At 38.7% G+C, this 124156-nt stretch overlaps 2 protein-coding genes across 4 annotated transcripts; one reads left to right on the forward strand and one right to left on the reverse strand.

Moving 5' to 3' along the window:
* Positions 1 to 276: 276 nt before the first annotated feature.
* Positions 277 to 83670, reverse strand: WASF1 (WASP family member 1). Of its 3 annotated transcripts, none has more exons than XM_082755707.1 (9): positions 83550 to 83670; positions 27731 to 27891; positions 16007 to 16141; positions 8543 to 8696; positions 7874 to 7991; positions 6887 to 7056; positions 4717 to 4896; positions 2764 to 3401; positions 277 to 1121 (listed from the first exon to the last, which is right to left on the reverse strand). In XM_082755707.1, the coding sequence occupies exons 2-9, from the start codon at positions 27861 to 27863 to the stop codon at positions 964 to 966; spliced, it is 1686 nt and encodes a 561-aa protein (XP_082611833.1). In that variant the 5' UTR covers positions 27864 to 27891; positions 83550 to 83670; the 3' UTR covers positions 277 to 963. The 3 variants fall into 3 exon arrangements, with proteins under 3 accessions (XP_082611833.1, XP_082611832.1, XP_082611834.1); XM_082755706.1 differs by having other exon boundaries at positions 6887 to 7059; XM_082755708.1 differs by lacking the exon at positions 83550 to 83670 and adding an exon at positions 18448 to 18511 and having other exon boundaries at positions 6887 to 7059; positions 27731 to 27853.
* Positions 83671 to 84114: 444 nt separating this feature from the next.
* On the forward strand, positions 84115 to 120177 carry CDC40 (cell division cycle 40). The gene is made up of 15 exons (XM_082755490.1): positions 84115 to 84356; positions 90796 to 90882; positions 92307 to 92436; positions 101111 to 101194; positions 102828 to 102967; positions 103603 to 103699; positions 105370 to 105509; positions 106446 to 106520; positions 107189 to 107234; positions 108792 to 108893; positions 110017 to 110132; positions 110411 to 110544; positions 115502 to 115578; positions 117837 to 117981; positions 118913 to 120177. The coding sequence occupies exons 1-15, from the start codon at positions 84165 to 84167 to the stop codon at positions 119088 to 119090; spliced, it is 1743 nt and encodes a 580-aa protein (XP_082611616.1). The 5' UTR covers positions 84115 to 84164; the 3' UTR covers positions 119091 to 120177.
* The last annotated feature ends 3979 nt before the right edge of the window (positions 120178 to 124156 follow it).

Raw genomic sequence — 124156 nt, forward strand, 5'->3', positions numbered from 1 at the left:
CAGTAAGATTTCATCTTCTTGTAGATATGCATATATTTTTATCATCAGATGATGCATTTTCTTGTTTAACACAGGCCCTTTGATAAAGTATACAGTACTTACTCTAATTTTGCAGACCACAGATTAAATCTGTGAAATCCAAGTATCCCTCAGTTATAGCAGTGAAAAGCAGGTTTCACTGAAAAAGCAACAACCAGGAACATTTAAAATGAACCATTTATTAAATCAAACTGTTATTTTAACAGTTACATAAGTTACACAGCATGTTTAAGTCAGAAGATTTCACAAAGAAAAAAAAATTAAACTTTTATTATGCAGGCAAAAATAGTACCACACAATATGTACCTGGGAGGGAAGAAGGGAAAGGGGATCTCTAAACATTCAAATAAGGCCATAATTATTTAAAAACAACAATAAAACAATAATAAAAACCCCCCAAATCCATTTTCCTTTCAGTGTGTTCAGTGCTGCTAACTATATGTACTTTTAGTGTACAGATGTAATTGAGGCAGTGATATCTTGATAGCTAGGTTTAATGTTTTTAAAACATTCTAGAAGTGGAATAAGGCTCATTAGTACATACAGCTGCCCTCGGAATGTCAATCTCAGTTGCCTTCATTAACTTAAAATTCACAAAGTGCACAGTTAAGATATGCCAAAAAATTGAAACTGCTACTCTAACAACAGCTGCCCATGCTTAATACTTAGTGGTCTATTGGAACGAAGTACGTTCCTTCAAAAAAAAAAAAAAAAAAAAAAGATCTGTAATAAAAGCCACTGTAAAACATTTAGTTTCAAAGATGCACTAGGAGTTTTTTGTAAACTGAAAAGTAGAAAAACATGGATTAATTATGTAAAGAAAAGAATACAAAAAACACTAGAAATGACCATCAAACCTTCAAAGAACAAGCACCACAATGGACATTAGCATTCGATTTTGTAGTGTACAGCAATGCATTAGTTTTACTCTAACCAATCCACTTCATCAAATTCTGAGTCATCCTCTGAATCACTGTATTCCACAGCAATGCGACGAGAAAGTATAGTAGCAACATCATTCTCAATACGCTCATGTTTAGCTTCTTGTTCACGTTGCTCTTCAACTTTGCGCAGCTGAATACCTGAAGAACATCAAAACACAGAAGAGTTACCATCCTTCTTTATCATTAAACAAGGCATCTGACTCACAAAATGCTTTGCAAGCAAAAATGAAGGATGAGGACACTGTCTTCCTCAGGTAGAAGTTCTCTGTCATGTTTTTTGAGAGGAGCGTCGAAATTGCTGTAGCAGACAGGACCATAAGTCTTTCTACTGCTTCTGATTCCCCATTAAAAATACACCCATGCTTTTTAGCACCATTCCAAGTGATTAAGCTGTTTTACTATTTGCTTTTCCAAACATTTTTATGCTCTCTCTTCATGGTTTCAATTAAAAGTTACAGCTATGTGAGTATCCTAACACGATAGGATTTCTTGTAACTCAGTTTTGACCACGTAATGGACTATTTTGAGATAAAATATTACTTCAGGGTGAAACACAAAGCAGAAATAACATACTGATAAAGTGAAAATGCCAATAACTCAGTTAAAGACATGACAGATATTATATGTTTTGGGATTTATGTTCACAACACTATAGATTGACACCATCTAAATGTGACCTAAATCCTGTACTTAATACTCCGTGTTGTCAATTGACAGTGCATGTACTTTGGTGGACTTGAAGCTATGGTAACTTAAGCCTCTGTTTCTTGTGCAAGACTTGGTCAGAAGCTTTTTCAGGAATCAACTGCGTCAGAAGGCACCTCTTTTTTATTATTATTATTATTTTTAATTATTTTGTGATGTTTTCTACTACTGTTGTATTTAAGTATTGTTGGTTGGAAATGATACTTCTTTATTCAAATGTTACCAACTCACGTGCATATAGATGCTTTCAAAATTATTCTGAATTAGTGTTATAGCCTACCTACAGATACTGCAGTACAATACCAATTCTGTACTGTGGTGTAGATGCATGGGAAAAACAGAACAGTGCAGTATGAGAGACGTTTGAGAAAGATTCACCATTCAAAGATACCACGCAGTTAAACAACAGCGCTCACAGTGCAGCAGGATTTTTCTGGCCGTAGGCTGAAACGCACAGCTTGTACAACCAGCTCCTTCCCTAAATGATCAGGAAAACATTGCCCTGCATCTCTGACACTCACTTGTGCTTTGCCAGCAGGGGACTGTGCAACTGTTCCACTACTGTGCTGAGACGTGTTAAAATTAGATTCTTAACAGCTCAAGTCTTCAGCAACAATTTCTGATTGTCATTTAGATGTCGCTGTAATATGCTGATAATATCAAAATTGAAACATCCATTATCTGTTCTGCTTTTATCTAGCAGTCTGGGGAAAAACAATGTTTTTGTCTTCTACACGATCTGTCGGCTATCAGAAATAGGTACATTTCCAGGTAAACAGAAATGAAGAGATAATCTTCATAGATCATCTATTAGCACATGTACAGCTTTTTAATCTTTAACAGAAAACCAGTTTTGCCATCCAAACTAAAGATCTGATAAGTGCCATTACAAGCTGAAAAAAGCATCTGTCTGCTTGGCAATGTACACACTGCAGAGAACAGAAAACAGAACGAGTTAAGATGTGCTCCTCTAAACTAACTTCCTACAGGTGAAATGTTTCATCTTTCAATGCTAATGCATATTTAGTACATTTCTGAGACCATTCTTCTTGTTGCTTATTAGCCAAAAAATTACCTTTTCGTATTGCTTCCAGCAGAACGCTTCTAGCATCACTGATTACAGGAAGAGTTGAAGGATGGCGTTTGGGTTCAGGAGCAGGAATCACTTGGGCTGGTGGAGATGGAGGCATCAGGGGGGCATGAGGGCCAGGGACAATGGTTGTGGGAGGAGGGTGCAGAACAGGGGGAGGGTGAGAGAGGGCAGCAACCGTGACAGGAGAGGAGGGCCGAATGCCAGGAGGAGGCAAGGGAGGAGGTGGTGGTGGTGGAGGAAGTCCTTGTACTTCACCTTGGGGAGGAACTGGGTGAACTGGTACAGCTTCACACACTTGTGCAGCTCTAGTGACAGGGGGAGAGGGCTGTGCTAGGGGAGGAGCAATGGGCGGTGGAGCGGGGTGTAGGACTCCAGGAGCTATCTGGAGAGGAGCTGGTGGAGGTGGCACGGCCGGAGCCTGCAGAGCAGCGGCAGGAGGGGGTGGAGGAGGTGGGACTGGGGGGGGAGGAGTGGAGGTCATTGCAGCTCTTAATGACGAAGTGGACAAAGCAGATGGAAGAGGCGGTGGTGGTGGAGGAGGAGGAGTGGGGCTCACAAACACGGGGGTTCTGCCTGTTGCTGGTGATTGAGGACGGTTTTCTACCAAGCCAGGTGCGGAACTGAAATGCCAAATAACAGGACAACAGTTATTAGAGCTGGAAAGGACAGTAAGAGATTCATTTCTGCAACTTAAGAATATTGAACGCTGCCCATTAAAGTGTTATGTACTATCAAAAACTCAAGGTATTTGTACTTCACATACAAAGAAACCTAACTCTCAATACAGAGTATGCATCAGTCTTCCAACAGACCTTTGCTCACATCCACCTGTTAACTCAGTTTATACAAAACTGCATCTTTATCATGTTTCCTGTGCCAAGTATTACGCTTCCCTTCCATCTCTAAATTAATCCAAGTTATTTACCTGAGGTAAGAAAAACAGCAATTGATTAATTGCTTCAACCCACAGACCTTAAACCAAACCAACCAACCAAAAACAAACCAAAAACCTCAAAGCACTAGAAGCAGTGAGGAAGAGTTGAAATTGAAATACATATTTAAGATTTGATGACAGGGAGAGCGAGGCTTATATCAAAGGTCATCAACTGTATCTACAGAGAGGTATATTTATATGCTACATTCTCATTATTGTGCAGTGAATAGGCTAATCAAAGAAAACAGTACAACTGCTTCCCTGAAAGACTAGTAGAGTATTTCTTTCAGCTGCTGTGGTAAAACTAATCTAAAGAGCTTTGCATTTCTGTGTATGTTCTCCTGAACAGTGAAAAGACATTCTTTTCAGGAGATTAACATCTCGCTGATCTAACAACTTAACCATCCTGTATTTCAAGTTGTATGTATCTGACCCTACACTAAAATTTTGAGTATAAAAAACAGGGGAGTGAAATATTCTAAGTATGTATCCAGTTCCAAATAAACATAGAGAAATAGAAAATTAAAGGAACTGAGAAAAAAAAGTCATTGTAATTTAGCAAATGTAATGAATGTAATAATGAATATATAATTTCATCAGCTGACCTCACCACATTTCTTTCCTTTCATATATGCTGAAAGACAGCTCAGTAGTACAAATGTTAGGTTTCCAAATTTTCAAAATTCCAGTGCTAAATCCTAAGATTCCATCATCAATCAGAAAAACATTTTCCAAAAAGTTTCCCTCAGAACGTGACATAGTCAACACATTGTTGGTTAGGTGGGGCCTGTCTCCAAAATCACACACTATGAGACTTAGATTTTAAGTCCTCTCTCCCAGCTCCTACATGGCCCTGCAGCTGTGGAGATGGAAGGACTATGGACTGACACAGAATGTGTGTGCTGCCTGCGCTGCATAGAAGTAACACAAACAACTCTTAGTGGGGTGGTGGGAAACTAAACCTCCCCAGTAAATTTGCACGTGGCTTGATCACTCCTTACCTAACACAAGGAGGCACGGGTTTCACATCTCCTGCTCCATGCATGGGAGGCGGCGGTGGTGGTTCATGTGGCCGGACCAAGACGCGCTCCTCAGCTCTGTTCAGAAGTTCAGACATCTGGCTATAGGGTAATGCAGAAAGAGAATACGATCCATCCATGTGGTCCACATATGCTTGAGATCTGTAGGAAAATAGCAAAAAATGGTCCAACATAAGCTTTATTAAATCTAAATATTATTGCCCTCAGCTACTATTTTATACTTCGGTTTTGGTTCTGAGTTCAAAGATCTTCAGCAATGTTGCTATTATACCCTATAGCTTTTTATAGCACATTCCACCTTCCATGACTTTGCTTCTAGCAGCTTTAAGTCTAGAACAGATATATCAGACAATTCTGATATCTGAAATCTGGCTTTTGACAGATATATCAGACAATTACTAAGTGTGTGATCTTAACTGTTCATGAGTCACATTATTTTGAGTTAAGTAAACATACCGATACAATCAGAAATATATATATATAACAGACTGCACTATGCAACAGGCATTACAGTTGGTAATGGTTTCAACTCCTCAATCCCTACATATGAACAACCACATTCTTTTATAACATTCATGAACCATCCATCAAGTGGTAAAAATTTACAACTGAATAGTTGAACTTGTCAGAGGTTCTATATTCCAATAAATATGGAGAACATGCAACTTCAGACCTAACACTTTGTAGCTATACAACAGATATAAAGAAGATAATCTAAAGGTCTACTATTGGGTAGCAGCAGTAAATACAGCTATATACAAAGCTTAAAATGATTCAACTTACTTGTTAATGACAACTTTTGACACTCCTTAAAGACCTGATCAGTTAGGAAATTTTAATCAACTACTCAATTAAAAATATTAGTATCTGTCCAAATTCTCTATCTCATGTTTATGAACACTGTCCAACATTTACAGTGGTACTCTATGTTTCCACATACCGTGACCACTGTAGTATCTAAGCCTATTAAATCCTCAGGGGGCAAAGCTCTTACTCAGTGTTCAAAAGCACTGTGCTGTTCTGTATCTGAACAACATCTTCTGCACAGGTACTGCTCCCAAGCATTATTCATAGTTTCCTTATTGTTACTGAGATAATGGTCCTGGGCATCAAAGGACTCCTGCAACAAGTGTGTCTAATATAGAATCTGGTGTACAACACAAAAAAATGACAGCAGGCAAGCGTTTCTGTCAACTACTTGACACTGCAGTTTACAAAAATAAGATACTACAAAACTGTTCCCAGAAAAATGCTCATTGCCATTACTTGAGTTGTACCCTACTGCCTGGACTGAGACAATTTTTACTTTATGAACTCGAAGAGATAAATTTTCTACAAGCAGGTTTTTCCATTTTTCAGACACAAAACACTGTCACCTACAGCTGTTACAATCATCTACTGCTACGCTTAAGTTTGTTTGAAAGTCTTATGGAGTTGAACAGAGTATTTCCTTGGCCGGTGAAGGAAATGGGATTTAAAATATACATATATTTTTTTGAGAACAACAAATCAATTTTAACTAAAAAAAAATTGCTAATATTACTTGTTAGACTTCTTTTTTTTTCTCAGATGATAGAAAGGACTTGCTTTTGGACAAGCACCACAAGAGGAAACACAGGAGGTGTACCATGTAAAATGCTGCTTTTAGCCACCTGCAAATACGTGCTGTGAAATGAGAATCCAACAAGTTGGATTTCATAATAGACTGTAACCAGAAACATCAATCAAATCTTGGATTTGCTCATGAGTAAAGATATGCTCAGCAATTGCATCCAAGTTCCAAGTGGACATTTGTTCACAGCACACCCACCATATAGTCTTGGCAGTGTCTGCTATAAGAAAGATCAAGAGACTAGAATAATAGGGATTTTGTAGGTCAAGACTGGAATGTAAGGACTACACTTCCTTCAAGTCACAGACGAATGACTCCAGTAACACGATAATAACAACTCTTTAAAAGATACACCAGCCGAGAATTTTAAAACTGATTTTTGATAGAGCTAAATCAATGATTTTCAGTGAATTTCAAGAACAGCAGTAGCATCTCATCATCTACCATTCCTCAAAAGAATGTTTCCTATACAGTACAAATATCTATACTTAATATAGGATAGAAAAAATAAAGAGTAACCTTGATTCAAAATGTGAAGCTGGGCCATTAGCAACTTCAATATGCTTATGTAAGAGGTTAGCATCATCTTCTGCGAGCTCCGGACCTTGGGCTAACTTCTGCCACTCTCTCCGTCTGTCATGAGGTGCCCTCGGCACTTTTTCTGGTTCATGAGGACGATCTAGATTTTTCTGCTGTAGGAGAGTTGTGCAAAAAAGAAAATGACAACTAAGACAGTGTTTTTAAATTAGATGCATTTAAACATCAGCCACAAAATAATGAAAAACAATCCCAAATAGAGTGCAAGAAAAAATATAATTTCAGTCTAAATATGATATATAAACCAAAAAGCCTTGTAAGAGGCAGAAGCTTCAATCTAGTATATAATTTGCTCAATAATACACTGTAAAATAATTGCACAAATAGCTTCTTATACTGTCTGAAATGAAATTCCAGATCAGTTATATTTGTCACCTCTGTGTTGAAATATACAGAATAATGGTGAAAAAGGAAGTAGCATCGCCTTTTCAAGATTATTTGATTTTAAGAAAATATACACCAATTACTCAATTCTCACCAATTTATTCCTAGTTTAGGGTAAACATATTTATAAGGATTTAATTTCTTCCTCCATCTGTGAGGCTGTCAGAAGTCTGTAGTATTAAAAAGTGGTCTAGTGGAATCCCTTATTCTTGCTGTAGTTCTCCTTTTTCTCTTTGTTGAGTCATTGCTAGAAGACTTCCATGTTCTGACCAACATGCTGTTAGTTACATTAGGACAGCATAAAAGCTCTAGGCCCTTCCATATTTTTTTATTATTTAATATTTGTTAAACTTGATGGCAGCGAATGGATACAAGTAATTTTAGTTGAATGACGAGAACCGTAACTGTCTCTGTAAAGTTTGAGTTGCTGTTCATAGCATAACCAAAAATGTACCATATGTGCAAGTAAACCCTTTACAGGAAAAAACACAACAACCAGGAGCTATACAAAAATAACGTATGTACCTTCTGCTTCCTCTTTTCCTTTCTTTTGTCCTCAGTGTCCTGTATCATTTTTTCCTTCCACAGGTCGAAGAAGTATGAAGGATTGGTATAAAACTTCAAACCCTCTTTTCCGTCATCCCTGTAATACAGTCACCCGAACAGGACATGCTGTTTACTTGACACACATGAATGCAAACATTAAAGCAAAATAAAGGCATATTATGGAATATCTAGTATCTCAGGCCCTGCCATATTTTACTGATGATGAACATTAAAAAAGATGAACACTGAACTCCTATGCCATCAGTCTTTACCATCTTTCTTTGTGTCCAAGGTCCCAATTTTAGACAAGTAACTAACACAAATTTTAGTTAAAAGGAGTATTCTAAGTAAGTGAACTCCTAGTTCAATGACTTAAATCTTGCTCTACAAATTTTAAGTGAATTTGAGTGCTAGTGTTGTAACTACTGATTTAAATTGGCTTTGGATCAGCAGACAACATTCACCTCCATTAAAAACCTTTCCTTCTACATATTTAACCACTTGTTTTCTTCACTTCTCATCCATCATCATTTACACGGTTTAATATATACAAATCAAAAAGGCTTTTTATTACCATTGTTAGATGAGGGTAAAATCTGAGTAAACAGCTAGAAATTGGTTTTGATTTTTTTTTTTTTTTACACTAACCTGTAAGGGGTGAGAATGTTAAGTGGAGGAGGCTGCTCACAAATGTCATACGTTTCTTGCAAAGGAATAGGCAGAGTTTTGCGGTCAAACAGCTGCTGATCTTGAATTGTGGAACTGCGGAAAGCTTTCCTCATTGTAATGTCCTGCAATGACACTGGAAGGGGATATTGCCATTTTTAAAAAATGCCATCAAAGATACTTTATTTAGTTTAATCTGGAATTGCTTAATGACAGAATATAAATATTAAGCTTTACAACTATTATGTACAGCACAAATGCACGTTCAGCAAATATAAATTCATCTAGCACTACTGCCATGGCAAGATACTGTCAGATTATGTCAAAAACATGCTTGTAATGTTCTAGTTCATTACCCTTTATTTAGCTTCCTAGAAAACTTTTGCTCACCTGGACAGATTATCAGAACTCTCTCTCTCCAAAGTAATTCAACAAATTGCTTAACATAGCTATAAAATACAATTCCCTAGGTCAGAAATACCTGATAGCATCTACCAACTCCATTTCATAATCCTTTTAGCACTAAAACATCCCTCTCTATTTTGAGGTGATTTTACCCTTGTCTGTCATTAACATTTCTGTTCCTTGCATGTAGGCAGCAGCTTGTCCAAAGGCCCACCAAGATCCCACACCAGCAAATCACTTAAACTTCTACTGATATCAGTGAGTTTTAATGGGAGGTGACACTTTGTTCCAACACATGAAAGTAGTCAAATGCTGTTTTTTTAATCAGACTGTTAAATTGAGATGAGACCACTCTGTTTAATTCAGGTGAGACACCTTGAGTTTTTAAGTACACTAAATGAGGAATAAGCAATGGCCATTATGTAAGATTCAAAGGAAAAATAAAACTAGATGAATTCAATAGATTAAACAGGGACTTGAAACATATTGACTTTCTGTTGCTAAAGCCTGCCTATATTTTTCTAGCTTGCAATCACTGAAATTTAGAAAAAGATCAATGGAAAAGTGACTACTTGACGAAACCTATACCTTCAATTCCTGGAACAGTGTACCTGTTCAGTCTCATGTTACTATTTCTCCCTGATGGTCATTTACTACTTCTGTGAAGCCCAGATGTGTCTCAAGACTTTCTTTGTAGCTTCTGTTAAATAAGCTACATAAATCAGCAGCCTTTTTCACGGGCTCAGATATTTTAAAAATTAAAATAAAATGACAAACCACTGATACTGAAAACAGGCAGTTTTATAACATGATACAAATAAACCATTTTAATTGCATTCATTTCATTTAATTTATTAAGAAATATATCTATGTGTGTGTGTGTATAAAATAAACACATATTTTCATATTGTTGACTGTAGTGCCTGTTTACTCAAGATGAGAGGATGCCTCTCCCATTTCACTTCTTTAGAGAAAAATCACTAGGGTCTTTTGCAACTATTTTTTTTAAGACTGCATTGGCTTAAGCTGAAAGCTGTGTTTACTCTGCTTCCTAGAACACGTACAAGTGTATGCGCATAAACACACGGGCAGAGTTGGATTTCTTTTGTATAATCACAAAGGGGCAGAAGGCAGGTTTTTTTTTCCAGAGGGCTTGCAATTCATGGAATGTTCTCTCTTCTTACCTAAATGTATTGGCAGCGTCCTTTGTGAGGCTAAAGATAGGATTTATGCAATTTTCAGTTTGGCTTTTGAAGTTTATTGTACTTGGCAAGGTTGTGTGTGCTGGAGAAGTTTGCTCCTCTTTACCCTTAGATTATATATCATTACAGTATCTTTTATCCTTTTAATACCATTAATTAGCTGCTCAGAAGCCCTTTTAAGTGTGTGAAAGAATTGTTATAATGTACAAATACCAGCTAGGGCTCTCAGTTTCTACGGGTATTTTTGCACTCATAAATAACCATACATATTTTGTACCTGTCATGAAGTACATGTTTTTTTTTTCTGGCAGAAGTTCACAATTGAAATAAAAGAACTAGGGTTTGCGTAATCTAAAAACACATTTTTTATTTTTATTTTTTTAGAATCTTTTATGTTTTAGCTGTTTTTCAGGTTGCTAGTTTTGCAAATCACACCAAACATACTTGTTCAGAGTTGCCTGGCAATCTTGCAAGTCTTTAACTGCCTGTTATTTATTGGAGACTATGCCAGTAAAAAAACAGCAAGTTAGCATACTTCACTTTGAACCTGTCAACATTCTGAAAGCAATTAAATAAATTTATTGTACTAAATATGAAGCCAGTTCTTTGTTTTAATATTAAAATATTCACAGGGTATGTGACACCATATTACTGAGACATACGTTATTCTATAAACTCTTTATTTGCATTCTGTACTTGATCTCTAGTGAACAAATACAGCTGGGCTTGCTCATAATCTCCATTTTCTTATTTTCATTTCCACTTTTTAAAAACATGTACAAGGGAACATCACACCTGAGGATAATCAATCAACAGCCAGCAAGTGTAGATTACTTCCCCTCTACTAGGCTAAAGAGCAAAGATCTTCAGAGAAAACACACACTGCTGAATTCCAAACAGCCAAAAGCATTTCCTGCATTGATATTCAATGAAAGGTATTCAATGTAAAGCATGCCATTATTCAAAACAACTGACTAAATTATGATATTATGAGGGAAATGAAAGGGCACAGAACACAAAATGCTGAGAATTATGACAAAATACTGATATAGCTAGCCTACAGAAAGAGACTGGGTAAACGGCATGTTGCAAACACAGGATATAACCCTGGGCACCGTATATAACCGCAGTTGGCTCACAAAGCCACTTGTTTAGCTTGCCAGCTGGCTAGGAAACAGCAGCTCCGTGTGTGTGGCTTCCCACCTCCAGGGTGGGAAAAACGTGAGAACCTCGCTGGTCATCTGGCCACTTAGCTTTGGCTGAGCGACAAATCAGCACAGCAAGAGAGCAAACGAGTTGTATGTATGAATTCAGGTGTGGGGATATGGGGGACACTGAAGGAGGAGTTGGAAATGCTTCAGGGATTTAACTTGATGCTGATAAATTTGAGCCTCCAGTTGCCTAACTCCTAATCAGCACCAAAGTCTCTGTATGGCCCAAAATCTTACATTTTGTATGGCTAAATTTCTCCAAAAGTCCACCTGTTGCGCCACTTGTGTTTACTGCTAGGTACAAAAAACGGATTCTGTATTTCCTTAAAAGTTGAGGTGCTCACAATTTAGTTAAACGCCCATTCAAGAATTTGAATAAATGCCAGTTTATCTTTACTTTATCTGTACTTGGGACAGTATGAAAAGACCTATTATACCAGCCAGTCTAACTGTCTATAACCACAGTATTTTCCATGTAATTAAGAATTATTTATCTCAGAAAGCTAAACAACTAAGATTTTGTACACCTGGTTTTGAAAAAGATCTAAGTCCATTTTTATTCGTAAACAAAAGCAAAATGGAAAAAAAAAAAGTATTTAAATTGCACTTGAATAACATACAATAAAAAGCTTTCTTCTGGGCTGAACTGCAATGAAATACGAACATGTACTACTGATGTGGCTTTTAATAATGTTTTACCTCCTATTAAGCCCCTCTTTAGATTTCTCTCCTCTTAGTATCATTAAAATCCCCAATTTGTAGTAGAAGTTAGGTATAGAGCATGTCAGCATACTGACAGAAAGTAGCTACTTGTACATTTCAAATATATTAAATATTACATTTTATCTCACCATAAGGAAAAAAAATGTTAAAGACACCAGATGTTTTATTAATTTAAACTCACTTCAACATACAAAATAATATATGTTCCTTTTAGAGCTCTCTTTACACTTTTTGCAGAATTTCATCCTGAAAACTTTAGGACCATGACCTTTTGAATGTCACAGCTATATCTCCTTGCAGAATTGAACAACTGTGAGAAATTATATACAAATGAATGGATTCAGTTGCCTACAATTCCCTTTCTCTGTTCAAAATTTTACCAGTGATTTGAAAAGTGCATGGAAGAAAGAATGACAATATAAACATCTAATGGACAACATGGTCTTAAGAACCCAATTAAAAGTAATAAAAGGGGTTTTTGTGTTTTTCTTGTTTGTGTGATTCAGTTCCTGAAGACAGTGCAATCCTGAAGTCTGATTTCCACTTCATATATATATAAACTAATGATTATATGTTTCACCAAAGCCTAGAACCTCACACCTACCAGATTTCTCGCCCATCAGAATACTTCTGACTAGTCACTGCAGGTCTAATACTTGCTAAGCTGAGAGATTGCTTCTCCAGGATAGAAACCACTTTCCCATGGGCTTGTCCCCAAGACAAGCAATACAAATGTTCTATCATACTTGTAAAAACAACAGCAGCTCAAGCACTTTTTGGATAGGGGATTTATGTAGCTTAACTACTACAGGTAAACAAAGAGAAGACACAAATGTTTTAGGAGGAATGAGAAGTTGCTTTAAATGCAGCACGTGGCACTAGGAAGCCCAGAGCAGCACGTGAGGGAACTGAATCACCCAGCTGCATCAAGCAGCAAATCTGCTGGTGGGCCTCAACAAAGCCGCCACATTATTCAACAAATGACATTTTGTCCACATCCCTCTTTATATACAAAGACCAAATTATGCAATATCATGGCTTTGACACTGCTCTATTGAGCCTTGGACACACAAATTTAGAACTGATTTACTTACTAAATAACCCCCAAATTGAATCGAGGGCTAAGAAAACCGGAAGAAAAAGCAGAGAAGCAAAAGAAAGCAGCTGGAGCCCAGCCATCTGCCGGGATCTTTGGGAGGGACACGTGCTCAAATCCAACATTCAGTTGCACAGAGAAGTGTCAAGAAAAGGGTCCTACTACACAGCTTAATTGAACAGTCTTTTTCTTCAGTTGACTTTGGTGGTAAACTTGATTATGAATTAATTGACAACAGTGTTATTCTCCATGTTAATATGTTATATGTTGTGACAGAAGAATTGTATGCCAGGAGTCAAGTTCTTCAGTACACAATCTCAACGTTGGTTTCATCTGCTTTTATATTCTTTCAGATATTGTAATAATCCCCAACACACACAAACTATTCAAAAATTCTAGAGCTTTTCTCTACTTTAACTCTACCAGAAACGCTTTGTCAAGTATCTGTACCTTGCTCAGTGAATCTGACTTGTGCTGGTTTTGCTCGTGCAGCTTAGCTTTAAATGAATCTTAATTTTTTTCCTCTTGTGTAATAGCATTGGGCCCAAAGGAACACATTACGTCTTCTATTACTGCCTGCTGGCAAAGAGCTATCAAATGAGACTCATTTTGCAAGCATAGCCCATTTTACACATGCTGTTAGCTGAATAGAAGTACTGAAATTTGCTTAATCCTTCCAGATTGGGTTAGGAAAGGTATGAAAGGTAAATCTAAATGTCTTCCACAAACCTTCACGCATTACCAATCTCCAGATATTTTAGCTCTGACCAAGACTAAAGCAAGATCGTTTGTGATAAACTACTAAATTTCAAGCCCCAAAGAGGATACTGAAGGTGAAAAGGTTTCTTTATCCCTGATTTTTACAGAAATAGAATGTCGGGTTTCCTCTCATCTCTTTTGCTCTCATCTGGTGACTCATTCTGGACAGACTTTTGTGAATAAGGAACGCTGGGGATGGCTCAAGGACTGGATATTCTTAGTTAATAAAAGCAGTCATTTAACGGCTCCTGACGCATGTGTTCCTCTGAAGTACTAGCAGTCATTACTCTTTTCACAGAGTCATAGAATCTATGATTCTATCTCTTTTATGGAATGAGAGACAAATCCAGGGTATCAGATCCACGTCACAATCAGCCACTCTGGACTCAATCAAGTAGACATCTTTGTAGCCTTGTTTCCTTTAATTTTAATGCATCAGTCTCTTTTCTTACATATGCAGCTTAGCAAATAGATATGCAATTCTGTGACAAGTTATTGATCTGGTGCATTTGGTACTACAGACTATTTACAAATATTTCTGGCAATTCTCTAATAGGTATGAACATGTAGTTCTGAAACCTACAACCACACTTGTCAAGGGCCATTTATGCTGTAAAGTACAAACTTCCATCTCACTATCCCGTAACATCCTTAAGACATATTAACCATATCATGGTCTCTCTATTTTCCTGGAATGTGAATGGTTGCCACACCAGATATATCACTATAAATCCCACTCTGATCTAAAAGAGTAACTAAGTTCTCTAGGGTAAATGTGGAAATGACATTAACACTCTGGAGTATTGCAGCTGTTACAAGATTAGAATTGCTGACAATTTGTTACTGTACACTAACAGATTTGTGTCATTATCCGATCATAGTAAACATGGTATTTTATTGGAAAAAGAGGTGTATGCATATGATTTATGCTCAGTTGTCAAGAGACTTGGAAAATCCCATTAATGTAAGAATTCCCCTAGGCGAGTCATGGTTTTCTGGAAAATCTGCCACAAGCTGTGAACAGCTGTCTTTCAAAACCTGCTCTGAAATAAATCTCACACGAAGTACAGAGTCTAAACTTCCTTAGCTTGATTTTGCTAATAGTGAAATTTCAACATAGGTAACAAAACAGCCTGAGAACATGCTCCTGGCTTGATGCTTTGTTGTTCCTCTATGACATGCCACCATCATACCTAGACATTTAGAACTGAAACAGCTTTCTATATTTTAAAATTGGATCCCATGAGGAGTCTGAAGTTGTTTTTCATGATAGGATATTGTTCAACTTTCCAGGTCTTAGCCATATATCTAGAACACCCTAAAACTGCGGTTACAGGACCTTTTATAGTTCCATCTGTAACCAGCAGATATCCAAGGAAGGTAAAAAGTGTCCTGATATTTGCACATTACCTGGTCATTGTTCTTATAGTAATCCTAAAGTCCATACATCATTTCAATCCCATAAAAATTCTATTTTATAAGCACTAGCCATATCCTATTGACTGTTAGAAGTACTTGTTTTCTCAGTGCTACCAATCTTTATATTACTGAAAGCTATTTAGGAAGAATCCAAGGGAGTATATAGCATCATAAATGGACCTATACAAGTAAAAGTTCATGCAAAATATAAGACAGTATCAAGTTAAGTGCAAAAACTCTATCTGGACAAATGGTTACATCTCATGGCAATGAGTAAGAAAGTCACTAAGGAAAAGAATAAAGATGTATTCCCAAGAATTCCCATAATATTGCAAATTATTAATATTACTAACACTAATACATAACACTACTGAAGTGACATGCTCCTATAGCAATTTTTATGTAAAGTTGTGGGTAACCGTAGTGTTCAGTAACCATGAAAATTTTGAGCTCAGAAAGCTGCTCAAGGCTACAAAAACAGCCAGCAGCAGAAACAGAAATGAACCTCACTTTCATAATGCTCTGCTCTGTGTTCACATAAATATAATTTAAGCTATTCTTATTTCTATTTCATGTATCAGTGATTTTAGGGAGATGAAATAAGAACTCTTCAATGAAGACATTAACTTACGTTCTTCTTCCTTTGGATCAAGTTGCGTAACACTGACAGATAGGCGATCCACCCGCTCTTGTAGGGAGTTGACTCTAAATGAGAAACTGTGTGCTTCATTGAAAAGTTCACCGAATATATCTTCAGCATATTTACCTAAAATAGGGGGGAAAATACCACAGGATGAGTTTGCTTTTAGAAAGATTTCTGATAATTATTCTCCTTAAATAAGTAAAGCTAAGGTGCGTATCAGTAGTAACAATCCGTACTTACTAAGGTATTTAATAATGCTTCAGAAGAATAAACAGAAGTTAAATATTTAATTTAGAATGTATTTATCATATATGACATTTTATACTTTACAGAACAGACAGACAGTTGGGCAAAACTGACTGAACTATGCCGATACCCAAAGAACTAGACTATCAATTTCTTGGATATTTATTAAAGGACAACATATAGCATCTGTATGAAGATTAACTGATCTTTCCAAGTGAAATTTATCTCAACATTTCTCAAAATGGCATACAGCTTTCACTCCTACAGTTCAAAACACCTTTCAAAAATGAAAGAGCAGATGTCTATATCTAGGTTAATTAGAACTAGCATATTCAAAGATACACATTAAAAGAATGACTTCTACTTTGAAGGGTTAAAATTCTAGTAACTGACTAATTTATACTAAAGAAAAATAGTCTCCTTTGTTCACTTTGATGGACATCACAAATTTAGCCCAACAGACCAGGAGATTCAGGTATCATGAGAAAAGGCTCAGTAACGATTTTTCTTCTACAGAGAGAAACTGGAATGCTCTACAGAGCATTCTACTGGAATGCTCTACAGAGTGCTTCTACTGCACCCTGAACTCAGCTTGAGTAGTCTGACAAAGCCACTGAAAAATGCACCAGGCCATCTATCAAAATCTGGATCCACATCAATGAAACAACATGTGATAGCTTTTAAAATGTTCTATCATGCTGTACATATGTAATTCATTTGCTGTTAGTGCACCTGTGTTGGTTTTTGAAGTATAAATCTCCCAAATTTCTAACTACCTGGTTTGCACACAAGTTCTCAACAAGTACAGCAGGAAAAGCTATTTATGAAATCTCTGCCTTCATTGCACAATAACTCTGGAAGTATACATAAAAATGAGGGCACTTAAAGACATCAAAAGGACAAAAATTAAATCCTTACAGGTAGTGTGGAAACTATTTAAAGATACCATGTGATGGGTACAAGGCCAGTGCACAACCATTTATTAAGACTGAGGTAATGGCAATAAAAAACAGCACAAATAAACACAACAGAATATAAAGGGAGAAATTAGAAGACATGTACAAATGTAGAAAATAGAAAACATTGCAAATTGTGGCATATTAAATGAAACAACAAAAAAAAATAGCCTGAGGAACAACTAACAAACTACTAATAAATATTCCTTCAAACACATGAGGAACAAGAAAGCCTGCAAAGGATGCAAAGGAGTCCGTAAAGCCAACTGATAATGAAGGTATACGAGGAGCACTCAGAGAAGACAAGATCACTGGAGACAAGCTAACTTCACACCTTCCACTGGTGTGGAAAGGAACTGGAGAGATCCTCATGCCAGAACTCTTCTTTGTGGGAGACTTGTCAAAGAAAATGAAGTGACTATATAAAAAGTACAGAAAATAAATTGGCAAAACGAACAGTAACGATTTGTAAATCTCCTTAATACACAATGGAAGGTGGCAAGCACAATATCAAGTTTCAATTTTTTCATGGAATATCTTGAGAGCTTCAGGCCGGTAAACCTGATATACGAACAAATTAGTATAAATCATTATGAAGAACTGAATTAGCAGCCACCTGGATGAACTGAGAGGAGTCAGTGCAGCTTTTGTAAAGGTAAACCTCTGCAGGTTTACAAGCACACAGATGGAGCGCAATGATCTAGTTAGATTTCCAAGAGTTTGGAAAGCCCCTAGTCAAAGCTTTTTAGGACAGCTTAACATCCAGGGCATAGAAAGTAAGAGACTTGGCACAGATAATAATTCCTCAAAAGGTATAAAACAGAGGATAGGAGTAAATAACCGGTCTTCACAGTTGAGAAAGGGAAGGCTTCATAGCTTTATGTACTGGGATCTATGCTATCATAGATAATTGTAGGTGACCTAAAAAAAAGAGAGATTAAAGTTGGCCAGTGATTCTAAGGCATGGAAAAGAAACAGAGCATTAGCAAGCACACAGAAACCCAGCTGGTTGATGAGGCTTCCAAACTGGAAGCAGTTGAAGGCTGAGAGATTAGTAGGAGGAAAGCATCATACATGCTTATCTTGCTCTTATTCTTCTTGAGGCATCTGTTACTAGCCACAGTGAGAAGCAGATGAAAGGTACAGCCGGTCTTAGAACCATGTATCTGAGGACTAGGCCACAGTAAAAGAGATGGAAAGTTAAAGTCTATTTAGCTGGCAACTCACCTAACACAAGACTTTCTAATATACGTCTTGAAACTCTGAAAAGTTTATGTTCTTTAACCTGTATCTGAAGCAAGAGAAATTACTTAAAAATGAGATCCACTAAGAGCAAGATTACTAAATTTTTAATATACATTTACTATAAACAGATTTAATCTAGTTCTGATAACATATTCAGATATATTCTAATTATTCAATTTAATTAGACAACTCATGTAATATTCAGAGACATACAAATTAAAATCAAGCATAAACTTTCACGTATAGATGTATTTGAAGGCTAGTTTGTTTTATCTATATCATTTAATCAGGCTTACAATTCATCTACCTCATTAATGAGCTCCAATTGCAAATAATCTGTCTCAAGATCTTTTTGTTATTTTGCATACAGCCACAAACACATTGCACAGAATAATTTGCCTGTGCTTATGAACATTAATCCTCAAATGGGAAATACATTAAAAACAACCTGTCGTGTTTGAAGTGGTATGCAACCATAATGTTGTCTCTACCTACATGCCTGTTGGCAGTCTTCTTTGTTTTTTGCTTGAAGCATATTGAACTAAATGAGTTTTCAAGCCAAACAAAATGTTTGCTTTTAGTGAAATGTATAACTTCCGTTCAAATGAATACTATGCATGAATGTATGTATACGAGACTTTTAATCCACTATTTGTTTATTTTGACGTCTTTGTGTGTATTCCATACAAATGTATCTTCAATTTTGAATAGTTTACAAAAATATATGACAGGTGATAACAGTGAACCACACAAGATGTCACAAAAACTCACATAACTTACAACAAAAACTTACAAGAAAAAAAACAAAAAACAAAAACACACCATCCCAAACTTATTGGCAGGATGCTCAGTATTTAATAAACACAGTTGCTCACATTCCTATTAATGTATAAGTAAATAGGTTAGAATGGTAAGAATCGAGATTAATGTCATTATGTAAAGTGAGTATTACTGAAGTATTATTAGCAGTGCAGATCACTTACATCATTATGAGACTGTTTGATCAAAAACTCTACTTGTGTTCCATGCAGCACAATGAAGAGAATGACAGATGACTACAACAATTAGAATAATAATGCCTTAGGATTTTGGTCATAGCTGGAAATATAATACCAGATTAAAAAGATCAGTGATTTGTTTACCTATTAATTTATTTGCAGAAGACTATATTGGCATTTATTTCAACATCTGTGAAAATCTTATTGTGCTTGCAAAACTTGCTTAATTGACCAGAAATATACCTAAATTTGCCATTTTTAAAAGGCAAGCCACATTTCCTCAAATATTACCAGTTGTCCTTCTCAGTCCATCATTCTGTCTTTTATTAGCAGATCACAGAGTTCTTTTCACTTAAATAAGAGGACACACAAGTATTTAATTTAAATTCAGGAATGCATTTATCAGCTCATTCTTTTTGCAGCTTCTTGTCTCAAAGGTCTCTATTCATGATAACTTTCAGTAAGAAAGTGACACCAGGATGCAGCTCCCTCTGGTGTCAACGTCCTTTCCTGTGACAGCCAAATAAAATGTCCTGGAAGTGACAAATAGTCCTGCCCCACAGAATGTATGCATGTATGCCTTTTTTGGACAATTCTTCTCCTGACATTTAAAACACCTACAAGCTGAAAATGCCAGTAGCTATTAGGTGAAAATGGAATAAAAATAATACTGCTTACTGCCTTCCTCTTCCTCTTTTTTTTTTTTTAAACTAGACACACAAAAACATGTATCATCTATTCCTGTTCATCACCATGGCAATTTAGCACACAATGGCTTATAAAATCTGAAAAAGCTATGTATCAGTTTTACAGTTTTCAATCTTTCACCGTTTTTCCCTCTTCATTTATTTTTTATCACCTAGTTTTTCCCTAAAATTTATTAAACATTTGTCCAGCACTGACTTCTGTGTACAAACTAATGATCTCTAACTATCCAATGCAGTAATAGGCAGGGATACTGCAATACAAGAAACACCATTTTTGACTTGTTGTCAGGACATATCAGATGAATTGAAATCAACTACAATCCCTACACAGTGTTTTGAACCCTATTTGAAACTAACTGAAGTGTGGCAGAAGAGTCCCTTTATCAGTCCCTCTCAAAACTCCAGTCCTTAAATTCACCCCAATTACTGCATTCTCTATGCTGTATCCATTAGCAAAACTTAAGGAATGGGTGTTTAAATAAATCATTTTACAACACCAGATCAGTTACCATCAGATGAAGTTACAGGCTCTCAGACAAGGAGTGGGACCTGAATCCTGATGGAAGAAGCTTGTTTTCTTTAAAAATGCAAAAGGACAGTAAAGAGTTGCAAGCCGTTTGACTGCACCTAAGGCTGAAACAGCATCCCTCAGACCTGTTATGGTATCAGCAGCCTCTAGGAACTATGATCTAAATTTTAAGAATTTATCTGAATAAATAAACTGATCACTTGAAGTGCTCAAAGCCATAAAGCACCATCAATTTGAAAATTCAAGAAGATGACCAGTAAATCTCAGGCCAATGTGAGATGCATCGAGTGGGACAAACAAAACCAAGACAATTGTTAAGTGTTGCCAAAAATACTACTCTTAGTTAATTTAGCCTTAACTTCTCAATCAAACTTCTGGAGCTTAGCACAAAGACAGAAAATTAACATGTACACAAGCAAAATCTAATCCACCTATCATTAAAAGGTATTGATATATGTTTATAAAATGCACGTATAATGTATAAAATATTTAATGTGCATTTAATAATTTTTGACATATTTAACAATGTATAATGTATTTACCATAATAAATGCTAAATATGTTAATATATTAAAATATAAAAACCTCAAAATATCATTACAGTTTAAAAATATAGGTTTGGTAATCTGACTTTTGAAACAGCTGTAGAAATGTTTAAAATCAAAGAATAAGCTAAATGTTGGGTCTGTTAGCCACTTTTATGCCATCATTCCTTGATTTCTATTACTTCAATTCCAGTCTCATAAGAAACAATATTTTTGTTCAGTACATTTTGTAAAAAGAAAAGCATAGAACAAAGGCAGCAGTAAAACCCACCCCAGGTCCTACTTCATTCTTTTCCCAATATTCTACACTATGCAAAATTACACTACTAGCTACCAAATAGTTTCTTGCTATATCATATATTGTATATATTAGAAAATAATCTTTCAGGATAATTAATTACCATATAAGCCAGTATGAATATATAACCAGGGTCCCTTTATGCAGCAAAACAAGAAAGCTATTCTTTCTATTAATATGTTTTTTCATCCTCAGTTAATTTTGACATATAACTTAATATATCCAATGCCAGTTGATTCAGCTTCTCATCTTCACCACATTAATTTCATTTAATTAAATGCTTTAGCAAAAAGGCAAGCTGTATCAGAGTTTCACTGAAAACCCTAGGCTCGATTCTCATTGGATTATTTCAACCCCACTATTCATTGAGGTTGCTCCGTGGCTAGGAGAAGGACTAAAGTTAAGAGACTGAACTGTCTTCCAGGCTCGGAGATAAGATCCTTGGTAGATCCTTGAAACCATTAGTGGCTGTAGATGAGCAAGCTCTGGAAAATCACGTAACTAAATATAGTTCATCTATGCTAATTAGGAACCTATCATTATGAAGGTGTAAGAGCAATCCATAAGGACTGTCTGTGAGGATTGTAACATTATGGTCATAATTTTGAAGAGACAACCTGGTTCCTTTAGCTGGCAAAGATGAACCACGCATTTATCAGACAACCTGACCAGGATATCAAAAACTCAGGTGAAGGCCAACTCTGGAGCAGGTCTTATGTTTCTCGTTGACATCCAAGCAGAAAAAGGCATCCTTCAAAAACCTTCAGTCACAGAGGTCTGAGGTAACATTTCTCATCTCCCACCGAGGGTACCATTCAAGTAAACTGGCTGAGCTTATCCACGCAGTACTCAGAAAATCTGGGAAAGAGACTGCTGGGAGCTGAACTTGGTGTTGAAGGCACCACTCTTAATAATCCCTTCACAGGGAAGTCTTACTCTTCCTTCAGTGCTTTATCTAGGCAATAAATTAATGACTTGTAGGACTTCACACTACTCTGATTTCTAACACAGATGTTTTCAATGAGAAATTATTGACCATTTGCTCACTCCCTCATTATCATTTGAAATGGAGATGAATCAGCATCATATTGCTGACGCGGCTACTACTGGAGAGACACCATCAAGAAATCACACAGAAGTCTTTGAGAGGATGGAGATCTCTGAAAAGCACTGTAAGCCTTCAGTTTTTGAGCTCATCAGTTCCCTTACACCATCTGCATTAGAACATTTTCTCTAGTATTCCCTGGTAATCATAGTAAAACAAAGAAAGAGGGGTGACTAATGAAGAAAATTCACAGAAAACACTGAATATTCTTGCAAGCACAGCGAGGAGGAGGATTCCCACAGCAGGAACCTGCTATAAGGATTCTGCTGGTTCTGAAACACTGACTGAAGTCCTAGCTGCAGGTCTGCAGAGACCTACTTCTCATCGTGCAACATGTGGGGGCCTCACCATGTGAAGATGGTGTCCAGATATCCTGGTGAGAGAGGCTGGTCTTGAAGAGGCTTGGTTCTAAAAATTCATTGCAGTCTAGACACCTTGATGGTGAGTATTTCTAGAGAAACATTTCCCATTTATTGAATAACATAAAGCTTTGGCAAAATGAAGGTTTTCTGAAGTGAGAAAATGTCTCACACAAGACCAGCAATGCTTAAAACTCTCTAGGGGATGGCATGGTAAGCAAAAAATAAGGAACAAAACTCGAGTTGGAGCAGAAAAAAAGGGTGAATAAATAATATGTTCAAAAGTAAGTATTTTACTGGTTACAAATAAGGTGTGAGGAAAAGAAATAACTACCTAGGACAACAAGATAAAACTCAGAAATAATACCAAGAAAAGAAAGGAAGAGAGAAAAGGTTACTGAGGTTCAATGTTAATTGAAAATTATTTTCACTAACATTAAATGTACTCCAGCTTAGAAAACAGTGTTATTCAGCATCCTCTTTCGTTATAGAAAATGTAGAAGAAAATGTAGAAATGTAAAAGAAAAAAAGGGGGAATTAACATCTTGCTACAATTCAATGAAAGCTCTGGTCCGAATGCTTGCAATATTCATAAAAGGAACATACATACAGAAAAAATACTCAAAAGGAGAAATTTTCTCCTCCTCATATGGGAGTGTCAGACTGGGAACAAGAACGAGCACCATCAGTTCGGTTTCTTATATGATAGATTTCGTCTACAAGGAACAGCTGAGTAAAAGGAAAAACAAGATTGGTTGATGGTTGTGAACAAAAGAGGAGGTTGCCCCCAGACAAAAGAACTATTTATCCATCTTCTAACAATGGCACAGCTGCACAGTGCTATCGGTCATGTTTCATATATGATGGAAGACGCTACAGCCTGACTAACATACACTAACATAAACCAACACAGGCTGTACTGAATAAAAATACATCTGCGACATTGCTGAAAAAATAGGTAAGCACTTATGTAAAGCAGATACAATCAGAAAGCAAGAAAAAAAAGGGAAAAATGGCTAGGAAATAGACAGTTACTGCTGCTGTCCAGAGAGTTTCTGTTGCCACAGTGCTAAGAAAGGCTGTCAGAAAACAGGTCCTTTTATCAAGTTAGGGAAACGTGGGAATAGACGGGGAAAAAAAAATTACTTACTGGCAATTTTGTATGTAGCATAAAGACAGACCGATATGTTTTCATGTTCCAGAGAGAAAGGCAAGGCCTATCACTCAAAGTAGATATAAGTACTTCTGTCCTTTCATCTCTATATCTTTTAAAGGTCAATGTGTTTTTTTTCAGCTTGAACAATTAAAAGCAACACATCAAATAAACTAGGAAAGGACTAAGAATTTGTATGAAGACACATAGCAACTATTGCTGACAGACTGATGTAAAGCTCTTTTCATTTTATATTAAAACATTAAAAACCCACAGAATTCCTGTCATTTTATAGGTATTGTTTCTGCAGGCATGCTCTGCTTGCACATAGCACCCAAGACCACAGAATGGTTGAGGTGGTAAGGGACCACTAGAGGTCATCCGGTCCAACACCTGGCTCAAAGCAGGTCCAAGTAGATTCAGTTGCTAGATTAATCCCATCGAATTATTATGAAGAGCTCCAAGAATAAAGATATAACTGCGTACATGATAAAACTCTACACTAAGCTTTTCTAAATAATGTTTTTCAGTACCATTTGAAGTACTGGAAGCTCTAATTTCATCATAGCACTATTTGTCCATATCATTATCAGAAGAAAGGTTAAAAGAATGCTTGGTCTCGAGAGTCATAATGGCAGGAGATTAATCCTCTATTTGAGGGCTGGTAACAGAAAAATCTTACAGGCAGAAATGAAAGAGTGCTAATCAGGTTAAAGAACATTCATTTCAATTTGCATAACTTTACTGTCAGAAGCAAAAGCAGCTTTAGTTTAAAGGAAATTAAGCCCTATCAGAACACCGAGTTTCAGCTCTCGGAGAGAAATCTAGCTCTGTCTACAACTTGAAGGCTGATTCTCAAGCACGCCCATTTATCCACGGAAAACAAGAAGGGAAGGACTGCAGAGAAGCTGGTTGCCAAGGGACTGCTGCAAAGCTATGCCTGCTGGCTATGACTCACAGATGACTACTAAAATTTATCTGCACGTCAGCAGGCTTCCCTGTATACTGGTAAAAGTGAAACACAAGGTGCAGACTGGTTATTTGGGTTCAAGCATACAGGAGACAATATTCCTGTGCCAGAAGATCTCCCCAATCTTTTCAAATCCATATTGCTACAGGTCCAAACAGAAAGAATAAAATAAAACAATTCTAGATCAGAATACTTTCAAAAGGTACTCATGTCTTTATAAGAAGACCTCTGTTTTTAATAGAGAAATCCTCAGTATTGCTGAGGAATAAGGACTAATTTGTAAAAATGCCTTCTATTTAATTACAGATAAAAATATTTTTGTTAAAAATATACAGTATAAAACAAATACATACAGGTTGAAAAACTAAATCAGTTGACTGTATTAAACTCCAAAAAGGAACATCAGTTATTCAGTAATTCAGTTGGTATAAGCACTGTCCATAGAAAACTGCAAACACCATGATGCTGTTTGGAAAGAAGAACAAAAGACTGAAGTAACAGGTCCTGCTCATCAGTGTCTTACTTATTAAAAAAAAAAAAAAAAAAAAAAAAAAAAAAAAAAACAGCTCTGAGTGACCTATTCTGTGCTTGCTACTGCAGAGTAAACTGGTACCTTTTCTCTCCTTTCTTGCCTTCCTTGTTATCTCCACCATTTTGTGCCTTCCTGACCACTACTGAGTCACAAGCTCATGACAAACTCCTCCCATGTGAAAACAGCTAAATTAGGGCTCATGACTGTGTATGCACAGTTCATGTAGCACCACACTCCTCTTACAGAAGCAGAGTTTACATAATTACTGTTAAATTTCCTGGAAAGTGTCTCTCTATCAGTGCAATACATTAGGCAAGCCATACAGCAAATGCAGGACCACTCAACAGGTATTCTTTCATCCTTAGTTTTATCCCTTAATTGAGTTCTTCCTGTTCTGATATTGCATCCTGTGAGGAGCAGCTGAGAACAGTGGATTTGTTAAGCTTGGAGAAAAGGAGGTTGAGGCATGACCTCATTGCTCTCCACATCTTCCTGAGGGGGGGAGATGGAGAGGGAGGTGCTCATCTTTTCTCCCTGGTATCCAGTAACAAGACACGTGGGAATGGCTCAAAGCTGTGCCAGGGGAGGTTCAGACTAGACATCAGAAACAAGTTCTTTACCAAGGGGGTAGACAGACACTGAACAGGCTTCCTAGAGAGGTGGTTGATGCCCCACGCCTGCCTGTGTCTAAGAGGCATTTAGGTAATTCTCCTAATGATATGTTTTAACTTCGTCAACCCCGAAATAGTCTGACAGTTGGACTTGATGATCTGTGAAGGTCCCTTCCACCTGAAACTATTCTATCCTATTCATCCTGCACTTTTCCTGAACAGCTGTAGAAACAACGTCAGACATGAGGTATGTATAATTAAGAAAACACAGCAAATACTGCTGAATCTCAAAAAATTAAGCACTGACACCATGCTGTTGGGTTGGAAGTTGGTGTTCTTTAAAACTGAAAATTGGTTAAGACCTCGGATGGTGATCATCTACTGCATCCTAAACCTGTATGTTCTTGGTTCACAGAAAATAATTTAACAGTTAAATTATTTCCCTTGCTTTTGCAGCATCTATATGAATAATGTTCATATTTATGTGCTGTAAGCATTCCTGTCTCAATTGCATAATTCAGTGTCCTCAATTAGGGTGCTACTAGGTTGAAGAGACTAACAGCTTTGAAAGGCTGCCAAAGCACAGCACCGTACAGTATACCCTCAAACCAATAACTAAATCAATCTAATTAACAAATTAGGCTGCATCACCTATGGCCCTAAGATACTGAGGAGCTGAAAGGCTTTTCACATTCTGGATTTATATGCATGCATATTTTAATATTTAATGTGCTGGTAGTCTGGAAAATACTAGTATCCTAGTGGTTAAAAAACAACCGCAGTATTGGAAATTCAAAATACTACGATGCTGGTGCATCTGACAACTTTTTAAAGTTGCTGTAACTTAAAGAGAGACAAACACGCAAACAAACAAAAAACAACAACAGAAACCAGCTTTTGCAGAAAAACTCCTTCGGAGTTCTAGAGCTTGTGAAATTTACTCCTTTAAAATGCACCAAGGGAAAAACTGTTGACAGGAGAAGGAAGAAAAATCTTTATCTGTTTGAAAACCTATGTAACAACTACATTTCTGGATTTATTATTAAAAAAAACACACAACTTTTAATCTTAATTACCATCACAGGATGAAGGGTTTAAGAGAATTAAAACAATCCAGTGATATATATTCCCCATTATGTCATATTCCTTACCCAAAAATTGCTCTAAGGTTAGCAATTACTGGTTTTATTAGCTACCAGATATCCTATTCTGACATGTTCCACAGGTAGCAGAAATATACAGCTGAACAGTTCTGAGATGTGCTACTGGAGAAATTCAGTTTGAAGCCTAAGCGTACTTTCACAGCAATTGATGCTAATCACTAGTCAGAAAAGGAGCAGATTGAAGGCTCAGCCACAATTTTCCGAGAATGTGAAAAGGTGTTCCTACTTCAACCACAGAAACAGCGAGTGTAAAATATATCAGTTCTAAATACAGCTATTAGGACAAAGTACTTACTTAGGCTACTCAGCTGTCTGATTATGTTTGCCAAGGAGATATTGGTGACACATTCCAGCTCATTCTTGATACCTCGAGGCAGAGCTGTGTGGCACAGATGCCTGGGGTCTATGTTTCTTTTTACCAGCGGCATTTTGAAATGTATCAGTGGACCAGGAAACCTGTAAAGAAAGGACACAAAATACTGTAATAAGTTAAATTGTATTTTAAATTCAGATTATGTCGAAGTTAAATTGACTAATCCTAACAAGATAAAAATACCTCCACAGTACTGACGGAATTCATTGCTCAGTAAATACATAAATCTCGTCTTCTTTGCCCAATGAAAGACTATTTCATTCTCTATCTTTAAACCTTTATCCAAGTCAGATGCCAGTGATGTGACAAAGACAATTCATGCTTCCCCAACCCCCCCAAAAAAAAACCAAAAAAAACACACACAGAAAAGTCTTCTCACTATAAAAACATTAAATAATTTTCTTCTTGATGGATTGCTTCCTTATTCAGGCCAAGCAAAGTCCATCAACAAATTCCTTTTATTATGTGGTCAAAGTAGTTTCCTATGCCACCTGAAAGGCACATACGATACATCCATTAAGTAATGTTATATTACTAGCAGGAATCATCCTCTTGTCTAAGCATCATTTACAAATCATACCTAATCAAGGTAAGAAAAGAGAGACTTCCCTTCCACCTGCACTGCCACTGGCAACAAATTTAGCTAAGCTAGGGATGCCTCTTCCAAATACAAAAAAATACAAATACAAAAGTCGTTTTGGTAAATTTATAGTACAAAATCCCCCATGACGCAGAAATCCTACCCCTCCACACCTTTTCAAATCCACATATGTTACATTAATCAAAAGCCTTTACCAGCTCTGCAGACAGTGTAAAAATCATCTCAGACTTGTGATTTTCTGCACCCACGGCACCGACTGGAAGGAGTTTCCCAGTGGGGAAGTTGTATCTACAGTATCATCTTGTCTTATTAATGCTGCTTTTTAAGTTCATTTACAAAAATTTTTCTTCATTAAAAATGGATTTCCTAGAACTCTGCACTTCTTGTGTTTTCTGCCATGTAAAACCCTGAATGACCAACAGAAAACCCCTACTTGATATCCAGAGAACAGTTATACGTGGTGTTGGGATAATTTAGCCTCCCTTCCCACTGTGGAAGAGAGATTGCTCTTTCTCAAGACAGCAAGGCAGACAAGTTTTCCACAATGCTCCCTGCAGACTGAATCCCTCCGTAGGACAGCGTGGCAATGCTTCATCTGCCCTCTGCTTCGAAGCTTCAGCCCCAAATGTTCCCAGGATGCAGCTGCATCTTCATGCTGTGCAGCAAAACACATTTTCCCTATAGTATATATTTAGCCATGGGTATCTTTACTCATAATGGAGATTTTTTGGGGGGAGGAGTAAGAATCCCATAAGGCCAGTGGCAGTAGAGCTGAAATTCTGCTGACCTAGAAAGTAATAGTGAATTAAGAGTCGATGAAGATGGTAATGGGGCACCTTCCCCTTGCAGGCTGCTTAGATTTCTCCTTGCCATTTTTTCTGGGAGGCTATTCTTTCTCTGAAGGCTGCACTTGTAACTGAGGAACCCAGGAAGGATCCTTAATTCTTCTTGAGAAACTCTGGGCTTCCAGGATCTGGCTAGACATCATTCAGTGCCTTTCAACAACAAGTCTACTCCCCTTATTTTCTTCAGAAGACAAGCAAAAATATTTGACACTTGATTAAAAATACAATAAAATAATTTCTCTAGTCACTGCTTAAGATGAGAGTTCTGAAAATTTTGTAATTTAGTTTCTCAATATTAAAAGTTTAAATACATGAAAATGTGCATAGGGCAGGAAAATTATAGGATCAGATTTCTATTTTCCAGGAATATCCCAAGTCTTTCTAGCATACGAATGCCAAAATACCAAAACGCCAGCTGATAATATAAGCTAAATTTAAAAAAAAGTGCAAATATGAACACTGTCTCAGACAGAGGCATTGAGAGTGTTGACAGTGACAAGTGAGCCTCTGTACTTGTGGTACACCACAGAGGACGAAGCAAGGCAGATCAAGCAGGACCCTACCAGCAGAGCTTCTGCAGTCTTAGCAGCATGCAAGCCTGTAGGAGCAACAAGCACATAAACAACCCTGGTTCATTACCACAGTTCCCCAACAGAAAATAAAGGAACTATTTTGTCACTGTAAAAGTAACACAACAAACGACATGTGAGCAATGTTCTACAGAAACAATTAAATATTAATTCCAGACTTGAGCTCTTTCTTGATTACTACTTTAATGATACTGTCGAAGAAGGTAAGTCTTGGAAAGAGAGGACCAAACGCATATGAAAAGAAACTTAATAAAAGTAAAAAATCTACATTAAAAGAAAGTGAAATAGTTATTTCTAATACAGATATGGGATATAAAAAAATATCAGTAAGAGTAAAAAAAAAAATGATGGTTGATGCCCTTTTTCTTGAGTTATTTAATCAAGACAATACTAAACTGATAATATTGCTCTCCACCATGGTTTTATACCCTGCATGAAAAAAAAACTTGCCCAGTTTATAGCATGTACAGATCATAAAGTTTCAGATGCTTAAGTGAAAGATTCTCTATAAAACTGTGTGTAATAGCAGTAACAAAATATTAAAGAAATTTTATCCCACTGCTAGATAGATTTTAAGTAACAGCATTTGTGTAGTGCCCTTTACCTGCCTCATTTGCCTCTAGGATAGAATATTTGACAAAACAGCTGAAAAGACGCAATATTGGCCTGCATGTTTTCTCCAGTGGGCATAAAAAAAGCTGGATAAGCAAAGATTTGGCCAGAACTCCCTAGATCTCAAAACATACAACTCTGAACCCGAATAAAAGTCCACTTATGACAATAGATTTTTTTTGACCTCTCTAGACTTCTCAGAAAATCCACTCTGCCCTTTCCTCCTCCCCAAACCACAAATATCATTTTCTAATAATATCTGACTAAGGCAGTTTGGGTTGTTCTATGCAAAGATATAGAGGAAAAAGTAAAGGTAGCACAGGGAAGAGAAAGTATGGTATAAGGTAGAGTTTTAAGTATGAATAAACTTGGAAAAGAAGTAAATGCCAGAAGATAACTGCCACCTTCCAAATTATGCATCATGTCTGAAAACTACACAAAACCTGAACAGAGAATATTTCCCCATTTCCTACAGAAACAAGAACAAGGAGGAAGCAAGGAAAATATCACTCAAACATGCTTCAAAGGGAAACCCATCTCACATGATGTTTAATAAACGGTGGAACCCATTGCTACAGGAGCTGTACACAGCAAATTACCTGTTGGTAATTTGTCCACCACAGACCACATAGTCTTCATAGTTTGTGGCAATCTCTAGCAGGTCTTGATGATTCCTCCCCGGTCGTGTTTAGTGATCCCAGCACTGGGAGCCCTCACTCACAACACAGGAGTGGGACAGCAAACAACTTGACCGTACCCAAGCAATGTCTTTTCTCCTATAAAAGATGACTTTCCTAACACAGATCGTATCAAGAAAGCTAACAAATTCTGAAATCCCTGAAAGTATCGTGCAGCTTTAGAGCTGTGAAAGAGGAAAAAAAAAAAAAATAAGGAATGTCACAACCCAGTATATCCTCCAGATGAAAAGCAAAAATTGTACCATCTTCCCCTCTGCTCCCAACCATACGTTACCCAAGCCATTCCTGCTGCAAAAGAAAAAATCATCCTCAGATCATAACGTCTTGTTAGCGGGTTGCTCTCAATTAAGCCCTGAGAACTGTAGATAAGGGTGACCAAGCAAAGGAGAGGAAGAAGCATGCCAGTGCATGAGAGCATCCCTTGCTGTGAGAAAGGTGACCCGACACCTGAGAGGCGCGGTTCTCGCCCTGCCTGCCAGGTGACACCTCCAGGGCAGGGACACGGTTCCCTCCTCCCTGCTCTCCCCTACAAACCTCCGGGCAACTCTTAAGCAGTGGCACTAGTTTGCACTCGATGAACTGCAAATGCTCTAAAGGGATCTCAACTGGGAAATTAGTCTTTACAAAGAGAGGGATCTCTTTCGCACAGCCACTACTGAAAACTTCTCCCACACTTCCTATGCATCCTTTGAAGCACTCTGACTCCACTTGAGAAGCCAACTCTAATCTTTGTAATGCTGTCTGCTACTCCAACACTTGTACAACAGCTGGCACAGTCTGCCCCTCCATGCTGAGAGGACAAACAAGCACAGAGTACGAGCACCGAGTGTGCGTATGTACTTGGCACCTACATGTTTCATTTATCTATCATGCCTTGATGTGATTTTTACAAGTTGGTATAATGCTGCCGTTGCCTATGGCTTAAAGAACTGCAAAGCAATGGCACTAATGAAGACAATTAATACCTTCTCAGAAGAACAGCCTTAATGAGGTTTGACTGCCCTTCTTTTCAAAAGGCAAGTTGTTTCGTGTCCTTGCTGTGACACCACGCATGACGATCACCCCACCACCACTGCTGCTGAGAGCACCGTGGTGTCGGACACTGCTGTCACTGCCCCTTAACGCCATCCTGGAGACGTATCTCAGAAGTTCAAGATGCATGGAGAAATGTTGGATTACTAGAAGCTTGTGAGAAGCTGAAAATGTCAATTGTGACAACGCCAACTGAGATTTTCTAGCAAGTAACACTAATATAAGTAGGAAAGCACACCATCAAAGTGGTGAAAACTAACTGCCCAACTCTAACTAGAAGTGAAACCATACTTCAGTTTTACTTTCAGAAGACTAATAAAATTTCACAGCCACAGCATCTTTTTAATGAAAGTTTACTTCTGATTAGGTTACACTTTGTCAATACTAAACTCAGTTTAGTTTCTTAGCATTAATGAAAGACATTCATCTATAATTTTTACGTAAATCAATAATGCAGCACTGGAATGTCCTTGCTTTAATGGGTTTAAATTTCATTCCAACCATTTTTATAATGTATTTTTATGGCTGAGTATTACCATACTTGTAATTTCTCTAACATTGTACAACAGCAATGCCTTTCATATGCCTCATTTAATGGATCACATTCTAGCTGCTGGCGTAATAGATCACAGCCTGAAAAGTAATAACCAATTTAACACTTCCCTTCCCCACCTCCCCCTTAGAAGCAGAAATAAAGTATGCAGTAGCTTTTATATTTGCCTATATAATCACATAACTAACGGTATCAATGCTAAACAGACTTTGGGACAGAATGAAAGTAGCTAATAATCTTCATATTTCTTACATGAAAAATCTTTGATTTAATACAAAGTTCTGTTAACTTTATCACCAGAACTTTCAAAATTAAGTTTCTGCAAAAATAATTCTCCTACATGCAAGTACCAATAACATCCTCAGCTACCACTGGATTTGCATTAACTGAAAACTCATTTTGTAAATGTTAATCAAGCAGCCCTTAATTATCATCAAATTCCTCTCTTTGTTTATGACATATACTTTAATCTTCAATTACCTTCTTCAATTCAGACACGTGGTTTTCCTTGAATTTGGTCTCTTAACATCATTCCACATAATAGTAAAAAAAAATTACAACACTTCATACAAATCAGCTGTAAGATTTCATTACAATTTTGACCTGAATATATCTCACTGTCCGTGACACAATAGTTTGGGTGTACTAACCCCAGATATTCTAATAATGAATATCAAGAAGACCAATGAACGTCAAAATGAACTGCAAATGTGTTAATTAATCTGGTAAAGTATCAAGACTGTACCAGTTAAACAAATGAAGCTCATTCTCTTGTCTGTCAAAATTTTAATTATACTACCACATATCCCGTTATATTGCTTGCAGGGAGGAAAAAAAAAAAAAGATGAAGATCTTATAATATACACCACTATTACAGAAAGGCAGATGTACAAAGACTTCATTCATTCAGGTAACATCCTGAGAAGAACTGATACCAGCAGTGTGGGGTTCTGCAGTAAAGTAGGCCATTACCTGCTACTGCCCAGTTGATTACATGATATTAAAACTCCAAAGGTAATCCATGTCTCTTACAGATTACATCTTGGAACTGATGACAACTGACAACTTAACTTGATTTAACAGAAACCTGTTAAAACTACAGTTTTGCAACCTTTCTACAATGAACCACATCCCAGAATGAAAGACTTTTCTTTGGAACTCTTCCCTCAAATCTCACTCACCTACAACTTGCTCTCAAAAAGACTTTTACCTGCAGATGACTAGGAAAAGATGACTTTATTGTAACTAAAAACAAGCGCCAAAGAAAATAAATTGAAAATATGCTATTAGAAAGCACAGTTGACATCACCACTATTTACACAAATGAGTAAATGTAACCAATTCATTCTGCATCTTAATACCTCCAGTACAGGATTGTTCAAAATGGTTGGCTCACATTTGGTCAACATAAAGTGCAACAACTATGCAGGGTATATAAAGCAAGTTGAGCCTTTTATTTTTTTTAAACCACAGAAAATCAATAACAATATATTTCTTATTTTATTTGTAGTCGTGAATATAAATGATACTGTTCCTGAACTAATACCAATAAAAGTCTCAAACTGTTCCCTTAACAGTCTGTTGCTGTATTGAAGGTAAGATTGTGCAGGGCTGGATTAATATGTTTATGGGCCACTGAACTCTCTCAGTAATGTTGTATAGGAAAGTATTTGATTTGCAAAATAATAAAGAACAGACTGTAAAGAAACAAACCTAACTCATAAAAATATAAAATGCATTTTAAAATTCATTTGCAATTTTTTTTCTCTAATACTAACCGACATTTATACTGTTTTAATGTACGTGTCTGTGACAATTACTGTTTTCTTCATATAGAACAATCTTTAACCATTTCGGTACATATTTCATGTGAGATAAGGAGAAACTGACAATGCAGTCAGAAAAATGGGTAGGGCTTGAGTTCTACTAAATATCTAAGGCATAATTACAGAGTGCTTAAATGTGACTTTTCAGCTGCTACCACCCAGCCAATTTTCTCCCAGGTGTGTATCGTAAGACTGCAATCTTTCTCATGCACACTTGCACACCTGAACAGAGACATATATATATATATATACTCATCTTTAAAGCACATGAAAAAATATTGAAAATTATGGCTTTGATTATAGACACAAACCACAGCTACATCCACTTGCTTGCCAAAATTTACAAGTTTCACCTTTACTCAGCTAGACAAATGAAAGAAAATGGCAATAACTTTCTATACCAGAAAAAAAATAGTATTTTCAGCTCTATTGGTTGTGACTACCATAAAATACTTTACCAAAAATGAAGGCAATTTGGGGAAGCTATGGGTGAAAACAAATGGAGTTATTTGTATGTTGACTTAAGAACTTCTATATGTGATAAATTTGTTTTTCAAAAAGTCTTAAAGAGTTACTGTTGCTGAGATAACTCCAGTGGAGTCCTGGAGGAAATAAATCTGGAAAATATGACACGAGTCGTAACAGTACAGTAGCACTGCCAATGTGGCAAGTAGCATTAATAGAAACAGCAGTAAGCTTCCAGGGGAGGATGCAGACATACCACCTCGGAAATTTGTTGGCTACCTCAAGTTTCAGAGAATACGAAGGTGCATTTTCATGGAGAGAAATGCTGCAGTTTGGGTAAAATCAACGAGCCACATGGCACAAAACAAGGCACAATATCAAGCAGCAGAACACTTCTACTGAATGATTCCAGGAGAAAAAGTCCCTTAGGGCTCCCACACCACATCCACTTTTGTTGCGTTAGATCTGTAATGCTCAAATCCAGCTACAACCCACTGGATGGGTTTGGGCGTCCTCAAAGCTGGGCTGGGCTCAACCACAGGACTGAGTGTATGCAACGGAGGGGAGGGGAGCTTCTTGCACTCTTGTCTGCAATTCTTCCCATCCATGTTTTGGTTGGGCTGTCACTGGCCATGGTTGTCTTGATACACTGGCGACAAGGGCAGTTACCATCTCTTTTAGACATTTATCTCTTCTCAAGCTCTTATGGAAGATTTCACTCAGATCATCCGTAAAGACCAAAAACCTAAGGGATCCTAAATACAAGGAGCTCAACATGTGCTGCTTTTTCCCAGCACAGGTGCAAAATACAACAGGGTTACATGAACAGCACACCAATATTGCAAATCTCTTCCCTTTTGTTAAGCAGAATTCATATTAATGAAGTTTAATTCAAACACAAACAATTCAGAGCACAGCAGTGTCCAAACCGTGGCTTTTTTAGGATAGCTTCTTTCTACAAAGCTAAACTTGGCATGATTTCACGTAACTGAAACTTTTTATTTTGCCTTCACCTCTGATTTTCTGTTCTATAATATAATAAGTACCAACTGATTAGTCAATTTAATAGGCATTGATTGTTTTTAACCATGTTGCTTTCATCATGTTTTCCATCACCAGAAGTATCTATCTTCCTATGGTAAATGTCTTTCAAATGTAATTTGATTATATTAAACCTAACAAATCACAGTAAAAGTACAAAAAAAAAGACGCACACCACATGAGCACATTTATTTGACGTCTCTCGCTAATAACTGCAAAAACATTTTTGCTCATCTTAATAAAGAAACAATTAAAATTAAATGCTATTGCAAAAGCATCAAGTTCAACACTTGCTACCCTGAACCATATGGCTGCTGGGGGCTATGAGGCACTAAGTCAGTTACATTTCTTGCTCATAGACAAAATTCAGTATACTAAGTTAGATGTGACACTATTCAGCAGGTGTACAGCAAGAAACATTTTACAAATCTGCTTTACATTAAATATTTTAAGCAAAAATGAAAATCGAAAGCATTCTTTTCTTCAGTGCAACAACTTATTTCCAATATATATATATAACATAACAAACACATAACACATGAAGAACAAAAATTCTGATTTTAAAAAATCCTAAGTACATTAAATAAAAATAATAAAAATACAGATTTCCAAGTGTTAGAGTGGAATGGATTGGTATTTGTTTTTCTCTTACAATTCTACTTCCAAGTATCTTTAAAATATAACCTTTAAAAATACCTTCCAATATTGAAACCACAGTATTAACCTACAGTGAAGACTCACAAAACCAACCTTGTGAATAGTTCACAGATGAGAAGAGAAAGATTGTCCCCAAGCAGGCGCAAGCTCTAATGATATCTTACTACAGAAAAAAAAGATTAATGAAATCCATGTGCCTATATATTAATGCAGAAATATTGAAGTCACGGGCAACCATATTGCATTTTATTGTTAGGATATTAATCAATGCAAAAAATAGACTCCCTACACTTGTACTTCTATTAAGCTTTTTGAACAATTAATTTAAAAAATATAAAGATATGCACAATTAAACATGCATTTGCATTATATATCTGCATACACACATGCTGCTAACTCTAAATAGTAATCTTTCAAATTATTACATGCAAGATTTGAAAAAAAGAGCAGCAAAATTTGCTATCAGCATTACTAAATATAATTCAGATTACCCTGAACTCATTAATTTTTCTCCTAGTGAGCTTCTGTCAGGTCATTTGATTAAAAACAATTTTGGAAGTACCCTGGGTTCTAATTTAGGTACAGCCAAGAATGCCCAAATTAATTTTTGATTACAACTTTTCCTCCATTCCCCAAATGCTAAAACTGTATTAATGCATATAACATACTCTGTGATTTGAAATTGCTTTTTGAGACCTGCGTTTTATCTGATGACATTTTTTCTCTCTGCATTAATCTCGTCTTCCTGTTAACAGCTTCTACGCATGGCGTATAGCACAAAAGCCCTGTGATGGATTGCAACAAAAGCTCTTTATAGTCTTGACAGAGACAGATCGCTAATCCAGTGTTAATTTAAAACCCGAATCTTAATGCCAGAACTAAAAGCATAGCTTCTGTGGTTTCAGCGTATCTATCAGAAGATATGTTTTCAAGAAAAACTGTAGAAAGGTGGTATATTTAACATTTTCACAGTTACCTTTCTCACCAGCTCAGGATAACACCTACCATGAACACAGGTGTCAGTTTTATAACTTAATTTTCCCAAATCAACGCCAAAGCCAATCTGCTCATACTGCTTTCGAAGGGACGGCATTTTGTGATAAATGTTTAAGGAGCTGGTACCCAAATTTTGCAGCTGGAGCTGTTTGGCACCGGGTGGACAAGCAGCACCCACTTGGGCCCTGCTCCTCAGCGGTGCGGCACCTCGTGGCCCTGTGGGGCAGGAGGAGCGAAGCCCACCTCACAGACAGCAACTGTGGCCCCGTGGGCAGCCCCTATGAGACAAAAACCAGCCCCTGCACGGAGGCATTAGGATTCAAGGCGTGCAGCCCTGCCTTAACAACAGCGCTGGTGCTACGGAGGAAACCGAGCGCACACCCCCGGTGACCAAAGCCTTCCCTTCCCTGCTGGTGCGAGAGGAGAACCCCAGAAGGCAGAGCCATTAGGAAATAATTAATCCTTTGGTACCAGGCTGCAACTGGTAAATATTAAATTATGACGAGCTAAAACTGAAAGAAACGAGTGGATGTGCATGGGTGAGGAAAGAAAGGATGGGGAAATACGATGGTCTCTCCCTTTCATTATGTTGACCTTGCTGTTGAATCCGAGAAGGAAACTGGATGCTACTGAAATAATAAATAACATCAGGAATCTACACTAGCACCACAGGAGCCAGTTATGCAAATGCATCATATTAATCCAGCACTGATGAACAGCACGCTAACTAGTACTCTTAGCACTAACTACTCATTGCTCCTAACTAGTACTATGCTGGTAGCAAGTGCCTACAATGACTATCGGAAGCTTTCTGTGCCTCAAAATGTTACTAGAGGTTTGAAGAAGGGCCGTGAGCACTGCAAGAGCCAGAGATAAGCCATGTATTTAAAACACAAATAATTTTAATGCGTTTCAGACCATTGTACCAAAACCAAGAAAGACAGATTATTGGGTTTGATTTTCTTTTTCACGGTTTTAAAGGAGGAATTAAGATACACCAAGTATCAAGTAGGATGCACAGATGTGAAATAATCACCTTATTATTACTGCCTGAGCTTCTTTGTAGATTAATTTTTCCTCTTTGTGAATGATAAAACTCCTCGCAGAGGATGGATTTGTTGCTAAAAATGTGAATGTGCATAAACAACACCGCACTATGTCCTGCCATTTATGCTACTTCACATGTTTGAACAGACACGGTGATGGAAAAAAGGTATGAACATTCGCAGAGAAGTTGTTTACTTTTGAACAGAGATGTTATTAAATATTCAGCAGTCCAGAAACACTGACAATTCATATTGTTTAAGGCTAGAAACCGATCATTTGATCCTTCACTCTTTATCATGTCAAAACTCCCTGCTGAAATCAGTAACAGATTTGCCAAGTAAAGAATGGAGAACTCAAATGTGCTTCTTTACCGCGCACTGCAGAGCTCCTTGTAACAACACATTTTCTAGTATTTTTTCCCTTTCAGTTATCATCATTTTAGATAGTAATTTCCAGTAATTTCTTGGGTAATCTCTTCTACAATCAAGTAGACAGGAAGATATGTCAATTTTCGTTTTCTCTCTTAGATTGGTTCCCCTGTGCTTTCAGATTACTTATACTGGTTCTTCATAATTCCAAAAGCATTTAAACACCTCATATTTGAGTATGTATTTTCCCCTAAATTTAAATACTAAAATTAATTCTAACCAGCATTCACTTTCACTGTTCATGGCTGAATTTGAAAATCAACTTTGCCAGGAAAGGAATAAATATTACAGAGAAAACTAACAATTTTGTGAACACTGGAACTAATTACAGCTAGTCCTCTCAAGGTTTGTGTGTCATGGCTGATTGTGAGCTTTAACTAAAGCTGTTCCCATAATCGGGATATCTTTAAGATGTCTTTCCTCTCTGGTTTCCTGTATCTATTTACACGTAAGCTAACACCATCACCTTTCCATTGCCATTAACATTTGCAAAGATGCACATTTTCATAGTATGGGCAGGAGTTTAACAATCTTTCAAATATCTGTTTCCCTATCAAATTTGGCTCAAAACAGACAGTGGTTAACAAATCATTGGGATGAAACGGATCACAGACAGATAACAAAGAATGACTGCATTTGCATCATTTTCTTGGGCCACAATGCTTCAGAGGGTTTAGAAACTTAATTTTTAAAGTAACTTGATTTTGTGCTATGCTTCAAACAGCACTTACTGAAGTTATGAGCTTAAGTAACAGGAGTCACTAATGTGAAATAAGAACATTTCTATATTCATGCATTCTTGTACTTCCTGATTTAAACTGGATTTGGGGTTGGAAATCCATGGAAATGAAAACTACAGTCACTAAACTGGAAATGCCACCTCAATTTCAAGCAGAGACAAACTATTCACATTGGGAGGCTTTGTGAGGGAACTCATCTTTACAGGGTCAGAAGACTGTTTTCAGTTATGTGCTCCTCTGGAGGCATTCTTCTTAGTAGAGAGACAGTAAAAGTGTATCTACAAGGCTTACTTGAACCAGCAAATGGCACACAGCTTTTCTGGTCATAGTGACTTAATACTATTGAGGGGCCCAAACCTTGTGTGCATATATTTATCAGGAGTTCTCAGTCTGCAGTGAAAACAGTTCTCAGCATCTCAGGTGTGACCATCACAAGTCTTCTGAGGAGCAGCTGAGGGAACTGGGGTTGTTTAGTCTGGAGAAGAGGAGACTCAGGGGAGACCTCATTGCTCTCTACATCTACCTGAAAGTGATTTCCAGGAAACCTTTAACAAGCAAACAGAAAAGAGAGATGCTTTTTATACCACTGAAGAGATACTTTCTGCATAAGAACATAACAGCCCCAACACCATACCCTGAAAATGGCAAGATCACTACAGACTGGAATGTGCTTTCTGCCAGACAGAAGAAATAGGAACGTGTCCTGAAAACCAAGAGTTGTGGGCCAGTATCTCTATTGATGAGATATCATCACATCTCACACATTAGCTTGAAACAAGCAAACACAAGCATTCAGATTTTTCTGATCCAGGATGAGTCTTTTTCTCATAGCCTTGAGAAAATAATTGCAGTAAAGTCTATTCCTGAAATGGGCAGGATTAATTACATCTCTCTCTGGTTAGATGAGTAGATTCTTGCTATTTCAGTCTTTTGTTTAAAGAAAAAAAAAAAAAAAAAAAAGTAACTGAAAAAAAAGAGATGATAAGACTAGAGGTTGCTGGGGAACCACCCCTCAAGGTGAAATTGCTTCAGGCCTGATCCCAAAGAGGTGGCAGGAGGGAGAAGTGAAATTATTTCCTAAGGAAATATCCAAGATGATGTTTGAGGTGCAATGAATGCTGAGCAATTGTTGCAGTGGAAATGCTGTCTTCACCGCTGATGGTTATGAAGTCTTAATAAAATTGCCTCCTTTGAAACTCAGGAGAGATTGAAGAAAATGTTCAGAAAAATACATCTCAGAACCAGAGGAAATAATCCAGAAAGAATACCAAGATAGTCACTGAGTCTTTAGGAGAAAGTTAAGAGCACCCATTCTGGAACTATTTTCCACCAAAAAAAAGGACATGTAAAAAGCAGACCTTGTGTTAGAGGAAAATTATGCCTGTGCTGGAAAACATAACTGCTCCATTTTTTGCCAGAAGCAAACATTCATAATAGGCAATCAGCACTATTTTGTAATTTACAAATTAGCATGTTTTCATTAGCACGCTTCGTGAGTGAATACCACCACAGGCAAAGAAGTCGGCTATAGACGTGGAACCTGCTATTTTTTATGGCTGATTTTGTGACTACACCTGCCAGAGGAAGCTGTGTTCTGCCCGATGTATCCCAGACAGTTCAAAATCCTTAACTAATGGGGAGTACAAACCAGAGAATACAGGAGAAGGACTTTGAATACACGGAAGGGCTTGAGATGATTTGGTAGGTGTCCTTGGGCTGAATCTACAGAACATCAGGAACTCTGCACAGTCACTGAAGATTAGAGCTGCATTTTGATGACACAAAAAATGAGGCAAAATACAGTAATAAGACAAAAAAAATGAATTGGGAAGGAATCCCCTTAAGTTAAAGGGTGTCGTCTTCGCTTACAGCAGGTCTCATAACCCTGAGATAAGACAGAGGCCACTTCCCTTGCCAGAACAGCACAGGTGCCATTTGAGCCAGCTCAGCGGGTGGCATCACTCCTACAGCGCTGTAGTCTTACGCTGCAAGATTCCCTTCACTCCATGACATCTGCTTAGACCAAGGCTTTCAAGAGGCTTGAAAACAAATGTCATTTCAGGAGGAGAGTGGGGATTTGGGTAGCTACAGAAGTCCTTCAAGTGTCTTTTCCTTAACACCACGAGGGAATGAAATGTACCATGTCTCAGATTTACAGATGCCTGAGACAACCAACCTACAGCATTCTTCAGTCTGACAATGAGGTTTTAAAGTCCCAGCAGGAAAGCATCTCTCTGAACTCTGGGTAACCACTGAACTTGAAGATGCATGAGCAACCAACAAAGCAGCTCCAAGTACAGCAAGTACATTATGGCAGCAAGGGCTGTAAAGCACTGAGATGCAATACCAAGACATTTAGAGCAAATGACAGCCTAAGCATATCCATGGTGGTTTTTTTTTGAGAGGGAAATGTAAATGTCTGTGTGAATACAACTTCATCTACTCTATCAGAGGTGGCAGAACTCCACTGATCAATGCCAGGAGATTAATAAAAATAAAACAACAGGTTTTCTTCCTCCTTAAAAATACAACTTCTACCTACAGGGTCTCAGAGGCACTGGGGCTAGAGAGTACAAAAGGCACCACTGTGACTAGCATCTCCAGGGAAGTTTCACAAACATTCACACACAGTGGAAGCATTCATACAAAAATCAGTGGGAAGACTTCACAGCAAATTCAGACAGTCGTCTTTTTGTCAGTAAAAGCTAACAAAATTAATTAAAATATTCCTCTGTAGTAAATTGTTGATTTCAAGGAGATATCAGTTTTGTGCTGCTAAGACTATTGGCAGCTAATTTAAAATGATCTAAAAAGATGCTAAAAACAGACTTCTAGTTTCTCCCAATCAAAATAAGAAATAAAAGCTGTAAATAAAATCCTTGCCTTAACCTATATACTAAAATGACAGACATAGTGAAACAACAACTGCTTGGCTCTTCCGCAAGATCTTTAATCAAAACCTCAATCAAAAGAGCAGAAAATAACCAAGAATGAAAGTAAAAAGCTTGCTCAAAAAATACTTGCTTTAGTGCAATCTGAAAAGAAAATAATGCTGCTGATTGCAACAAGTAAAAGCTCAAGCAGCCACCAAATGCCACCTGCATTACTTGGAGATCAACAGTACAAAAGCAAATAGAGATGGTTATGCACGTAACAGAGTAGGTAAGAAGTTCCTACTAATGGCCTGGAGATATTTTGGAACAGCAAGCAGCAGAGAATACCACACTGGTGACAAGACTGACACTGCTGTTTATTCACTAAACAAACATGTATTTGTACAGTTACATGTAAACACTGTGAAATGACCCAAAGGTGAGCTCTAAAGCATGTATTTAAAAAAATAAAACTTAATGTGGTTTGGCATAATATTATTATTATAAATCTCACCAAAAAAAAAAAAAATCTGCAGTCTTCATCAATGCTTTTATAACCACAACCTCAACTTTGCAGTGTTCCCAAAGGGCTAGACTCTCAGGTGGGTAAAAATACTACCCGAATTCACACCTGAACCTATGACTAGAAAGACTAATAAAATTATCTGCTCTGACTCACTGCAGCACACTAGTCACAGAAACACTCCTTTTTTTTTTTTTTTTTTTTTCCAGCAATACCAGAGCTTTTGCTTTGGACTACACGCCAAAAAACAACACAACACCTCAAATTATAGCAGAGATTCACATGCTAATTAATTTAGGGGGGGAGCCATACGCAAACAATTAAAAATAAACTTACTGTGGTTATATCATTCTTTAACACAGTGTTTCAACTCTATTTTCTTTTCCAATTGATGTTCCTGGCTATAAATGAAGACGGGTACCAGCTTAGATAATTAATATTTAACTCAAATGGCAACTCCTATGTATTGGAGTTACTCTATTAGTACTGAGATGATCCATGCCATGTACACATTTAGATGAACTAAGATTTAACTCACATAGCAATTCCTACATACCTGGAGTTATTCTATTAATGCTGAGATGATCCGTGCTATGTCTATGAGTTGGTGGGAGGAAGGGGCATGGTAATTTGAATTTCAAAATTTACAACCTAATCATACACGGAACCGCTTTTCTCCCAAGAATTAACCAGAAACAAGGTAACTAAAAAGAAGACAATTGGAAGAACAAAACTCTTCTGTTTTGCTATTGAACTATACTGCAAGCTCAAAGCATCTTCTAATACCCAAGCTTATATCAAACACCACAACAGGAAGAGTATTCTGCTAATAAAAGAGGAAAGGAAGAAAAAAATAAAGCAACCATATACAAGACTTTGAAGTAACAAAATTAAACCCTTATTTTGTAAATAATTAGAGAACCTTATCTGTAAATAAAAAGGATGAAAGTGATTGTCCAACACTTGCAGTCACACAGTTACTCATAATGAAAGCTGTAAGTTTCCTCAGCCATACTTATTCCCTATAAAGCATTTATTCCCTACTATTGCTGAAACTCAAAAATATCACTTTTTGATGACAGAGAAGCATCTTGTCACACAATGAGATAAAATATACGAGTATATTGGTGGATAAATAACCAAATGATTACAGAATACTTACTATAAAGATGTAACTAAGTACAAGGATAAGGAGATTTTTGTTCTTTGTTACCAGTCAAGGTAACAGAAGTACCAACTAAACTGAAACAAAAGAAACTTTAGGAACAAGCTTTTGTCACTACAAAGCAGGTAACTTCACTTCAAAGGTACTTTGCTTTGAAGTACAAAGCTACTTTGCTCTGCTTTGAAGGGCGAGTCCGTAAATGTTTCATTTACTACCAAGCTTTCAATCACTACCGTAATTTTCTAGTGATTTCTAGTAGCCAGCAATAGCTTCACATTCTGCTCAGTCAATAAGTTTCCACAGGTTTCAGAAGTCTGCATGAGACTGATGTATTCGGTGTTGGTCAAGCCTGCCCTTGAAAACATCCAATGGTGCCTCAGAGAGTTTGGCAAAATCCCAAAGAAAGCTGTTATAATATTTCATAGAGCCACAGGTCAGCCACACACTTGAGAACAAGTATCCTTCATTTTAGCTGGGTATTAATCTTTATTCATCCCAAATAAAAATACTGGGTAAACCCAGGAGAAAAGAAGGTGTGAGGGGGGAGAGTTCTCACAGCAAAAAATAGCTCATTTAGGAAAAGAGAATTGTTTTTAGCCACAGGCTGAGGACACTGCTCAGAAACTCAGCTTGTCTGAGTCTCTTCTGGGCTGGTGCAACAACCGTGGGGCAGTGAGGATGACAGGCTATGAAGATGTTTGTCTTCACCAACTACCATGCCTCTTAACCACCTCTTACATGGAAATACTAGCCTTACTCTGAAATACAAAACCTGCCTGCGAAGAAAGGCAACTGGATGAATAAAGCCAGCTGTCTTTTCACGGCCAGGATTTCTGAACTTTGAACAAAATGAGCCCCGTTTCTGAGACCGCTTCCTACACTCACGATACCACTGTTGGCACAGGTTTCCAGTTGTGCACTACCCACGGACACCAGTGTCAAAGGATGATCTGATGCCCCTTCATTCATCACGTTAAAGGTGAATGTTTTGAAGATGGAGCTAAGAAGAGCTGCCTGCAGTCATCGCGCCCCATACCAAAATGAATTTTATTCACCTCTGCAAACCGAAATGGGGAGAGAAAGAGACTATTGTCAAGTGTAAATACGCACTGCACAGTGCCCTGTTAAGTTGAAATTGGCTTGCTTCTGGCTGAGCATACTAACACTGCCTGGCACTGGTGCCTTGATGACTACTGCTGCAGCAGCAGCTCCAGCTACACAGTCAGGGCAAGTCTGCTACAGCAACCCTTCAGCGTCTAGGAAATGCATGTAGAGAAAAAGAAATCCTATTAATTCCCAAATTAAGGACCTCACGGGGGAGGGCAGGGAGCAATCAGAAGTTTATGAGACTGCAAAGCCACCTCTAAACTCTTCCAAAGAAAGCCCGGGTAGTTCTTACAAGCGCGATGGGGCTAATTCAAAGTAATGAGCAGCGATGGTAAAAATATTCAAAGGAAGTTCCAGGGATTAATTAAAATATCTCAATGCAAAGAAATCAGTACCAACACAACATTTAAGTTTTGCATCTACTAAACTCTTTCAAAAATTAACAATATCTGGGAGGCAAATTTCAATAACTATAAATACTGTATGCACACTCACACAAATGTAATCCTTATCTTGAACTGGTACGGCTACTGGATTCATCAGTAACATTTCCTTGTTGATAAAAGCAAAGAATGATCAAATTTTGCAGTAAAACTATGGGCAAGTAACTGCTAAAGCTGTACAAATGTTCTGAGAAATTCAAGCTAAAGTTGTTACTAGAAACTATATGAAGTAAACACTGTATTTAGTACTTAATACATTTTAAATAGTCATCTTTAGCTGGGCACATGCTACATTTACCACATTTCTGTATTAAAGGAAGCATTTTGCTTTTTTAGTATCAAAATGGACTCTTTCAATATGCAATATAAAATAAGCATTAAGTAACCCGCTTGCTCCTATGTGCTACAGAAGACTGCCTCATGCATTAATGGAACAGAAACGGATAGTAACAAACTTAATTGTCTTATTTTATATTCATTTGCTAAATTCACAATTTTATTTTTAATTCATTCTGGCAAGACAGAAACAAAGAAAATGGAAAGACTTCACAGCACAGCTCTGAAAGGTTGCTGAATTTCAAACAAAAAATTTGGGGGAACAGAACGAGACACATTTCTCAGCTATGTTATCCACACTATTCAAGCTGCAAGCTTCCTGGAGCTTGATCATTGAAGTGAGGATGGTTGTTCTTAAGTATTCATGAAATTCATAGAATCACAGATTGGTTTGGGTTGGAAGGGACGTCCGAGACCGCCTAATTCCACCCCCTGCCATGGGCAGGGTCACCTCTCACCAGCCTAGGCTGCCCAAAGCCCCATCCAGCCTGGCCTTGAGCACCTCCAGGGATGGGGCATCCACAGCTTCTCTGGGCAGCCTGTGCCAGGGCCTCACCGCCCTCTGACTAAATTCCTCATAGTAAATTCCACAGATCAACTGAAAGGTATTCTGAGGTACAGACCACAGAAGTTTCATCTAGCATTTCTGGTTCATGCACGGGGAATCTGCCACAAAGCACTGCGGACTAAATCTTTATTTGCTGGCAAAGACTGCTCACGACAAATTCTGCTAGTATAGTTCTTATAATGTACAATTGTTCAGAGTGTTAAATTTTCATAAAATTAAACTGAAAAGAGGTCAAATAGTTTGTGTGGATTCTTGTGCTAGAACACATGAAAAAAAGGACAAAGAAGTGATCAGGAAAATTGCAAAGGTGCTTTTTTTTGTATTATTTTTATAGTGGTAACATATTGATACTCCAGTGCTAGATGCTGCATAAAGATGCTACTGCTCTGAAGACCAATCTTGGTTTTAGAGGTGAGATCCCAAATAACAGTGGAATCCTGACCTACAGGTACCAGACCCATCTAATACTAGAAAGGGATGACATGCTGATTATATGACTTTTTTTTTCCTCACTAATTAAGAGAAAATGCCTTTTCCTTTTTTTGAATAAAATAATTTTCTCCCTTGAAATGAGAGGGATATAAATTTAGCACAAAATCATTCTGTAAAGTATATAATTCTAATGTTACTGTTCTGGCTGATCTGTTCAACATTTTGTTCCATTTTATTATTCTGTGCTTTCAACAGAATAGCTGGAAAAAGCACACATTTGCATATTTCTACATTACCAGCATTCCTACATTGACAGCGTGTTCCATACAGCTCACACTTTTCGTACACAGAACTTCAGACATTTCGTTTTGTTCTTTTCAGTGCCATATTTTCTTTTCTAACTTTCATTTTATATACAATTACACTTTAAGACTTGTCTAAAATGCTTAATTTTTACCAAATTATTAATATGCCTATGTCTCAATATTTATGGAATGTGTTAATAATTAAGAATGGATGATTTATACTTTAAGCATTAGAACAGGCATTGAAAATTCAAAGGACCATTTTAGATCAATTTCTTGTCCTAAATTAAAAGCTTAATATACCAGGCATATTGGAAATTTTCTGAAAGGAAGACTTCGACACAGAATATGTAGTTAACAGAGTAAAGCATCCTAGGTACACAACAAAGCTGCATCTTAACTAAAGTTTTTAATCAAATCTAAGTAACAAGATACCCATTTCAGAAGAAAATCTGCATGACTGAAATTTCAGGTAGAAACAAGAAGCTCACAGCATGCTGTTACCTTTCCAAGCATGACGGTGACACCAGTCACCACAGAGGCATCACCTGCTACCAGACAGCAGAGATGTAGCAAGGGCAGAACATTCAATTTCAACAGACACGTACATGGAACAAACATCCTAAATACGATATGTTTATAGCCTATCAGTGATTGTTTCATGGTTAGCAAGCACATAACATGCAACCCATGACTTGCTTGCACTGAATAATGCCCAGAGCCAGTCCAAAGCCTGACAGTGGAAGTGCCACTCAAGCAGTGACTAACATCAATAGCATTAGCCAAGCAACAAAAGCCAAGAAAAAGCACCACAGCTTCCGAAGGCAGAACTATGTGAAAATGAGGCTGACTTCAAAAAGCCAAAAGGGGCACCCAAAACAACCAAATCCTTAGAGGCAGCAGCAGAGACTACTGAAGGACACCAGGTGGTCAAGCATTGCAAGGGACTGAGCAGGGAAGTGGTGGAGTCATGATCCCTCGAGGTGTTTAAGAGATGTGTGGATGTGACACTGATGGATGTGGCTTAGTGACAGGACTCGGTACGTCAGGTTGATGGTTGGTCTTGATGATCTCGAGGGGCTTTTCCAACTTAGATGATTCTGTGATTCTGTTTCAGCAGCATGGTGTCAACGTACACAACTTACAAAAGCAAATGCTGGCGTAGGATAAAATGAAATGAGCTGACTAAACAACAAAGTTAAGGGGAATAATGCAACTAAGCCATTAAGTCACTAAGTAAAGGTTCTATTTTAAAATGGAAGTAACTACAGAAGGGGCTCTGAGACAACCACACACACAGTAATACACTGCCTGGGCCCTGTGGTGTTCACCCCTGGCTTCTGAGGAAACACGATGAGGGAGCTGCAGGACAACTTCGTTGGTACCTAAACACTGGAGCTGAAAATGTTTAACATACACATAAATAACACAGCGAAGGAGAGGGGAAAAAGACGGCTGGACATCGGTGAGGTGAGAAAATCTACTGACAGTACAAATTTATTCAAAGTAGTAGGGATGAGCAGCTTTAAAGAACAGCAAAACCACGTTATCAGTCTGAGTAATCAGGTAATAAAAGGGCTGGTGAAATTCAATTTAGATACACGTAAAGTGATACACGTGTGGAAAACCAATCCTAGCTTCATATATAAAACAACAGGCCCTGAGTGGACCTGTAACACCAAGGTGCAGTAGAGTGGGGTTTTGCTAGATGATTCCATGAAAGCAGTGCTTGGCTGTGCTGCAAAAGCAAATTAGGTAACTTTAGAAACATCAGGAAAATGAGGAAATACCAGGAAAGGAAAACAGAGTGAAACAGAAAAAGGTCATCCAGTATCATTCTATAAATCTGTGTTTACTCCATACTCTAAATATTGCTTGAAGCTTTTGCCTGTTCCTCTCCGTAAAAAAGACAAGTGGAAAAGGTTGTGCAAGGACGGGAATGACCTATGGCATAAATTGCTCCCATACAAGGGATGCTCAAATAGACTGCCACTCTGCTGTTTGCAAAGGAAAAGGAGTTTGGGACCTTCACAGCAGACATTGAATGCTGAGCAGCGGTGCCCCAGAATCTGTGCCAGGGGACACCCTGGATGCAAGAGGCTCCCATTCGGTCATGGAAAACCAGGCAAGCGCTCAGAAGGATCCACTGCAGGGCAGTCCTAATGAGTTTACAAAACCCTCAAGCTGAGAACAGATAATGACATACCGTTCTGAGAAGGGAACGTTTTAGCTCAAACTTCCTTCAGGTTATACACAGAGAGTCTGCTTACTTTAGAGCGGACCTCTCGAGTGGAAGAATTTACAGAAGGAGGAAGATGCTCATCACTCTTTCTGTTACTGGTGCTTAGGAGCCACAGCTGCAGACCACAGCTCTGCTGCGCTGCTCAAACAGCAATGTACGGCTGGAAGTCCAACGTGGCCAATTATACCATACAATTTTTCTTTAACCAAGTTCCATTTGATATCTACAGCTACACGAAAACCATACAACACCGTACGGTTAAACGGTTTCCTTCCAGTTTCCATCCTAAATGTATTCATGTCCCACTATACAGACATTTGTTCTTTTGCCAGCACTGTGGTTTATGTTAAGTAACATTTCTTTCTTCAGTGTTTACTCTTTGATGTACTTACAGGCAATGTGGAAAAAAATCACAACTCCTTTAACTTTAATTTAGGTTGTCAAATAAATTGCTTTCCTAGTCCTTAGCTGCATCTATTACTATCATAATATATTGTTCATGCATACAAAGTCTCACGTTGGATCTTTCCAGTGCTTTGTAAAATGTCACTATTATATTTCTAGCTATTTCAGAAATGCTTCATTTAATACAACCTAATATCAAATATGCCTTTTACAGAATTTATATTTATTTTTGGTTGTCAATGTATCATCTGGTCAGCTAGTACTTCTCATTTTTTCTCATACACTCTTCTATTGACAAATGTAAAACCTCTTTTTTGACTTTTCAGCTTTATTACATTTCACCCAAATCCACTGAGTCTTCGGAACTATTCAGTTTTTCTGCTATAATATCATGATCTCTCACTATTTAACAATGCCTTCCCATTGCCTCACCTACAGACTTTATCAACATCTTCCTGCTTTCTGCGTACTGATAAGACGGGTTCCTCCTTCAAGAGGCTTGAAATTTAAATCTAAAACAGGAGACAAAAATATAAAAGATAGGAACATACAGACAAATGTTGGCATTTGTATTGCCCAAACCTGTTCATGTAGGCATTTGAAAGAATGATAAGGAAGACTTTAATGGACTATAATGAAGTTTTTTCTTGTTGGCTTTGTTTTGTTTTAAAAACAGATGTTAAAAAGAGAATCCCATTAGCACAAGCATGATAAGAAGCACAGTTAATTATAAATATGCATGCAAGTTGCACTGGGAAAGTCTTCTTCACATGCCCACTATCCATTTTGTAATTTACTATGCACTGAAACCCTTTAAAAATATTTTTTTTTTTCATAGCTGGTGTTTCTTTTCTATTAGATACACTCATTAGAAATCAAATATAAGGTTGCTTTCAGAATGTTTATAATTTTTTATTATGTGTAAAATGCAATCTTTTATTCTCTATGTACAGAACCATCAAAAAACAATAAATGTGCCCTAAGCGATCTCACTGAATTAACTCTGCCAGTTTTAACTGCTCTTGTTGATGTAGATACAAGGGTCAGATCCAAAGTCAGACACAGCACTCCAGGCCAGAGCAGAAGAATTAGGGTGGCTGGCTCTAGGGATGGAAACCATATGCTCCATTAAGCTCCTTCATTCTCTGTACACTGAATTCACACCCTCAGGTATAGAAAACCAGTATTCACAACACTGAGTATCCTGAATACAAGAAATACCATCACCAAGCAAAAGGAAAATGGACAAGAGAGAAAGCATTTCGGAAACGTTACCTCTTTTATGGATTTATCTACCTAAGCTACACTTGAAGCAAGCACCTCAGACCATTTCAAACACTCCCACGTTTATTTTTTCCGCCACAGTATCTGGATCCAGACAAGTGGATTAATCGATGTTATTTCCCATTTCTCACACAGCTGCCCAGGCATTAAGGCACTAAGGGGAAACACTGATTCACTAAGCAGAAACTCCCCATCTATTCAGATCCATCCGTCTCACTTTCAAGAATGCCTTAATCACCGGGATACGGGCATCGGTACACCACCTCTTTCTGAAAACTGGCAAAGAAAAGAAGAGCAGTGGTTTGGCCTTAATTCCCAATTGTCTAGGCGCATCCAAAGTGCAGCTTACCCCTTCTGGTTTGCAGCCCTGAAAGGAGAGAGCAGCAAGACCGTCCCCCCGTGGTTTCCAAGCAGCCTTTGCTGGCACTCAGACACCTCAACGTGCTGACGCCTGCACCCTCAGGCTTGGGCTCAGCACAGACCTGAAAGTTTACAACAGCTTTTGCTCGAAACCTTAGACACTGGTGACAGTTAAGTAGGATTTTTTTTTTTTTTTCAGATCACTCCCTTGACCTTGGAAATCTGAATCCCATGCAAAGCGTGCAGTACTGAGAGATGGGAAGATGTTTTGGACAGGAGCCATACGCACGCCTTCCCTGTTCCTATTCTTTGCCAGTGCATAGGCAGAGTATGAGATTACGAGATTTGTTTCCTCCGCTTGGCTTTGCTCTGCACATCAGCTCTGAAGTGTGTGCACTTCACACAACTCTGCCTTTCTGATAACTCCATCTGTACCTCTGCGAGTTTAATTAACATTAGGAAAAATAGATGGTGAGATATCCAAGTTACTGTTATTTTTCCCCAACATGGCTGTTACTCTACATTAATGACCTCAAAATTAATGTTTTGTCTGGAGAGGGGGTGTTTTCCAGTTGAGGAAGCATTTAAAGTATAAAAGACTTCTCTATTTAGGACCTCAGAAACCAGCTGTCACTTGCCAGGATAATTAAGTATGCATATAATGCAGCAATGACAAGAAATGTCAATACATGTGTTTCTTCAGCACCAAGCTTTCCTGAATACTCTTTTTTAAGCACATGATGATGACCATGTACATTTTTATACACCTGTGCTCAAAGAGAATCTCTAAAATTTTAGAAAGTGCCATTTATTTTGAATATACTTAATTCTCTAATCTCCCCTGCCATAGTGGATTGTCCCACTGTAAGGCATACCTCAACAAAATCACATGCTTTCGGGGCTTCCGACAGCTCCTGTGACTACTGCTATTTTAAGTCAAGGCTGTACATTTGCGTGTACAGCTACACATAAAAAGATTTCTTCCCTTCTTCTTCCTTTGTGTGGAGAGAAATACATGGAGCTTACTATCAACAGGCAAATTTACACCATGAAGGAATTTTTAAGGCTTAGGAAAATAAATTACTGCAGGATAATGTTATTGTATAAAACCTGCTCCTTTACAACCACAGGGCATTCGTCAGTTCTGCCACACAGGATATATAGGAGCACAGAGATGCAAGTGTACACGCACACCCCAATAGGCAAAATCAGATGAAAGACGGCCTTCTTGTCATAACACAGTAATGGGCTTGTGAATTGAAGCCCTTAAGGTACAAGATTGGTCTGAAATACTTTTTCGAAATGCAAGAGCCTCCTAAATTTGAATTATTAAAAAAAAAAAAAATAGAAGGAGAAAAGACGGAGAAAAGACGGAGAAAGCAAGCAAGCCACAGATTATTCGTCCCTTTACATCCCAAAGTGTTGCTCTGTTAGTGATTAGGAAGTTTCCTACAGGTGACTGCCATAGCAATCAATTTACTGTTTGTAAGTAAAAATAGCTTCTATCATTCACTTCTATCAGTCTATTAACACCATTTCTTGGTAGTAATGGGTTTGAAAAAGAAAACACAGACCACAGCATAGAGAAAATATTAAAATGGTTTTGATTTGTGACTTATGCAGAAGCAAGTGCATACCCTGTGAAAATAAATCTGGCTTAATCCTCTTGCCTGAAAAATGTAAAAGTTCTTTTCAAGTACTTTAAAAATGCATCTTCTCCTTAATCAGCATTAGGGGAGAAAGCAGCACTATGGAAGAAACATTTCAACCAATCTGGCTTAAATATTCATTGTGTATCTAGTAGACTAATGACACAGGAATAGATAGTTGCATCTGATAAGAAGTTTCCGGTAATAAAATCAACAGCATAGGACGCAGTGCTGCTCCTTCCACAAACACATAAGACTATGGAGGCAGCATTTTGTCAGATTTATAAAAAAAAAAAAAAAAAAAAAAAAAAACAACTGAGAATACAGGATGGCTGTATGGTGAACAAAAAGTGAATTGATCTTTACTTCAGACAAATTCAGAAGCCTTAAACAAGACATTACAAAAAATCCTAGACGATGTATGGATTTGGAAAGCGTTTTACCAACATTCTGGACAATGGCACACACCTCTGTAGCAAAGGAAACCAAAAACAAAGCAGAGTACCTAGTGAACTAGGGATGACACTGGTTATTTCAACACAAACTATTCAGACCACTGTAGGTTTTGCTAGGTGCTCTTCAACCTGCCTCCTGCTTTCCAGTGGAAGTCTCTTCTAGAAATGGGAATCCCAAATAATGGTACATGAATGTGCTCTTAAGAGCTGTGTGCAGTCCTTGAGAGCTGTATACAATCCAACACAGAGCTGTAGTTTAGACAGTGGTTTCCACTCCCACAGAGATATACTCAACAGCAAAATAGCTTGAAAACCAGGACTTTAAAATGGATTCTGAAAACCCTTACAGAAAGATCAGCCACTCTACCTTAATGAGTTTACTACAGGCAGATGGAGCTAACAAAAAAGGATCCGTACTGTTCTTCCATGTAGATCGTATTATATCTAATTATAAAAAGCCATTTCATTCTCTCCTTGGCTGATATTACCAAGATAAAAAAACATTACAAACCAACCCTAAAGAACGGAGTTGCATTTACCTAATCTTGAAAGCAAAGATAAGAATTTGTGAAGAAAAGGAAACGCTACTGTTTCTAAGCCTTCCAGAAATGAAAAGGCTTAGGAAAAGCAACATTTACTTCCCTTTGAAAATTATTCCCTTAAGTAGATGGCACCAGCATTAACGTGGCACCCCAATTATTCTCTTTTGTCACTGATGTGCATGCTTAACTGATTTTTTTTTTTCTTTTTTTCTAGAATGCCAGTATTTACAGGCATAATCTGGAGGGCAGGCTCACAGAACGTTTTATAGCCTGGATGTCAATTCTGCTAACCAAAACCAGAAAAATGACATGCACACCACAACTATCATAAATACGTATATAGAGTCCTCAGTGTTATATGACTGTGACCATGCCACACAGCCAGATTAAGAGCATGTAAAATGTCTTTCTCATAATTTTAAAAAAGGTAAGGAAAACTATAATATATATTTAAAAAGTCAGAACTAAACTGCAGACAAAAATGCTGTTAAAATTACTCCTTTAAAAGTTTTCAGTTAGAAAAATTATAGATAACATATAAAGAATAAAAGATGTGAAGGCTGCCTGTACCCTTTTTGAAATCACGACCTAGCAGTTATTCTGTGTTACAACACGGACAAATCTGATCTAGGACAAGGTTACCCACTGAATTCCATTAAGACAAAAAACATGATGAAAGTTGTCATTAAAAAAAAAAAAAATAATTGTATTTTATTTTATCAAGTGGAGTTTTTAAAACTGTACATTTATTATGTAACATAAAAATAGGAAATATTTTTCCTATGTATTCCAGAAAATAAATGATAAACTTTGCTGTTGGTACATTAGTAGGTGATTTCCTACCTTTTTCTTCCTAGTCTCCTCTTTCTTCCTACTCTCCTCTTAGCAAAGTAGTGCTGAAGACTTCGGATAGCTAATTGAGTTATTATTTAATAAGAAAGAAGTGCATGTGATCCCAATTGTCGTATTAAAAATAAAACCTCATATTCTACTACAATTTCTGAAAGGAAGTCTCTAGTTTAGAAACAAGAGAATAAAGTCCCTGTCCCAAAAGCCTGTGGAAGTCCCAATCCTACAAACTGACCTATAAAGAATCTTTTTGTAGTTCCACTCAGTCAAAATAATTCCTAAAAATGAGGCCAAACATGAAACAGATATAAATATATTAAAGATAGAAACAATCTTAAAAGAACTGATATTGTGGTCAAGATGGACAGAATCTTTATTTTGTACATACTAGACATTAATAACAACAGGCTTTGTCTTGGTTACAAAAAGGAAAAGAAGTAATATTATTTTTAGGGGCCCAGAGTTCCTCCAACAGAAGTAGGTAGTACTAGTTCTATTTTCCTCTTTCACTTATTATTATCAGGAAAAGTAGTTTGCATTTTTGCTGTGTTCTATCACAAATATGACAAGCCTCAAGACACTTAAAAAAAAAAAAAAAAAGTCCAATAAACTAATCTCATTCCTCTTAGACATGTTTTCTTGATAGTTATCTATCATTCAGGATCTATCTTTCCATTACTTTAATGTGTTTTAGAGAAGATCTGTCAAACCAACTCAAAATAGCCAGCACAGGACTGATTGTGTTTCTGAGAGTGGCTACATACGGATGTCTAAAGACTTCTGAGAACAGTGAAAGCAATAACACATTTTCCTTGCATGATTTTGCAAATTAGGTATTCCCTAAATCATTAGTTGTATCCACTTTCGTGTTTCCTAACTGTTTTTCCATCTAGCCATTTTCCTAGCCTAATTAAATCGTATGTTGGCATACACATCAGTACTAATGCCACAACTTAAGTTACATGAAAACCTACTCTTGTTTTAAAACTTATGCGTCATAGTTTCATTACACTGTATGCTAACCTACTCCAAAAACAACTTGTCATTATCCTTCTTCATCTTTCAAATGTCTTCTTTCCAAAATGAAAAATCCCAGTCTTTTCTGTTGAAACTAAGGCAAAAGCTGTTCAGATCTAACAGAATTACCTCACAAAAATAAAAGTCAGAGATACAATCCCATAATTGTGAAGTCTATCAATATTGTAATCTCTTCAACTACTCACTTCTATGCACAACACTATAACCTACACAAAATCTCAGAATAGACAGAATATATAACTACATCACATGCTTAGTCGGAAATCTGTTGTTTTCACTAAAATACTTGGTGAAAACACTTGGGGAGGTGGACTTTTATTTTTTGCTTAATGGACTATCCTCACTCACTTCTTTACTCCATTGCTGCTTAGTAAGTCTGAACACTCCTTTGTCTAAGTTTATTAAAGTACCAGAAGCAAGATCAAATGGAAGCATGCCATGCTTTCCACAAGTGGTCAAAACTGAAACACTGCTATTCCTCCTACACGTAGCTTCTACCTGCTCATCTCTCCCTTAAAACTTTATTCTAGCAGTCTTCAAGAACAGTACTTTGAAAATCAATGAAAAAAAATAACAATACTAAACCCAATCCTCTGAATATAAAGACAAAGTGCATGTTCATTATGCCTCCCTAAAGATTTTCAGTCGACTAAGAATCCAGCTATTCAACTAGAATTAAATAACTCAAGCTGAACATCATGGTAGTCTACAAGTTTTTACTGCTTTTTGAGTAAAATAAATAAATAAATAAATCAGAATCAGAACATTCGCCTTCGGTCTATGCAGGACTTCAGTTCTTTCATATCAAGTTATTAGCTCTTAAAAATCTTAAGCCATACAAGTCTAGAGGCATAATAAAAATTTTTAGTTTCCATATTAGTGCCTCTTTTAAAAAAAAGATCAAAAATGTACCTGCATATTACATACATACCTGCAGTAGTTACAAACAACTATTCATGTTTTGTTGTGCTCCAAAATGTAAGTCATACTCTTCTCTACCTTCCAGTTCTACTACTGCATGTAAATTCAACTGAAGAGCTTTGTGCAACCCAAACAATAGTTTCCTTGTGAGTGCAATTTTGCCCACTTCGGGTCTTCAATTATGCAACTAATTTGCTGATTTCCAAAATAACTCAAGAAACATTGACTTAAAAGTTAATTCAATTTCCTGACTCTTCAGATACTATAATTTATGAAGATGAAAGTGAAACATTTTTTACTAGAGCATAAACTATGCTTTAAAGCACACTTAAAAAGCTTTCCTCACTTTATAGCCCTAGAAGACATCAAACCAGTAACTAAGTATTTTATTTGACATTATCAAAAGGAAATAAAAAGGAGAGAGTGTATTTGCAATTGTTTTTACCAACAGTTTGGGGGATTTTTTTTCATTTTTAAGGAGTTATATAACCTGTGGGTAAATGAGATGTATCGGTGAATTTTTGTAACAACAGAATACAAAAGGAGGGAAGAGGATTTTATTTTATTTTATTTATATCCAACAACTGAAAATGACAAATCTGCTTGAGATCACATTGTCTTGTTTTCCTTTGTCCTTATCTTTATTTCTGTCATCTCATTTCCTTCACTTTTATTTAGCTGAATAATTGTGTCTCCTCTGCATTTCAATTCTGTTTTGGCAGCTTAGACCTCTGACTGTTCCTTCTTCCAGCCACCACAAAGCTACACGTTGCTGGGTGAAGAGAATGCATTACCTCACTCAGCCAGACGAACAGAAAGGAGGCTTAGGTCTGTGACCTCTTCTTTGAGCTTCGGCAGCCAACATTAGAACTAATAAAAAAAAAAGTGGAAAAGAAAGGGGGATTTTTTATTTATTAAGACACCTGTTGCTTTCTTACTGGTGACACTTTATATAAGCACACACACATCTCAACTTTCTAAACTACTCATATTTACTTTTTTTTCCTGCATCTGTTTAAACTAATCTGACAACTTTAAGAAACTTTGTGCACAACATAAGTTGCCTAAAGTTCCATTTACTGAAAGTACTTCAAACATACATTATGTTACCCTTTTTGTTTGTGGAAATAAAGGAAAAGATGAATGACTACTAAAGTCTTTCCAAATAAGTCTAAAAAAAGCAACTTATATAACCTGACAAATTATAGAAAACTTCTGATATTTCACATATATTTTAACAACTACTGCCAGTGCATAAAATGGGCAGATAGAGCTATTTACTATTTTCAGGGGAACGCTTGCTAACACATACAAACACTGCTTTTCAAGTTTCCAAACAAGCCACTAAGAACCAATCCTTGTCTGAAACTAGGCAGTTAGCTATAATTAGCTGTAAAACATGAAAAACGTGTTTTAAGTCTTTTGCCTTAAAACTATGTATCCTCATGAGATACGCTTATTACAGAAGAACAGGTAAAGGTTCTTCTTACATGCCAGTACGTGCACAACTAGATCTTTCAATGAAGTAATCGTAACTTCATTGGCTGCATGGTTTTAGGTCAATTTCAAAAACATCTCTCATGCACACAGCCTCAAAGAGCCTGCCATTCCAGAAGATGACATGCTACAACATGGTTTACAGTGATACCTCATTCCTCCCTCCTTCCCCCACCTCCCACCCATTTCTTAAAAGAGACATACAAGGAGAAAATACAGGGAAGAGTGACAGCAGTCTTCTAGCTGATAATCAGCATTAAAAACAAGTGTACAAAGCCCTGTAACTAGCGTAAGTATGAAAAGGCATGATGATTTATCATAATCTAATAGCTGATGTGACAATAGCTAAAACAGAAGCTAGTTAGCTGCTAGCATGAAAGGATTTGTTTATTCAGTATGATTAATTTATTGCAGAGTCATCAAAATGGATCGAAAAGAGAGGCAAACTATCCTTATCTCTCCGTGTGATTTCTGGGGAGGGGAGGAAGAAGAACATTAGAAGTTACCTACTTTTGTTGCACAAACTCCCACCTACTTTATGAACAGGAAACAGTTGTGTATATAGAAACAAGCACAGTTATTTGTATGTGTTGACCACAGACCTTTTATTGCTCATTTGCAAGCACCACACACAGGTAGAGCTGGGATTCTTTTTAACCAGAAGCATGTCTTTTGCTGCACTGTGGCTGTGTGACAATCCCTGTAGGTACAACAGATGAAGTCGTTCTTCATATATGTGGCGAACTACAGCTACAGTAGGTTAGATTGTTTGCACTGAATCATCACACTGACCCCATTAACAGTGATTAGCAAGAATTCTTATTCACTTTCTAAAATCAAGCCTGATCTACATATGGCTCTAAACTTCACACAGAATCAGAGATGTTTGGTCAGAGGAACATCTAGAGGTCATCCAGACCAACCTCCTGCGCTAATGAGGATTATTGCCAGCACTAAATCAGGGCAGCCTTGGCTTTAATTTATCAATGCCTAGAGGCCTGCAAGGACACAGACTGCAGTCTTGCTCAGCAACCCATTTCAGTGCTACACTGTCCTCCTAGAACACTTCCAGGAGATTTAAAAAGGTCAGCACGTATGAAGTTGTAAAAGCTCAGTTCAGTAGAAAATCAAGTCAGAAGAACTTTAGTCAATAAATCACAGTCTATGGAGCTGGAAAGAACCTCTAGAGATCACCTAGACCAGTCCTCTGCTCCAAGCAGGGTCACCTACAACAGGTTCCTCAGGGCCTTTGTCCAAGCATGCTGTGAGTATCTCTAAGGCGGAGATACTCACCTCCCTTGACTCACTGGACCTGCACACACCGGTGCCCGTGGCTTAATCCCCACCACCTGTAGGATTTTGCATGTCCCATTGTGGACGTTTATGATGTTTCCATCAGCCTCTTTGTTCAGACTGTCCAAGTTCCTCTGAACAGCAGCACTACTTCCCGATCTACCAGCCACCCTCTAGTTTTGTAAATTTTGTTAATATCATGAAACATTTTGTCATGAACTTCTGGAGCATACACATGCAACTCTGTATGAATCACAGCAAACACAAAAATAAAATATTAAGAACTTACACTGTGCCATTTATATCAGCATTTGGCTAAGCTGTCTGATTATGACTTCTTTCCATCCATTAAATAACGATGCAAATGATTAATAAAAGGAAAATGATAACCAACATTAAATAACCCATTTACTTTATACCGTATGTTTGAAAACAGATTAGGAATAGTTGTACATGTATCAATGAATCACATGATCTCTTTTTTTTCTTAATCCCCTATTATTTATCCTTCAATAAATTGCTCCAAACTGCTGGACAGATGTGTTAATCTCTGGCATTTCCTCTATTTACACGTAGTCAGCACTAGGCCACAAGACAGCCACTAATAAAGCTGTGTATGTTTCTACCTAAATTTTATTAAGAGACCATCATAAAATAGCTTTTGTTCTCCCTAAAAATCCATCAGGTGTTCCCCAGACCCAGTTAAAGATGCTGACTTTAATCTTGAAAAGCTCTAGCACTGTGGACTCCGAATACCTCAGTGGCCTTGTTATGGATGAAAAGATAAGGCTCCTAAATTAACATTTGCTCAGTTGAAGGGAGTTGAAAAAGCAGGGAGGCTTCTAGAAAGCTTCTTGTTTGAGGAGTACGGTTCATTTCTCTGCAGGTGCTCAATGTCTCTCCCTATTCTCCTCACTGCCCAAGAAGAAATGGAAAAAAAAAAAACAAAACACAATACAGATAGCAGAAACACATACACTTTTTTTTTTTTTTTTTAACAAAAAAATTATTTTAAAGTTATTTGGGAGCCATTTTCTTTCTGAGCATAAAACATTCAAGCACCAAGTGCTTTGTTAAACTAAAATATACTTGATTCTTATATTCATCTTCACAAAGCTCACTACGCCCATAGTAATGTTTATGCCCAACAGTAACACAACAACTGATCAAATGCTATTAAAGATTGGTTTTGGAAATCTTCATCTTTTTAATTTATGAAAATTAGGCAGTATGAGTACATTAAGTGCTTTTTTTCCCGTAATTGTACTACAGCATTTTTAGTCATTACAAAACCTTGAAACACTATAATAGAGCTTTTAGTAGTTTTCACAAGAAGCATGGAAAAGCTTAGGTAGTTAACAAGAACAGTTAAAAGCCTTTTATCTGCATTTTCTAAAGTAAGATTAAAATAAGATCGAGTCAACAGATTTAACTTTCTGTGATTCTGTTTTCTGTTGCATACACCTACCATAAAGCTCTCTTGTTCTTAGAATGTACATATCCTCTAATTTTCATCTGGCACTTACAGGTAGCCTGGTTCCTGTTCCAAAAAGCTTCAAATGGGTCAGAAAATGAACAAAATAAAACAATACAACACCTCATCAATTTATTCAGCTATAGATAGTTTCACAGAGGTGATACATCCATATGGACATGTTTGTAGAAGTCACCTCTGGAAATTAGAGAGAATATTGCTATCTCAAAAATACAGAAAGAAAGAAAATGAGAGTGATGAAAGAGATGCTGGTGATAAGAGTTGCTGGATTAACAGCCCAGTCCTGCAAGGTAACGTCAATTTCAAAGGCATTTCAATGTAAACCAAGATAGAACAATTCTTCACAAGGCTTTGTTTCAAATAATCAGCAGGTGCGTGAAATAAACCCACAAATCCCAGGTCTCTGCCCCAACCACAGGCTTGAAAACAAGAGTCAACATTGTCTGCACCTACTCATTTTCAGCTCTTGAATAGCAAGTTGGTGCTTCTGCACATCACTCCTGATGATTTCACTGCTAATTTGGAGGCTGCCTCCCTCAAGGCCTCTCACGGTAAACACACGGTCCGTGAGGTGCCCACTGTTGACCTGTAACATTATCTTTGAATTTCATCAGTGACACAAAGTGATGCTCCCTGAATCCTTTTCAGCCTTTTTTTTTTTTTTTTGGCATAGAAAACGTAGACCGTAACAACAGAACCTAGTTCTGTCAAAACAAACAAAAAAAAACACACAGTAGGAGTCCCTTGCCTCAACTACAACTAAACTGGGTTGGCAATTTCCAATGTTAGCCCCCAAGTATCTTCTGAGAAACACGATGTTTAAGTCAGCATTGTTCTATAACCTACAAGTTTGCGACTAAAATTAAGTTTTGAAAACAAATGCAGGCTGCCAAAAAAATGAGAAAAAATAGTTTTGAGGTTGGAGTAAAAAGGAGTCTGGGGACTTGCCTCTTCTGCCAAGCTTCTCACGCTGCGTTAAATTTTAAGCAGTCCACAAAGATCCTTTACGCTTTTAGCTTTCTAATATGAAAGAAAACAGATAGTAGAACATGTGAGAAGCATGGGAACTAAATCTAATTATGACTTGACATACATAAATGCCTTTAAACAAAAGATGCTGCGTAGACAGGGAATTCGTGGAAGACCATAAGAACAGCAGAAATATTTTATAATAAAGAAGAAACTAAACTTTCTTGTTGTACTGTGTTGTTTTTTTCCTTCATAAAATTAGTATCTGCGATAAAAATTGTTAACGTTTTCTATATCCTATTTCAAAAAGGATGCATTTCCTACTCTACGTTAGGGTAACAAATGTTCTGCTCAGTTTAAATTATCTTCCATAAATATCCAGTATCTCGCTGCAGCGGTTACCTATGCAATAAAAGCCACCTTCAAAGTGATGCTGCCCACATGTAACGATTATTCATTTAAACCAGAAAGAGAAATGGAAAAGAGCAGGGAGCACTATTTTTATACCAAAAGGATTTAAAAAAAAAAAAAAAAAAAAAAAAAAAAAAAAAAAAAAAAGCATGAAGAATTAGAGGAGACCAAAGTCAAAATCACACCTGTGGTTGGTATCTCCTTACCAACAAGCAAAAAAAACCTGCAGCCTGTCTGATGGGCAACAAGATGAGCAAGGTTATTGTACACCAACTATTTAACCAAAAGGATTTGTCTTTCCAAAAGGTTCTAATTTTCTATGGAGAATCATTCATGATGGCAACAGGCTTGCAACCACAAAGCATATATTCAAAACTTGCCCAATTTCAAGCTTTAATCTTCAGAATTCCCTCTACTCACTCACAGTGAGTTAAAAAGAAAAAAATAATCCCAACCTATGCGCATCTCCATGGCATGAGCTTTGCAATTTGTTTAGAGATATTACCAGCCCCTCAGATGGTCTCGCATTCAAGTCACATCTGAAAAATCCTCTGCTCATTTCAGTCCGCTCCTCAGTCGACCCTAAGGCTTTTGGCTGTATTCACATACACCCTAATGTTTACCTGTATGCTAAAATATCCGCATATTTTCTGTTTTATTCTGTGTGTATTTATGTGCATATCTTACTGCTGAATCAATCTGGAGGCACTTCTATCTTTGAATAGACTTTATGTTCCACTTCCCCAACCCCCGAACACCGCTTCTTCGTAATTCCTTCAGGCACAAAATGCTGGAGACAGAAAATCATTGAAAGAATTGTGTGTGCTCTGAGCTTTTCTTTGGTTTTGCTATGGTAATTACTACCCTTTGTATCCAACTATACACGGTAAAATTAATTAAGACCAAATGACGAAACTTTCAATATGCACAGTGTGAAACTGAATCACCTGTACCTTCAAAATAACAAAGATTAGTTAAGCGTGTTTTCCATCTACTTGAACTTCCATGGCGAAATAACTTGCAAATTAAATTGGCATCACGGGAATTCCCTAAACATCCAGACTAGGGATATGTTACATTTTCTCATCAGTGTACCTAATTAAAGCGCTCATCTGATGAGATTTCAAAACATAGAGTTGTTTCTTTTTTTCCCCTCTTTTCTTTCCCCCACCCCTTTTAATACTCACTTTCGTTTTTCTCTTGATGCCATTTCAGGTTTCCTCAAAACGATTTTGGCTAATGAGAACATGGAGTCACTGGGAGAAGACAACCCCCCAAATCTGAACTTCGGTGGAACATTAAACAACATCAGTGTACTAACTGATCAAAAATCCCTTTACTAAAGCAGTATTTGATCTGTCTCTGAGATTTCCATAATTTGCTTTGGCTGCTAAGCAACAAATTAAATATGATTTGGTATATCTAAATGAATTATTCTTCCTAATGCTCTTCTGACTGAGAAAATACAGTTATAAAAATGCTCTTGTCACTGAGCAATTGTGTTGAGGAAAAGTCCTGCACTTCAGCAGATATACTACTTGTTAGCAAAAAAAAAAAAAGGAAAAAAAAAAAAAAAAAAAAAAACAAACACATTTGTTTGCCCTGCAGTAGAAATGGGGAGGTACAGACATCCCAGTGTCCTACAGTCTATTCCCATGGTCAATATTGTTTGGGTTGTCATGATAACTACAAGGATTACGGTTTTGTCTAAACTGGGCAGCTTGTGGCAAAATAATAGGCAAGACAAATACAGGATGGGTAAGTAACTCCACCTGAGGTTCTCTGTTTGAAATCTAGCAGCATACTGGGAACTCATTGCTCTGTTCCAGGACTTCAGACAAGCGGACACTACATTTCCAGCTGAGAAAAAAAGAACCTTCGGTATCGATCAAGAACACTGCTTGCCCATAAATCAGGAGCATCACTCTTCCTAGCCCTTCAGCTTCAATATAATACCATCGTACCAAAGCAAATTGAAACCTACATTTTAATGCAGATTTCAAGTAGAAGTGCAGAAAAATCACAATAGGGCTCTGTCTTCCAATTTGTATGTGCTACAGGCTCAGAAATACAGTTTTTCAGAATGCAAAAAGAGATAATGTTTATTCATTCACCTTCAATTTAAAACACAAAATAAAGTGCTGCCAAAGGTGTGAAATAGCCCTTGAGTTTAGAGAAGGAACACCCAGCTTCCTTCACATCCTTAAAGCAACTATGCTAGGCATGAATTTAAAGAAAGAAATAGCATCTGGTGCGTGGGCAGGAGGCTTGCATTGCTACTACCAGTGTTTGTCACCTACCTACTGAATATAAGCATTTTAGGACTTGATCCCGCAGTCTTAATTGGTAAACCAGTAACAAAACCATCAGAATTAAATAACACAGCAAAGTTATATTTGTGTACACCTTAATATCTATTTTCCACATAGGAATAGTTGTGTTCTTCATCTCAGCCTCATTAATACCAACTTTCTGTGAACTCACAACTCAAATTATTAGCTATTCACTCTGTTATTGATAGATGAACATTTGCCTGTAAGGACAGCTCTATGAGGAATATTTTCTTGATTTGTTCACATCACTATGATGGATACTTTTAATTTCAGCGCAGTATGAAAACAACCTACTAGATTAGGCTGCCAGACAAACGTTTTTTTTCCCCCTTTACATTTTTAACAAACAAAAAATTAACAAAAATGAATTCCTTCACACAAATATATCAGACCTTATTCCTATTCTAATTATATCTTCAAAAGAAAAGACTTAAATATAATAGTGGTAGGAAAGAGGCTTAATTTCACTTCTTTATGCTAAAAAAAACTCCAGTATTAACTGTATTGATCAAAATATGTCAATAATTGTATTTGAAATACATAGATGTGCAGCAGGTTTCACTGCAGATACTCACATTCTGACCGTACTCTTGTTTTTTAAGTATTTGTCCTTTTTCTCGTCCTTTGAGTACAAGCAGCCCCTGTGAAAGCTGCTGGAATTTGCATCCCTAAAACAGATGTATTAATTCATCTACAAACCAGATTCAGCACACGTAGTACAGATTGACAATCTACTGGGATGGCAACCTTGAACATCAGCACAAGCTGATACCGTGCAAGTAACTGACTGCTGCTAGTGCTACTAAAAAATTTCAGGCACACCGCCATACAACTGTTCAGTAGCAATAGCTTCTCATCGTTATAAAGATAAAAATTAAAAAGTAGAAATTCTCCTCTTCTCTTAGAATAACAGGCCAAATTTCTAAGTCAAAGACAAAATTAAAAAGCCTTTCTCTGAGGTCTGGGGTGGTGGTATGTGGCCTTTGAGAGGTTCAGGGCCGTATTTCACTTTGCTGAACGAATCCTTGATTCCCGAGTCTTCTTTAGAGACTGGGATAACCCAGATTGTAGGTGTGGTTGGCTCTAGCTCTGATCTGTTGTTTTGATACGGTAAAACAAATGAACAAAATCAAATCACGCAACTAAGCTCACTTAGTAACAGTAAAAAAAAAAAAAAAAGGACATTGAGTACCTTGACGAACGAGTCATCTGAACCAGTGAGGCTCAGTAAGAAGCCCATGGAGGTAGACTAGCCCCACACATCAGCACGGCTGATGAAGCTTCAAAAGGTGCAAGGCTGGAACAGGTCACAGATGGAGACAGATATAGAGAAGTGAGCCTAATTTTCCTGCTGCTATGATAATTATCTTGGAATTGTAGGGCTAGCTCCCCTTAAACAGCGGTATTCAATACACAATGAAATGGGAAGGAAGCTTGGAATGACCACTAAAACAAAACGCATCCTTTCACCTGAAGCATATCACTAAACCAGTCCTGATGCTGCATTAAAGGATTGCTTAAGAATGTCATGTAAAAAAACCTCCCCTGCCTACTTCAACTTTTTAATATAAACTTTGTATTTTGTTCTTCTGGAAAAATAAACAACTAAATCAGTCTGTCTGACATTGCATCAGATTACTGATAATAACTAACTTATGCATGCAAACTGCTTGTTTGGTTTTAGAACCACCTCCTCCTACTGCCTTACGGAGCTGACAGCATAAAGTCTCATTTCATTTTAACTGCCACCCTTACTGCCTGTTTTATTCCAAACTCCCTCATATCCATTAATAAAACTTCCTCATCCATAAAGCTGCACTTACAATTAAGAAGTTAATTTAAGGGATTCCCGGAATAGGCTATCTCTAGCTTGGAAAAACATATTTGCCAGAATTATTTTCTTCTGAATAAAAAATCTGAGTTTAAGAATAAGATAGTCTGACTCTAGGGAGAATGTTACAACTGCATGGAGTACTCACGCTAATTATTTCTAACAAAAGTCCAAGCGATATGCAAAGTCATCCAATTCCAAACCTACACGGATGCCTGATTTTCCTACTCTGCTCGTTTAATACTTAGCAAGCTGTGATGAAAAAATGAACAGGAAAAAAAGCCGTGTCTCGAAAGAGAAACCTCTGGAATGCCCTTTAACAACCCCGGTCCATTTGTTTTCATAAGAAGCCTAATTTTATTGAAATCAGTTGCAATGCTCCCATGATTTCAGAAGTGCAGAAATACATTTGAAGCGAATTCTTTGCAAAGTTTTGTATAGATCAAGAACGAGTATTTAGGCTACAATTTGGTAACCAATTGTCAGCAGCACAGACAGAAACCCTGCAGTTTCTTCCTCCATCTTGTTACACCTGCCATAAAGGTAAAAGTGACAAACAAGAAGAGCAGAAAATCACTCCCGATTAAAAGTAATCCAGCAAATACAAAGACCTTGAATGAGTACCCAATCCAGTCTATCCCATGACCATACAACTGCAGGGTGATGCGAATGCAAGAACCATCAGCAGGTGCTGCCTAATGAAATTGGTACCACAAGAGTTTCTTGACAACCTATGTTCTTCCAAGCATATTTCTGAAACTCACTTACTCAAAAATGTATATATTTCACCCATATAAGATCTATTCCTTTTAGAATATAGACGTAGAAGAGATACAAGGCTCCTGCCTCAAGTTCAGAGTATCAACAAGGCGTGAACTGTATGCAACATATTAGCCTAAGCCAGTCATGAAGCTTCAGAGTTTATGTTCTCAAAACCAGACAGTGCTGAAGCCTTGTGCAGATTGTTAGCTTCTTCAGCCAAGCATAACATAAGGCACTGGAGCTTCATGCCCACACTTAAATAACTGGCTCTGCGGAATCTCGTGTTGCTATCTTTAAGGAAAAGAGCATCTCCCAGAAGGCAAAATGAAAGCCTGACTGATTTGCAAAGATTATAGGATGAATGACAATAGCTAACAAGATATTGGTCTGTCTGTCTAGGTGTTCCTGTGAACAAAATGATTATGGCACATCAAGATGATCGAAGTAATGCCTACACACCTTTCAGATCTGCAGAGGATTTTTAAACTTGAGTTGTAGTTTAACCTAGTTTTGTATCCCATATCCCTCTTTTTCCCCCTCATATTTTTATAAGATCGTTTAAATTAAGCTGTTTTTTCTTTTCTTAAATGACCACCCTAGTTTAGGATGGATATGCACTCTGACCCTCTGCATGCATATTTTTCTTATCTTTCTCTGCTTACTTCTTCCTTCCATTTTCATTTTCAAACACAGTTTCTCCCAATTATGTTTGTATATGGGACTTTTACTATATTTTCCTTTCCCTTACTGCTTTCCTCTATTTCTTCTCAATTGTACATATCAGCACGTTGAAGCTTTCTTCCAGAACTCCCTCACCTTTTCCTTTTTTTAAAACTCTTTTCCTATACACCAGACTTATTTTTCTTTTCTCTCCTTCAGCTCCCACATTCACTGCCTCCTCCTAGTACACCATCTAGCCTTTAGTCCCTCTCCACTGTCCCATTCACTTAGTCTCTTCCCAGTGCACAGCAATCTATGTAATAAAAGCACTCTATGAATATTCCACACATCATTGCAGAACACCTTGAGAACGCTACTACCAACATCAAGGGGATTACAGACTTAAATAGATAAGTTAAGAGAAAATGGTAGGGTTTGTTTTGCTTTTTAAATCTACAAGTTTTCATCTGCCTCTATTTTTTTTCCTCCATTTTTAGCAGTCAGTAATCTGCTTTCTTCCCAAAGACCTGTCACAGCCAGGCTCAGGAAAAGAACTCTGAAATCCCCATTTTCCACCCCCACCCACAGCCCACCTACGCTAGCAAGCTAAGTGGTTGTGGTAGCACGAGGAGGCCCTGAAATCCACGTGTTTCATCCCGTGTCAAAACTGCTGGAGCTGTAGTCCGCAACTGGAAAGAAAAGGAAAATAAGAAGGTTTGGAGTTTAATTTTCCACTCTGAAATTTTCTAATAAGGGAAAAGAAAAACAACAACACTGGCAAGCACCTATTAAGCTGCAATTGACTGGAAGAATTATGTATTCTTTGTACAGTGCACAAATACTTTGAGCAACAGACAACATTTTACTCTGAACATGTCAGCCGACACGTAACAGTAAAAGATGTGAGTAAAGAGCTTATTTTGTACACCATCTTAGCAGATTTTCAAGAGCATATTTTACTTTGCCAAATCTAGTTCCTTCCAAAAAGCCGTAATACTTGAAAATGTGTTTCCTGTGATACCCACATAAATTATATGTTATACAGTGGTGATTTAGCAATACCCAGAAATAATATTATTGCAACAACAATATTCAAAGTTTCCTCTAATCTGATGACAGAATTTTAAGACTCACCTGGGAGCCTGAAAACTTCTTCCAGACCATAACTGCCTCATATGACTCCGACTCTTCTCTGTTCATGCTAGTAATTTCCTCTACTTCTCCACATCCTCTTTTTCACCTGTTAAACATCAGTCCTACTTATCTGTTTCTTCTACTTCTGAGATGATACTAGGATGAAACCCAATTAGATTCCTACAGCAGCACTACTGTTCAAGCATGGAACAGAAAAAAAAAAAGCTCTAAAAATCCTGTTTTGCTTGCAATATATTGGCAGAAGGTATGAGCAGGTACATACTCATAAAATCCATTCCTTTGTAAAATAACAAGTTTCTCTAAATTTGTGCTTATTTCTTTAATACAATGCAAAAATAAAATACAATAAAAAATCCACTCCCTATCCTGGATTATAGCTTTATTATGTTCTAACTACATACAGTTGTAATTCTGCACAGAATTATAATGAAAATACAAGCAAAGTTTAAAAGTTACTGTCAGTTTGTTTAGAAGGGTATTTCCTCAAGTCCTAGGTATACACAAATGCCCTTAGTTAATTTCTCTCCTGAGCAAGCTTTACACAGCATAATATAAAAAGTACAAGCATAAGTAAGCAAAATATAATAAAAATAAACAAAAATAAGAATAAATAGCATAAGGAATTCAAAATTCCTTCAGTAAAATTTACTCTCTTCATATCTCTATATATTTAAGTTATACTATTTCAAATAAAATTACTTCTTTATTATCTCTGCATTCAAGAATTTACTGGACAAAACATGATTCCTTTGCTATCCTCTTGATCTTGCTGCAAATTACTAGCCTGTCCAGGTCCCTCTGGAAACTACACGACTTGTTATATAGTCTGTTAAAATGATTAAGCCTTCTTCCAGGCGCTCACGTCCAAGTGACCTGCCAATGTAAATAAGCAGAGCTTGACACCTGCGGCAAGTTGGTAATTGCAATACGCCGACTCGCCTGGCCACGTGCACGAGATCTGCACATTGAAACGAGCCTGGCATTCTGCTTCACCACGCACGGAGGACTTGCCTCCACCACCAGAAGAGAACAGAGCATTTTCCTTCCAAGTTCACTTACCGAGCAGTGAAAAGGCAAGAACTGTCAACAGCGATTTACTCCGCAACTTCGGCTATTGTCTGCTGCTCAGACCGGGTACTTTCCCAGCAAGTAAAATACAGCAATTTGGTGGAAAAGTGATGAGGAGAGGAGAACGGTGAAAGGAGGAAAAATCAGAAGACAAATGAAATAAGGACAGTAGTTGTTGCTACCATCTTACACTAAGAAGAGTTTACGTTATTGCGTTGCTTATTTTTTTCCTCTAAAAGCAGAAATCAACACTTCATCAGTGTCTGCTAAAACATGCTGTCAACTTAAATCAATTTTTACTGTTTGGAGGGGAGTTATTTTGGGAGGAATCTAGAAGAATTATATTCAGGAGCAAGTTAAAGTAGCCTGTTCACATTGCACACTACTTCTTAATACTTCTGACAGTAGCTATTGTCTTTCTTTTATAGCCACCTTCTAAAAATCCCATTAAGAAAACTGCACTCTTGAGATCAGAGCGGAGCTTTAGAACTTGTTTAAAGAGCAAATGAATGCAACTACTATCCCAAGAAGTGATATGTATTGCAGAGCTGTACAGAGATGCTGGCTTCAGTTAGTTTGTAATACCTGAAGCTCAAAATGTTCTGACACAGAGTGACTTATGAATTTTACAGAATATCCATTAAAAAGGTGTCACAGCAGGAGGTTAAAGTGACTGCAGGAAGGGACCTTAAAGCCCATCCAGCTCTAACCCCCTGCCATGGCAGGGACACCTCCCACCAGCCCAGGCTGCCCAGAGCCCCATCCAGCCTGGCCTTGAGCACCTCCAGGGATGGGGCACCCACAGCTCCTCTGGGCAACTGTCAATGTGAGGGGCTTTTACGTTGGACAGAAGCATACCATCAGGGTGACTCCTTGCAGATTTAAGACTCTGTTCATTGCAGGCTCTTGACTATCTGGGGCACCCTTGGCTGGCATGGCTGATGAAGGATGGCAAAGCTCTGAAGTGAGGAGAAAAAAGGCATTTGGTGCATCCTCTAAGGGAGGCACATCACTGTCCTTCAGGAAAGGAGCAACTTGAGGTACCTTTCTTTCTTTCTCCACCACGGGCAGACCAGGAGCACATCGCTTCCCTGCATTCCTCGCTCACCTCTGGTCTCTGGAGGTAGGCACAGAGGTACAACAGAGCAGGAATGTGCAAACTAAGTCAGTGTTTCTCAAACTGCAGTCGGGAGCTTCAAGGAAAAGAGACTGGAAATGCTGCTTTCTGTAAAGGTTCAGTTTATATTCTCACAAGCAACCTACAGCAACATAGGCTTGCAGCACACCACCAGATTCAGGCAGAAAAGATTATGGACATCAAGGCACTGAAAAAGAAGGAGCAGCACTGAGAGGCGCTGAATTTTCCGCTGTAAGTTTTTCTGTTGCCTCCAGAAACAAACCACCTTCATAAATTCATGCTCCACTGAAAAAATAAAAAAAAAACTGAGAGCAAATCAGCACTTATGGAGGCACTGTATTTAACAGACTGAAAAGAAAAGGGTGCAACCTGAAGCCTCACACATCCAAGAACAAACAAAATGTTTCTCAGACTAGAGTTTGGGTGAAATGACAAGTTTTTAATCACACGTGAAACATGATTCCCCATTCTAACAGTTTTTACTTCCCTACCAAGCCATGATACTACAGTTACTGTTCAACTTCATTTTTATTGTGCCCCTAAACAGCATTCAGGATTACTAATATCCTGTAAAACAAACTCAAATTACCCAAAATGCATCTAACAACTTTGCTTCGCTCACTACAGAAATGTTGTGAGAGGGAAAAAGTATCGGTGTCTATTTTCAGATGGCAAAAATACTTTGCTGTGCTGAGAAATGCACTAAGACACGCTATGACTCCATTTACACAGATGTAACTGTGTCACCTTTCATTTGACAGAGAATTTTTCTGTCCTGCCTAGGCAGCTTTATTCTAACACACACTAAAAAGATACCGACCAGCTTTGCATTAGATACCACACCGTTAAAGCCTAGATCTAACACAACATTTAGGTTGTATCTACCTGGGCAGTTGGACACAGACCGAACTCAGTAGCCTCAGCCCCATCCTGTGCACACAGTTCACTCCTTCACTAAATGAAGGAAATGTCCTTATTTTCTCCTAGAAAACGTGCCCAGGAGATAGGGTTATCTATCTTTGATATTAGGTCTGTCTCCTTTGAAGCAGAAGCCTCTTCCTTGGCCTTCTGGTAGCTCAAAAGCATACCTCCTACATCTGGGGAGAGGTATAGGGGTTAAAATATATTGATAGACTATATGCAAACACAAGTTAGATACTATTCACCTTCCATTTGCAGTTATTCCACTGACCACAAAACAATTCAAGATTCACAATAGCGGAAAAAGACCAAGCATTACTGTATGACTCAATGACACACAATACATCCTCCAGAGAGCCTTTCTGTATTTCATTCAATAACTGTCTAAAATTCTCTCTTACTACCAAAAAAAAAAAATGACAAAACAAGCAAACAAAAAACCATGACGCACTCAGAACACGGGCAACATCCTCAAAGACTAGATACTGAAGTGATTGACATTCTCAGGATGCTTGACACTGTTATTTCCATTTTATTTGTTAGAATAAAGAAGTAGGTAGATGCTAAACAGGACAGAATACCAAGGACCAGTGATTTACCTGACAATTTTTAGCCAGAATCTGCAGTAGCAAGCAGCTGGCGCCTTTTTATAAAAAAAAAAAAAAAAAAAAAAAAAAAAAAAAAAAAAAAAAAAGATTAACCTGTACCTATACCTAGGTACAGGTCCCTGACTAGAGACTAGCAATCCATCACTTTCTTCTTGGAAAACAAGGTCCCTGAAGTTTTCTTCCCCAAGGTCTCATATACTGAAAACCTCCTTATCTCGATTAGCACTAAAACACCACCAAACGACTTGCCATCTCCCCTCATTTTCATGCATGTTTCACAGAAGAGAAGAGAAAGTACCTAAAAGCTTTGGCCAAGGGGACGGGCATTAATTTCACTCTGCAACTCCCTGACAAAACCCAAGCTGCAGCAGCGGGACTGAAACACACTGAGTATTAAACAGGACCACAAAACAATTGTTTTCTAATCACATTTGGTAAATTATAGCTACTAAATGGAAGAATAAATTCTAAACTTCCTGAGCTTTACATTTTCATACCTAGTAAGGGAAGCTTCCTAGCTATTTACTGACAAGTAAAGCATCACCCAGTTATTGCTGGTTGTACATGAGTCGGTACATGAATTTCTCTCAACTTCCCACGAATGATTTTTCTATGTAATACGTACCAGATTATCTGTTCGTTGCCACATCAGAGATGGTGGCAGGGCCAGATCATTTCCCTTCTTAACCACGAGTTAACCAAATGATGTAACTCAGCTCTCCAGGCTACATACCACGAATGGCATGTATGTACCAAAGAACATGCATCTAAGCCACAGAAACATTATTACCTCTAAGACATATTCCTAGATGAATACACTGGCAAGTTACAGAGACAGGCTAAAGCAGATTAACACCCAAGTCTCCTGAGATTTTGGACACTAGCTTTTGGATCTTTAAGGAAGCCTGGAAGTGGCCTCCTTTTGTCCAGAAGCAGCATCCCAAAATGATTAAGCAGGAGTCCTGTACCCTGATCTGATTTTGTTAACAAAGACGGCTCGCCGCATCACTGACAGATGGAAATTGAAGAAGAAATCATAGTGCATCTAGAGGGAGAATTGTTAGAAGCCCATTCTTTTCTAAGTAGGTTTTAACGCTGATATCCTTCAAAATACACTTCCATAATAAGCTTGGTATGATAAAAATAAATGCAGTTTCAGGAAAAAATGATACTCAAGACCTAGCAAGAGTATGACTCAATTTTGTGCTTTTGAAATAGGAAGCTTAGAACACACAGATGGTTTATAGATGACCTAAACAACATTGTATAAGAAATGAGTATACATCTAGACCCATTTACTCCCTGCTTCTCTGAGGTTGTAATTAACGTTAGTTCAGATGATGGTCTTTACAATACTCAAACACGACCACTGAAAATACTAAGTTTCAGCTAGTAGTGACCTTAGACCAGAGTCAAACATTCACCCAGCTGCCCAATTCATACTGGAACTACCTTTAATAGACAGACAAATTTCTCCTCTACGTTATCCATTAATTACAGGATATATTTCAAAAAAATCCTAACAGCTGTACAAATCAAAACCAGTATTACAATTATTTCCCTTTCTAAATATGCAAGAGCTACCCCAAACTTAATTTTTTACTAGCAAACTTTCACTAACATTGGATAACAAGTGAACTGAAGCACTAGATTGTAATTACATCTATGTAAAAGCCCACAGCATTTGTAACAAAAAGAACTTGATTACATATCAGTAATTAGCATTCTCTTGTTCAATTAGAAATTAAGTTACAATGGTATACTTTTTAAATAGATCTGCATGTGACATGTTAAATCTTATCTCAAAAGTTTGCATAATCCTAACAAAAATTAACACGTTCACTACGGCAGGACCACACCACGTAGCAGTTTTGAATTTTCATTAGTTTAAAAACAAAACAAACAAAAAATAATCAAAACAAAGCCAATCCTCTGATCAACAATATGATTATTATCATACTCAGATGTGCTATTTACCTGTTTTCTGCACCCCAGAACGTCTGAACTTTCTAAAGGGTTATAACTGTGTGCTGGACATGCATTTTCTTTCTGTAAGACTCCAGATATTTCAACATTACAACAGTCTTACAGAAAAAAGGTCCAGACAAAATATATTTTTCTAAAGTGTTGCTTTTGAATTAAAGTACTGTTCCCAAGTACAGGTGAATCAGGCTTCTCCAGAGTCCTTTCAACAATGTCCAGAGGGTTCCTCATGTTTCAACATGAAATCAAAACCATCTATCAATTCGTCTGCAACTCAAGCTTAGAGCTAGCTGAGTATGCTAAAAATAAGGCAAAGAGACATGTCTTGGGATTTAAATGGCCATTAACGTCTTGAAAATTAATATAAATGCTATCCTGTAAAAATGGTGTACGGGCAAGTTGCAAGTCAGAAAAAAAAATAAAACCACATAGGAAAAGCATAATGTTACAAGGCAGACTTTTGAGGATGGAGTGAAACCAAGATTAAAAACTCTTGCAGTGCATGTTCTGAAAGCGGTACACCGTGAGCTTACAAATTCCTGAAAAAGGAGGGATAAAAGGAGGTAGAGAAGAATCTGTCCAAGATCTTTCTCAGCCTCCCAGAAGCTTGCATCAAGCAGAGCTTAGTTCTCTCTAGCTAAGATGCTTCAGAATAAAAAGCGACCAACAGCCAGAACTGTATATTAACATCGAATATGTTTTTAGACTGCATCACAGAGCTTTTATGGTTTTCTTTTCTAGTTGCTTCCACTTTAAAATCATGTCCTTATCCACTTGCTTAAAAAAAAGTTAATCTTTTTTTATAAAATATCCTTTCTCTGCTGATACAGAAGGTTTCAAAGGCAAAATGAGTAACTATGAGTAAAGGAGCTCACTCTAACCATGAATGGACTGGAACACCTACAACAAGCATATGGTTTGGGATTGTCGAAAACTGAAACACTTCCTTCCAGCCACGTAAAAAGGACTGGGTGCCACATACAAGCTTAAAAATCAGCTTTGGTTACCAGTGCCCCATATGGCAAGCACTGAGCTAGGAAAGAGCTTGCATTTCTGAAAATGCTCAGATACAGAAGATGACCTGTTTGGATCATGTCTGCACCCAAATGGCTTTGATTTTCAATGCATTCCCACAAACAGTGGGAAGATAAGATTAAGGGACTATTTAATGTGACAGGGCAAGAGTCTGAAAGTATTCAAAGCAAAAAGTTTTCTCTATCAAGAGATTATTCCACGTGAAGCCTCTTAATAAATATCACTTCAGGACGATGCTAATTATTAAGTTGCTTTTTTCCTACCAAAATACTCTATGGTCTAGTAAGAGAGCAACTTCAATTGCTGTCAAGTTCAGCATTAACTGATCCACCACAAGAAAGCTGTTCCAAGTATAGCATGCTATGCAATAATTAACAACTCCACAGACGCTAAAAAAGGTGGTCCACAAGCTCCAACAGAGTAACGTTTCGGTAATTGATCAGATCTCCAGTGAATAAGCATGGAGTAAATTTGTGAGGAACCCTAAGGCTTACCAGAAAACCACCTGTAAAATATTAGTGCTGCGAGAATCTATCAAATCAAGTAGATGTTAAGAACATTTATCTCAATTGCAGTAGAGAGTTTGGTATATAAGGCAGCAGGTAAGGAGTAATAAGACCTCCTTTTCTCCTTCAACCTAACATTGCCGCTATCATTTTTCATAAATGCTGCCAGCACTCATAAAGAGTTATGTAGTGAAGCCCCACTCCTAACTTCCCAGTAGATTGCAGAGATAACTGTACAGAAGGAACCCAAACCTGTCCGGAGCTTAAAGACATGCACATTCATCATCCTGGAATTAAAAGATGTTTTCATCTGCAAAGTAGCCTCAGGTATGGAAGAGAGCTCCAGCTGTCCTCCAACAAGAAAAAAAAAAAAGAGCAGAAATCTCTCTGCTAATAAACTTTTTGCTCCTTTCCTAGGCAAACAAATAAAACCTTTTTAAGAGTGAGAAGTAGAGTGGATAAAAACACAGCTAGACAGGCTAGCCACAGATAATCCCCTGTGTCTAACTTCTGTTACTGGAAACATCCTAGCCAGCAGAACGTACGCACTTTTGGGACTGAACTGCACAGAACCTCTTCCCCTATCAAGAAGGTAGATTTCCTGGAAGTTCGTTCCCATGGAAAAAGAAAACTGTTAACTCCCTTAAAACTCAGATTTATTTATTGCTTTAAATAGACCACTCAGGGTAGCTACAACCACAGAACACCTTCCATTGTCTTGCTTGGAAATGTAGACAGCATCGTTTCAACCGAGTAACCACATTTCAAGTTTCCAGAGAGCAACAGACACCCCTGAACATACAAGACCATGGAATAACATCAGCTAATTCTGCAGATAATGTCATTCTGCTGCTGCAGCTTAGCCTACAACACCTAATACTTGCAGTATCATTTTTGATGCATTTTCACAAGAGCAAATTCAGCTCAGGCTGCAACACCAGAGTCACTCCTTACCACCTGTATGGCCATCTAGGCTACCTCATACTTCTCCTCAATTACTCTTCTGGTATTGTTTCTCTTGCTGTGAAGATCATATAATCATAGAACTTTTGGGGTCAAAGGGACTCGTGGAGATCCTCCAGTCCACCCTTCACCACCCCCCATCAAAGCAGGATCAAACTCAGGGCAAACTCAGCTTGTATTTTTGTTAGTTTTTGTTCTTAGTCACAGCCTTCTCCTTCGATATCAACAAAAAGTCAGAAGCAGCTGAGTGTAAAAGACCTCTCTAAGCATTTCTGCACACATACTCAACGGCTAGTGGCTGAACAAGATTTAACAAGTTAAGCATTTCCTCTTTACTGAACAGCTGAGTCTGCGTGCCATTTTTACAAAAGCTGCTTGAACTACGTATCTTAAGTTCACACACACTATCAAATTATAAATTACTTGTCATTTTCCTAAAAAGTGCTCGGAATTTCTCGAAGGTCTATGCCGGACTGACTGCAGAGGGTGCTGTTCTGTCTGACGATGAGAATCTCTTGCAGAAAACCGTGGCTCTTCAGTAGCAACACTGCTTGTCTGGTACAGCTGATCTGGCAGCAACCTGGCTGAACCCACGTCAACATCACGAAAGGGCACGAATTAAAAAGATTACGGACACTCAAAATATGAACAGTATCGCACTGCGGAAATATTGTTGACAATCATGATTTTGGCTCGTCCATAGGTATTACTTTGGAGGTGGCAACCTGGTGCTGCTAGACAAGCTGCTGTAACACACCATTTACCATGAGAGCTACCAGTAAAAGTAACCCAGTATCAATCACTCTTCCCGTTTTCAATAACCTGTCCACCTATTTTACAGTGCTGACGCTAAATAAAAGAGTTAACATGAAAGAATACCCTCACAAAAGGACCTTTGTGCTCCTTTGCCGTTTGCCTTCAATGTTCTTTGAGCTTGCTGGATCGACCTAAGAGAGTTTCCCTTCAAACATCAGTTTTCATCCATGGTTTGTGTTCAAGCTGGCCGTCCCCATGCAACAAGTCAGTTCCACAGTCAACGTATTGATTTAAGGATTTCTCTCCTCATGCCACCGATTGGAACTGCTTCATTATGCGTAAAACATTTCATTACATCAAGCAGTCAGACAATGACTCCAAAGCCCAGAAATGACAAAATTCATTTTGGATACAGAAGACTGAGAATACCTTCCTCCACTGAATATTCATTTATTTGAGCAGCCATCTCTGATGGGGAAAAGCAAAGTTCAAACTATTGGTTTGAAGCAAATAAAGCAAGGATGTTAAGCTGCTTCTGTGTATTTAAGAGCATTAGTCTAACACTGGGTGACAGATAGATACCTATACAGAGACAAATGCTTGTACATTGCGTGGAAGCAGGGAAAATTTAAGTTCCCCTCTCCTTATAAAAAGGTATAAATTCAATAAATTGTAATTTTCTGAATGCAGCTTTTTTTTTTCTTTCACATCAGCTGTTGGACAGCATAAATTCAGATCTATTTTATAGCTTTCCACCCCTCACTTGTTTCATCTGCTTTTCATTTCCTGAGATAAATAATTCCAATCTTTTCGATCCCTCGAAAAACTCTGCCATATCCTTCACATCAAACTCTCCACAATCCCGTGATTTTATTTTTTTTTCAAAACCAAGTGATGGGTAATAACACACTTTGAATAGCAGAAATGAATTACGGAATTTGTACAGAATGACGCTTCCTTCTCAATGCTTTTTCCCTGCTTCTGATTGCAGCTATAAACTGGGGACTCGGATACCTCGGCAATCTGCAATGATGTCCAAATTTTCTCCTTACATTAATACTGTCAACATGAATGGTTTCTGCCTCCAAAACAGTTTTGCACATACCAAAATTGTTTTACCTGTTAGCACGCTGTCCTTTCACCCAGCTTACTGAGACTTCTCCAATGACCCTTCCACTATTTCTGAATTTGGTTAAACAATTTTAAACCCTCAGCATACGTTGCCACTTTGTAATCCAACTTCTACAGATGATCAACAGCAAATACTAAACAGCTCCTGAATTAAGAAACAACCTGAAGCCTCCTAGAAGTTAACATTTATTTCTGTTATTTCATTTCAGAGACGGTGACTCAGGACAAGAATTTCACTTCTCACCTTCTTTATTTAATAGCCAGGCGTGAGGAACCTTCACATACACCTTTAAAATCCTAATACATATGCGAGAATGATAATAAAACTAAACTGGAACAGCATCTGCTATGCCATTACGGCAAACAAAACCCCTAGCAGATCAGTGAGGCGCACGTGTCTCTGCAGCAGCAGCTGTGACTACGTTAGCAATACCAGTTAGCACTGCTGAGCCTGCCACCAGTCCTTTTTGCCCCCTCCCATCTACAGGTATTTGCAGCTGTAAGGGAAAAGAATCAGGTGTGCAACGGTTTTGCTTTCAGAGCTCCCAACAATTTGCAGATTTAAGAGCTCACTTGCAGAATTTTCTTGGAAGCTGCCCTTCGGTAGCTTCAAAACCTACTGACTGATTTCTACCATCTCCTAATTTGGTTCTCCCAACCAAGCATGTTGAGGTTTTCCAAATCTGTGAGAACAAGAGCCAGAAAGTGAACAGAGACTTTATTAATATTCCCAGTACATAAATGCAGCTTGCCACACAGCGTACCAAAATGTGGGGGGGGGGGGGGAACAGTACAAATGCCCTAACTATAAAAAGTGCATCAACAGAATTTAATGCCTTTTATCGGATGCCAAGAAAACCCACCTGGATGTAGAACTGATTTCTGTTTCCTAATAGGTTTTAAACGTCAGATGGTTTTGGCATTCCTAATAACCTAGTTCTGCATGGAGCCTGCTGTCTGAAGACTAAAATTCATGGCGCAACCACAGCACCTAATTAAAAAGTCAATCAATGGCCAGATAGAAACTCATTGAAAACTATCCATCATTTCTGCTAAATACCTTATTAAGTATTTAGTTAAAATGTAACTGCGTTTGTTATTCTGTAGTTCTCTGGTATAATAAATTACCTTAAACACACAACATCCTAGGGTAACTAAGCTAGGATTTAATTCAGCTTCCACCCCCAAAGCACCTCAATTAACAGAAATATTTTTAGAAATGTATACACTTTTGATGACATTTTCTGTGTTTTAACCAATTAAAAAAACACATTTCAACAGATTAAGAAATCTAATGCCAAAGATACGAGAATTTCTAATGGTGCTAAATAGTTTATTTTCCTGGAAGCCTACAATTAATGTCTTGCTGCCTCTTGGAGACATGCTTTGTTCAGCCTGTGTTATAAGATGCAGGACACGGCGCTGTGTAAGCACTACACAGCACGCTTCCAACCTCTACGGAGGAGGTTCTGCAAGGAAATTTTTGGTTTGCAAAGTCATTTGAAATAAGTATGACAATCTAAGCTGTTCTGTCTTCCAGTCCTATCTTGCATCTTCTTTTTTTTTTTCTTTGAAACCATGTCTTGTAAACACGAAATTTATAGCCTGTAATCTGTGTCAGACGACCTCGAGATCCCTCCCCAAAAACTTAAGAGACTGATTCACAGATGTACTGGAACACACAACTCCTATTGCAATCTGGCGCCTTGGTATCGCTGAGGATCCGGGCCACAGTCCAAAAAAACAAAACCGGGAACGGAGGTATTGTCACCCTTGCAGCAGTCAGAGGCTCCAAGGTGACAGAAAAAGCAGAGCATGACTTATAAAGGGCGCTTTGCTTTCCTAGGGGTAGAATTAAATGAAGTACATTAAGATACCTCAGACGTGCCAGCAGGAGGTTACAGAAAGCCCCAGTAAGAATGCAGGAATAGGAACCCGACAAGACTTCCATCATGGCTCTTCTTGGCAGTCAAAAAGCATAGGAACAGAGGCAAAAAGCCTTGTTTTCTTTCAAACTGTATTTCCCTTGGACAACAGAGCCTCATACTTTAGTTCAATCCTCTGTCTGATAAGTATCTGGCATGGCGTTGGGATTTTTTCCCCCAAACTGCAGACCTACATCTTGGTGGATGAGAAGCAAGCGTATATGCAAGTGGGCTGACAGCATTTTAAGAGCGTTAAAAAAAATATAGATAGAAAAAAATAGCACAAGCAGGATTACAGGCAGCATCTTCTGTGGGGAAGAAACGCCAGCAGAAAACACAGGGTATGAGATAAAACACATCCATCATGGAAAAGGCGCTATGAAAAAGCAAGGAAAGGGAAAAGAAAGTAGGACAAAACATATTAAAAAGACTGAGAAACAGATGATTTTTTTTTTTTTTTATCTACTATAGGGAAGAAAGGACCGATGTGAAGGAAAAATTGTGACATATTGAGTTAAGATGTAATATACTTTACCCTGGCTTTTTTAAGGAAACGAGTCTCACGCAGGAAGCGTTGGTGAGGGCTAGGGGCTCCCATGTGCTCCACAGAGCCTGGAAGCCGGCTGGCTGAATTCCATCAAGTTTGACAGAAGGGGAGAGGTCTCAAAGATAATTGCCTAAGAAAACTGGAAGTTTGTGAAATTGAGATGCGCCGAGCGTTCCCACTGAAGGCAAGGCTGCAGCGAGACCTTCCTAGATGCTGGGTGATTCACAAAAGCACGAGCCCATAAATGTTTCAAAGAGGGAGGGGGGGGAATCCATTAAGGCTTACGGTCATCTATCAGATGAAAAAAAGAAAAAAGAAAAAAAAAAGGTAAAGATGTTTTTTCTGTTGCTCAAGGAAATATTTTTAAATACTTATTCCTGTTTTACCTAGGGGAGAAAGGAAGGCTTGGTGGCACTTGGTAGGTCCACCACGGCGCGTAGAGACAAGCAAGTGCCAAAGAGCCCTTTTTAGCTGGAAGAACGTAACAGAAAGCAGGACGTTTTCATTTTATTTTGGATTAAACTGAAAGAAAGGAGGCAAAGCGAGGAGAAACAGAAGGGGGAGAGCTGGGATGCAAGCGAAGGCAGGTACCCCGAGTCCTCCCACCTGCTGTTGCGGGCTGGCTTCGTTCAGAGCATCCTCGCCCGGCACATTTGCGGGAGGCAGCGTTAATTAATCACGGAAAGGACTTTTTTTAACAGGCTGCGTGTGCCGCCGCCGGGCTGTGAGGTGCGGAGCGAGCCCCCCCTGAGCCCACAGGCGCCCATTCGCCAGCCGCCAAGCGCTCAGGCGTTATCAGAAGGCGAAGAGAGGCGCAATCGCCGCTTTATTTTACCGCTTTACCCCGACCACCCCCGCTCCCGGCGGCTCCACGCGTGTCCCCCCGGCCGCGCAGCCCCCAGCCCCAGCCCCGCGGCTGCCGGGGACCCCCCCACGGGCAGCCCGAGGCGCTCCCCGCAGGCTGCAGGGCGACCGAGCCGCCCCCTGCCCACCCTTTGGGGCACAAAGGCTGAGCCGCGGGCGCCCCCGGCCCCCCGGAGCCCTCACACAAAGGGCGAGGCGAGGCGAGGCGAGGCGGCGCCCCCCTGCTCCCGCCGCCCCTCCGCCCGCCACTGACGGCGCTTACCGGCTCGCGCCCCTCCCGCAGCCGCTGGGGCTTCAAACGGCCGCCGCCGCCGCCATTCCCCGCGCGCGCGGAGCCCGGGCGCACGCCGAGGGGCGGGGGCGCGGAGGCTGCACAATGGGCGCGGGCACCGGGTGCGGGAGGGCGGGGGGGGAGGAGCCAGAGCCGAGGGGCGGAGCCGCTCGCACGGACACCCCCGCTCCACTCCCCCCCCCCCCGCGGGGGGCAGGTGGTACGGTCCGGCCCCTTCTCTCTCTCTCTCTCTCTCTCTGTGCCCCTCCCACCACAGGGAGGCGGGGCCCGCTATTGTGACGTAACGAAGCCGGCTCGCTGGCGGCCAATCGCAAGGAAGGGGCGCCGCGGGGCATGCTGGGGTTTGTAGTCCCGCGCGGCGGTCCTGGAAGGTTAAACGCCACCAACGACAGAAGGAGGCGAAGCCCGCCTCGAGCGCCCGTAGAACCCACCAGGCCCCACGCTTTATTCCTTAAAATGTATTCAGGGATTTAATCAGCTGCCCCCAGCCGCGCAGCCCCGCCCCGCTCACCCCGCGAGGAGAGCCCCACGGCGAGAGCCTCGCGGCTGCCAGGACCTGCCCGTCCCGTCAACCCCCGCGCCAAGATGTCGGCGGCTATCGCCGCGCTCGCCTCCTACGGCGGCTCCGACTCGGAGCCGGACTCGGAGCCCGAACCCGAGGCCGACCCCCGGCCCGCCGCCGTGCTGGCCAGCCGCGACGCCGTGCTGCACCTCCGCCCGCCGCCCGCCGCGCCCCCGGCGCTGCCCGTCGACTCGGCCCCGGAAGTGGCCGTGAAGGTACGGGGCGGACGGGACCCCGGGGGGGGGGGGGAGCGGTTGGTTCGGCTGCGTTCGGCTCCGCTCGGGGCCGTTCGGCTCCGTTCGGGTCCACTCGGCCGCGTTCGGCTCGGCTCGGCTGGGCTCGGGTCTGTTCGGGTCCGTCCGGCTCGGCTCGGCTGGGCTCGGGTCTGTTCGGGTCCGTCCGGCTCGGCTCGGCTGGGCTCGGGTCCGTTCGGGGCCGTCCGGCTCGGCTCGGCTGGGCTCGGGTCTGTTCGGGTCCGTCCGGCTCGGCTCGGGTGGGCTCGGGTCCGTTCGGGTCTGTTCGGCTCCACTCGGGGCCGTTCGGGTCTTGGCGCCCAGGGGGCTCGTTGCGCTGAGGCGAGGCGGTGGCGGCCGCCCCGTGTCCCTGTGAGGGCTCGGGGGCGCCGAGCTCTGGCAAAGAGGGACCAAGAAACCTCCCCCTATGTTGTCCTCTTCTAGTTTATGAGTTGTTGCTATTAATCACGCATGCCCCTGCACGTTATGTTGTACACTCACACGACATAAGCACCGCTGCCCTCTTTGAAGCCTGCACATATCTTACTGACTCGCCCAGCTCACCCAGGACTGCTTCTACCACAAGTATTTTGTTAACCAAAACATAAAACTATCAACCAGTCTTGTAGACAGCCTGCTTTCAACACCTTCTGTCTAAAACTGATAGCAGCCCACCAGCCAGCAGGCGAAGCTTGCCAGTCACCCCCTCGTGATTTCACTCTAATTCTTTAGGATTAGAGAGCCCTTACTGAACAAACATAAGATAAATGTTCAAATCACAATCGTTCTGTACGTACAGTTTTAGAAAAAACAATGATTTGAGTGAGGAGAAAGTCACAGTTCATTAGTATCACTTGTGCAAGTGCTGTTTTGACGCGAGTGAGGATCCTGTACTCTTAAGTGCAGGGATGTGTCACACACAAGGGACCAGAAATGTGTAAGAAAATATGGTGATAAGAGGGGAGGCTAGACAGGTTAGGCATATAATATGAACAACAGCCACACAACGGTGTGTTTCTGGCAATTGATAATGTAAGTTTTATTTATATGGTGATCCACTCACTGATTGTAAGCGCTGTACCTGTTGCTGGCGAAGAGTTTTATCTTAACTTGCACAGACTTTGGATTTGAGTGTACTTCAAAGAGGGACATGTTACTTGCTCTCTTTATTAGCAGGGCATAATTCTTAGCTCATTCAGCCACAGCATTTTCTGGTGTTGTTTTTTTTTTTTTTAGTTGGGCACCACAGTGTAAGAAGGACATGAAACTATGAGATAGTGTCCAAAGACTATCTGTAAGAGCATCTTGCCACAGGATGGGGAGCTCCCAGACAATTATGTTGGCTCTGGTGGGCTGTAAACCTCTGTCTGCTTTCTGCCAGCATTGTGAACTTGAGGCACTAGGAGAGAATCAGCCACCAGGACCTCATCCCCAGCATGGTATCCATCCGTCTGTAATGTGGGGCTGGTCAGGCTCTTTGTGTCTTATGTTTTTAAAGCAATCAGTTCTGTGAACTGAGCATCTTAAAAAAGTTACAGTTAACACAATGAGGGAAAACACAGAATATGTTTAACTGATGGCCACTTGGCTATTAGAACCCATTTGGACTGGATTAGGTATCCAGAAACTGGCTAAGAAAGGCATCTGTTGTTTTTTCTATGGATAGTGAATTAGAAGAATTATTAGAAGAATATAATGTGAAACAGTCAAATACAGAGGCTCATTTCCTTGGTGTTTACCACCAGTGTGTTATGAATGTTTGTTCAGCGTCTGGCTTTGATTTGAATGTAGAGTTCAGCTTGCAATTCAAGACCTATAGCAGTTCCCTTTTTTCTCTCTAAGTCCCTTATTTTAGTTTTCTCTCTAAGTTCTGTTTTGCTAGACTTTGCCAAAACCAATTATAATTTTTTCATACAGCTTCTACTGATACAAAAAAAAAAAAATCACCTTAAGGTTGCTCACAAACCTGTGAATTAAAAATGCTGAAGGAAATTTAGGAAATGGAACATACTGTGAAGAAAGCAGATTCGCATGAAATATTGCAGCTACAACTGTTGGTTTGGGAGAGGATATTTATTCTTCGTCTGCTCAGGGTGAGACTTGGATGGGAGCAGATGGTCCCTTATTCATCTGCAGCGTCTCATTCACTGTTTTTGAGAAGAGGATAATCAACTGGACTGGGCTAGTACAGAAACTGGAAATTGTGTATTTAATGTGGGAAGGGGTTGGAAGTCTCAAATTTATTTTTTCTATTGGAACTCGTTTACCTTTGGCAGTGCGTAGGTGTCCAGAAAAATATTACTTCAGGGATTAAGAATAGACTTCAGTCAGATTTCTTAATGTTCTTTAAAAGCTAATTCTTGCTCATCTGTGGAGAGGAAAGGTACAAAGTCATTGTGAGACCATTAGGAAGCAATAATGAACATTGGTGACTTCTGGGATGAGTTGTTGAGAATGTCTTGGCTTCTTTTTAATTTGGTTTCTTTTCTGCTTTCTGTTGACACAAAATAGCTCATAGATGTTTAGAACTTGTCATCACGCAAGATGATGGATTTTTGTCCTAGTTCATTAGAATACCATTAAACATATACTTCTCTTGTCAGTTTATTTTTATTCTTCTCATAGAACCACGGCATGGTTGGGGTTGGAAGGGACCTTAAAGCTCACCTAATTCCACTCCCCTGCCATGGGCAGGGACACCTCCCGCCAGCCCAGGCTGCCCCAAGCCCCATCCAGCCTGGCCTTGAGCACCTCCAGGGCTGGGGCATCCACAGCTCCTCTGGGCAGCCTGTGCCAGGGCCCCACCACCTTCTGAAGTCAGTGGGATGGACATTTACTGTTAGAGTACATGAAAGGGTAGAAGGACTAAAAGCTGGTAAGGACCAAACATCACTGCTGGTGCCTCACGGTAAATGCCACTCATTTCTTGGTAATAAATCTGAAAAATCTATAGAGTAAGAGAGTATTGTTTTTTGACAGCCCAAGCGATTTATGCAAGAATGTGTAAGTGACAAACTGCTGAAGCCTTCACAGCTCGTGGGATGCGGTCTTAATTTAGTGCATTTTTCTAATGGATAATTAAAACTAATTAAATCTTATGCAAAGCCAGCTGTATGTTTTAGCTATTTGGCTAATTAGCAATGAATTTACTTGGGGAAAAGGGAACATTTTAAGTTTATTATTTAAAATGTCCATGGAAAAAAAAAAAGCATACAGATACCTTGCAACTCCGTGCTTGCATGATGTGAAACTGAAAAGCTATGACCTTTGCTTTGTGCCGTTAAACCTCACGTTTGGACAAACAGTTAAAATTTCAAGTGTCAAATTGTGCTTCGAAATACATCAACAACCCTCATTAAACTTGAAGGCAGCCACATGCTAGCACAATGGGTGTTTGGCTGAAATTTAAAAAATATTGTGGATTAAAAGGATTGTGAGTTGTGCTAACGTAGGCATCGCTATTACCCTCTTAAGAAGGAACAAAATTATCTGCGCCCATACTGTAGTTTGTTGCTTTTGTTTAGGGTTTTTCTTTAATGTGTGTTTCAGGGATTGGACCTGTGTCTAAGTCAAGGATGTTTTTGTCTTGTCTTTCAAACGTATCAAAGAAAACTTCCAGTAGGCTTTTTCTAGAAAAAAAAATATTTCTATTTTTATTGAAATGTCTTACATTCTACAAATCAAGTGCTTTTCATAAATTGTAATGTTTTTGTTTTATGGCATTCAGGTAGGGTTCTTCTGAAGAAGAAAAGGACTGTGGTGCATGTGAAGAATCCATAAAAAGCAGAGCTGATCTGGTTTACTGTATTAATAGTCTAAAATCCCTTTTGTTTCCTGTGCTCTTGCCTCTGCTGACTTTTAACTGGCCAGAGGGACTTTACGGCAGGGCTGAAGGAGGACGCCTTGGCAGCAGCCAGACCTTCTGCGATCCCTGGGGAGTTGCAGTGCAGTGCTTGGCTTTTCTGTGCCTCGAGGTAGATTCCTTGGGAAACACTAGTACGCCACGGGTACAGCCCCAAGTGCCCTTCCTCTGTGACAGCATGTGCTACAGTGCTGTAGGATGAAGCACAGCAGAGAGGAGGTAAAAGGAGAGCAGTTAAGGATGAAATAATTTTGTATATACCTAACCAAATAACATCTGAACTGTATATCATCAACCTGATATTCCAAGTAAGCAGATGATCACATTATTGGAGAGGAAGAGAGAACGATACCCCAGGTGCTTCACTGATAAAATGTCATCTGTTCCTTTTTTTCCTTGCATCAGGGGTGATACCTCTGTCATTCTGCACAGACACGCGTTTATCCTGTATTTACCAAACCTCAGTGGATCAACAAAGCACAGTGTCAGTGCTTTACTGTCCTTCTTTCTGTTTAATTATCTAATCTTAATCTTTTAGACTAAATTAAATTGTTCGATTTTTTTTATTTACAGGTCATTTTTTCTTAGATCATTCTTGATTTTTCTCTTTTGGACCCTTTTCAGTAGCTTGTACGTGTTGCCCTATGATGCTACGGTATGCAGCTCAACTCTTGTTACCAGTGCTGAGGAAAGCAGAGAGAGAACATGGAGAGCTGAAGTTTGCAGCTCCGTTGTGTTGTACTCCAATAAAGCCATATTCAGTAAAATACTACTTTCTAAAGCCTTAATTCTTCTTTTTTTCAGGCTATATGGGTTTAACACCTTTAATAATCCTGCAGCATGCCATAAAGCCCTTATTTGTACCATCTCCAAGCTGTGGCAAACACAAGCTGCCTCTGCCAGTCTTACTGGCTTTCTCCACGGGAACACTGCATCTGTTTAAATTGACAACTTTCTGACCCCGTGTTTATGATTTCTGAGCAGGAAGCCACCTGAAGTAATACCCAGCCCATCGTTAAAATCACAGATCCTTCCTCTTTCAGCTAGCTCCTGCTAGCCTCCCATCCCACAGAGCCACTTGAGTCGCACTTAAGGCATCAGCTGCGTGATGAATTGCTCATCTTAAGCTTTTAGATGAATCAAGATATATCCTGTGAGACCAAAGTTGTGGGGGGGGAAAACCCTACAGCAGAGGGACGTGTGGTCCCTTAGATTACCTTATCTCTGCCTGGCTGCTCCTGTAATCTCCTCCCTGTTGACGGCAGCGATGGCAGTGGCTGGGCTGCCTGCTAAAATAATTGATGCACCGTGAGTGTGAAGCTCTCTAGTTGAACTTAAAACCCTGCTAATACAGCAGTCTTATTACCAAAAAATTGATGGGGTTGCTTTTTTAAAAAATAAACACATTTTTTAGAGCGATTTTAACCAAATGTAATCAGGTGACGATTACAGAACGTGTCGCTTTGCTCTTTCAAGATGCTGTCATTCTCTGATAACCAAGAGACTGCTAAAATGGGATCTGCTGCCATTTCTCTTCCTTCTGTGAGTTGCAGATGCTTTGGGGATCCCATTGTAGATGAACGCTGATTAAATATTAATGCCAGGTACCTTTCAGTATGATTGTTAGGAGTGTTATCAATATGCAAACAAGTTATAAATCCCTTTCAGATGTCTTTATTCTAGAAGAAAGCTTCAGGAAGCAGTGCTGGTAGAAGTACCCCACAGTAACATTCTCCTTTGTGGAACTGAGCTTCCACTTTGTGGAACATCAATTTAGGCTCAAAGTAAATGAATTCTTGTAGAGCCCTTCAAAACCAGCTCTTTGGGAGCACTGCCACCTCATCAGAGTTTTTCTTTCCCGTCTTGTCTGTCTTCCACTTCGGCTGCATGTGCCCTTCTGAGTTTTTCCCTTTGAGTTGTCTGAGAAGTTATGCTGTATTTTCAGCCCCTCTTTCTTGTTCCTTCATCTATCAAGTTAAATTTTTCTCATGACAAGCTTGGGAACGTGCTTTAAAACTGAAGCTGAATTGCATTCATGCCTTTTGGTAAGAACTTGGAGGTGAGGGGTCACTGGATTCTCTGAAGCTCATTGTTATACGTATGTTTGCTCAGAAGTCTTCTGTTTCCAACCGTCTTTCAAAGCAGTTACTTGTGACTTCTGCCTTCTACTGTCTACCTTTTTGTAGAAATTTAGCTTTCCCACTTTGATATTGAATTGATGACTGCTTTAGTTGACTCTTCTTTAGAAGATCTGGTTTTCAGGCATCTTGGGGAGGAAAAAAAAACTTCTAATCTTGCTATTGTTTTTAGAGTGTGTACATGAAATCTTTTAATAACAGTACACATGCAAAATACCACGTGCATTTTAGACTGCATTTCTTCTTTAAAGCATTATTTTTGCATTTTCCTCCCTCCCTTCTCCAAAGTGCTTTTCTCTTTTCATCGTGCTACAAGTGTCAACCTGAAATCCAGCATTGATTTGGTCAAAATGGGGTAATGTCATATATTTAAAAGTCTGGACATGAAAAATGGTGTTTTAATCTGTCTGTTTTATTTCAGGAAGATGTGGAAACAGGAGTCCACCTCGATCCTGCTATCAAGGAAGTCCAGTACAATCCCACTTACGATACCATGTTTGCACCCGAGGTAAGAAACAATATCGGTATTTAGAGCAGAAACCTACTTGGTTTAGGGCAGAGGTTCTGTAAATCTCACCTAGAAGTCAAATAAGACGTACCTCACAAGCATTTAGATGCTTGCTATATTTAAGAATCTAATTTGGGAAAACTGGAAAAAAAAAGATTATATACAGGTACGTAGGTGGCACATTTAATACTTGAATTTTAATATTCTGCATAAAACTTCTGAGAATAATCTTACAGTGGTGATCAGAATCAGAGCTATAAAATTAAAAATGAGGCTTGGAAAATAGCATTATAAGTAAAACAAACAGTTTTAAAGTGGTCTCTTACTATTTTCACATCTTTTCCTATCTCTTCATCAAGCTACTTAGCAAAATAAATTGTTGGAAGTCTTGTAGATGTATTGTTTTTAATTAAAATCCAAGCACTTTCAGTATAACTATTCACATCAGCATTTTGTTGATTTTTTTTTTTTTTTTTTTAACTTAAGTTATTCTAAGGTGTATAGTGAAAAACCATATTAGGCGCAAATTGGACTGGATGGTGCAATGTGAGCCACTTTCTATTTTATAACCAACAGGCTATCTGAAATATAAAAATAGCTGTCAAGCATTTATATTTTTTTCACTATTTAACTTCTTTGTACAGATTGTATGCTGTAAAATCAGGAGTTGGCATTCCAGGTAGATAAAAGCTGATCAGTTCCTTGAATTATTCATACTAAGATGGCCCTACATCAATCTGAAATCCCTGCATCAGTTGTGCTTTGTGTTTACAAAACAGTTTTGGGGAAATACATAAACTGGTATTTACTGCTATTACTCTGTATGTTGTATGTGTTTGTAATCACTGTTCAAATACTTCTTCTTGTCCATGGTATGTTCAGGAAGCCTTTGGCATTTGTCATCTTGCAGAAAAAAAAGCAAGGCAGGGCTTCCTAAGTGTTTCTTCTGGAATAATGCAGCAAGTCCCTAGTTGCTTTTTAGATGCATGCAAGTGGTGTTGGCAGTGTAATTTCCATATTAACTACAAGAGTTTTATAAGACTTGCTATCTCCCACTTCTAAGGGACAATACGCTGTGATTTTGTCTTCTGAACATGCTTGTACTGATCACATACTGAATAGAAGTCTTTTCTGTCAAACAGTTGATATTGATTTGTCTTCTGTACCAGTAATACAGGCTAGAAAGTTCAATCATGAAATGAGCTGTTCAGAGCAACTGTGTTAGTGATCACTGTGTGAAATAACAGACTAAGATGCTTATTCAGTAGTTGGAGAGAAACAGAAAGCTGAAGTGACTTTGTGTTACCATTTTTGAAAGACAAACCATTCTTTTCCTGTTTTGTTTGTTTGTTTTCCCAAAAGTACACGCACATAAGTAAGAAATGAGTAATTCTGATCTACCTTCTTTAACATTTTTTATGTAGTTTGGACCAGAAAACCCATTTAGGACTCAGCAGATGGCTGCACCTAGAAATATGCTTTCTGGATATGCAGAACCGGCTCACATCAATGATTTCATGTTTGAGCAACAAAGAAGAACGTTTGTAACCTATGGTAAGTCCTTAACAGTGGAATCTGCATGGGGAAAAGTCTTTGAATGAGAACCCATACAGCTGTAGATCGTAGTATTTATTTGGGTAATCTCATTTTGAAGCTGTAATCAAGTGTGTGACCTACCAAAATGCTTTTAATTAATTCTTCCATTAGCTGCATGGGTGTGGAAAACACAAATCAAAATTTCACGCTCTTAATGTAACAAATAACTGAGTATCTTTTATGCAAATAGGTTATTTCATGTGATTCTAACTAAAGGTTCATGAATGTGGAATGTTAGGATACAGAACATAAGTAAAATGCAGATATTAAGAAATGGATGTCTGGTTGTGTAGCATAATTTTAAGTTACTGGACTGCAAGTTTGATGTTAGAATTGAAAGGTGGTGCAGGTAGGAACCTGGACAGGCAGTTTTGGTCTTGGTCACTGATATTATATGTTGTGCTGTGTGGATTGTGCATTTTGTAACTGTGTTAAGTACGTATTGGAAAAAAGTGTCTGTGGGCATATAGTGTTTAGTTTTCTGGATTTTTTTTTTTTGTAAAATTTAGTTTGGGGGAGGATAGAACTTGTAAGTCTACTCCTGCTGTTGATTTATATTATCAGTATATAGCAACTACTCTAAAAGCTTTACTACAAGAGAGTTTTAAAAATATATTTTTACACTGGTAATGCTGGCAGCTGTGCAACTATCATGTTCAGCTTTCTAGAAATGTTCAGTAGATAATGATCTGAGTACAGCAAAAACAGCTACAAAAAGGCTGAGATAGGCAGTTTAAACTGCAAGAGCTGGCACTGAGAAGCTCAAGTACAAGCTAGAAGGTGCAGTAAATGAGCACTAGAAGGTCTATTGTGAGCTGTTTAACAACAGTCCTTGTTTAAGTTGTCAAAAAGTTGTCTATTTAAAACATCAATATTCTCTTTTCCATTTGGACGGAGGTCACGACTATCTTCTTGAGAAAGAGCAGCAAGTATGAAACCACAAGTGTAATTGCTAGGCATAAATCTGATTCTCCTGTGTTTTTAATGACAAAGCCTTTGTATATTGGAAGAACAGAAAGTAAACTTGGTAGTTGAAAGCTGCAGATCTTAAGAGCTCCGGCCCTTGCTAGGCTGCTTGACAGCACTGTGCTAAGGCAGGAGGTCTCAAATCTGCAGTGGCTCGCATGTAGATGACCAGTGACTAATTGAGGGACAAGTGTGATACAAGAGAAAGGATGGTAAATGAGATCACATGTCCCAAACAGGTCAATGATGCAGTCTTGTAGTATGGGAATTTATTCTTAACTTCTTTTGGCATTATGTTAAGGTAGGGTTTTTTCCTTTTTTCCTTTTTTTTTAATGGTGGTTTTATGTATCATCTTGAAAGTTAATATGTATTCAGTGAGGAAACCTATATATTAATTACAAACAAAACCAAAATGTCTTTTGGCAGTCTTTGCCATGTATTTCTCTTGCAGTAAATATTCTCTGTCAAAGTGCTTTTCCTTCCTGATGCTTGGCTAGGTCAGAGCATCCGTGCTGTAGTTGAAAAAGGGCTGGAATGTTCCCCAGTCCTCTTAGATGAGAGGGCAGCAGTGGATACATAATGAGGAGCAGGAGAAAGGGACAAACAAACAGTAACATGCCTGAATATTTTTCTAATATGCCATCTTTCAGCTGGGCCAATGTCTCTGTATTTACTGATTTTTCTCAGTTAATCTGTTTTGGCTTTGATTTTTGACGGATTTATCCATTTGCTTCTTGAACAGGTATATGTACATGGGTTCTGTATACGTGGTAACCTCCTGCAGGCAGGTCTGCAGCTCACCAGCACCTTGTGTGATGAAGTAGCTCTGTTTGGCTCAGACCCGTGAAATTTAACAGCCTTCGAGTTTGACTTGGTATCTCCTGATCTCTCATGTTGGAAAACAAATCAGTCATTTTCTTTACTCACCATTTTGTTGTCATTCCTTACATTAGAGATCTCAGCCATAACTTTGTTTGTCTTTTTTTTTTCCATTGGAGATCTTGGTCAGTCTTCTTGTTGGTCTGCTGCAGCTTTTCCATGCTTACGGCCGTGCTTGTTCCTCTTGTTTTCCTGTGTTAGTTCCACTGTGTTACTGAGATGAAGAGCAAGGCTATATACAGCATTAAACATGTAATCTCACTATGGATTTGTTCTCTGGCTTAATAAAGTGGGAGTTGGTTTTTTTCCCTTCAATTTCTATGAAGTAACATTGGATTTTTCATTACAACTTTGAATAACTTCATATGAGCCATTTGTTCCCTTTTAACCAGATTGTTTGTCACTACGTTGAACAGCATGGGCCTGAGCATGGATCTGCCAGTGACTTTCCTGCACTGTGGAAACCAACCATTTATTCCTGTTTTAATATTTTTGTAATCAATTCACCTTGTAAAGCTGTGGGCTTTCTGAAAATGTCCTTGAGGTACCCTGTAATCAATCTAACTGTGTTTCATAAAGGGTATCCAACATCAACCAATTTTCTTTCACTCTCGTGATTGTCACCTCACAAATACTCTGGAGTTTTCGTCGCTCTACTTTATCTGTACAGAAAGCTGCGTGTTCTGTTCTGCTGCAGTATTTAACACCCAAGTGCCTGCTGATCATTCTCTCTATTTTAGTTTCTACTGCCTGAAACTTCCACCCTTACAAATACCTGACTGACTGACCTGTAGTGTCCCAGCTCCTCTCTAAAGCATCTTTTAAAAATAGATTTTTGTATTTGATATGTTCCCTTTGTCATATAGAGTCAATACTGGGTGAGAGATTTTATGCTGTGATTTGGCTTCAGATCACTTGGGTGAGCACCATCTGCTCCTGGTGATTGGTTACCACTCATCTGTCTCTAGTCTCCTGATATGCTGCTTTGAGGTAGATGCTTTGTCATGTTGCCCATAAAGAAAGGTTCTAGCACAACAGCATCCTCAAGCTCCTCCATAATGACCATGTATTAAAAAAGTGGGGAAAAAAAAGCCTCACCTTTTTCTTGTAATACTCTTTTTTTTTTTTTTCATTCCTTGATCATCTGTTGGCCTACATGCTGTCTGATGTGCTTTCTGCTCCTGCCGTTTTTGAAAAGGGTGATGTGTTAGGTTTTTCTGCCTTATGTGATTTGTTTCTCACTTAGGTGTGGGAGAGGCTACTCTACTGTAGTTTTTACTTCTGTTCTGCTAGAGGTTGGTTCTTTGCATTTTACACGTTTAGATGCAACTCGTTGAAGAATATTTTCTCATTTCTAATTGTTTCTCTTTACATAATGTTCAGCTGTGTTCACTTCCTTCTGGTCTCTTTTATGTCTTTTAATAGCTGGCAGGCATTAGTTTTTTTTCTCCAACATGCTGTCTTTGAAATATCCCTGCATTTAGAAAAGGCTTTACTGTTTGGTGCTTACTTTCTGTTCCTTTTAAAAATCTTTTCTGTTTTGTATAACCTTCCTGGTTTGAGATTAAGATCATTGTAGTAAATCTCTTTATGGCTGTCTTTGCTTCCTCAAGAATGTTAATTTATTCTGTTATGGTCACAGTTAAGATGTATATCCACTTAAAGGATACACATCTTAAAATTTCCCTTAAGGGAAAAATCCCTTAAAATCAAGGTTCCTGCATTGCTCAGTTAGCTTTTTTCCTTGTGAATTTCTCACATGACTGCTTCATGGAATAGGTACATTTTATAAAAATGCTGTTTTCAGCCTATCTCAACGTGACATTTGCATCATCTGCTCCAAGGAGGTGGCTCGAGTATCTCATTATGACTTTATTTCCTAGCAGCTTTGTTACCACCTCATGGTTATCGCCTCTTCTGGCTGAGCAGTCAGTAATGGAGTCCTGGTAACTCTACATGCTGCTACTTAAACCTGGAAGTTCAATCCAAAGGATTCTCTACTGCCTGTTAACACTATTAAAAATTGCTGATCTAATTTGCTTTTAAGCTTTCTTTAACACACCAATGGGGAAAAAACATGCCATGACCACCTTATTTTTACATGGTACAGTGCTTTCTGTGCAATTAGGGTAGTATTGTCCTACCAATTTTGTTAGCTTCTGAATTTAAAACAAGACGGTCAAATTTCACCATGCATTATTTCACTGTGCATGTAGGACAAGAGGAAATGGCCTCGAGTTGCACCAGGGGAGGTTGAATTTCTTCACTGAAAGCTTTGTGAGGCATTGGAACGGGCTGCCCAGGGAAGGGGCTGAATCACCATCCCTGGAGGTGTTGAAAAGACATCACAGAACTGAAGGGGTTGGAAGAGACCTTGAAAGATCATCGGGCCCAACATGTAGATGTCGTGCTTAGGGACATGGTTTAGTGGTAGGCTTGGCAGTGCTAGGTTAACAGTTGGACTCTGATCTCAGAGGTCTTTTCCAACCTAAATGATTGTCTTGATTTTTTTAGCTTCTGCTATTTTGTATGCGTGCTCAGGCCCTCAGTTTAAATAGGATTCTATGCTTATTGCTGCCCTTCTTATCTCTGTTTTCAAATTTCCATGCTACCTTTTGCTTGAGGATATGTATATTTTTAAGTTTGCGTGCTGTGCCAGATCACTTATTTTTCTTTAACTATTGTCTTTCCCTAACTGTTTAATCAAAAAGCCCTCTTTGAACCTTTTCAGTACCAATAACCTTTTTAATCTACACAAAACCTACCCATCATACTAAGGTCCCCTTCATTCCAGAAACTTGGAGAGGTGGTGTTGACACGAGTACTGGAGGGGTTTTTTTTTGATTGGCATTAAAGATCTGCAGCTTCTCTTTGCAGTGAACAGCTTCTTGAGAACCATCTGCCCTTCCTGCACGTATTTTGTACAAATTCAAAGATCCTGCAACCTTAATCCAGTCACTTTTGCACAGTCCCTCAGTCCATGGAGAACAGGAAGAGCATTCTGAATGCAAACCTCAGATCTCTGATAGATCAAGCAGACCTCAGCTTCTTTATTAAGAACATCTTTGTGATACCAGCACTTAGAAGTAATCATACAGCTGCTACTGTCTTTTCATCCTTTGTCTGGGATGCAAACCACAGAAATTCAGGCATATCATACGCAAAAAGAAACATCAAGTCTTAAACTGGCCTAGTGGTTCTCCATTTTTCTCTTCTAGGCCTTGCTCCACCCTCCAGCATTTTATCATTCCTGTTACTCTGGATTTTTACCCAAATTTTTCTTTAAAATACCTTGCCTAAAACTGGATATGCTATTCTAGATTCGGTCTTGCCAGCTCTGTTCCATGTTTTACATAGTTTTTCCTTTTCAACAAATCACAGATTTCTTTTTTTTTTTCTTCAAGAGTGTCAGATAGTCTTGTGGAGTGTAAAACCACCACTACCCTTGCACAGTCCATATCGTTTTTTTCCTGTACCTAACCAATTATTTATTTTCCTGAAGTGAAGTATTTCACACTTGGTTTTGGTTTCAGCCACTAGTTGTACAGGTATATGATGCTTTGATGGCATAATCCATAAAAATACTCAATAAAATCATCTCGGCAGGTCATTCTGTAATCTTATATGAGATCCTCTCCTAGTTTGATGGAAAGCCATTCACAATGAGTCTATGAGAGTCTAACCTTTTTTCAGTTGGTAACCGGTGTTGCATCTACAGTCATGGGTAACCCACCCTTTTTAGAATCCACGGGTGTAAGGCAATCTCCTTACATTATTTTATCTATTCAAGAAAAGGCTTTCTTGAAAGGCTTTTTAAACTTTCAGGTAAAGGGGCATTATGGATCTTTTCTACATCTTACACACATACTGTTCATGAACACAAACATGCATGGCAGGCACATCCTATGAGAAGAGGCAGAGGATGCTTGGGTTGGCCATGCTTAGAGAAGAGGCTCAGAGGGGACCTCACTGCTCTCTGCAGCCTCCTGAGGAGGGCAAGTGCTTCCTGAGGAGATGCTGGCCTCTGGTCACTGATGTCAGGATGTGTGGGGCTGGCCCAAAGCTGTGCCAGGGAGGTTCAGACTGGACATCAGGAAAAACGTACCAGGAGGGTGGTCAAACACTGGGACTGGCTTCAAGGAGAGGTGGTTTTGGACAACGCTCTCAAAAGTCTGCTGTAACATTTGGTTAGCCCTGACGTGGTCAGGCAGTTGTACTCAATCTTTGCAGGTCCCTTCCAGCTGAACTATTCCTCCCTTAATGTGGTTAAAAGAATCGTTTCATCGCTAGTTCAGCCTCAGTACTTATGCTAGAAGTGGACTGCTTCATTCATGCAGCATTTAGTGTTTTGATGCCTCTCCTTCCCAAGGTATTAAGGTCTTACTAAATAATAAAGACTTCTGCCCAGGAATTTCAAAGCCCTTTATTGAGTATTCAGTAACTTGGGTAAAACAGGATTACTGTATCAGTAAGGCTGATACTTGAAAGCTTAAAATGACTGTGACCTGAAAATTAAACTTCTGTATTTTTTACGTTACATGCAAGGCCAACAGTCGCTGCTACCTCTTACAATTGTAGACACTTCAATGCTTTGATTCTGCAGAGAGGCCCCTTCGATCAGCATCAGTCCAGAGATACTGTTTCGCGTACAGAAGCTACCTTGGGTTCCTGTGCTGCATTGCATGGAGCAGTGGAAATGCGTTTGAAGTAGCTGTCATTCTGGAATCTACATCAAAGTCTGATTATTTAACCAACCCTTTGCAAATGCACTGAAGTTATGGGTGTAGGAGGAATTGTACCTTGCCTTGCTGAAATGCAGTATGAAATATCTACCTCCCAAATAAAACTGAAGGAGACGTAGGAGTCGAGGCACTTTATGTGGCATACCAGCTGAGGAGGATAAAAGCAAGCTGTCTTTTGCAGCTGCGTTTAGGAGCCTCAGCCAGAAAGAAAAGATTCTCTTTCACAAACCCACTAGAAAGTCGAAATTGTTCAGGGCTTTTCTATGACAATGATGCTGGACCAAATTCAATCCAGCTATAAGAAGCCTCCACTTCCACGGGAAGCTGTGCTTGGCCCAGGGGCCCTATTCATTCGAATACTGCCCCTCTTTTACAAGTCCTGAGCAAATAGAGTCCCAGAGACTGTGTCAATACAGTTGGAGGACAAGAAAATCACTGTATTGATTTTGACATAAATCCAAAGTAATATCTCTCTGCTGCTAACAGAAGCCATATAGCTTGGAAAAGAGCTGGCTGAAATACTGCCTTAATAAAAGCAGGCAGTTAAATTAGTGAAAGTCTGATGGTGGTGTCTGCTCAATTTGGTTATCCATGGAACTAAAAAAATCTTCTAGGACAGCAGTGTTCCCGAGAAACGGTTGGGGATTAACTCCTTTGGCTACTGAGATGGTGTTGGTAGGTTCTCAGGTCGTGTTCTTGCAAGTGCTTTTATGGGCTATTGGTCTCTGGGGCTTCAATACTAGTATACAAACTAGTTCTTGGATTTTTGTTATAAGATTTCCTTGGTTTTGTGTGTGTGATTATTTCTACCAGGGGGTGGTATCTTCATTGTTGTTGTTTTTCCTGATGGAGAAATTCTCATTGGGTCCTCAAGGGACGGTTTGTGATTTGGGTGATGTTTAATAAGAAATGGCAATGTGTCCACCAGGGTGCACTCTTACCCAAAAAAAAAAAAAAAAAAAAAAAGTAGTGGTCAGTAACTGTGCACCTGTTCCTTGGAAATTAGATGAGATTATTTGTCGGTTTTATTCTTGTAAAATCATCCCGTCCACTTCAGGACAAATGGAGAGAAACTGTAAGATACGCATATTAAAATGAGAAACCTCAGTCCAAAAAATTGTGAATGTCCTGAATATCTACAAAATGATGATACATTTTATAAATTATTTATAAGAGTAAATGCAGCTTTTTTTTTTTTTAAATGGGACTCAATAGCTGCAATCAGGAAATGAAGATGTGAATACTTCATTATTTTAAAAAATTAAAGGCCATTGCTGCTGCTTCCAGTATCTTCCAAGCTACTTAAAACAACTGCTTTCAAGTTGAGGGAACAAGCTCTCCCAACCTGGACAGGTGGAGGCTGAAATAATTTCTCCTAGGGGAGACAGAATATATGCAAAGCCCCAACAAACTTGAGTTGCCCATGGAGGGTCTTACTGGCTTTGTCCCAAACTAAAGCAGTATCTGTTTAAAATCTTGTGCCACTAACATTAAATCTAGAGTTGAGTCTTTCCCTTACACCACATCACAACGTGAGAACATTGTTGTGACATTCCAAAAAGTCATGTGTCAGATTACAGCAAACTGGGCTGAATTCAGCGTTGACCTTGCTTGGAGCAGGGGTTGGGCTAGAGGCCTCTTGGGAGGCCAGACAGATTCTGTGGCTTTGCTCCTGTGATACCCTCTCTTTGTGTCTTACCTGATTTCTTGCTTATTGTACATATTTTCTTTCTTTGTTGCGCAGATTTAAGCGTTCAGGTAGCAATGCATACACAAGGACCTCATGGCAGGGGGCTGGACTAGGTGATCTCTAAAGGTCCCTTCCAACACAAACCGTTCTACCACTCTGTGGTAATAACTTGTAGTAACCCCAATACCCAGATCAAGTGAATGAAATTTCAAAGTATTTATCATCCTGAGCTTCATCCTGAGCTCTTTGAGGACCAACTGGAAAAAAATTCATGGAGCATAGGGGGAGAGAGTACTAAATGTTGTACATCAAAAAGAGAAAATAACATTATTTTGTTTTTCTTTTTGTTTCCAGGTTATGCATTAGATCCCTCTATAGATAACCCTGAAGTTGCTACCAAGTATATTGGTTCTGTAGAAGAAGCTGAAAAAAATCAAGGTAAATAATTCAGAATCTTATATAAATTGGTGACTATTTCCATTGCCTCCTCAGTAAGAAATGGAATAGGTATTAGCAGAGGAAGGAACTATGAGAGACTTACCAATGCAGATCTGTTGCAATCATAATGTTACAAGCAAAGAGAGGTACAAGGGAGCTTTGTTTTCCTGAAGCAGCAAACATATCAGGCTATCACTTGTCAAATTTCAAATTTGGCATTGGAACTCTTACGTGTAATTGTGTGGATAGCATTGATTTGAGCAGAGCTTTTTGGTCCTCTGAATTTCTGTCGTAGGTAAGCGGTCGCGTGTTTGCATTAGGATTCTTGTGTGTTAGGATAACCACTTAAACTGTGCTGCTCAGTAGCAAACTGATCATTCTGTAAGCAACCTCTAGCACTCCTGTTGGGAATTGCATGTTATCTCTGCTTAGCAGAGTTAAGCTGTTTGGGTTATTTGGGAAAGAAAAAAAATGCTGGAAAGTTGCCAAATGGTAAAGGCATAGCATGCCACTGAGAGGATTGACTACCAGAAGCATGGGGTTTGTAATTAATACGCTGATGAAAGATATTTACCACTGAAAGTGACTTGTTAGCATGTGATATTGTAGTTTAGTGTAAAGTAAATCTGGTGAGGATGTATCAAACTGTAGCCCAATATGAAGTACCGAATTTGTAAAGTAAAAATGTGAAAACTTTAGTTATGCTTTTCCCTTTCATGATTTTTTAAACATTTTATTTGCACACATGTATAAAGGTTCTTTATTTCTGTCTTCTCTTCCATGGAATATATACAAGGTGACTTCACTCTTTCCTTCCTAAGTAAGAAAAAGAAAATAGACTTATTTTGACATAGCAACTACATTGGACAGAGATGGCTAAGATAAATAATTTCAGAAGTAAAACATACCCTTCTGAAACTACAGTTTCAGCAGTATTATTTTAAGAAACCTCGTGAATTTAATATACTATTCTTCCATATGACCATTATTTTAGCTTTTACATTGCCTATTTCCCTTTGTTTACACAGAAATCTTTTTTGTTTCCCTTTCCCTAGAGGAGTACTACTGATGCTGTAGGAAAGCATTATTTGAAAACTGCACACTGGTTTTGACAGATGAAGTTCGAGGGCACAGTATTTGTGATAAGCTAGCATTTATGGGAAGGAATAAGCTAGTGTTCAGAAATAGATGACCCTGATTTATTTTCTTTCTGCATTAAAATACACAGTTGTAATTGGGGTTTAGGGAGATGTTTGTTTTTTGTTTGCTTGTGGGTTTTGTTTAAAACAGGGGTAAGGGGATCAGAAGCAAATTGTTAGGACTCTACTTTTTTGAATTCTGCACTACTTAAGGTATGAAAACTGATGTGTTCGTACAGTCTGCAGGCTTATTGTTAAAAACACAAGGAAACACGTATGGTTAAATACTAATTTGTCTCTTCCATTACTGTACATAGCTAGCAGTGTTCATAATGTAAAAAGTTAGCAATGTTTTGGCACCAAAATCTGTTTTCCGTTTTCCTGTGTGTGTTGGAGGGGGTGGTGGTGGTGGTGGTGTGATTTTTTGTTTTAGACTGCTGTGATGTGTTGTATTCTGTGCTAGCAGCTAGGCAGTGCATTGTTTCTTTCTGCAGGTTTAACAGTGTTTGAAACAGGACAAAAGAAAATCGAAAAAAGGAAGAAATTCAAGGAGAACGATGCATCTAACATTGATGGTTTTCTGGGACCATGGGCAAAGTATGTTGATGAAAAAGAAGTAGCCAAGCCATCAGAAGTAAGTACTGCTTTAGCTCAGCAGATACAGATTGTTACTACATCATTGTGCCATAATACATTGTGGTGGTTTTAATAGGGATCCAACTGCACTAGTAGTTTGTCTCAACCAGAAGATCCATGCTGTGCTTCAGGGTAATAGAAACGTTTCAGGTGATTTGTTTGAATAAGGTGTTCTGAATATTCTGCATTCAATTATTTGAAAGACTGCTTGGAAATAAAATAAAATGAATTGTGTTTATGTGCCATGTGTAGAGTCTGATAAAAGATGCTTATATGTAGGAGCAGCTTGAAAAAGACCTGAAAGTAAAACTGTAATAATAATAAAAAAGGGGTGGGGGAGCAACTACTCAACCCTCCTATCACCAAATGTCCTTCACATTTAGTCAGTGATGCCTAGCTGTAGTCTTTAAATAAAAAGCTTATACATAATTATTTTCAGTGTACACAGCTTTTCAAATTAATCTGATTTTGATAAAAGTATTCTCTTGATTGAGGCTTAGAAATATTTCTGATCTCATTTAGCCAGTAAATGTGTTTTAGATAGTAAGTAAACAGTAATGCAATTTTGAAATTTGTTACGTCATTCTGAATGTTTAATTTTTTAAAAGTCATGATCCTGTTTAATTTTTCCAGGAAGAGCAGAAAGAGTTGGATGAAATAACAGCTAAGAGGCAGAAGAGAGGAAAGCTGGAAGATGATAAACCTGGAGAGGAGAAGACTATATTACATGGTAACGGCGTCTTCCTGCCTGTTCTCATTTTCTTGCTCACTATGTTTTCTTGCCTGCTGTGTTAATTAGTAAGGATGGCAGACAGCCTCAGCAGTTTTGCTGAGGCACCTTGATGTTTCTGTTTTGGAGATAATAGCGCTCAGAGGCATAAGCATAAAGGACAGAGAAAGAGATAAACTTGGACCAATTCCACTTCATACTGTGAAGAGCAGCATAGAAATGTCATCTTTCAGGCTACTGGTTTTATTCATTTTTCATGTTCCTGGGCATGCATATCTCTCTCTTATTTTACAGAGCAAAGAAATTTTAGGTTATGAGTTTGGCTTAGTTCGAGCTTCAGAGTTACTGCAGTTTTGTGTCTCAGTACTTTCATCAGCAAATAGTGCTTTGAGTTGTGGCTTACCTACATGCAATTTAGAAAATCACTTGGACTCAGTACTTCCTCATTTCTTAATGTAAAGGCTCCTGCTGTCATACTGTGAATAATTATGTACGAAATAATTACCCTATAGCATATGGTATCTTCAATGAAAATTGCCAAGTAAGTAAAATTAGGTGATTTTTGGAAACTGTTATTTCAGCTGGCTGTATGCAAAACAGTCCTGCTTTACATTGCTTGGCATAGAAATTTAGCCCAAACTGAGCCTCTCTTTTTGTGTGCCACTTACCACAGCCAGGATCCTACACGTAAGCTGGAGCATCTTCTTATATGCATTAAATAGGAGTGGACGAGAGAGATACTTAGTACTTCATTGTATTTATATACAGTAGATTATGACAATATTTATTGAATAGTGACAAACATAGACTTTAAATTTTAGCCATTGAGCCTCCTGTAGAATAACTCTTTGTATCATATTTTCCTTGGTCTCTAAAGCTTCATAGTGAAAGTCCTTACAAAATAAACATTAATCCTCTCGAACACAAGCCTTCCCTAAGCCATTTTGTAGACACCTTTAATCATTAATACCAAGCAGGAGGTCACATATACAAACGGAACTGCCGTAGTAATATCCCAGAAACTGAGAATTTGATTTAGTCAGTGCACAGCTTAATGTCATCACTATCCAGCACAAGTCTACTTTTGAAATAATCCTTTCAAGCACGATGCATCCCTGCATGTCTGACTGTCCAATCTCTTCTGTTAAATCTAGTTCAACAGCAGGTGTTGGCTGCTGACCAGTATTGGTTGACCAATATTCATTCACGTTGGCTAAATGGATTTTTTTTTTTCTCTGGTTTGCAATTCTGTTGATATGACTGATGCAGCACAGAGCTGGCTGGAATGTAAATTGCAAGCACATGCCAGGGTTAGAGCTGCACACCATAATCTACGTAGGGTTAGTGTAAGCAGACCATTATTGGCCTCTCTTGCGTTTTGATAATGAGTCAGATCAGTAGGGGGTTAGATTGTTCTAATGTTCGGATTTTCAGATTCCAAACAGACTTTTTGCTTCATTTCAGACTTAATTTGAGCCCAACTGATGTCAAATAAGTTTCTACATCCATACCCTATGAAGTGGATTTCTTTTCTCCCCCGCCCCCCCCAGTTCAGAGCAGAACAGCTGTGTTGAGAAAAGCCTTAACCATGTGCAGCAGTTGAGTCTTTCCAAGATTATTACCTCGTAAAATACAATCTGATTCTCAGATTTCTCTGTTTACCTTTTTAGTTAAGGAAATGTATGACTACCAGGGAAGATCTTACCTTCACGTTCCTCAAGATGTTGGAGTTAATCTCCGTTCTACAGTGCCGCCTGAGAAGTGCTATCTTCCAAAGAAACAAATCCATGTATGGTCTGGACATACAAAGGTAGGAAGTTTGTGAGTGTACTTTTTTTTTTTTTATTGAGAAACACTTCATTTTGTGTCTGAAGCTAGTAACTTCTATAAAGCTGAACTATCAGTAGAAGGAAGGAATATTTTTCTCATTTATGACACACAGCTCATGGCATCCATGGCATTGTATGCCCCACATGAGATGTTTGCATGGTCAGAAGTGATTGTTTCTGATACCTCCATATACTTTTACATAGACATAGTGACTTCCTGACATCCTTTAAAGCGAAAAATATTCTTCCTTCACCTCTGTGGTGTTTGGAGCTATTTTCAAAACTATCATGTGCATAAGAGGAAGGCTAATTCTAGAGATCACTGAAAATGCAGTGGTAGAGTAAAAGTGCTTGAGTTATTTTATATTAAACGTAAGAAAATAGGTTTTGTGATTACAGTGCATAGGCATTACAAGATTTCCAAATACGTTTTTTAACTTAGTTTTATTTATTGCTACATCATGTTTACAGTCTGTTGCCAGAGCCCGTAACTATATACATACTTTTATATTAAAAGCCTTTCATTGATCAGGTTCATAAAAGCCTTCTTTTATCTCTGATTTTCAGTACTCCTTCAGGGAATATACTGTGCTGCAATGGACAGCACCTTAATGGTAGCCAGAAGATGGAAGGAAGTGTGTGGTCAAAGCTGTTACCCTCAGCCACAACTTGTATTTCTTTGCCGTGATTCACAGTAACGGTGTGAATGCTGAAGGAGGGTGTATGTACAGCTGTTGAACTGAATCTATTTGGTGCCAATAACAATGTTCAAAACGCACTGCTGTTTTTAAAATGGAATGCTAGGTTATTTCTTCTCAAGATGCAGTTTAGCTTTTTGCCTACAAAAGGAAAGAGGGCAAGTGAACTGAGGAAATATCTAGATGCTCCACTTACTATCTAATTGTCCTTATTTACAGGGAGTCAGTGCAGTTCGGTTGTTTCCTCTGTCTGGCCATATGCTGTTGTCTTGCTCTATGGATTGCAAAATTAAGGTGAGTTATTTTTTAATTTTTATTTATGTATTTTATACCATCATAGAATACAGACCCTGCATTTAGAGTATTTAAACACTACGTAATTCTACCAAGGACCATTTTTTTTTTGTCTGTTACTTTTATTTTCTCACTTGATTTTTAGATTACAAGTTCTCTGGAACAAAGAATAATACACAAGATGATGTGGGTGTTAGAACAGTGTTAATCATTTACTAATAGCATTTAGAAGGTCACAAGTTGTTCAGGTTATTGTCCTTGCCATCATCATAATTAATTTTCTATGAAGCTTAGCATTACAGCTAGAAATAGGCTTTTGCTGAAGTGGTTTACTGAAGCATTTGTGGCTTTGAACTAATGTAATTTTAGTCAGTCATATGTCATATTAGAAAACTGATTTATTTTTTTGACTAGCATAATCTTAGGGGTTTTTAAGTTTAGATTTGGCATGTTTTTTAATTATTTTAAGACTTTTTTTTTTTTTGCTAATAAGATGATGACAACATTCTTGTGAATTTCTGCATAGGTAGTTGTGATTAATCGGTTGATGTCTTCTGTTTGTAATTAATTTCTTAAAAGATGTTGTCGTATATATTTGCACTTAATTTCAGCATCGTTTTTTTACCAATTAACATTCTTTCTCCTCCATCCTTTTTTTTTCTTCCAAGCTATGGGAAGTATATGGTGATCGAAGATGTCTACGAACATTTATTGGTAATAGCATTTTTTTTGAACTGAGTTCTTAAAGTGTGTGTGTGTATCTATACATATATATATATATATATATATATATATATATATATAACAACTACATGGAAGGACATGATTTAGATTAGCTTATTACTTTATCTTAGAAAAGATCTGGAGGCATACAAGGTAAATGGTACTCAGTGTAATGTTGACAATAAAAAATTGTTTAAAGTACAAGTTTTTAGTGAACCTTTGGCATTATTCCAGGCAATACCCCTTTCCAAAGCCACAATTAGGAAATGGAATTGCCCCATCTTCATAGTGAGAACAGGTGCCCTGTTCTCACTATGCAGGGAGGGCATCTCACCTTAACTAGGTAGTCTCTTATGTATTCAGTTTCTAGTGCAAAAGCATGAGAGGTTTTTGGTTTTTGTTTTTTCCCCCTAGTTCAGGTGCAGTCTTTGTTCCTGTAACAGGTGCTTTTTAAAGCAGGTGGTTGAGAGAGAAAAATACAAACTTCATAGCAGCCTTGAATACAGAACAAAAGCAGCTCATTCCCCTTTTGAGATGGGAAGGTTTCTAGAACACTGCTTGAGTGAATATATGTTGAATAACAACAAAAAAAAGTATTTTTATCTGATATTCTGATGACAGCAGTGTGGCAAAGGAGTGCTCAGAAAGGGTTCTCTATCAATACACTACTCTTTCTGAATGGTTAGACTGTTTTTCTCCGAAGGTCCTTATTATCAACCAGATTTGCTTACTATTTTAATCCATATGAAAATTTCCTTGCTGTTTTATATGTATGTAAGTAAATATTATATATATGTCATACATAATATCATATATAATGTAAGTAGCAAGTAATGTAATGCAATGCATATAACGTAATGCAAGTATAATGTAAGTATAGCTATATAGATTTGTATGATTACATGTAGCTATATATTAGATATTTTTAATATATATAGTTCCAGTGCCAACATTTTAATGAAAGACAACTTCTACAAGTCTGGTTCAATTCTCAGCTGAAAGTATTGGGCTGAGGAATAGCAGGGTTAACACCAGATTATTAATTTTCTAACCTAGTAATTAACATGTCTTATACTTGATTATGTCATGGTAAACGTTTCTCCCTTAAGTGCATCTCTTGTAGTGTTTGTCCTTCCTCTTTTTTCCTTAGATGTTGTCATTTATTACAACGTTTTAAACTTCTCTTGCAGTTCTTAACTGATCAGAGCAGTCTTTGAACCCAAAAGTACTTAAAATGTTACTTGCATATCAATTCATGAATGATGCACAGTGCGTGTTTCTGTGCAATACTGTTGTTTCTCTCTCTCCAGTGCTTTAGTTGTGGTTTTGTTTTTCTAAATAATTATCAGTCTTTAGGAGTTACTTGTTCTTTGCCACTTGAATGAATCTCTGTGCTGAAACTAGGTTTACTAGCGCTCATGAAGAATTTCAAGCAATTTCCTTGTTCTTTTTGCTTTGATGAAGATGGTAGCAGTTAACTGGAATGTTTTTAAAAAAAAATTAATTCTAAGCAAGAATGGCTAAAAGTTTATTGCATCTTTTCTGCAGGACATGGTAAAGCTGTTCGAGACATCTGTTTTAATAACGCTGGCACTCGGTTTCTTAGTGCTGCGTATGACCGCTATATTAAACTATGGGACACTGAAACAGGTAGGCTTGTAATTCTACACACTGTTACATGGCGCTGTGGTAAATACCAAGACATATTGTCAGGTTGTAAAACGTTTTTATTACATCAATTAATTGCACGTTTATGTGTACAGGCACAACTTAAGTAATGAAATTGCACTTTAAACCTAAATTCAATTTAGAAGAATTATTTCACTTGATCTTTCAGCTAACCTGAACATGAAGAGCATTCTGAATAGGAATCGACAGTAGAAATCCAGCTGCTGGTTTAGGAAGTGAAGGGATAGGTGTGATGCTTTCACAGAACTGGCTGGAAGGTGCTCTGTAACATTCTGCTGCAAATAGTTTCTCCAGTTAAAAAGATTCGAAGTAAATTTTGTCAGTATTCTTTTAAGCTGAGGGTGTTTGAAAGGAAGGAATTTCCCATGTTTGAAAAAAATGTTGGCTTCCTTGGTTAGCAGTGGCACAAGTCTCATACAAGTGGCAGGCAGAAGGTAGGTCAGATCCTCCAGTCTTGTGTTAGGGCTCAGTTATTTGGACCACCAAAAAAAAAAAAAAAAATCATTGTGCTTTTGAACTAAACCAGGCTCCTGGGAGTTACAAATAATGCACAGTCAGGATATTTATGGCTGAGGCTGTGGGAGGAGGTCAGTGGTTTGTCTTCTAGCTGAATTACTGTTGCCCTTTTTAGTGGTGGCAATAAGGGATTCTTCACTGAGTTCAAGTCTTTTGCTGGGGATAACTTGGATCCTAGTCAGGTGGTGCTTTGCCAAGACACTGGTCAGCTTGTGATGTCTTCACTAGTCCTGATGTCTTTGATTATGTCCTGATGATACGTAGGCTGAAGAGAAGTTACGTTGTTTGGAAAGCTGTAGTAATGATATTGGGTGAGTGTATTTGTATGTCTTTTTGCAGATGCATGCTTACAAACACATGAAAGAATGCCTAACTAAAGTGTTAGGGTAGGTAAATGTAGGGTAAATTCTACCCTCTGATCCTCTCAGGGCCTTTAAAAAAAAAAAAAGGTATTTTCTGCTGTTAGAGAGGTAAAAGTAGAATGAATGTCTCTGTCAATACCTGTAATGAACTCACCAGCCCTTAGAACTTCCCTCTTGACCCAATATGAATGGTTTGTCTGTTTCAGGACAATGCATTTCAAGATTCACAAACAGGAAGGTTCCTTACTGTGTCAAGTTCAATCCTGATGAAGATAAACAAAACCTCTTTGTTGCAGGAATGTCAGACAAGAAAATTGTGCAGGTATGTCTACTTAATACCTTATTTTCTTCGGATTCTGTCTTAAACGCTCCACCTACAGCTCGAGAAATTGTTAGTTTTACTTGGATTTTCTGATTCAACTAGAATTTCTCAACCAGTTATTAAATCTTTCTTCGTCTTTTTTTTTTCTTTTTGCTAGACCTTCAAAGATTGTTGCTAGAGAATTTGCTTCTTTACCTGAAAATATTTTAAAACTTGAAATAATAATAAAATATTTAGTGTAAAAAGAAAAAAAAATCTTATGTCTTCTTTAATTGTAGTGGGATATTCGGAGTGGTGAGATTGTGCAGGAGTATGATAGGCATTTGGGAGCTGTCAACACCATTGTATTTGTGGATGAAAATAGAAGGTTTGTGAGTACATCTGATGACAAGAGCTTAAGAGTCTGGGAATGGTAAGTTTTTAAAATACTGGTTTTTTTTAACATAAAGTGTATTGTAAGCAAACTGAGAGGTAGTTTATTCTTACAAGTGTACATGGCACATAGGATGCTGAAGTGTACTGGGTTCTAGCTAAATGAGGAAGAGTTTAATTTAAATAACTACTACATAATTATATAAACAATTTTAGAAAGTCTTTCACAAGAAAGTAAAACCAGAATGATCTCAGATATCCTTGTTGCACATTTCTGATACTGTTGAAGTTGGGCATATACTCTGCATATTTCTTTGTTCTGCCACTCAGTCTAGCGTGGGTCCTAGTTCTTAAACATTTTTGTCCAGAAGAAGAAAACATTCCTTCCAAAATCTAAATATAATACTCACAATGTCTAGACATTATCAATGTTTAATAGTGAGTTATTGTCCCTAGCTTACTGCCCTACTCCACTGCAGTAATTGAAAACTGTTTTTAAAGTCTGTAAAATGGAATGTCTTAAATAGCCTCTGTTTTATTGGTGTCAATCTTATAAGGGCATCAGGCTATGTTTATTATTAGCATTAATTATTAATAATGTATTTTAATGTTGTATCTTATTAAGAACTCTTAAAAAATAATAATTCTGATCATTTAAAACTAGTTGCTTCCTACCCCCTAGCTGAATGCTAACAAACCTATTCTGGCTTAATGCTCAAGAGATTTCATAGATTTCCCTTCCTCCAAAGAAAGCACAAGACAGCCTTATCTGCCTGAAGCATGCTGCACTCTATTAGTGATCTCTGTTATCTCTCCGTTCCCCAAGGGTGTATTAGCCCTTAAATTAGCCTTTTAAAGAAAAGCTTGCTATGTTATGTTAGCCTGTGTAGTTTCTGAATGCTTTGAAGTCAGATATGTTATATTATTATTTAATGTTTGACCAATACATGAAATAACTATCTTAGTTTAGCTTCATTTCTCTTTTTCTGGTAGTCTGCTTTTTGGGCAATCATCAATACGCACAGTATGAATACAACAGGTGACAGAAAAATGGAAGTTTATCCAAGAAAACTCACATGAAACATCATTTTCAATGGCTTCCAGTTTTTAACAGCTCTGGGGAGAAAACAAATCCCTCCTGCTTCTAAAATGTTTTCCACAAGGCACTAGGTCTTAAAACTTTCTGCTTAGGACTTGAAGATTTCTCTAGGACTTCAAACCTCTTTTGGAAATTATTAATTCCATATCTTCACGTATCCATTTCATTTTGCTGTTCACACATGAAAAGCTGTTGCACAATACAGACATTAGTTTGACATCTCCGTGACTAATCAGTTCCTCCCCAGCTTTTTTTTTTTTATTTATTTATAAATCTAGACAGGAGACTCCGGTCTGTAGTATTTAAATGTTACTCAAGCAGCCAGCAAAACCCACAGAGTGTCTGTGACCTGCTACCATTGCCAGTAGCAGTGGTGGTAATGACCAAAGTCTGGGATCCCGGGCTTAGTCAAGACACAGAATACCGTCAGCAGATGTCTCTCCCAGAGAGCCCCTGCTCAGCTTTTCATGATTAGACTCTTTACTGAGTTCCTTAAGAAAAAAATCTTTACATTATCATATCTGCTAGGGAATGTCTCCTCTCTGGTGAGTAGGAGGAGGATCTCACTTGCACAAATCTGTTACTTCCTTGAGAATGGATTGCCCTTCTTCTCTGAGCTTTGTGTTGATGGCTGAAATAAATAGCGAAGTGGGTGGATTTAGTCACTCCGTGGGGAAGAGCAGGAAAGGCAAAAAGGTTCTGGGATGGGAACATCACAACCTGATTGTTCCAGTAGCAGAAGTTTTCTTCCTTCTGAAGAACAAAAATATGTACTGAGCTTCCTGTACAATGAAGAAAGAGCCTCCTTGTTCAGATAACAGGGAGGAATTGTCAACAGTAGACAGTATTCTGTGATTCAGTTGTTGGGAAATTTTTTTATTTTATATAAAGCGAATGCAGCGCTGTGTTCCTAGCATCAACCTAAAAAAAACATTTGTCCATAACATGCTATGATACATGGTTATTGCTCTGCAGACATACTTAACTTCAATATCCAGATTCTTACAACACGTGGAAACTAAGCCAGTCTATTCAGCACATCAGATCTGGACTTTGAAAAATTCCACCTCAAACTATTTTGTGCTGCACCTCAAATTCTTTTTTGCCTTAAGTTCATCAGGACAGTTACTCCTAAGCTTTGGGTGACTTGCTTACTGCACATTTTGATGTATTTCTCCAATATTCCACAGAAACAAAGCAGCCTTCAAAGTAATTTTGACCTGAGTATGGCCTTAAAAGCCAGTAATTAAAGCTGGTTTAATTGCTTAGTCTCAGTTGTCTAGAGGAATTTTGCAGCCTGCTTTGTACACACTTCGACTTGGCCAGAGCTGGTAATGGGATGGCGTGTCAGACTTCATCACGGTCAGCAACTTCTCCCCCGAGACTCCAAAGCTCCTTTCCCCAGGAGTTCACAGCATGCACGTCGATGGCACTGGTGGCGTGCTCTGAATTGCAGTTGCCCAGCTGCTAAAAGTTCAACCTGCAAACACAGGGGACAGGCTTACAGACCGAGGGGGGCGGTCAGGAGTCCTGAGAGGAGTACTTCAACGTTTGCCTGCTTTTATTTTCATTTGACTGTAGCTTCACAGCGGCGATATTAAAACATGGGTATTATATTCTGGGTTTTCTTTTTGAAATGCAAAATATTTTGTCTTGCCTGCTTCCCATGCTTCTGACCCTACTTGGCTAAACAGTGAAATAATTCAGGCAACTGACCTTGGAAGCTTTTATTTCCTTTTACCTTCAAGTCAGCTAGCAAAGCAAGAGCAGTGCAGTGGTAGCTTAGTGCTTATTTTGCCAGGCTTAGGAGGCTTGTCACGTCTAGAAAGCTATACCCCCCAGCAGGCCTTTTCACTCCATAATTCCTTGTAAAGATGCTGTAGTCTCCTGAGAGAGCTCCTCATGATGTACAGATCCCAGAAGGGGGTTGTTTTGCTTTTGTGGTTTTTGGTGGTTTTTTTTTTGTTGTTTTTTTCATCCTTTGGAAGGCTTTTTCTCTTTCCTGCTTGGGGAAGAAGTGGTATGAGAACCCCAGATTATCACGTTTCTAGATCTTGGCAAACAGAAGCTACTTTTGATATTTAAACATTTACGGCCTTTAGAGTGTTAGGAAGTGGGGAAAAATATATAAGGATTCGAAGATCTTTAAATTTAAAAATCTGAACAACAATGGATCACGTGATTTTTTTTAGGTCAGCCAACCATGACAGCATCTTTTTCGGTAATTTTTTAATTTTTATTTTTATTGGGAGGGCATGTGCGGAGCAGGCTGATATTACTACTTACTTAGCAATTTGACTGGAAGCAAATGGGGAAACACGAATGTCTCAATTTTTCTTAACAGACGAAGGCATTGTATTCTGCACCTGTCCTTACTGTGCCTGCTAGTTTTCAACATAAAACAGAGCTGTCCTGAATAAATTCTAACAGATGAACCTGCATTCCTTTTGTAAAGGGAGAAGAGAAGGTGGAAAACCTACACTGCATTTAAATTTCTCACTGCGGTAGCATTCAGCACTGGAGATGTATCTTCTGTGATTTATTTCTTTAAAAAATAAGATTTTTTTTTAAACGTGGCTTCTGATAGGATTGCTTTTACCTACAACTGAGGGCTCCAGGTGCCAGGTGGGCTGAGGGCGTGTTGGATTAGGTTTGCACACTAGGAAGTTACCCCTGCACGTGCTCTTCTCCACCGAAGGACACAGAAGAACCCTGCACGTGTTCTTCCCCCCCCTCCTCTGATGCTGAGGGGTGAAATGATCTTACATTTAGCTCACGGGAGCATCGATGTTGCTTCCTGACAGCAGGGCAGCTTCGCACCCTGCTGCCCATGTGCACGTTGCTTAACACAAGATGCCAGGAAATAAGTTGCTCCCCAATAAACCATGACTGTTAATTACCTTGCTAATGCTGTTAGCATTTCCCTCAGTGAGTACAAGGCAGCCATCCACACTCTCTGCCCTGAGAGTGTCCCAGCAGCCTTTCTACTGGGTCAGTTATAGACACTGAGGCCAGAACCATCCCCTTTGTCTTAATTGCTGTTGCTACAGAACATTTTGCACGTCTTCGAATGAATACACTAATCAAATCTATTTTCTGCTGGAGATTTCATTGTTTAAGGGGAAAGCTGTGTGTTTGTCTTCCCTTTTTACCAGCCTTCCAGCGTGGGGTGTGAGGAATGCTGTGGATGTGCACAGCTCATTAGTAATTCACTTTACATAGTGAAAAACAAATGACTATTCTGAGGAGTAAGGATTAGCCTGTAGGGTTTTTTTTCCCTTGTTCCACGTGCCTTTGTACATTTTATATATAGACTTAACATGCACTGGCACGGTCCTATATGGAATTGAGACTGAGGAGTTTGCAGTACAGTTCAGCTATGAACATTCAGAATTGATTGGCATCCCATTTGGGGAAATCAGGAGGAAAGGGTCGTTGTCAGAGAGAAGTGAAAAAGACTCCTGTTTTCTCCTTCTAAAGGGAAAAAAAAAAAAAAAAAGCATATAAAAAGGCAGAGAAGTATTACAGCTAAAACAAGACTCAAGTCCTTGAGTTATTGCAGTGAGATGCATGCATATATCAGTCTATTCTTGTTACCTACATAAACATTTGGCCACATTTTAACACGTTTGTGTTAAAGTTTAACGGTTGGAATCAGGTTTGTGCTGTAGAGTATGGGTCGCTCAGTTTGGGGTTAATTCATGCTACCAGAGATTATCCCATAAATGGTTCCACAACTGGAGGTGGGCATTCATAATTTTGCCCTTTTCCACATCCTTGCTGTGGACAGCACCACCACGTTCTCCGTGATTTGGTGGCTGAGTAAATCAGCAGACTCCAGGCAGCCCGTTGGAGTGTCTCCACGTCTTCCTAAAGCACATACTTCTTCCTTTTGCAGGGACATTCCTGTAGACTTCAAGTACATTGCTGAGCCAAGTATGCATTCGATGCCAGCCGTGACTTTGTCTCCAAATGGTAGGTTAACACTTTCCTGCCTTCTTAGGCAGCTTACGTAGGCACGTCTTACTGATTATATCTGTAACTTTGCCATGCTGCACTTCCCTGGTGCCCCACACGACCCTACCTTCCCGAAGGAGCGTGTGGACATTTATTCCAAGATTGGACTGGATAAGGTTTTGATTGAAATGTTCTGAGAAGACCAAGTATGTCAAAATGAGGGGTTATGTCAGGATAACTGTTGGTTTAAATTTAGACCTTCATCCAGAGTAAACAGACTCTCCTTTTTTGTAGAGCTATAATGCGTTCTTTGCAATATTTACAATATTAAGAGAAACACTGGTGGTAATTGACAGTGGCTCCAAACTGCTAAGCAAGTTTATCAGTCCTTGTGGTGCCACTGATAAAGCAAAGAGTGATGTTGTACGTGTTCCTGTTAATGCTGTTGCTTTCTCTTCTGAATATAGCCCAAATAACACTTAGAGAAATTCTAAATTATCTCAGTGTTTCTGTGTGCTAATGTTTCCCTGGTGTTTGTATTCTTCTATAAGAATCAAACTGAGGGAGGATAAAGGGTTAGTGTCTCCAGTAAGAAGTGAAAAATCCTTTTAATAGGACAAAATCTCTTTATGTGTTTTGGCCAAAATTAAATAGCTTTATTGCCAACGTTATTGAAGTGTTACTGGATTTACAGTTAACGGTCTCATTTGTTGAGCAGCGGCTGATGAACTTGTTGCACAGCTAGCATTTTCAGCCAGCTATCAGCATCAAATTACATTTGCTTTGCAGTGTAAATATTTTATTCTTAAGAATTGAAGTAGAGCTTTAATATGGAAAGGAAGATTCTGGAGAAAGAGTGCTACGTGTTTAAAATGTTAGCTTCCCAAGCTGGGCTATTTCAACCCCTATTTCTGACGTGGCACAACTCGCTGTGTTCTCATCCAGTTTTTCTGCTCACCTCATTCTTCCACATTTGTATGAAATCTGGTATTTACCAGATCTGGTATATACCAGATTTCTCATTCTTTTTCCTTATTGGTCATTTGAGTATTTGATTTCTGTGATGAAACAGTAAATGATGTTAGGAACGAAGTAGGGTCATTTCTTCAGCTCCAGATACCTCACGTTAACTAACAGTATCTTGACCTGTTGAGTAGTCCAACATCAGGCAGAACAAGGGCTTTCAGAATAATTACACTACTGATTGTGCCAGATACATAGTGCATCGTTTTGGAGTTAAATGAGTCCTTTAAAGAAAATCAAACTGAAAGTTTTACAGAAGAAAACTTTCAATTTCGTAGAATCTGAATGGTTTGGGTTGGAAGGGACCTCAAAGATCATCTAATTCTAACCCCCCAACCATTAGCAGGGGCACATTTCCTTCTGAAGGGTGCAGGAGATGGAGACAGACTTTTAAAAAGTAGAAGAGAATAACACATTTGGGGTACACATGCTGTTTATTTCTTTGGGAGTCTTAAGAAAAACCTCTAATTCCAAGGTAGGAGCTGGATCAGATTTACAGATAAGTCGACACATTTTGTTACTGCTGTTCAAATGGGACACTGTGAAGACAGTGATGATATAAAGAGTTCAGGACGGGAGTCTCTGTTCTGTACTGTTCTGTAGTGCATCATCTTCGTTGGATTTTCAGGCAGGAGTTAATGTGCTGCCAAGAAGCAGAGTGAAACGGAGTTAAGATTAGAAAAGCCTGTTCTTTTTTTCTTAAATGTCTTCAGTAAATCATACTCAGTTAAGGCACAGAATATGAAATAATTCCGAAAACTTCAGATTTTCAAACTTCCGAGTCCACCTTAGAGCTGCTTTTCTCATAAAGAAAAATAAGAGGTGATGATCTTAGAGTTACCCACAAAGGAGGTAATCAAACAGATTGCAGCTAGATGTTGTTTTTTTTCCTCATCTAAATTACTTGATTGAGTGTTTAGAATGTGTGCACCAGCAAGCTTGCTCGGTAGCTCAAAAACAGATCAATAACTCAGTGGGGTTAATGCAGCATATTGTTATAACTGGCAGGGCTTTTCTTACAGTTCTGAGGGGTTCTTGTGGGCATAGGCTTCCCAGCTCCTGCCAAGCATAAGGTTCTGCCTCTTGTGGCAGTTATAACAGGCAGAAATAAGGTTCTAGGTAGAAGTTGATACTGATACATATTAAAAATCTCTATTAATATAGTGCAGGAAAAGATACGTGTCTCAAACTTCTCAGCCAAGTCTTTTTTTTCACACGTGGCACTCTGAAATCTTTGTTTCTTGCATTTACAGGGAAATGGTTGGCTTGCCAGTCAATGGATAACCAAATTCTGATTTTTGGAGCTCAGAACAGATTCAGATTAAACAAAAAGAAAATCTTCAAAGGTCACATGGTAGCTGGCTACGCTTGTCAAGTGGATTTTTCACCTGATATGAGGTGAGTTTGGTGGGAAAGTGTTTCACTGTAAACTTGCTAGCACAGACACTAGGATTCTTTTTGAATCCTCTGCAACAATGATTGATGCACAGCCCTTCAATTAACCCAGCATCAGACGGCTTTCTAGCCAAGCAGCAGAATGGAAATTCTGTTCTTGTGACTTAATTAGACTAAGTTGTACTCAAGAGTTGGTCCAAACAACAGTAGAAAACAGGCAGTGTATTCCAGATTCCCCATTCTGCAAAGATGGCTTATGTTTCTGTGTTAAAGCATCCAGAGATTCCCCTTGTTTTGTCCAGCCTTGGTGCAGCACAAGAGGCTTCCACATCTGACTTGCCTCTGGCTCTTTACTGTAGACCAGCTGCAAAGTCCTCCCAGAAACCTCAAGGCTTTATTCCTGCGATATGCACTTGTCTAGAATACCTGGGACTCAGAAATACCCACTTTTTCTAATTTGTGGGTCTGCTGTGGTGAATCCTGACTTGCTGCTGAGAGAATTTTCTTTTCTTCATCCTGTTTGCTCAGGATTACACTGATACATTTATCATTGTGTGTACATAAGATATTCAGTACTATAAAAACGGGAGAATAACCTCTTCAAACCTGGAGGAAACAGTGGAGAGAAGCGTCTGTAACTTGCAGATAAACTTCTAGCACTTCATCTTTGCCCGATGTTTTCTCTCCAGTAACACCATGTATGGTATAATCACGTTGCTTAGCGCGTTTACCTCGCAGCTGATGAATCACCTTCTGCAGGACTTGTGTGCTTTAGAGCACAGCACGAATGCTAATTCTTGGGCAGATATGTTTTCAGACTGTCAGATGGGAAGCTCGCTGGGCGAAGCTCTATTTCCGTTGCTCAATGCAAACTGTTAAAATACCAGCAGTCTTTGCACTCAATGCAGCTTTTATTTTAATCCCTTTAATACAGCTATGTGATATCTGGAGATGCAGATGGAAAACTGAACATCTGGGACTGGAAGACAACAAAACTCTACAGCAGAGTAAAAGCACACGATAAAGTCTGTATTGGTGCAGTCTGGCATCCACACGAAACATCCAAAGTCATTACGTGCGGCTGGGATGGTCTTATTAAACTCTGGGACTAACGAGGCTGCTACGAGGATCTAAAGGTGTCAGCCCTGCAGACATCTGAGACTGGAGTGCATTCAGCTGTGAGGAGAGGTAAACTTTTGTAATACAGCTGTTCCCAGCTAGCTGTACATATGCTCTAAAAAATGGGGAATTTCAGAAGACTTGTCCCAAAGGATATTGTTCGAAATATGACATCTGGGTGTGAGAATCTGAGGTCACCTGGAGCATGCAGAATCGAGTGTTAGTTTGTCCTGTCACTTTTTGTGCAAGATATTCTTGTAAAATAAAATAATTTTAAGAAAAACTATTTTTGTGGTTCTGGCTGTCAGAGGTGTGGGGACTTAGAGGAGAAAACCAGCAATTGTGTAATTCTCTTCCGAAGAAGAAATCTTTGATACCTGCTGCAGTAGAGCTGGAAAAGATGCATTTGTTTGTGGCTTTTGGCAGTATTTTGTTCTCCCCCAAATACTTCTACCTTTACAGAACACAATCATTTGCTAATATCTGTTAATTCACAGTAGGAATGGACTAATCAGAAGCTTGCAGCCCTCATTTAAACTGTATCAACAGAAAGCCGCATTCATAAAAACCTTGTCTTGTCTGTATTTAACGACTGTATCATGCTGATCACCAAGTGTCATCTTTACAAGTGCTCCTCAGTTTGAAGATTTTGCCTGTAATGGTCGTGTGCTAGGTGTTTTTCTCTTCCCTTAATGTTGTTAAGTTCCAGTAAGCATGACATATTAAAAAAAAAAAAAAAGGGCACCAACAAAGTGAATACATTGTATTATAAGCTCCATAAAGTTTCTGACAATTTAATGTATATACATGCCACACTTTTTCTCGTCAAAGAACTTATTTTTAATAAATCTTTTTATAAAAAAAAACTGATTATCTTCATTCAGTTCTTCCATCTAGCACTGTCCGTATGAAATACTTCTTATCATTTGGTGTTTTAATTCTCAGTTGTATCAGAGTTCAGATAAACTCATTTTCTCACACCATTCATACAAAACTAATGTAAATTTAAAGGACTTTCCCCCTCCTTCTAATTCTCTATCTACTCTTGTTTTTAGGCCATAACAGAAATAAAAACATGTAACAAATGTATCCCGTTTAATTACAGTTTTGGACTACACTCTGTTGTTTACTGTAAGTCCAACCACTCCTCATCAATTAAACAATAGTAAAAGAGTAATAGCTATAATTAGCAGTAGGATAGGAGATAAAACATCTCAATAGTTGAGATGCAAAGAATCACAAATTGTGTAGGAAGAAGGGCAATTATTTTTTTGTTTTGTTCTCTATTTTTTTTAATCATCTGTTTTGGAAGGATTCATTAAGAAGATTGTTCTTTCAAAGAATACTTGAACCAAAAGTTTCAAGCTAGGCTTTTACGAGTGGCCATGGAACTTAGGGGTTTTAGGACCAGCTGTCTGAAGCTGAGTTTGAGTCTTTTCACTACTAGTTTATGTCATCGCATAACTGTACCAAATGTATACTCAGGAAATCCTGGAGATGATGAATTAGGATTAAACGTGTGCAACAAGCCCTGAATCAAAATCCCGCCAGAAACTTTCAGATAAAATCCTTTGTCCTTCGCTGCTGGTCACCCTGTTAATCCCTTGTGGAATTTCTCACATCTGCATTGAAGCCCGCAGGGGGAATTTTTATGAGGATAATTCCCTCTTGTCAGCCTGAGAGTTATGAACCCCAAGGCTCGCGTTGTCAGCTATTTTCCTGTGCCTGAGAACAGGCGGTGGGTGTCTGTGTGGCTTGAGTCTAGACTTGTCTCACCAGCAGCCACCTGGGAGCAGACTCCTTGCTGGGCTAATTAACTCTAATCACGTTGTCCTCTTATCTTCCCAATTTCGTGTTTCGCCAGAAATTGGTCTGCCACAAATATCGGTCAGAACAAGTCTAGACTGAGACCTCTAGGCTGAACTGAGCGTGTGAGCAGACAGCCACGGAAAAGCAGCTCTGTGAGGAAAGGAAGCCACGTGTTTCGAGTTCCCAAATCATTGTCCTCTAACACCGGGCAGATTCAGGCTGGAAGGAGCTCCTTGTGAGGGCTGGAGGCAAGCCCGTCGCCCTATCTGGAAGGAATACTTGCAAGTTGGCACAAATGCTGCTGTGACAGCATTATAATTTAGTTCTCCTTGACCGTGCATCTCTAATTTTAAGAAATGACGTGGCTATGCCACCACTTTTATTAATATCAGGTGTTTTTTTTTTTTTTTTTTATGGGTTTTACGGGTAAGTGAGCTATCTCCATCATCCTTGGAGCTCTGCCTCGGGAACTTGGTCGTTCTTTTGGCCCTGTGCCATCTTCTTCTTGGACTCTCTTCATATGCGAGAGGGGGAAATATCCCACATATCCTCACGCAACTCGCTGCTAAGAAGGCTGTCGCTCTTGAAGCAGATGGTCTTGGCATCTGTCTTGCACAGAGTTTATAACAGTCCCCAGTAAGACGGGATGCTCAGTCTTTGCCCTCATTACAAGGAACAAATACCTAAATTACTGTACATCCAGAAAACTCCAACATTGCCTTGTAAAAAGCCAATTTTTAGCAACGGGCAGATGTTCAATCTACCATTTAACAGTGTGGTCTTCAAAGGCTGATTTAAACAGTGAGCCTTGCAAAGCTGAGCACCCAGGAACACAATGTACTTTCCTTCTTCCTACCAGCCGGTCATCACAAGATCTTGCTCCTACTTGCTAGAGAGGCTCCATATGACGAGCAGCCTGCCTGAGGGGGAATGAGCAGGAGAGCAGGGCAGGGAGGGGAGCTTTGCCTGCAAGACTTGAAAGAGTTGAACCTATATACCCAACAAATCAGCTGACGGGCACCGCTAAAATCAAGCGGTACTGCAGATGTATTGGGTTTGCCATTCAGAATAAGAGGCTATGACTCGTCCTTGGGGTTTTTTTTTGGTTAATCTGAAAGATGTCAAGGCTAAATGAGCCTGTTTGCCCTCCGATGTGGAAAGGAAGAAAACAACACAAGTCTTCTAGTGAGTAATTTCAGTCCTATGAGCTTTATGGAGCTCCAGGACCATTGACAGGTACACAGACATGTCTCTGGGAGCTGCCCACCTCTCCAGTTCTCCCAGCATAATTACCCTGAATTGGTGTGTTGCTGTAATTTCCTCATTTTATATTATGTATACTGCAGAACTTACTTGCATGTAACTACTGAAAAACAAGCATGTATGGTAGTAATCCAATGAAAAGAGTAGGGACGTTTTGTTTTTATTCACATTTGAGTCATTGTTTCTACACAGTGCAAAGCGAGCTCCTGTTTTCTCCTTGTGCAAGGTCAACATAAGGGCTGTAGCACAGACCATCTGCAAAGATTTCCTTCTGACCCAGCTGAGACACACTTGAGAGCGGGCAGGTCACATTATGCCAGGAGCAGGGTCTTCTATTTAAGGGTCCATTCATGACCATGGGTGGTTCTCTTCAAGTGCTGGCCTTATTTTTTGGATGCTCCCCATGAAAGAGCCAGCAGAGAGAGGGAAGTATAAATAGGTCTCTGAATGTAGGTCAGCTCTGAACTTCCACCACCACTGAAACAGGTTTCTACTGACTGCAATTAAATGTCACGTTGTGTTAACAAGCAGGAAGAAAGCAGGAGTGATTTCTTACTGAGTAACCCCGAGGATCCTTCCAAGAGCAAGGAAGTTGCTAATGAAGCTCACAAAACCAAAGGTTTTGAATTAACCAATTGGTCTCAGCTACTGAATAATTCAGAGAGAACGAGTGCCTTTTCTTTAGGTGTGCTACCAGGTGATATGTCTTGTTGGCATCTGCCAAGAAAGACCAGACATACGTTCCCTTTACATTTTCTCTGATCTTTCAGGATTGAGAGGTCCTCATGAAGAACAACCCATCACAAGTCACTGGTGGGGTCAAGGCCCAGGGCCATAAAAGCATTCAGCTCAGGCAGAAGGAGCAAGAGACTTCGGGCGTGACCAGTGCAGGATCTCTTCCCTTTTCTGTCAGCTCAGTCCCTGAAGGATGGGTGATGCTGCCTGAGCACGGTGTGTGGTGGGGCCCTGCGGCAGGTGGGGACCCGATCGCACCTCAATGTCACACAGTGGACACTCGCTCACCAACACGGTGCCAACCACATTTCTTTGAAATCAGGCCCAGTCGTTAGCAGGGAACTGGCTTTGTGTGAGATTTGCTCCTTTAGGTAGAAGGAGGTCAGGAAAAGAGAAAGGGCAGGGCACAAAAACAAGAGCTCGGAAAGGAAGGGCTGTAACTCCGCTTCAAGAGGCGCTAAGTAGAGAGGCAGAGTGCATAAAATAAGAGCCATTCCCTTTCTCCCATAATATCATATAACTGCCTCCGGAATGATAAATGGCTTTTATCTCTCCTGAAGCTTAGGAGAGGTTTCTTTAAAAATTACCATAGTTATTGGGCTCTTTTCTTGCAGGAGATGTATTTGCTACAGCCTAAATGGCTCCTGACACTACCTAGCAATCCTGAGCAAGAAATGTGACGAGGGTACACTCAGCTCTGAATCTTGGGCACCAGGATGGCCCTCCAGTCCTTTTCTATGATTTACATATACATGTAATTTATGGTTTTTCTTCAGGACAATAAATGATGAAAGGTTCGCATCCCTTTTGAATTTTAACACCTGAAAGAGAGTGTCGCTTGTCTTTCTACCTCTATCTTTTGGTTTCTTAAACAAATGGTAATAAGCCACCAGTCCAGGTACTCCAACACTTATCAGCAAGAAAACCCTGTGTGGTGCTAGAGCCTATATTTCTATGCTTTATTAATAACGCCTGGCCTTCTGCCATCCTGTTATTTGAAAAATGGAAGGGGCGCCGTTCTCTGATGAACAAAGTGTGACTGTTCCCAGCCAGCTTTCTAGCAGCTTAGCAAACCTGGCACCCTCTCGCATTTTAATGCTTCTCCTTCTGGCCCTGCCTTGTGGAACAGTCTTAGCACTTAATGTACAGGGCACGGCTGTCACAAAGAAGGCATTTCCCACTCATTTTCGGAGGTCACAGCTCTCTGGGGTTACCCTGGGGTGGCAGTATGTGGGCTCTGCTCCACCAGGCC

Source organism: Aythya marila (genome assembly GCF_965140915.1).
Source record: "Aythya marila genome assembly, chromosome: 3".
NCBI classification, from domain to species: Eukaryota; Metazoa; Chordata; class Aves; order Anseriformes; family Anatidae; genus Aythya; species Aythya marila.

Bases quoted from the DNA above. Each gene is read 5' to 3' on its own strand.
- WASF1 (XM_082755706.1), bottom strand. From the start codon at position 27,863: ATGCCGCTGGTAAAAAGAAACATAGACCCCAGGCATCTGTGCCACACA. The intron at 7,060-7,873 runs GTACATACGTTA...ACTCTCCTACAG, and splicing joins AGGAAAAGAGGAAGCAGAAG to CAGAAAAATCTAGATCGTCC. The intron at 4,897-6,886 runs GTTACTCTTTAT...ATTTTCCTACAG, and splicing joins GCTTCACATTTTGAATCAAG to ATCTCAAGCATATGTGGACC.
- CDC40 (XM_082755490.1), top strand. From the start codon at position 84,165: ATGTCGGCGGCTATCGCCGCGCTCGCCTCCTACGGCGGCTCCGACTCG. The intron at 105,510-106,445 runs GTAGGAAGTTTG...CCTTATTTACAG, and splicing joins TATGGTCTGGACATACAAAG to GGAGTCAGTGCAGTTCGGTT. The intron at 107,235-108,791 runs GTAATAGCATTT...TCTTTTCTGCAG, and splicing joins ATGTCTACGAACATTTATTG to GACATGGTAAAGCTGTTCGA.